Source organism: Biomphalaria glabrata, chromosome 4, assembly GCF_947242115.1.
Source record: "Biomphalaria glabrata chromosome 4, xgBioGlab47.1, whole genome shotgun sequence".
NCBI classification, from domain to species: domain Eukaryota; kingdom Metazoa; phylum Mollusca; class Gastropoda; family Planorbidae; genus Biomphalaria; species Biomphalaria glabrata.
Genome location: NC_074714.1, coordinates 38,276,277 through 38,420,455, shown reverse-complemented (window position 1 = coordinate 38,420,455; position 144,179 = coordinate 38,276,277). Strand labels below are relative to the sequence as shown.

General features: G+C 37.9%; 2 protein-coding genes and 1 long non-coding RNA gene across 10 annotated transcripts; 2 read left to right on the top strand and 1 right to left on the bottom strand.

Moving 5' to 3' along the window:
* Nucleotides 1-42,153: 42,153 nt before the first annotated feature.
* Nucleotides 42,154-120,102, top strand: LOC106053764 (uncharacterized). Of its 8 annotated transcripts, none has more exons than XM_056028065.1 (16): nt 42,154-42,302; nt 56,531-56,682; nt 79,654-79,787; nt 84,089-84,274; nt 102,177-102,260; nt 103,352-103,551; nt 103,683-103,830; nt 107,185-107,534; nt 108,383-108,444; nt 109,372-109,486; nt 110,270-110,388; nt 110,963-111,188; nt 113,515-113,574; nt 115,748-115,909; nt 116,568-116,604; nt 116,979-120,102. In XM_056028065.1, the coding sequence occupies exons 2-16, from the start codon at nt 56,549-56,551 to the stop codon at nt 117,725-117,727; spliced, it is 2,766 nt and encodes a 921-aa protein (XP_055884040.1). In that variant the 5' UTR covers nt 42,154-42,302; nt 56,531-56,548; the 3' UTR covers nt 117,728-120,102. The 8 variants fall into 8 exon arrangements, with proteins under 8 accessions (XP_055884040.1, XP_055884039.1, XP_055884037.1 ...); XM_056028064.1 differs by lacking the exon at nt 42,154-42,302 and adding an exon at nt 44,140-44,367; XM_056028062.1 differs by lacking the exon at nt 42,154-42,302 and adding an exon at nt 52,167-52,187.
* On the bottom strand, nt 57,079-78,801 carry LOC106053801 (uncharacterized). The gene is made up of 2 exons (XR_001215314.2): nt 78,360-78,801; nt 57,079-57,332 (listed from the first exon to the last, which is right to left on the bottom strand). It is a non-coding gene; the product is annotated as an uncharacterized LOC106053801 (long non-coding RNA).
* Nucleotides 120,103-124,327: 4,225 nt separating the features above from the next.
* Nucleotides 124,328-132,265, top strand: LOC106053708 (peptidoglycan recognition protein 1-like). Its single transcript, XM_056027622.1, has 4 exons — nt 124,328-124,524; nt 130,732-130,917; nt 131,598-131,711; nt 131,940-132,265. The coding sequence occupies exons 1-4, from the start codon at nt 124,470-124,472 to the stop codon at nt 132,161-132,163; spliced, it is 579 nt and encodes a 192-aa protein (XP_055883597.1). The 5' UTR covers nt 124,328-124,469; the 3' UTR covers nt 132,164-132,265.
* Nucleotides 132,266-144,179: the final 11,914 nt, after the last annotated feature.

The window sequence follows — 144,179 nt, the reverse complement described above, 5'->3', positions numbered from 1 at the left end:
CATATTTGGGCATCCTAGCTAGCATTGTAGCATACTGTTGTTCATATACAATTCTAAATGTTTATGCAAACGGATTAGCCGGTTCCAGCTTTGAAATCCCCCCCCCCTCCGTTTCGTGTTGTATTCGACTTTTTTATTGTCTGAGTGGTTTAGTGTTTTGTAAGATAAATAAACAATTTAGGTGATGTAGATATATATGCCTCTCTACCACGTGAGGTCACATGATATTACAGTGACACAGCCTTGTTTCAAGTTTGTTATTTCAAAATGTTGGTAGATGAGACAGTGATTGGTAGATGAGCCAGTGATTGGTAGATGAGACAGTGATTGATAGATGAGCCATTTACTAGCCACTTCTCGTGTGATTAATAAAGTTTATGCTTGATAATAGATGGAGTGACCTCTCCATTGCTTTGAGAAAAACTAGGCAGTAAATTGCGGGCGCTGGGCTGCTGAAACATTCAGAGCCTGCCTCTCCTCCACATCCAAAGGGATGGAGCACTATTACAATTCAACAATGGGTGGCTGTAAAGGGCTTGGGGTTGGTTCTTACTATATTACCAATGGCTCGATGTACTAAGGGTATGATTCTCAAATGTAGATCTTTAAAGGCGTACAAAGTACACTCAACAACAGAGTAGAACTTAGTATTTATTAACAGCATTACAATTGGTTACACTTATAATATAGAATACAAAAGCATCAATACTGAAAGTAATAAATGTGCCCAAGTTAAATAATCCAGGGCGCCTAGACTAGATTCAATAATAGATTGATTACTTAAGGGTATCATGACACAACATAGCATTACCCAAGATATGCAGTACACACACATATGGCAGATATAATATTTACTTATTCTAGGCCAGTGATGCCCAAAAATACGGCCCGCGGGCCAAATCCGGCCCTCGACCTGGTTTCATACGGCCCGCCGAAACGTAAGCACAAAGTGTAGAAAATATATCCCCTCCCCACTTTTTTTTAAAAGGTTGAAAAATGTTATCTTACCTAACTTAGGGCTCTGAATTTTTCTCTGATGGCTTGGTACCGTGACATTTAACGTTTGTACGTTTACGAAACGGGAAAAGGGAGAGCCGAAGAAACTACAAGTGGACTCTGAATGCTTCATCTACCATCTTGACTTGTGTGTGGAACATAATAAGACAAGGTATTTGTTTTATAAAGAAAATTTGGCTGTTTAAAAAAAACAATAACATAAAAACGGCATTATAAACCAAATATGGCGGCATTCTTGGTTTAAGCAGCGAATAATAACATTGTTTAACGACGCTTAGACTGCATTGGATAATTGATGGGAATATTTACCTAAAAGAGAAAAGAAAATGAGTCGTTGGTAAAGCTAGCTAAAATGTTGTAACATTTTAATAACAGAATTGAAGCATCTTTCCGACGAGTCAAAAAAAAAGATAAACTTCCATTATCCCATTAATTAATGTAAGTACTAGATCCACAACAAGTTTCTTATAAAATTGTTTCAGCTCAATTTCATTTCGTTTTTGAACATTTTTGGTCATATGGCCCGCGACACGAGTGTCGAGATATAAAATGGCCCGCAGGTAGAATTAGGTTGAGCATCACTGATCTAGGCAATACAACTGGCAACAATCACCAACACCCTACTCAGACCAAGTCAGCTCTCCAACTGACTAGACTGACCACAGGAAACCTTAATGCCACCCCTTGAAAACCCAGTGCACGACTCAACGAATAAAATAAACAAACACGCACACAATCTCACATCTTACACACCCCTGCTCTTGACAGTGGCTGCAGAAGTTTGCCAGAGAGCAGTGGTCACATCACTGTCCTTCCTAAATGGGTTTCCGCCTTTAGCTTTGGACCTTACTGCAATAATAAATCCATAACAAACTTAAGAAGTAGCACCTTAAGACGCACTGGCTACTGGCATGGATGAACTCAACTTGAACTTAGAAGTGGTTTGATTGGACCATTTCTGTCTCTGCTGCAGACGCCGTTCCCAACTTTTAAGCGATTTGTCTAGACGTTAAGAAATATGTTTCAAAAGCCATGTAACAATACAGGGCGTTCTTTGAATGTCGTAAACAAAAGATTATAATGAAACGTGTGCTCGTGAGATGTAATTGCGACATAATATAATAAGTTTGGCAGTACGTTTTGGCGCCTAAAAGTTTCGGTTGTTTCCTAATGCAAAAGTGTAAATGACTTTATTTCCTTGACATGCATTGAATTACAATATAACACAAAACGAATATTCTGATCATATTGGGTGCAGGTTTAATAGGCCTGCGCCCTCATTGACCACCATATGTCGCCCGCAAGCCACAATTATCAAATTAATGCAGCAGACGTATCCGGCGCTTGTCTCAGTGATGACGTGTTTCCGTTAAACAAATTAACTTGGTTATACCTGGACCTATACAGCATGGGGAGGGCAGAAGGCTACAATTGGCCATTTGTAAGGGCGAAACTAGAGGGAGGGGCTAACGTTAAAAAACCGAATCCACTAAATAATTTGTCACGTCTGCTCCAGAAAACAGCCAATCAGACAACAAAATCGTTTGTCAAATCGATTTAAATACGTCTTCAAGTCTGAATGACAAGTAACAAAATTTATTTGAACACAGAAAGTATCAACGCGAAAATAAAACGCCTTACGCAAACTCTTTCTGTATCGTTTCAATGTCCAGGCCCTACCCTCATTACACAAGCCTTACGCTTTGTTGAAGGTTTTTATTTACAGTTACCCACCGCGCCACCCCCACTCCCTCTTTTCCCCCTCCTTTCCATTCCTGTAATTTCCTTTCAAATGGCCATGCAACGCAATGCAAGCGCCGCTTCTGTCTCAGCCACGTCTGAAAAGGATCAAAATAAGTGGACGCAATTAACGCTACTCTATTAGATTTAAAAAAAAAATAATGCCAATTAATAAATATTATTGCTATCCTCGGGGCGGGAAATGCTGTGTGGGCCGTCAGCGAACAAGGGGTCCGCTCGTAGCGTCGATCCGGTCAATGGCATTGGGAACAATAATAAGACACAAAAAGACACCCCCCTCCTCTTTTTCTGCTCAATACTTCACTTCAGAAAAAAAAAAGGGGGGGGGGGCTTATTAAGCTTTACAATTTGCTTCCCCCCCCCCCGCAACAACTCTAGCAGGGTATTGAAGAGAAAGGGGAGGGTAGGTGCAATAAAGAGGAGATTTGGACGCGGGACATTCAACTGCAATGTAAAGCCAAATGTTTGCTACGCTCTGTGAGTCTATTGAGTCTCAATGCAACCCGAAGGCTTTTCTCTCTCTCTACCTCTCTCCCTCTCTCCCTCTCTCTCTCTTCTTAATTCTTATTGAGAGAAACTCAATAAAATGGGATTTATATTTTTTCCTAACAAGAACTATCACTTAATTAGAGAACAACTATATGGGAATTTATGCAGCAAGGGTCGGAATGGACTATTAAATGAAGAAATTACACAATGGTGTAGAGCAAATACCAAACATTATTTATCAGCGACTGCTCTAAATATGCCCTCGTCCCATGAGATGAGTTAGGACATACCTCTGTTACAGTTTGTTTTAATGGACAGCAGTTCACTCAATAGGTTTGGGGATTAAAGATCTGGTGAAAAGTAATTGTTAGTATCAAACCGATCAGGATGTCATATTTAATTTTTTTTTTGTTGTAATTTTCTTTTTTTTGTCCGTCTGTCTGTCTGGGTGGAATCTGTTACCCGTTAGTTCTCCCACTTCCCATTCTCAGATCAAGTTGAAATTTGTGTACAATTATACATAGTCGATGACAATCAATTTAAAAAAACATAAACAAATAGTTTATCCATTAATCTTAATTAATTAAATTTGTTTTATATAGAAAAAGGGGAGATAAGCTTTGACTTAAGAATCGGGTCATTCGCAAAAGTTGTTAAACCTTCTCCCAGCTAGATACCCCATCCCTCCGCCCACTGGTCCACATAAGTGATCGGACCGTAGCGCACTGAGCCTGGACACTACTATGAGCATAGAAGTTACACTGAACAAGAACAATAAAAATATTTTGTATTGGACAAGTGTATTATTGTTAGTCTAGATTTACTCTAGATCTATTAAAAGTTAATTACATGACTGATTCAAAATAATTGATGAAATGTCACTCCATATAAACTAGTATAAAAAAATATTTTTTATATTTTACTTTTAGTTTCTGTATAAACGGTCAAATTTGGTGTGATAAATTGAGATATTATTACTGAGATTATTTTTTAATGTGAATAACGTAGATTAATTTTACATTAACAAACAGGGATGAACTGAAAAATTGATCGTTTTATAAAATGACACGCCAATTTCCCGCCAGTTAATTTTATGAAATTGGTCACAGCGCCAACTTATGCCATGTCTTAGGTTACTCTCAGTATTTTATCTAATTTGTAAAATTTCAAATCACTCTTCTAAATGTATTTTGAAAGATGCTAAGCAGATGGGCAAGACGTCGAGACAGTTGGAGAGACTTGCCCAGAATCGAGACGCCCTGAGGAAGCTGGTTGGTAGATGCCCCAGAAAGGACTACGGGCAGATGAGATAAAATGTATTTTAAAGTTTCTTTCTATCTATACTATCCCCTCTGAGCAGCTGATATATCACTTGATCAAGGACAAAAATGAACCGAAACACGGACGTAGCGGGGGGGGGGGGGAATTTTTATTCCTGGTTTCTTTTATCTTTTTCTTATTGGAGGAGATAAATTAACATTAAACCATCACTTGCCCTGCGCTCCCCGGGAAGGGGGTTTGAGGATCAAAATCTCATCTTCAATACAAATGTAAAAGCAAACTACAGTCAACGAATGCCATGTGACTAAAGCCCCAAACCCCTAGCAGACAAGGGAGGCGTCTCCTTCCTTCTATTCTAGGGTTCAAAAACGTTCGAACGAATGAAGGGACTGAATGTAATGAAGATTAATATGCACATAAATGCGGGGGGGGGGGGGAGTTCACTTCGCCCCCCCCTTTTCCGAAACGAAACAAATATCCTGACTCTGGCCATGCACCTAATCATTGATTGTTGGAAGGTTAGCAATAATTTGATATCCTGACTTGTGCCATTCGTAAGTCACATCCAAGGTCTCACAGCCTTACTGTTCTATCCACAGGGACTCGCTCTAAGTACTTTAGTCTCCATTGGTTCTCTTGAAAATGGAATAAAACCATTTCACACCAAACGAGTCACTGTAGATCTCAAATGTGGGAAATAAATAGTGGCATTAAATTTTCATGATGCTATTTGGTGTCCAGTTCTCTCTCTCTCTCTCTCTCCCTCTCTCTCTCTCTCTCTCCCTCTCTCTCTCTCTCCCTCTCTCTCTCTCTCTCTCATATATATATATATATATATTATTATGCATTATATGTGCTAGATTGTGACTACACTTCTGCAGAGTTATTTTTTTAAATGTTATCGGTTATGTTTACAAAGCCTATCTAAGCTCACTTCGTCTGTTTGTCTGTCTGTCTGTCCGTCTGGGTGTATTCTTTAAAATTTTTTTCTCTAAATTTCCATCAAGTTGAATGAAAATGTTACACAATTATTCATTGTCGAGTGCAACACATGAATAAAATACCAAATTAACCAATTAATTAATACGTTAGTCGTAATTAAATAATTTTGTTTGATAATTGCTATAGCAAATGTACTAAGGTTAGGCCTTGTGTAGAAAAGTGGGTTGTTCGCTATATGTGCATAGGGCAACAGACATCCTCAATCCGGCCCTGAGGAATGAGCGTGAAACACTCTGCCACCTATGACAACGTCAGTTGAGATTTCTCTGTCACCGACAAAAGGGGGAGGGGGGGGGGACTCTGCCATCTTTGACAACGTCAGTTGAGATTTCTCTGTCACCGACAAAAGGGGGGAGGGGGGGACTCCGGGTCGCTGATTTACTTCTTTTTCACAACTCTTTTTTTTTTAATTCCCACATCTTATGCCACGTGACTCCAAGGAGAAGGTGCTACAGTTGACGCCAAGGCGCCTCAAGGCAACAGGAGCCCCAGACCTAACGTAAGTTGTGTCAGCCCTATTTGGCAGATTTAGTGCCGGACGTCTTGAAACTGACACACTCCTGTTTTTAGTTCGTTTTCTTTTTCTCTTACCTTTTGTTCTTGTCTGTCCGTCTGTATGTCTGTCTGTCTGTGAATTATTTTTATTTTTTTAGATCAGGTTTATCTTTTACGCATTGGAAGCTCCAAGGTGAAAAATGAGAATGAATAGAGGGACACTGTGGAAAAGGAAATATGTCCAACACAGAGGCGTGGTGAGCAAAACGTGCGCCCTGGGCAAGGTACTTTATTGGTGTCTCCCCCCCTTATTTTCCATGAACATCACATAGAAATATAGGCTACGTGAGGCGACCCCCCTGAAGGCTTCGTGCTCCCCTTGGTCCCCCTCACTACGCCTCTGGTCCAACATGCTGGTTGATAAACAAAAAAAAATATTTCCAAATTTTATAACTAGATCCAAATAAATAGCCACAGTCCTAATGCCATTGAAGGCCATATAGCTCCGATGTTACAGCAGTGGATACAGAACCAATATCAATACAGAACAAATGTCACTGAAGTTAATAAAAGACCCAATGTCACTGTTGACAATACGAGGCCTATGTCACTGCAGTGGAAACAGTTTTATTTGATTGTGCTTGTTGTCAGTCGGTGTTCTCTTATTTTGGCACGGCAGGGAGAGTGAGGGAGAGAAAGTAAGGGATGAAATGCGGGAGAAAGAGAGGGGGGATAAGAAAGGGAAGAGGATGAGAGAGTGAAGAGAAAGCTAGAGAGAGAGAGAGAAAAAGAGAGCATGAAGAAAAAAGAAATTAGGAAAGAGCAAGGAAGAGAGAATCAGAAAGAGAGAGAGAGAGTATATTTACAACATATGCCAATAACTTTCTGAGGTGTTACATTCAACGTTCCTTCCCCCTTTTTTACCCCCTAAGATCTAAACTTTCGCTCTTCTTTGTTTAACTAAACATTTTTATTAAACATATTTATGATTAGTATTTATAATAAACAATTTAAATTTAGCACATAGTCAGTTCTCAGTACTGGCCGGGGACTTGATTTATATCTGATAACTTTAATATATGCTAACTCCGTCACTTCTGCTCGACATAGCAACCATTCGCGTATCATAGTAACCGCTTCCGGTCTTGATATTTATATCTTTCCGAACCCAATAGTGCTACACGGATCCCTTTAATTCTACACCCTAAACCTAGTTATATCCCCTATTAGCTCTGGAATTACTCTCCCCCTCCCCCTTTTTAATGTTTACCTTAAATGTATAAAATTCTTTTTTTCAAAACAATTTGGGCCATATAATTTATAGCCCATGTGGCAACGACTGTGAACGACAGCAATAAAAGCTTGGACGGCCATACGTAATTCTAGGCGATTTAAATGATTAGAAGAGTATCAACTAAGGGAAGGAACCATATTCTCTCATAGAAGGGAGAGTATAGTAATGATACGCTGGATTTGTTAAAGTGTGAAACGGATTTTTAGATTTAAAAAAAAAAAAAAGGTGGTGTAAGCTGGAACTCGATACTTTTTAGCCTGTGAAAAACAGACAATAGACGAATGTATGGCTCTTACTCTGTGTTTCGAATGTTAATGTAAGAAATTATTGATTTTGTAGCAAAACCTTTTCCTTGACATTGGAGTCAAACGATGGGACATAATGACCATGTACATATGTATTAAAAAAAAAAAAAAAAACCATAAAAGTACTGTTTTTTAAAAAGCAAAGTCAATACGAAGTCTAATTATATAAAAAAACGTTTGGTTCACTCATGAATATGTGCGATTAGTCAATATTTTTACTAATAGTTTTTGTTTGACGCTATTTCATGTTTTTAACTTTCTCGATACGCTATGGTCCTATCAATTATCTGGACTAGTGGGGGGGGGGGGGGAAAGGAATATCTGAATGACTTTTACCGTATTTTCTTTTTAAATTATTATTTTTTAAAAGGTGAGGAGAACGACCTGAATTCGAACTCATGACTCACACCTATTCTAGCCGGCACACTAGCCACTCTGCTAGTAAGGTGCTTATGAATGTAGAAAATAGAATATTTATCTTTTATTTATTTCAAACTTACTTTAAAGCGGCGATCTATATAGGGGACTAATTCAGTTTATACAACCACTTTAGTCAAGTACAATTTCTTTCCCTTGTTTTAGATACCAAACAAAGTAATTAATTACTAAATTTTAATTAACTAATTGGTTAATTGTTTTAAAATTGATTCTTGTGTTGTCTGGTAAAAGAAATAATTGTGTACAATTTCAGCTTGATCCGAGATTGGGTGTTGGGGAAATGGCGTGTACGAACTTTTTACCAGCAGGCAGACCGAGTGAGCTGATATAAGCTTTGTCAAAATAGATAATATTGAATAGAAATATTTACATATTGTTATTTCATTTAATGGATTGGAAACTTATTTGACATAAATCTTACATATATCGTGCGTTGCCCGTACTAAATATCAGCAACGCTCATCATATAAGTCTAGGAATTATAAGTTTTGTTTCAACTGTGTAACTACTTAAATATCCAATATCTGTCTCCCCTGAATGGTCTAAGCGGGACTATCCCATCACTTGGCTACACTCTTATTTTCCCCCTCAGTCCACTAAATATTTCTGGCCTATGTTTATGCATTAGATAGCGAGGAAGAAGACTCTATCGATTCAAAAAGAGGCGACATTTTGAAAAACCAAAGAACATCTGTACAAAAAGTAGTTACAACACAATATTCAATCACAACCAGCATATACCGAGTATAGGCACAGACGTGAGACTTTGTAGATACCTTTTTTTTCTAACCTAGCTGTTATTGAGTATCAGGCGAATCGAAGTGTGGTCTAGCAATTACAAAGCATAGGAAAGGGGAATGGGGTTGGCAAATGATATACGGCAGACATATCCCCTCCCCTGCTCCTCACTCTCCCTCACTCTCTCTCTCTCTCTCTCACACACACACACACACGCAAGAAGCGAGGGGCGTGAACGATCGGTCTTTGATTGACAGGATTACAAGCAAGCAAAAGGCATTTTTTTTTTTTGTTGTTTTTTTTTAGATGTTTGAGTTTTTATATGCAACAAGATCTACACCGTTTGTAAACAATTGTAAGGCGCACAGGATTTCAAGACTATAGATCTTACTTCATGAGGTTGACATGTGACTGTAGTGTAGGTTGTAGATGATAAAATTGACCCTCTTTTAAAGCATGTCATGGAGGCGTGACAGCACTGTACCTAGGGCGTTAACTGGGCGGGGTTTATGGCAAGATGCTATTGATTATCAAGTAAACATTTTGTTGCATACATATAATATACCTTGTGGATAAGTGTTGTGGGTATCATTACATATTTTTATATGATTTAGATAATGTAATAATATACTAGTTTTAAGTTTAGTACTGTAGTGTCGTTGTCCTCGTTGTAATGCAATAGGTCTACTGTACTAATAAAATATCCCATTCAGTAGCCTACTAGTGTTCTGCACACTCTGGTATTTGATATTTTGGGGTTTTGGCACATCGGCACAATTTAGGCCATGTCTAGTTATAATGTCCTTTTGAAATACAATTCTAGTGCAATATGTACAGTTTCTAATTAAGCGCTATATTAGTGTAATATTGTACTAATAATTAGTAGGCCTATAGTAGGCCTATTAGTCTTGAATTAGTCTGACTCCTGTACGAATGTTAACTGTACTAATGAAATAGGCTTACGAATATAAATAAGTATATACTTAATTTGTTAATATGACGCTTATAAAAACAAACAGTTCGATATAGCGTCATTGAAAAAAAAAAAAGTAGATCTATATTTTGGTAGGAGGTGGCAGAGCGGTAAAGCGCTTGGCTTCTGGACCAGGGATCCCGGCTTCGAATCCTGCTGAAGACTAGGATTTTTAATTTCGGGATCTTTGAGCGCCTCTGAGTCTGAGTCCCCCCCCCCCAGCTCCAATGCGTACCTGACATTAGTTGCGGAAAAGTAAAGGCGGTTGGTAGATGTGCTGGCTACATGACACCCTCGTTAACCGTAGGCAAAAGAAACAGATGACCTTTACATCATCTGTCCTGTAGACAGGGGCGGACTGGGTATCAAAATCGGCCCGGGCACTACCATATAAACCGGCCCACAAATGGCATGTCATATATTTTCGGTGGGGGGGGGGGGGGGATTTTTACCCCACTCCGCAATTTATATATATATAAATATATATATATAATATCTATATTAGTGTGTGTATTTATATGTAATTAATCTTCGTTACATTCTGATCTTTCATTCTTTCAAACGTTTTTTCTATCCCAGAATACTCTCTTCCTATAATTAGTGGAAAGACAGTACACACCGCCAAATGGCAGCTAGGGAGTCCGGGGGGGGGGGGGGAGAGCTGTGAGCTCCCTCATTGGGGTCCGTGGCGAAGCCCCGGAACCAAGCATTATTTCAGTTATTTTAAGCTTCAAAAAAGCATATTCTGATGTATCTACAGTGCAATTAGCTGAAAATTTTCAAAAACCAAATCTGCTATTCAGTGGAGTTCAGAGACTGGTAGACAATGGTAAAATGCTTTAGTTTTTGTATTGGAGGGGGAAGGAAAACCACAAAACCCCTTTTGGCTACGCTCATGAAATTTGGTGACTGTAGTTTGCTTAAGTTGGCTGCACTGGGGCAGTAAGTAAAGTTTCCCTTTCATACAATGAGGTCTAGGGAAGTGATGGTTTGAAGACCCTCCCCTGCCGGCTACGCCCATGTGTTATATTATAGGTGTAAGCCCAATTCTCTATAAAATATATAAAGTTTGATAAGGCATCGAAAACTGGATGTATGCATTCGTAGGGTTACAAAATGTATTCTATTTATACATGTATGTAGTCCGAAAACTATAAACAATACAATAGCAGCCTAATGAGTTTGAAGCTTTTTGGTATTACCTATAGATTACAGACGTTTCTTCAAAAAATAAGATTGTTAAAGTCTTACGCATTTCATGTGTCAATCTAGTCATGCATGTTGATCTGTGACTTAAAATACGTTAAATCAATGGTTTTCCTGGCTGACTCAGGCAACCCATTCCATTAAAAGATTAAAGAAAGCAGAACGGTTAGAGAGGCACTTACTTAATGTGAAAAGCTCTTGCTTCCTCCTAGTATATTCTCAAAAACGCGATTTGTATATGAATTACCATGACCCATTATTTAAAATATAAATCACCTTTCATTAAATATCGGATGTGACAGCGCAATATAAATTATTGTAATTATTTTCATCGTTAATGACTTCATACTAAGCATAAGTTTGCCATTAATTATAATATTATAAAAATTGATTTAGATCTAGATTTATTTTTTAATTAAATGGGTGGAACTGATGATAATATACAAATTCATTTTGATTAAGTTAGGTTAGCATTTACCACACTTCCAACAATGGGGCACTCCTAAGCACTGTTTTAACAGAATAAGATATAAATCTTTAACACAAACATTAAAGGGAAACTCTGATGGTTTTGACAATTTTTGATATATGTGTTTTATTTACAGAATAAGCATATATTATTTTTCTCATTTAATTTTCAAAATAACTTAGCATTAGACGTTTTTCTGACATGATTTTTCTGCACATCCAATATAGTCAAGATTTTTACAGAAAATCCTTAAATGTGTAGCCAACGTATATCTAACAAGATTGTTAACGTAAACCAAACTCACAGCCTATAGACTTATTGGGCACATAGTGTGTGGATAAAAAATGCTATTTTTTTCCCCCTACAGTCGGTTATCCTAATGCTATGAGTAAATCTATATGATTGTAAATCTGGACCTGATAAGAGAAGAGTTTGGTCACGTCAAGTAAGTCATTACCTCTTGATCCAAATGCCTTGCTTTTATTCTCTTTGCATTACATTTATATCCATTATTTAGGAATAAATGTGTTATAATTTTTGAAAGCTTTATTTTATAACCTTGGAATTTGGTTGATAGAAAAAAAAAAGTGCCTTCAATTAAATGGTTTCAACCATTACAAAGCCAAAAAAGATTAGCAATCAGTTTTGACTTAGTTGAGTCACCCTTGAATCTTGGTGGACAATGGATTCTTGATTTATTTCTAACTCTAGCAGATCAGGAACTTCATGTTTGAATAATAATAATAATAATAATAATAATCTTTATTATCCGTAAGGAAATTTGTCTTACAATTTGTGCATTACACCAAACAAAAAACATTATAACTATAAGAAACCAAAGTGTACATTCACACCAGACTCACTCATAATTTACATGTGACAAAGTTTATACCAGATTGCTCTTATTTAATGATTTGATTGCCAGGGGAACAAAAGAGTGTTTGTGTCTGTTTGTCTTTGCTATCGGTGTCTTGTATCTCTTTTGTGATGGTAAAATCACAAAATCCTGACACAAAGGGTGATTCTTTAAAAGGATAAAACGAACACGATTGGATTCTGCAGTGCAAGCACGCAGGGGCGTAGTTAGAGTGGGGGAGGGGTGGGGAAAATTTGAAAATCCCCCCGTTCCCCACTTTAAGAGGGCCCCCAAGGGAGTGTTTTTTACATTAAATATTAAGCAAAATGCAGGGGTTTCAAAATGATGGTAAATTCCTAGCTACGCACCTGCAAACACGCGCATTTACCTTTAACAAGCACAGAAAAAGGGTATCTTATCATATATCAATTCATTTCCTTAATATTGTACGCTGTTATTGTACACTATTATTGTTTATAGGTCAACTATTTATGCATCCAGGGAATTCCATTTAAATGTAGAGTATCTATGTAACTTCATGTGTGTGTGTACTACTAACTTGCAGGGGCAATAACACACGCTTACTTTTGCATTTTTAAATTTTGTTTTGTGTGCCCTTGTAGGTCAGTCTTAATTACTACACTCCGACACACCCACAAACAAACGCACACGAATACACATTGAAACACATTTTATATTTTAATAGGGACCAAAAATTGACCAATAGCAATCATTGTTGGAGATGTGTAGACATGGAGGTATATCCATAACACAGGAAATTATATAGGATACTTTTTTTTTTAAAAGCTAATAGTAAGTGTAATTTTATCAATTAATTTGGATCAGTCATTGAACTGGCCTAGACATAATAAATCTGTGCAATTAGAAATATTTTACCAATTATTTTTGTTAAACTTTTAGCTTTCTCAATGCATTATGATCCTATCACTTGTCTCAATACTCTATGATCCTATCACTTGTCTCAATGCACTATGATCCTATCACTTGTCTCAATGCACTATGATCCTATCACTTGTCTCAATGCACTATGATCCTATCACTTGTCTCAATGCACAATGATCCTATCACTTGTCTCAATACGCTATGATCCTATCACTTGTCTCGATGCACTATGATCCTATCACTTGTCTCAATACGCTATGATCCTATCACTTGTCTCAATACGCTATGATCCTATCACTTGTCTCAATGCACTATGATCCTATCACTTGTCTCAATGCACTATGATCCTATCACTTGTCTCAATGCACTATGATCCTATCACTTGTCTCAATGCACTATGATCCTATCACTTGTCTCAATGCATTATGATCCTATCACTTGTCTCAATACGCTATGATCCTATCACTTGTCTCGATGCACTATGATCCTATCACTTGTCTCAATGCACTATGATCCTATCACTTGTCTCAATGCACTATGATCCTATCACTTGTCTCGATGCACTATGATCCTATCACTTGTCTCAATGCACTATGATCCTATCACTTGTCTCAATACACTATGATTCTATCACTTGTCTCAATGCACTATGATCCTATCACTTGGCTCATTGCACTATGATCCTATCACTTGCCTCAATGCACTATGATCCTATCACTTGTCTCAATGCACTATGACGTCTATAGTATATAAGATAAGATACATGAGGGAGAAGCGCATTAATAACCATTACAGGGACTAAAACCCAACAAATTTAACCATATCTGTTATTAAACAAAATAATGAATTACCAGCAATTGACTATTTTTTCTCTTATTGACGATACCATCGTTGATTTGAACTCGTTAAATTAAATTAAAAATTAGTTTTATAAACTTTAATTTGTGTTATATAAAAAGAGCCTGCATTCCCCTTTAATTCTATACCAAATACAACATTTTCTGATAACAAACAACAAAGCTATTGAAACTTAATCATAACAGGGGAGTGAAATGGTCAAAATGAAGAATTCTGTCGAAACGTGGAAAAATAGTTACGAAGAGAAAGAGTAAATTGTCTATTTGGTTACTTTTTAACGGCCTCCGAAAGAGGAATTGAAGATTTTAGTTTTGTGTGGAATGTCTGTCCGTCCGTCGGTACGTTCGTAGGTCCGTCCGTCCCCTTTAGATCTCGTAAACTAGAAAAGATAGTGAAAATCCGACATCATAATATTTTAGACTTTAGACCATTCAAAGTTCAGATGAAACGGCTACGTTTTTCTTTTCTGAAAGCGAAAAATCTCATTTTTTAAATCACTTATGCAAGCCGTTTTTTTTCCATAAAAATACACCACCATTACAACTATTCAATAGTACCAAACACGGGAGGCTCTTTAGTAGAGGAGATGGCAATCTACCATAATTTGCACAAGTGTAAGCAAATGGTTTTAGTTTTTTTTTAGTCAAAAAAAAAATTTTACATTTGAATTGCTAAGTTTAATAAGTTCTGTCATACTAATTAAACATTTACAAAAAAAAAAAATATACTTTTTTTTAAAGAGAAAAAATCTATTTAGCATGCATATAAGTTGGGCAAATTTAATACAACAATTTATAAGTAGTTTTTCATATTGTCGAGTGAACTGCAACAGTCACTTATACTCAATACCGAACTTAAAGAAATTGTTTTTTTTTTAAGGAAATTTATTTTTTTCTTGAGTATTTGAATAAGAGATTGACCCTTTACAAAACCATTAGATCAATGAGATAATCATTATAAGACATCAGTTATGTCAGGTTCACACCTGACTTTAAATTCACTTTTCACCTATCTTTTGGTCTGCTGGACCGCTGGGGCACCACACAAAATCTGTCAACCTTCTTTCTCCATTCTTCTCTGTCATCTGTCTTTGATAGAATTTCATTCTGATGTTCTTTCTGAAAATATTGAATCCTGCAATTTTGCCTGCCTGGGTGGACCACTTCAGGGGCCGATTTTGAGTTTGTGTTTTCACACAAACTGTCTTTGTAACCTTGTTTTATATTGATTCATGTCTTGCCTACTTCAATGAATAATGCATTTCTGCTTGATCCTAGAATGGGTGTGGGAGATACACACTTATTACCAGACAGACAGACAGACAAAGTGAGTTGATATAAGCATTATAAAGAGACGATTATAGAGTATACATTTATCGTAGAAATAAAATAAAAGCGGTTAAAATACAATCTATTAAACTTCTACTAGCGAGTCCCAGCAGCGGGCTGACATTGATAAAAAAAAAATCAAAAAATTACTTTTCGATGTAAAGGGGTGTCATGTGGCCAGCACAATGGCAAACCGCCTTTACGTCCCCTACCCAAAGTATGCCAAGCACCCATTGGAGTTGGGTGGACACAGGTACGTCCTAAAATCCCAAACTTCAATATCCCGGGATTCAAACTCGATACCTCATTTTGGAAGCTAAGCTTTTTAACAGGGCCGGTCTAAGGGCTCTGCAGCCAATGCGACCGCATTGGGCCCCGCACTTTCATGGGCCCCGCGCTAACTCTAGTTGTAAATTTTTAAATTAAACCATTTTAATTTAACAAGGTTTCCGCGGCCTCCTGGAAATCTCCTGAAATTGCAAAATATACGAAAAAAGTCAGGAAAATCTCCTGAAATTATTAAAATATCATGAAAACTCATAGAAATTTCCTGAAAAATATACAAATTTGTCATTTTTGGGTGTCATTCAATATGGAAAACGTCAATCCTACTCGCGATAAAAAAAAACCAGCATTGTCAGCTTTCATTTACTAAAAATAACAAGGCGAATTTGAACCAAAACAGGAAGTTACAATACTTCATTTACTGGCACATAATATAGATTTAAATCTATCTCGATCTCTTATAAAAAATCAAAAGCGATATTTTAATCTAAAAGACAGATCTGAATGTTTATCGGCTTTTTGTTGGAAAACTACCTTCTATTGCAGATGGCTCGTAAAGTTAATTTGACCGTGATTTTGTAAAGTATGAATAAAATGCAAAGACGAATTTATTTTCTAACAAAAATCTTAAAATTTTCACTTATTATCCTTATCCCTACCCAGACTAGGCCCCGAGCAATCCATTTCGCATAGGACCCCACAATCTGTAGGACCGGCCCTGCTCTTTACCACTCTGCCTTCATGCCCCTTTTCTGGCAAAGTTACATAAAAAACAACTCAATATATAAATACACACTAGTGCTTCTAAACGAACAAGGATATAAGCAAACAAAGTTTCCCATCATGTCTTCCCTGCTTCTAAACAACACCTCTAATGTATTGACTAGGAAATGCTCTTACTCCATCTCTACTTTTGTCATCAAATTTTCACCCCCCCCCCTTTTTTTTCCTTTTGTTCATTTCTACTGTTGACCCAGCGTAGCTTTAAGTGCCGTAATGTTGTCAAATCTCCCAGACCTTTAGCCTAAATAGTGTCAGGTAAAAAAAAATAACATCGGGGTAGGGAAAAAGTGGGTGGAAGAGGAACTGAAGAGGAGGGGGCAAGAAGGAGGATGGTGGGGTAGTACTGGAGGCAGAGGGGATAGAAGGGATGCAGGAGGATGAATGGGATCTAGGAGAGATCAATTTGTACTTTACTTGTATGCACAGGCGCAATCGTTTAAACAGAGCCCCCCAATGATGTAGCGCTTTTAGACCAGCTCTTCACACAGCCAAGAAAAACATCCCTCACGATGTTCAGCGGACCTCCTTCAGACGATGGTTCTTTAGGGTAGGAAAGTGGGGATAATTACTTTCTATTGATGACCCTCCTGCTCTCAACTTTTCAATAAATAAACACACCTTTTTTTTTTGTACTTTTTCTTAGGTAGGGCGTTTGTTTTCTGGTTCGAATTCTGTGTACCAATAATAAAATGATTGTCAATTGAGAGACATGCCTGGAAGTGTCTATTGTGCGAGTTCCTCATGGGGAAGCGAGACTCTTCTCGTTTGTTGACCGAGTCGTGGGCCAAGGTAAGATTACAGAAAGGGACCTGCCCTGGAGCCTGTGTGTTTAAATCTGTGATCTCCTAAGCAAAACACCTGCTGCTGGCTGTGAATGGAGTTACAAGAATGGGAACTGCGTTGAATTGAAGGAAGTTGAGGAGCTACTCTGTGTCTTTACAGTCACAACTTCTCACAGTTATATGTTAATCTGCAGTTACAGACCTAAAGCGAAGTTTTGTTTTTTTACAGTAATGTAAAGTATTAGACTTTTACTCTATGACTTAAAGCATTTAAAAACCAATGGGTAACTAACGAGTGCTTATAAAGGAGATTTGATATGAAGGCCATCTGTGATGCATTGAGATATTGTTAAATTATTGTTAATTTTATATTAAATTTAGTTGGCAACAGAGAAATTCAATCTAGAATCCTGAAAATCTCCAAATTCATTTATCGTTCAAAATTATTACAGAATTCAAATAAAAATGGAAACAAAACAAAGTCGCAGAATGTGATGCCAAGTTATTTCCTGAATAGTTCAGACAATACACTCTGTTGGAATGGCCCAGCGATGGAAAGATGCTTTGAGTGACTGACAACCTTTCTAGCTATAACATTATAGTTCTATAAGACTTCTATACTAAATAGCTATACTATACTATCATAGTTTATATATTTAGTTTTTATACAGTATTGGAAATATCTTTTATTTGTGGGGAAAAACCGTGGAAGAACACTGTTTGGGAGAATATTGTTTAAGAGAGAACACTGTGGGATGTGGGGTCAAAGTACTTCACCAAAAGACGACTTCATAGTCTGAGAGTAAACTAAGTGGGAGGACATTGTGTGGGAGGACATTGTGTGTGAGAATATTTGTGGCAGAAGATTATGTGGGAGAACATCGTGTAAGAGAACATTGTGTAAGAGAACATTATGTGAGAGAACATTGTGTGGGAGAACATTGTGTGGGAGAACATTGTGTAAGAGAACATTGTGCAAGAGAATATTGTGTTGTAGAACATTGTATGGGAGAACATTGTGTGGGAGAACATTGTGTAAGAGAACATTGTGTGGGAGAACATTGTGTGGGAGAACATTGTGTAAGAGAACATTGTGTGGGAGAACAGTGTGTGAGATCATTATGTGAAAGAACATTGTGTGGGAGAACATTTGTAGGAGAAGATTATGTGGGAGAACATTGTGTAAGAGAACATTGTGTAAGAGAACATTGTGTGAGAGAACATTGTGTGGGAGAACATTGTGTGGGAGAACATTGTGTGAGAGAACATTGTGTGGGAGAACATTGTGTGGGAGAACATTGTGTAAGAGAACATTGTGTGGGAGAACATTGTGTAAGAGAACATTGTGTAAGAGAACATTGTGTGGGAGAACATTGTGTAAGAGAACATTGTGTGGGAGAACATTGTGTAAGAGAACATTGTGTGAGAGAACATTGTGTGGGAGAACAATGTGTGGGAGAACATTGTGTGAGAGAACATTGTGTGAGAGAACATTGTGTGAGAGAACATTGTGTGGGAGAACATTTGTGGGAGAAGATTATGTGAGAGAACATTGTGTGGGATATAAAGTAAAATGGCCTTGCATTCTAAGAAGATTGCATTGTAAGAGAACATTGTGTGAGAGAACATTGTGTTGGAGAACATTTGTGGGAAAAGATTATGTGATAGAACATTGTGTGGGAGAACATTGTGTGGGAGGACATTGTGTGAGAGAACTTTGTGTTAGAGAACATTGTGTGGGAGAACATTATGTGAGAGAACATTGTGTGGGAGAACATTTGTGGGAAAAGATTATGTGATAGAACATTGTGTGGGAGAACATTGTGTGGAAGGACACTGTGTGGGAGAACACTGTGTGGGAGAACATTGTGTGAGAGAACATTGTGTGGGAGAACATTGTGTGGGATGTGATGTACAACTGTCTTGCATTTATAAGAACTCGACTACACTGTGTGGTCAAGTGGGAATGAGATATTTATCATTTCAAGTTGATCGCCATTCAGAAGTTCTCATCTACTTGAAATAGTAAAAGGAAGAACCAATTTCCGGTTGATTGACTTCCAAGTAGATAAACACTGCTTCCGTTGTCAGTTTTGTTTCAGCAACTTCAAGGAGTTTTTAGTTTTAAATTAGAAGAACAGTGGAATAGTGTCAGAAGGTCACCTGACAAAAAAAACCCCCATCGTTGGTACGTGGAAAGAGAATTTCAAATGTTCTACTGTACATCTTCATGGAGGCGCAGGACAGGCAGGGGATGGTAACTGAGGACTATAGTCTACTAACGCCAGCACATAGTTATCTGTTGGTGTTAGCGATGGGAAGACAGCACAAGGGAAAGGACGGGCCTGCTAAGGTAAAAGCAAGAGAGGAATGGAGAAGTACGGTCAACAGATTTTGTGTGGTGCCCCAACTGTCCAACAGACTAAGGGATAGGTGAAGGTGAAAGATAAATACTTTTTATTAAAGCATAAACAAGACTGAACGTGTCGTACGATGGTCCAAAGCACCCGGTTAGAAACCTGCCCGTCTCCCACCCCCGTCGCCCTGTGTGAGATTTGGGTTAAGATGTAATAACCTCTCTCTCGCGCGTTTCTTCCCGTAAGACAGTTTAGCTTATCTCAAAAGCTAGTTCTATAAATGATTGAAGACAAGGATCAAGGGTATTAACTATGCTACAGGACTGAAGGGGGATGTCTATTGTATGGTGTGTTTTGTTGTCCCACTAGGAACAGTTTTCATCTTGCATTGTTTCTAGAATTATTCTGTCATGTCATTTAAAGTAGAAGTCTTATGTTCTAAATTCTTAACAGCGTCATAGGACACCCGGTCTAGACCAAATCTGGGTGGTCGAGTGATATGTGCTTTGGGGTGTCATCGCAATGGCCCCGAGTTCAAAGCCATCTCCTGCGGTTACGAATCGATAGAATTTTATTACTATTCCTTTACATCTGGGCTTTTAGAATTGTCCAAAACGTGATGTATCGATGCATGTAAGGGTTATTTTTTTTTAAATGAGGTATCTCCTCTCCCCAACCTGAGAAAGGTCGTGTGGGATTCGTGGGGGGGGGGAGGGGGATAGGAATGGCTTCTAGCAGGTGTTAATGTCGGCAATGGTGAGAGGAGGAAATGATGGCGCCAAAAACGAGTTGTAAGTTTAAGAAATGTGGAAAAAAGCGTTGATAAAGGGACGATATAAAAGCACGACAGCATGAGACTAATCAACATGGAGATAGGCCAAAAGACACTTCATTACCTGCAGGGAGAAACAGCCCCCCCTTTTGAATTTATGACTTATGACTGTTGGACGGGTGGGGTGTTGTGGAGGAGTGGCGGTACGTGTCCAGGCAGTCATGGCATATGACACTTTAGGTTGGGGAAAGGAAGAGGGGGGGGTGAGAAAGACAAGCCACGTCTCGTGAGCGATGTTTGAAGTGAACGAACTGACCATTTGATGTTTCCTCCCCCCCCCTCGCCACAATCACCTCCACTTTTTTTTTTCGCCCTGCGCCACCACGCTCCGATCCGTCAAGTTGTACAAGGGCGCTGCCATCCCCCTCTTACCTCCACGGAAGGAAGAAGGCCCAGGGAGGATGGAGAAAATGGGTGGCCATTTACATGACGGCTTGGGTCTAGATGACATGTCGCCCCGCTACGTGACATTGTCATCTGCCCACTAATTTTACTGTCAGGCCGGAATGTTGAAATATATTACAGATAGCTGGCATTTTTTGTCAATGTTTCTGTCGACATGCTGTCATGGAGTTTCTGTTCAAAAAGAAACGTGACCATTCAACACAAATTTGAATTATGAACAACGTTTAAACTTCTTCGTCGAAGTTGGTCGAAGTTTGTCGAAGTTTGTCAAAGTTTGTCGAAGTTTGTCAGTTTCCCAGTTTTAAGATTGTATTATCTTAAGATTGTATTATCGAGCTACACAAAGCGATTTATTGGGAATCTTCATGATATATATTGTAAAAAGTTATCTCCTCTTTGATTGCATTTGATTTTTCAGCCTACGTTGACATTCAGCCAGATACTACAGTAACATAAACAAAGATGTGATATGGTGAAGGTAAGAAATCCAAGAAGATGAAGAGTAGAACTAAAATCAATGTTTAAATACTAGCTACGCCCATGACTAGAAGCGCTCCTTGTGTCACTGTGTTTCTGTTTCCCGAGAGGAGGTTTTCAAAATCTTTCTCTAGGTCTCAAAAGTCTCGGTGTCATATGTTGAACATGTAATGATGCAAGAACGCTATAGCTACAATTTTCTATACGAAATTCACCTCTTACCTATCCTTTAGTCTATTTGACGGTTGGGACATCACACTTGATCTTTCCACTGACTCTCTCCATTCCATTGTTGTTGTTTTTTGTAAACTATATATTTTTTTTTAATAACAGGCCCGTCCATGTTCTCATTGCTTTCTCTGTCTGCCTCTTCTTCTATTTCCTGAAACTTTTCGCTGCACAGCAAAACTGTAAAACAACGTAAGTAAAAGTAAAATGACAACCCCCCCCCCCCCCCCCCGGTTTGGAAGCCAAGCGCTTTACCACTCGGCCACCCCGCTTCTATATAACGTAAAAAGCTGTTAAGAAAACAATGGAATTGTGATTGTGAATTCAACTAATTAAAGCTTCAAATTTTAAACTCGGGAAAAAAAAACAGCAGATTTTCTACTCAAACCTTGTTACATGCAGTTTACACATGGCCAAAGGGAAATAATTAGAACAATTCATGTGTATCACATCAACTCTCAATAACTTCCCTTTAATAAGCGCAATACTATTTGTATAAATTTTTTGCACCACTTTGAATTTAATTTTCTATGTCCAGTAATTTTTAACATTGTAATAATTTAAATATTAAAGAATCAGTTTAATTTAACTATTCATATTTATGCGTGTAATTATTACAGTCATCTGATAAATGCTACTTTATTCTAAGAGTCGAGTCAAAATTCGTAAGAACCCTAGACCTATGGAAATATGCCTCCATATGCCTGTCTGAACAGACTTCTGTCTGGGACAGATTTCAATTTAAACGAATGTAATTTTTACATTTTTATTACCGATGGCTCCTATCACAAGACGCTCGGGTTAGAAGCAAGGCTAAAAGCCAAGCACACCGGGAAATTCCATCCATATGCCGGTGGCGTAGCAAGGGATTTGGGGGCGCTGGGTGCTTGACCTCTTTAAGGGCCCCTGCATTTTGACAAATCGACATCACGATATGAGATAATGTACTTAATAAATATATACTAATGTGTGGAATACATGCAACAGGGCCATTAACTTCTATAACAATGTGATTAGCAAGATAACATGGCAGGCGCTTCATATTTTTTTAAATATTCTAATACTCATTTTAGTGACCCCCTCAAAAAAGTTGCCCGGGATAAAGGTTACTTGGAAGTTCCACGAAACTAGACACTACAGAGCCGTGTAGAAATTGATGAACAAAACAGAATACATTTCAGGCTGCTCCGCATATTATGCAGTATTACTCTATTTGGTCACTTTGTAACTTTTTTTTCTCCCACACCCATTGCTGAATGAAGTTGAAACTTTGCACAATTGTTTATTGCCATAGACAAGACATGAATCAATCCAAAAAAAAAAATAAGGTATTGGTAATTAATTATTATATTTGATACCAACAAGAGATATTAATCTTAAGTATTCACAAATACGACTTAATGTGTTGGGTTTCGTCCTTTTAGAAAATTAGATGATTGAACACGTTATTTCTTCCACGATCATTCTGTGATGAAGTTAAAACTTTTAACAATTATTTACTGTAGCTAACTAAACACGAATCAATTTAAAAATTAACCGATTCGTCAATTAATTTAAGGTAATTAATTATTCTATTTGATATTGAGTAAGGGAAATAACTTCTACACTATTGAGAGTTATAGTTGTAAATGCGATGTTCTTTACCTTAAGTAAACTTTTTATAAAAGACGTTTCTTCAAAATGAAGATTAATACGTCCTGGCTCTATAACACTACGTCCTAGCTCTATAACACTACGTCCTAGCTCTATCACACTACGTCCTAGCTCTATCACACTACGTCCTAGCTCTATCACACTACGTCCTAGCTCTATCACACTACGTCCTAGCTCTATCACACTACGTCCTAGCTCTATAACACTACGTCCTAGCTCTATAACACTACGTCCACGCTCAACGACAGTAATTACTAGCTCTACAGCACAACGTTCTAGCTCTAAGATACTACGTCCTAGCTCTATAACACTACGTCCACGCTCAACGACAGTAATTACTAGCTCTACAGCACAACGTTCTAGCTCTAAGATACTACGTCCTAGCTCTATAACACTACGTCCACGCTCAACGACAGTAATTACTAGCTCTACAGCACAACGTTCTAGCTCTAAGATACTACGTCCTAGCTCTATAACACTACGTCCACGCTCAACGACAGTAATTACTAGCTCTACAGCACAACGTTCTAGCTCTAAGATACTACGTCCTAGCTCTATGACACTACGTCCTAGCTCTATGACACTACGTCCTATTCTAAACTATTTACGTCGATTTCACTTTCGCGTTAAATATCCATCATTATTGATGCGTCATATAAGTCTAATTACTTAACAATAAATATCTTCTATAGGCCTACTATAAAGCAGAAAGTAAGGCGTATGTATGGGTGTATGTCCCGCATAGAAATCAAAACCGTTTGACCAGTCTTGATAAAACTTGGCATAAATATTCCTTGGGTACTAACTAAGTAGCCCTAAAACAAGCTTAAGACCCTAAAAAAAAGTTGCCCAACTTTATGAAAGTATTACTATTTCATGGATCTAGGCCATGTTTACACGAGACAAGATCGAAAGGATCTAGATCTAGATCTAATTTTAAGAACTACACTTTGCGCAGATACTTTTTTACTTTGACACATGAAAATACAAAATATAGTCTATTGATTTCATTATTTAATAAAAATAACCTTTCAAATTTGTGTTTCAAAAGCATTTTTTCATAAATTCGTTCCTTATATCTGTGAATTTAGACGCCCTGACGTACTTTATAATCCCACTCATTTAACAAATCGGGTAAACCCGTACTTTATATTCCATTCATCTATCGCTTCTTTCATTTTAATAACTATATTTATCTCTATTAAAGAAGCTTTTAACAAATCGGGTAAACCCGTTTCCATAGTACTTTATATTTGATATGGATTGTAAACCCATTTTCGCAAAACTAGCCTACTTTTATTATCATAGCGAAAGAGAAAAACTTGAAAGAAACATTAACGAAGTTTGCTATAGATATAAATCCAATCAACTAGATTAGTAATATACAAATTAAGGCTCGCAGGTCGCGGGTAATGTCCGGCTAGTATGTATAAAAACGTCATATTCTTTTCTTAGCTTTGCATATTCTAATTGCAACCGTATTGCTAATACATTCTCTACAAAAGACAGGCCGTGTGGCTTGCATTCACTATCTCTGCTCTAACCTCTTTCTTTTTTTCTCCGTTATCTGTCTCTCTCTCTCTCTCTTTCTTCCCCTTCTCTCTCTCTTTCTCTCTCTCTCTCTCTTTCCATTCTTTCTCTCCCCCCCTCTCTCTCTCTGCTTCTCTCTCTCTCTTAAATGCGTGCAAATTAATTTTTATAGACCGAGATTTTCCAATCAGCGGTTACTTCGGAATATTCTGCAGGCTTCATTTTCCCGCCTCTATTAATGGTGCTCTTTCCCCTGCATTAAAACACTGGGGCGTCTGTTGAATTGTTGTAAGACCCATTCATATGAAACTATTGGCGGTTATCTGTAAGATTGAAAGAGTTGACTAGACCTATGTCTTGTCCTGTAACAAGGGGAAGCATGCCATGTTTACATTATATGCTTTGAAACATGATGGGACGAAAAAACTTGCTACACTTTCTTTATTTTAAATAAAACAACTCATAGTACAAGTAAAGTTCCCCTTTCAGAGCTTGTGGTCTATAAGGCAGATGATGTAAAGGTTATCTGATTCTGTGGCCTACGGTTAACGAGGGTGTCATGTGGCCAGCACAACGACCAACCTCCTTTACTTTTCCCCAATTAATGTCAGGTACCCATTAGAGCTGAGTGGACTCAGAGGCGCCCGAAGATCCCGAAATTAAAAATCCCAGTCTTCACCAGGATTCGAACCCCGGACCCCGGTTCGGAAGTCAAGCTTTAGTCTTTACCGCTCAGCCACCGCGCCTCCAAAACAACTCATAATTATAAATTAATTGAAAAAGTAGTTCACAGTACAGTTTTAAAATGTCAAATGTTCATTATCATTAAGTGAACAAGGGGAGTAATTAGAATTAGTTTTCTTTTTAGCCCTTAAAAAAAAAGATTCTCTCCCTTGTATTGAAAATCTACTAAATTTACTGCTATTAATTAAACCTATTTACGTCAATCATTTCCATACTATTTAGATACGATTATCAACCAAATGTGAAATAAGATTATGTGATGTAGATCATATAGTCCAATTAACTTAGAACAAAAAAACATATGTCTCTCAATTCAAGCAATTATAGCACTACACCCATTTCTTTATCTCATACAAAATAGTTTTACATTTAAAATGTTTACCGAATAAGGCTTACAAATTATGACTTTTAATTTGTAATAATTAAATTATAAAGTAATTTAAACACACACACTACGTTCTTCTGCTCCTTTGTAACTGTGTTACGAGTGGTGTCTCAGACTCAGCTCTAGGCCCATGGAAGCCTGCCTCCATTTCCTGTCTGGACAAACTTCTGTCTAGGGAAGATCCAAGCAGATGTAGATTATCACATCCTGCTAACGATGGCTCCTACACAAGGACGCTAGGATTAGAATCGAGGAACTTCCCCGTATTCTGACTCTGTACCACATCAGCCGTGCAGATGTCCGCCATACTTCCCCCGCTCTGCTTTGTTAGGAACGACTTGTGGATAGCAACATGTTTGTTGGGGCAGCTTTCTTCCATCTCCGCAAGTGCAATGTACTCGGTCCTTAGGGCATTGCCAAGCCTCACCACTTTATAATAGCGTGACCAGAATTAAAACATACTATGCCTAATCTCCCTTATTTGAAAGTGTGTTTTCTCCCTTGATTTCTACAAAATCAGATGGGTATATATATATTTGTATTTTAATGTGTGTGTGTGTGTATATATATATGTATGGCCATTAACTTTCAATCTGTTCTGTCTTTACTGATCTAAAAAATGTTTTCGAGAGCAATTAAATCTAGCAAATGAAATAAAAGAGTTGCTGTCTGAGGCTCACAATTAGTTACTTTAAAATTGCGGTTATTCAAAAATAAAATAACTATCTACACCCTGAACTAGAAGCTATACATTTTCTCGTTACAAAAAACAACAAATAATCTTCCACTAATCAATGTCATTAGATATTAACATAAATACAAGTATTTTTTTTAAATTTTACCTAAAGAAATAAAATTTTACATACATGTTTAAAATGAATTTAGAGATATTCTTCCAATTTTTAATAATATTTAATAAACAAAACACCAGATCCCATTACATTATTTACATTTGGTGTCCTTAATCCCACGATTAGATTGCAAACTCCTTTCATTAACTCAAAAATGACAAACTCTGGATGGAAACTAACCGGAAACTGGGTGAACATGTACTTAGAAAGTGGCTCTAAGGATTTTCCTAGAAAATTGACTGTTAATGTATGTCTCTAGGAAACAAACAAAACAAACATAACTACCTAATTGTCACACAGTAGACATTTTTTGTTTGACCGTTTTAATGTTTTTCAAAATATAATTATTTTAAAATTCAATTTGGATTACTGCTTTTTATTTTGATCAAAGCCTCAGAGTGGAATCACTTCACTAAACACGAATGTTCATCTTAGTTTCTTATCTTATGAAATACAGACGTTACTTCAAAAAAGAAGATAATTACGTCCTACGCGTTATGTATCTAGTCATGCGTGTTAACCAATGACTTAAATTCTGTCAAGTCACTGGTTTTCCTGGCTGGCTCAGGCAACCCATTTCATGCTTTAATAGCGCCAATGAATAATTGCGCAATGTTTTAACTTGATCCAAGAATGAGTGAGGGCGAAATAACGTGTTCAATTTTTATTACCAGACAGACAGAAAGACAGACAGCGTGAGTTGATATAAGCTTTGTAATAATGAGAACTTAAAGACCAGCATCAGTTTTGTAAAGATGGAATTGTGTTTTTTTTTAAATGTGTTTCTATTATTTTTTTTGGCAATACGCTTTTACAGACTAACCCAGACTATGATTATTATTTTCAGGTCTATGCACAAAGGAAATGAAGAATCACAACAATTTCTATATACATATCACAGCGATACTTCGTATTTGACTTCTTTCTACACTTCATTATACGTAACACACTTTAAATATTTTAATGATATTAAAAACTACTATTCCAATATTCATTGTGTTTTTTTTTGTTCCTTTAAAAAAAAATGTTTGCCCATTGATAATGTCTGTATCTAACAAAAAATGTCTGAGATTGTGACTTCAATTGTTAAATGTATTCAATAATACAGGCTCTACCGGATATGGACGAATAGTAAAAAATGGCCGGATATTCGGTCGGAGCCGGAGCGACTATCCGGTCCACCTCTTAATTACAGCAAATCTCTAAATAAAGCTGCGAAATAACGTTTGACACTAAGCGTACTTCAGATGCAAGAGAGTCATCGCAGCACTTTAGACTAAAATGGTCTGCGTCTAACTTTCAACGAATATGCTATAGTCACGCAATAAGTGTCAAGGTCATGGTTTGTGAATTAATTATTTAAATTAAATGTTTGTGTTTTCTCCTTAGAGAATTAAAAAAGTATTTCTTAAAAAAGGAATTCTGACATTGCTTCAACTAAACTAGATCTAGATTCTACCAGTGGCGTAGCAGGAATTTTGGTGGCCGGGAGCTGGACCTTTCTTGTATTCTGTGCAGCAAAGGCATCTATAACATCATCTTGATCATTGCTGTCTAGTAGCTTGGACTCAACGTGAATAGCGAGATAAGAAGGCAGTGATGAAATAATCAATATTTAATGTGAAATAAAAAAATTTGGACATTCATTTGCGGAGCCTCAAATTGGGGCCCGGGGGGACTTTTAAATTTGTACCCTTTTCCCCTAAAACCTAACTACGCCATTGGATTCTACGGCAATCAATTGACTTTGGGATCAAGTACTTGACTTCTGAACACAGCAACACGTATTAACCAGCTCATGGGCGTAGCCAGGATTTTTTTTCGGGGGGGGGGGGGGGGTTTGGGGGATGAATTTTTTTTCTGCCCCCCCCCCCGCGAAAAAAAATTATATGTATTTATGTGTGTGTGTGTACATAATCTTTATTACATTCTGACCCTTCATTCTTTCGGAAGACGTTTATTGTGCCTTGAATAGGTTCTTCCATGAGTTAGTGAAAAAATTGTAGATTCCCCGACATTGCTAGTAAAGGGGTGTGGGGGAGCGCTAAGAGCTCCCCCAGCGCGGGGCGAAGCCCCGCCGCCAAGCACTATTTCTGATATTGAAAACCAACAAAATGCATATTCTGAGGTATCTACAGTATCTACAGTGCATTTTCCTGCTATTAAAAAGTTCTATTTCAAAACCTAATGTGCTATTCTTACTGACTTAGACCCTCCCTCGTCGTTCGGCGCATTTGCCATCAAGCTGTTTCCATAAAAATCTGTCACTGGTAATGTCTGAAGCCTCTTCTCACCTACCATGAGGACCTCCATGAATGAGTGGCGTCAAGTTGTACAAGGATATCATTGCAACTCTTCTTATGCGTAATTCATTTTGTCGGAGAACATGTCCCGCAAACCTCATGCGTCGTTCTCTCACAATCTTACTAAGGGGTCGACTCCCAGTTCGGCATAGGATTTCCTTGATTTAGATCCGATCTCTATAACTGACTCCTAAAATCTGTCTTAGCCATCTTTGTTGAGCTACATTTAGTGTTTTTCGATTTCGGTAGATGACTATTCACTGCAGTTTATTAATGGAGCCCTGCCACTGGTTAAATGTGTAACCACTCTTGAATACGCTCTTGGAATTAAGTGACTGTAGTTTGCTTTAGATTTTATATCGAAAAGAGAAGTTTTATCGTCAAAATCTTCTGTTGGGGGTTTTCCACCTCAAAATGCTCTGTATGGGGATCTTAGACTCAAAACCATCTGGAGGGGTTTTAAACTTTAAAAAAAAAAGCCATCTGTAGAAGAAACTCAAAACTCCCGATTGGCTTGGCTACGCTCAAATAATTTCAGTGTGTAATTTGCTTTTTTTTTTATATTGAAGATGTATTTTTAGCACCAAACCCATCTTAATGGGGGTTTAAACTCAAAACCCCTTTCGGCTATGCTCATAGCATTTTGAGTGCGTAATTTGCTTTTTTTCTTACACTGAAGATGGCGGGGGTTTAAACTCAAAACCTCTTTGACTACGCTCATAGATTTTAGAGCGAGTAATTTTCTTTTATTTATATTGAAGAGGTACTTTTTAGCTTCAAACTCCACTGGAGGGGAGTTTAAACTCAAAACCCCATAGACTAAACTCATATTATTTTTAGTGTATAATTTGCTTTTTTTTTTATTATTAAAGAGGTATTTTTTACCTTCAAACCTTTTACCTTTAAGCTCAAAACTGAGTCAAAACCCATTTAGCTACGCTCATAACATTTTGAGTGCGTAATTAGCTTTTTTTTTATATTAAAGAGGGGGTTTATCGTAAATTTTAGAGGGGGTTTTAAAATCAAAATCTTCCTTAACTGTGCTCTTGGAATTAGGGGATTTTCGTTTGCATTTTTTTTGTTTTGTTGTATAGAAGAGGGGGAGTTAACTGCAAAAACCCCAGGTAGGGGGTTTAAAACTCAAAACCCCTGGTAGGGGGTTTTAAACTCAAAACCGTTAGTAGGGGTTTTTAAACTCGAACCGCTCTGGTAGGGGTTTTAAACTCGAACCCCCCTGGTAGGGGTTTTTAAACTCGAACCCCCATGGTAGGGGTTTTTAAACTCGAACCCCCCTGGTAGGGGTTTTTAAACTCAAAACCCCTTTGGTTGTGCTAGGGCAAGTGATGGTTTAGTATTAAAATCTCACCTAAAATAAACAAAATGAAAGCAAAAAATCAGTCACTAAATTCCGACTCCCCCCCCCTTGGGGGGGGGGGGATTTTATTTCGGGGGGGGGGGGTTTGAACCCCAAGAACCCCCCCCCTGGCTACGCCCATGAGTTACCAGCTAATTCCACTGTAACAGGTCAATTTGAAAAGACATAGTACTTGACCAGAGTTAAGAGTCACTATGATTGTAACCATGATTTACGAAAATTTTCCAACTTCGTTCAAATTAATTGTAACAATTTTTCATCTATGATACCACATTCTGTAAGATTAGCATTACACGAAAAGGGGTATAAATATCATGGGGGGGGGGGGTAAACAAAAAAATCTGGGGAGCTTTTTTTTTTAATTCAAAACCCCATTAGCTACGCTCATAGAATTTGGTGACTGTAGTTTGCTTTAGAATAAAATTGAAGAGAGAGGTTTTCAACCTCAAAACTCTCTGTATGGGGGTATTTAAACTCAAAACCTTCAGGAGGGGTTTTAAACTTTAAAAAAAGCCCTCTCGAGGAGGGGGTTTAAACTCAAAACCCCCCTTGGCTTAGCGACGCTCAAAGAATTTTGAGCATGTAATTTGCTTTTTTATATTGAAGAGGTGGTTTTTAGCTATAAACCCCGCTGGAGGGGGGGTTTAAACACAAACCCCTCTTGGCTACGCGCATAGAATCTGGTGACAGATTTATGGATAGTCTTTTATTGAAGAGGTTTTTTTTTCGTAAATTTCGGAGGGGGGTTTAACATCAAGATTTTCCTTAGCTATGCTCTTAGACTTGGGGATTCTAGTTCGCATTCTTTTTTTTTTTATTATTTCGGTTTAGTTTTATAGAAGAGGAGGATTTGACTGCAGAACACTCTGGTAGGGGGTTTTAAACTCAAAACCCCTTTGGCTGAGCTGGGGCAAGTGGTGGTTTAGTATTAAAATCTCACCTAAAATAAATTGAATCATAGCAAAAAATCAGTCATTAAATGCCGATCCACTCTTTTGTGTGTGTGTGGGGGGGGAACCCCCCCTGGCTACGCCCATGATAAATATAGGTGTGTTATCTTCAATTCAATATGTGATTCACTGTTGCAGGGAGGTTACATAAATCGCTGTGCCAACCTACTTAATGTTCCACCTGATTCAAGGTTGATTTTTTTTCCACCGAACTACGCCTACGGAAATCGAAATCTCAATAGTAAACAAGGAACCTCCTCATTTTATTTAATACAATTATCAGCCAATCTTTAACATAATTCAATACATTGATATAGCACAGCTCTGTAAGTGGAGTGGGTGAGGGGGGTGGACGAAATATCACAAAATCATTTTTAACTCTTTCTCTCCTAACGATACCAACGTTGATTCCACCAGAATGTGGTAAATAATTACGGAGAGAGAGAGAGTTAAAAAGTATTTTCTTCCTTGTGCTTGAGAATTCCTACATACCAGGCAGAACAGAATCCAACATAACCCCGAGCAGCAATACCAAATCCTATCATGTAGTGTGCACACTATTTAGCGAGAAGCTTGCTTCCCGTTTTATTGTTGACCTGGCGCTTAGAACTGAGCCAATCAGAAAGAAAAAACCTGCCGTTGACGTCTGCCTGTCGTAATGCGGCCGCCGTCCGTAACGCGTACACAAAATTTGCATCAACCCGGAAGTAAAGATGACATTTCCTTGTTCCTCTCTAACGAACAGTGATAGTGCCTGATAGTACTGCAGCCCTAATACCTGCGTATAAAAAAGGTGTAATATTTCACTGACACAGAAGCACATGTTCGGGACTTCCTTACGAGGTTTACCTGTTCGCACTATCTCTAACCAGACTGATTACAGTCCTAGAAACACAATGTAAACACATCTCGTTCTAATGAGGTCTTGATGTGTCATACAAAGAAGTGTCCCAATTTTTTTTTTATTTCACGTGTTTTTGAAACGTGATTGGCGCATAGATATCGAGCTAATAATAATAATAATACTTTCCATAAGGATGATTTCAGTGTTTCATTTGGCCACACAAATCCTGCGACCTGCATATTTTTCCACATCTAATGCAGACAAAGCCGTTGTCCACCGGTGGTCTAAGTTTTCTTTACGTCTTCTGCGCCTGTCGTCTACAAGGGATTTTATCTGGGCCTCAAATATGTCTTCCCCGGCCTTTGTTAGAGCCCTCCGTCTCTTTCAGAGACCGTCTGCTGACAGCTACTTTCCGCTATGCCAGTTATGGCAGGCGCATGAGTTGAGCTTTATCGAGCTTACCGGGGGCACTTTTGTTAGAAGGCATCTGAATAGAAGATGCCTCCCCTCCATAATAGGTATACCCTCTCAGGGCTGCCTTACAAATAATCATATCCTGCTGGAGCCTGTTGTGGGCTGTATAGAAGCACAACTTACTATGCGACAGCAGCGCTGGGTCGGACATAGGGTACGACCACAGGCCAAAATCGATCTTCTTTGTCAATATTATTGAGCTAATACCCATTGCCCTATTTCGGAGAGATATTCCCGTCCACATAAAACGCAGGTTAAGGCTGACATTTGCTTTGGTGGTAGAGGAGCCGGCCATTTTTCATTTGGCACGCTTTTCTTCCCCGAGCTGAATCCAAAGCTGTCTCGTTGTTCTTACCTTTCTTGGTCAACATTTCTCTGCACATAGTACGGTCTAGTGCTATGTTTTTCCAGTAGTCAGCATCAGTGTCCACCTCTTTGTGGTCTCTTTTGATTACATACACATATCAGAGGTGGGGACGACCAGTTGTTTCTTTTTAGCCAGTCCAAGCTGATGATGATTTTGGAATACGGTTGTCCTCTAAATGTTCTCTATTTGGCGGACATGATCAAACCAGCGCAGGGGACATTGTCTGAGAATTGTAAAGATGCTGCGAAGACTTCGGAAGCATCGCAAGTGAAATGAATTTAATTTTTGCTCTTGATTTGCGTAGCTAGTCCATGACTCATTGCAAAAAAGCGTGCACAAAACACATGCCTTCTAGACCTCCATTTTTGTCATCCGAGCGAGCTTCCTGTTTTCCTAAACTCTTGGTCTGAGATTAGCAAAGGCCGACGCGACCTTCCCGATACGGGTTTTTTTTTTTAGGTCTAGGAAGTAGTTTGCATTATGTTTGTTTTGTTGTCAAGAATGCCGTAGTTGTTACGTCACTCTTAGTTCCTGTATTGTTCTTGTAGCGGACAAAGCTTTCCAGCTGAAGATTCTATTTGAGCTATTGTTTTCACTGTTTACCCGTTTTAGCGGTACGTAAGTATATAAATGTATTAATCAGGTTGATCTTTCGCTACGGGTGTTGTTGATCAAAATTCTGTGATTTAGAGGCATCGTTAGATCAAAGTTATTCTTGGCTTCAGGGTGTTTGGCTTGGGGCTATGATGGAGCGTGTAGTTTTGAGCTTGCCCTGTGAGACATTAGCTTGAACCCTCACATCTCCTTGTTTGGAGACACCGGGCCGTGTGGTCGAAATTGAGTGTGCGTGCGTGAGGTGTGTTCATTTGAGTAATTAACAATGCATTATTTTACTATCCTATGATTTGTACTTGTTCTGAATATTATTTATTTGTATTTAGTATTAAATATTGTTATTGTTCAACAATCATTGACCACTTATTTACAGTTATGCAACTTTGTTTGCTGTTGCTCTTTGATTAATGCTTTATCCTGTTGAGGTGGGGAACCTGGTTAGTTAGATCATTCTCTAAATCAACCTGTCAGGTCTTAAGATTTAATTTACTAAATTATTAAATTGTCTAGGTATTAAAAGTAATATTAATTACAATGTGTGTGTGTGTGTGTGTGTGTGTTATAATTAATTAATAATTTATTATTACTTCTAGTCCCGAGATTCAGCCCAACAGACACATCATACACACCCAGTTGTACATAAACTAATAAACGATGTGTATTATGATCTAAGTTAAATTATAAACTTAATCCCATGAGATTCATACTATGAAATGACTGACTAATGGTAATGATAAATGAATACAGCACATGTAGTATGATATGAGAAAATTACTAAATCATAGTCTAGTTTAATTAACTACTGAATTATTATTTCATGGTATTCGATACTATTGTCCTCACATTTTTTCATTCCAAGACAAAGATTCTGTAAAAGGACAATTCACTTCAATAAACTGTTCAAGGTATTACTGGTGACAAGATGAAGACTCAAAGTTCAGAGTAGTACCAAAAGTCACAACGTCACAATGTAACACCAAGTCTGGACATAGAAAACCCGCAATCTGGAATCTGGAACCTCAGACTCGAACCCCAAAAACTAGAAACCTCAGACGAAAAACCTAAGACCCTATAGAAAGACAAAATACAGATTCTTCTAATCCTTTAATCTTCTAATCTAATTACAAAATACGAATGCGACCGAATACATATTGTTACGTATTTCTGAATCTTCTGGCTAGATGTATTAATTGGCACACAAGTAAAAACACAGCAAAGAACTTGACGACTAAACTTTCAGTTTCATATAACTTTAATGACTATTAACTCTAACAATTCGTTACTGTAACATGTAGCGTAGAAGACTGTACAATATCTGTCAGTTTACAGTTAGCTATACTTCGTTGCAATTCATCTCTTCACTTCGTTGCAATTCATCTCTTCTCAACTTGCATCGAGCCGTATTCCACAGAACAGACCAACGACACACTTCCCAGTGTCGCTCCAGGTCTCCCAAAACTGAACTAAGTCGTACTCAAGTCTACCGAATCAGAGCCGCACACGTCTTACATCGACTGTATCGACTGTAACGGCTCAAGTCCACTGTAGTTCGCTGTATAGACTTTAACGACAGTAGTCCATTCCAGTTAACTCTACCCTAGTTAACTTGCATCGAGTCGTACACATCTCTCTTCTGCTGCCTCGCACAGTAGACAACAGTACCGACGACTCACTCACGACTGACTTTCACATTAACTTTCTGGCTTATATAGTGTCCCTAATCGCTTGTCCAAAGTTGCACAAACACGGCTAGTATCCTCTGGAATAACACGTGAGGAAACGTCACATCCTGTCTTTGTTTATACATGTAGATTCCAGAAAACATCGGCTGCAGTGTCATCTTGCCGGGGTCACAAGTTGTGACCTCTATCTGTCACTGGACATTGCTAGTACCTTCTGGAATAACAAGTAGGACACGTCACATCCTGTCTTTGTTTATACATGTACATTCCAGAGAACACTCGCTGCTGTGTTATCTTGCCGGGGTCATACGTTGACCTCTTCCTGTCACTGGTCATTTGTAACAATATTAAGAATAACTTTACAATGTGAAATAAAACTCACCATAAACAGGGGTCAAATAATTCTTTAAGAATATACACCAAGGCCAACGCTAAGGCTATCCAATAACGAAGACACAAGGAGAATACAATTCCCCAATAGACGGCGACCCCCAACTCTAACTTTTTGTTTTCGGTCATAGGTTTATGTAAATGTAAGTTTGCGAATGTTATGAAAATCAAAATGTATAAATTTGATATCCATTATGTATTTTCATAGAAAACAAAGAAAGCAAAAACTTTATCTAGTCCAAAAAAAAATGTGCTTTAATTTAATTATAACAGAAGTTTATCTCGAATATATTTACTTTACTATTGCTTGTTCACAATATTGATGCCAATAGTAGGTTGACAATATATCTATACGCCATAGCAGAGTTCTCATCACTCAGGTCCGGTAGACTGGTCTACTCTCCGCATAAATTGGATTGAAACCAGGTAATTCATTACACCGGCTTGTGTTACTAATTTACTATGGCTACTTTTCCAAACCTGCAAAAGCTGTTAATTAGAAAGGCAACATGTCTAATTGATTGTGTGAACAACACAATTCTTAACAAAATTCGTGACAGATGAACCAAAGGAGCTACTTTCGAAGTTACGTCTACAAGCATTATGATGAGAATAACTTAAAAGGGATACAAGTAGATAAAAAAAAAACCTGTTAGATTAATGACATACAGAGAAAGTATGCGAAGCACATTTATTTAAACACAACAATTATTTGGGAACAAATTTAAGATTTCTGATAGGAAAGTTGTCTTGAAGGGATATAGATTTCTCGCGTCTGAGACATGTCACACCGCTTGTCACACTTAAAAGTATTTTTTGGTGTCGACAACCTCTCCCTCAGTCACTCGCCCGTCAGACTATTTCTAGAACTTTTAAGAACAGATTCAAACCATAAATTTGTCAGACAGGACCCAGGGCAACTTTTGGTAGACATCCATCAAATCAGTTAAACATTTTTTTTTCTTCATTTTTTTAAAAACTAGGCTTTATAAAAACAGCTTGACCCACGACCTTCAAGCATAAGTCTTCTTCCCGGACCACACACACTACATAGCTTTCTTGGACTAGTGATGATTGTAGTGTAAAAAGGTTACTTATAAAGTAACGTGAGTGAACCTATGACAGAATATGGAATAGAATTGAAGTATTTTTGCCATAAAGAGAATTGACAGAACCTAGCTTTACAGACTTATAGAACTAGTGATATAGACATATTGATTTACATTTAATGCATTTTTAGCAGTCTGAAAGGGAAAAAGTCGCTAGCAGTACACTCCGGCTACGCCCGCTGATTTGTTCCCAGGCTTTTCATTGTTTATTACAAACACCCCCCCCCCCTTATTATTATTTTTTTTTTAAATAAATGGGCCGCATTTTAACGATCAACCTTTACATACTTTTTTAGCCCGTGAATTAGAGTATTAATGATATTTTACGGCCCGCTCTCCCTTTTTTTTTTCTCTGTATCTCACTCTCTGAAACCCCTATTTTATTTTGTTGTTTTTTTAACCTGCGCATCGTAATTTCTCCGATAAAGACTTTTGTCTTGATTTGAAAATACCCGCTTCATAATGCGCCCTGACCCATACACGTTCTCATAGTTTTGGCCCGTTAATTTAAGTATCACTTTGACTCCCCACCCCGCGAACAACAAAAAGTTTGTCCGTCGTACATTCTATGACTTCTCTTCGGCTTCTCAATTCTAAGTATATTATATTTTCACCGTTACAACCCTCCCCACCCCCCTTTTTTTTTATCTTGGTTTGTTTTATCTTACAGCAAGCAATGTACGACAGCAGACATGCATACATTTCTTTATACCGTCAGACCTAGAGAAATAAATGTATGTTCCGATGGCCTCAATGGAATGCCACATTCCCGTTCCCCCTTAGTACATGTATTTTAGTACTTTTTTTTTCTCTCTAAATACAAAGAAATTTAATTTTATTTATTGTAATTGTTTATTTTATCCCCTTTTTGAATGTAGCGAAGCGATAAAAGATATAGATTTATTATCTGAATGCTACATATTAGGAATAGTAGTGTTTTTTATTTAGTCGGCGTCTAAAGTAATTATCCGATTGATCACCATACACTTTTCAGATTTTAAATCTATATCTAGCATCTATGATTAGTTTTAAACACTGGATCTACATCATTTAATCATGAGAAAAACTATTTAGACCTATCATGGACCTATCTTTTTAATGCTATTAGGATTAGTTCTGTTTTATTTAGACCGCGACTAAAAGGAAGCGGAAATGATGTAAGGCATATTAAAAGTAAGTAGACATGAAGGTTATTTAGATCTATGTGTGTAGGACATAGAGCTCATTTAGATCTATATGTGGAGGACATAAAGGTCATCTAGATCCATGTGTGTAGGACATAACTGTCATTTAGATCTATATGTGTTAAACATAGAGGTCATTTTCTTGAGATATTTACATCTTCCAAAATGAAAACTATTAAAACTTATTTCCTAAAAACAAAACATTCTTAACAATCTCATGTTTGTTTTAACCACCCCACCCCTCTTTTTCTCAAAATGAGGTCCAAGGCACCGCCTCTGCCTCGCTATGTCTACACTGGACAGAATGGTTTCTATATGATCATAAGGAAATGTTATAAAAGCAGCTTATCCCGCCTGTTGCTCTAAATCCTGTTATAGTATCAATTATGAAGTAACAACAACACTGATGTTTACGTGACAACTCCATCGTATTGACATGACAAGAAAGTGAAACAACTAACAGGAGACTCTAATACACACAGTGATAACAGACTTGAGAAACACATGCGAGCACGTGGACATACTGAACAGGAGAACAAGGGAGACTATAATTAATCAAACACACACACAACATACATAAAGATAAATACACTTATAAATGTAACAAATCCTAAGCGTGACTAAGTCGTGAAAATCAACTCGCTATTGCCATCAATCTAGCTCCTGTTGTCACGGTAGACTGCTCTTAAGCACATCAAATGGTTACATAGAAACATTCTTTGCAAAAGGTGGTGTCGATATCAAAATGACAATTCCGTATTCCTGTTTCCTATTCATAAAAAGGATCTGCATGTGTTCTGATATCCTACAGTTCACGCTGGTCACAACATCAATACTTTTCCAGGAAGTCTGAAAGAGGTGGTTTCTTCGAACGGATTTACTTTCCCGATAAAAATAACATTTGTAAGTTCTTAGAATTGTCGGCTCTACACGCTCTACCTATATCCTTGGCGAATAAAATCAATAGCTAGCTATTTTGGTGTTTCGGGGGTAAAAAAAAAAAATAGGTATGTGATAAATTTGAGGCACCTTTTAGCACTGTAAAATCAAAGTTCTAAGCTGGTTTACTAGTAGTTCGAAGTAATATTGTATAACTCATTGACAACTGTGATCTTTCAGCGTAGTGTGCTAGACACCGCTTAGTTGATCTATAAATGTCAAAATCTGTCAAACTATCTTTTGTTTTATAAATTTTTCAATACAACCTGATATCGCCTCCACATTTCGCCTTTTCACTTTCTCCTCTTTTACCTTATTGCTGCATTTTATTACTTAAATGATGTAGGCGTAAACAGCATCCTGTGAAATAAAAAAAAACAACAACGAAAGAGAAGATTACTGTGCTTTAATTCTATATTGTGAGAATCCTCAATGTTAAGGAAAATAATAATAATAATAATCTTTATTATCCATAAGGAAATTTGTCTTAAAATGTGTGCATTACACCAAACAAAACATTATAACTATAGAACACCATAGTATAGGCTACATTCACACAAGACTCACTCAGAATTTAGGCTACATGTGAAATGTTTATATCAAGTATGCTAATCTCATGCAATGTAATTATCCAATATAACAACAAAAGAGTTTTTGTGTCTCTTTGTCTCTGCTGTATTGTATCTCTTTAGTGATGGTATGTGGTATTCAGTTTCCTAGTATAGAATAAAGTCGCGTGTTTATTGCGTAAAATAAGTAGCTAAAATTGCCGGAAAAAAATCCATGGTCGTCTTCAACCTATAGCCTCCCTTTCTACTACCGGATATAGCTTGTGCGCATTCACAACTATTTAACCCTATAGTAGCGTTTCTCAAAATGTGGGGCGCTTCCCCCTAAGGCGACTTTAAACTATCGGATGCGAAGCAAGCAACCAGAACTATTTAACATTATACAAATAAAATAAAAATAACCATATTAGAGTTTGTGATCTGTAGGTCAGATGGTGTAAAGGTCATCTGTTTTTTGTTTGTTTTTGTTTTTTGTGGCCGACGGTTAACGAGTTTGTCATGAGGCCATCACAACCACCAACCACCTTTACTTTGCGACGAAAGTCAGATACCCATTAAAGTTGGGTGGACTCTAAGGCGTCCTGAAAATCTCTAGTTAGCACAGCAACTTATGTACAAGGAGCAAGGGGGACAACTAAGCAGACGTACCATTTGAACTTTGGTTTAGTGCGCTTTATTTACATCCTCCGGGATGTTTATCATCCATGTTTTTTAGTCTTTCAAAGCCATCCTTTCCTCTCGCCTACATTGATGATTTTCATTGGCTGAAGAACTTCCGACATGTGGTTGAGTGACGTGAGACGATGCACCAGACACTGATGTTGTCGCCTTGGACTCTCGTGACAAGGTCTTTATAAACTACTAGTGTACTAGTGATGCTTCCACCAACTTGGCACGCACACAAGATTCAAGTTTTGGGAAAAGGATATGATTTAATTAATAAACAACTTCTAATTGTTTTCTTGTACCCTATTTTATATGCCTAGGTTTTTAGCGAAAAGATTTTTTTCTTCTTCTTCGTTCTCATTGTTATGTTGGAGCGTTCAGATGACTAGACCAATACATGAGATGAACTGCGCAGTGGTTTCCAAATCAGGGAGCTCTCCATATAGTTTTCTTTCTATTGAGGTGTTTTGGGGCCAGTGTCTTGTACGGGCTTCTTGGTAAAGAGAGCAGTTTTGGAGGACATGGTTAGCATTCTCTGTTGACACTCCACATGGGCAGATTTCACTGGTTCCAATTTTGAGCTTCCGGTACATATGTTGTCTCATTCTGTTGTGTCTGGTCCTGAGTCGAAAGATTAGACATTGAGCGAAAAGATGAATGGCTCAAATCTGTTGTGATCTCTTAAATTAATCTTACATAGATCTCTACTTATAACAAGAAAAACAAAAAACACTTTAAAGAACAATAACAAAAGAAAAGCTTATATGTAGTGTAGTTGTATCACTAAGTTTGGATCAGTCATGTCATAGATCTAAACTAACAATAATAAATCTGTGCTATTAGAAATGTTTGTATCAACTGTTTTTGTTTAGCGCAATTTCATGCTTTGAGCCAACACATTAACCACTGTACTAGAGAAGTGATTATGAAAACTAGATGGCCTTAAACTTATCTATTTTTAATTTCAAACTTTAAAGTATAAAGGTGACTAATTCAACTAATACCACCTTATCACTCAAGTACAATTTCTATCCCTTGTTCGAAATATCAAACAAAATAATTCATTACCATTAGTCAGCTAACTAATAAGTTATTTTTTAAAAATGATTTTTGTTTTGTCAGGTAAAAGAAATAATTGTGCAAAATTGGGTGTGGGAGATATAACGTACAAACTTTTGACCAGAAGGTCAGACAGACCGACCCACTTCAGAATACGGTGCCACAGCTTGGGGCTCAGCAGCCAAAACCAACTTACAGAAAATAGACAAGGTACAAGATGTAGGACTAAGGAAAATGACAGAACCAATAAAAGCAACACAAAATCGCTGCCCTGGTTTCTTTAAATGAAAGGAGAGAAAAAAAATGTCCCAATTCAGTAAAATGGAAACCTTAGAGAGGCGCCCACTCAAATCCAAAATCCACAAGACTGGCACCCAAAACCGGCTAAAAAGAACTCATTTCGTTCAGGAATCACAGAACCTTAAAAAGAAATACCAACTAGGAAAGATAACCCTTGAGTCAACAAGTGCTACACACACACAATAAGAAACAGCATAAAAAAACGTAACCAAAAAAAAAATATCCCATCACAAGCAAACAACACTAAAAGAATTATTGAACTCTTTTTCTAAAAACCCATTACCCCAACAACCAATGGGTCAGAGTTTACACAGACTGATCCTCTCAAAAATCAAACACAAATGGAGGAACTGACATACTAATATATTGTTATTGTGCAAAGAAAATGTTCGCGAAGTCACTTATAAAGACCTAACACAAGAGGATATGTACGTATGGCAGATAATTAAAAGATCTTTTTTTTTTTAATATACAGTATACAAGACAGGCTAGGAGAAGTTTATGACTATCTATACACTAAACATACAGTAGGCCTACACAAGACAACCATTAGAGAATTTTAAGAACCTCTGTAGTCTACACACTGAAGGAATTAAATACGCTCGTGTCACATGGTAATGTTAGCTAATAGGTCAGCCCCTATTCAATCACCTCTATATCAGGATCAGCTTTTAAGCTAATACTAGCAAACTCCTCTTAGGGACCACAGTAGTGTGGGCCGCAAAGAGTGGCATAAGTATTGCAACACCAGGTAGGTCTACATATCCATTGATTTAGTCCTTTTGTTTTCAATATTTTACAATATTGTATATATTATATATATTTAGTGTGGATCTACTTTAAATTGGAACAAAACGGACCTCACTGGACTATAAATAAAAAAAAAACACTTTATAAAGACCAGTGTCCTGCTACTATACAGCACTTTATGTTCAGCAATCTAATTGGTTATTTATTTGTATTTCTTTTGGTAATTGATTCTTGCTTTATTAGGTACAAGAAATAATTGTGCAAAATTTAAACTTGATCCGAGATTGAGTGTGAGAGACAAAACGTGTACAAACTTTTGACCAGACTGTTTGTGTGTGTGTCTGAAAAAAGGGGGGGGGTCTCTTTTTTGAGACGTGAATAAATGAAAGCCTCTTAAAAGTGTCACTCTTCAATCAGAAAGAAAAAAATGTAACAACTTTACTTCTGCGTGAAAATGTCATCATTTGTGTTTTATCTCCCTTTCTTCCTTGACGTCTTATCTGACCAAGGCCTACATCACTTTTTTTTCCCCTAACCTTGTCTGTATTTTTTAGTTCGGTATGCAAAAAAAATAAATGATCACTTCAGAGCATGTCTCACTTGACGTCATTTCACCTACTGAATTTGAAGCGGTTCTTAATTTATTTTTTTTTAATGACAGCCCCTTATCACTCAAAACATTGTTGTGTCAGTAAGTATACTGATATCGATAGCTTGATTAATTAATTACGACTAATTAAATGGTTACTTTTTATTCATTAATTCTTGTGTTGACGTCGACACTGAATAATTGTGCAAAGTTTTAACTTGATCTAAGAATGAGAAGCAGGAGAAATAACCTGTAATATACCCTACTCAGACAGACCCAGACAGACAGAGTAAGCTTAAAAAGCTTTGTAAAAAGTATGTCAGCAAAATATTCAGACTAACGGCTTAATTATAAATAGTAAGTAGAAATTCGCCGAAACCAATGAAGCATGCAAAATATAGTTTCTCTTTTTATCGCGTTCTTGAAAGGACTATCGCCTTCCGGAATTTCCCAATGTAAGACTTTATTGGTTCAAGAGTTTAATAAATTTATGTTCAGGAATATTTTGCGCATCGTCTTCTAAGTCTAGATCTAAATGGGATCATTGGAATATTCTAAAGTGTTCTAGATCTAGATCTAGACATTCGCTAAACCGGGATTTTTTCTCATGGGTAGGGGTAACAGATGTTCCATTGCTTTTTAAACTAACATTCATTAATTTTTAAAGAGAACAACAATCGCTCTAGAAGTTATATAAAGAGGTGTTGCGTTTTAAAAAAAAAAAGTTGTTTAAAATGTTTTTTCTTGTTCAAGTTTGAAAATAGAAAGTATAATGAAAAAAAACGTGTTGCTGTTATTGAGGCTGTGTTTAAAGTTGGAGTTCTAAACGTTGTGATTAAAGACTGTGTCATTCTCTCCTTTCTATGAGATCGTTTCATTATGTAGCATTTTGGCTCATCTTTTACTTTAGAACCTCTTATCACCATAAACACGTTCCGCTTAAGTTTAGAACCGCCGCTCAGCAATGAGACGTCTAGGCTTTCATCGACTTCATCGTTCACGGAAGTTGCATTCTTTATTCATTGAAACTTTAGTTCCCAGTTAAATTGGATTTCTAGTGTGTCGTCCTTTTTTTTTATTTTTTTGCAGAAAATTGACGTCGACCCCTTTCTCTCTCTCTCTCTCTCTTTCTCTCTCTCCACATCGCACACAACACTCCTATCCCTTTAAAAAAAAATCACTGCTGCCCCCTTCTCGCTTGACTATATAATGAGAAGGCAAGAGACTAGAGTCATAAGGTCAAATGGTAACTGGATAAACCAGGATGTAATATTGATCCCGTGAAGACCCGCTATCTGTTGTTTTTTTTTAATACAAACACAAAGCTCTGTCCCGAGGATATAGATTCAGTGGTCGTGTGTGTGTGTGTGCGTGTGTCATGTTTTCATCCATACTGTAAGAACAAGGGAACTAGACGCTGTAAATAGACATTATTTCTTGCTATTGGCGGATACTCAACAACTAATTGGCTATATAGGTAGGTAATATGTTGCAAAGTTGTTGCTTTAAGCCGATTTATTAAGTATTGATAGTAGTTCTAATTTTTTTTTTTGTAAACTTATGAGTTACACAAGCAAAATAAAAGAAATACTTTTAAAAACAACTTTCTAAGGGGAAAAACTGTATATTTATAAACATAATTGTCAATACTGTTATTTTTATTTCCCTTACTATATTACTAAGTTAATTAAGATAATTAATTAGTTAATTAATTTTATTTTGATTGATTCATATTTTGTTAGGAACAATAAATAATTGAGAGCTAAGTTTCAACTCGATCCGAGAATGGGCAGTGGGAGAAATAACGAGATCAAACTTTGTACCAACAGACAGACAGAATGAGTTGATAGAAGCTTTATAAAACAACAACTTACTTACTTAGACTTAGGTCCTCCCGCGCCGTTCGGCGCATTGGGCGGCAAGCTGTCTCCATAATGATCTGTCACTGGCAATGTCTGAAGCCTCTTCCCATCTGGTGTCCACTGTTCTGAGGTCCTCCATGAAGGTGTGTCGCCAGGTAATACGAGGACGTCCCTGTTTGCGCTTTCCTCGTTTTGGCTTCCATGTTATCGCAACTCTTGGTGTGCGTAATTCATTTTGACGTAGAACATGTCCCGCAAACCTCATGCGACGCTCAGTCACAACCTCACTAAGTGTTCGACTCCCAGTTCGGCAAAGGATTTCCTTGTTTGAGATCCGGTCTGTGTAACTGACTCCTAAAATCCGTCTCAGCCATCTCTGTTGAGCCACATTTAGTCTTTTCTCAATTTTGACAGATGACTTCCACGTCTCACATGCATATGTAGCAGTTGGAATGACGATTGTGTTGAGAAGGTGTATTTTTGTCTCGAGTCCAATGGCTTGGCTAGTCCAAATAGGCTGCAGCCTTTGGAAAATGCTCCCTGCCTTTCCTATTCGGCACGCTACATCATGGTAAGCATCTCCATCATTTGTTATGATGCTGCCAAGGTACGTGAACTTGTCCAGCTCTTCAAGCTTTGACTCGCCAAGTCTGACGGGGACACCCTTTGCCTTATATCCCACTCGCATAATTTTAGTCTTATCCAAGTTTATGCGGAGGCCAATTTTGGGTGCCTCTCTGTCTAGGCTCTCCGTCATTTCTTGAATGCATTTATTTGTAGCCCCGAGTAGTGCAACATCATCAGCAAAGTCCAAGTCCGTCAATCGGAGTTGTTCATGCCATGGAATGCCAAAGGCAGTCTGGTTCATTGCTCTCCTCATTATGTAGTCGATGGCTAGGAGGAAAAGGAAGGGAGATAAGATGCACCCCTGTCTCACACCTGTCTCGATTGTAAAAAACTCTGTTGTTCCCTCTTCTGTTTTAATGCAGCAACTAGACTGACTGTAAAGGTGTCGTAGGATCTGGACGAATTTTTCTGGTATACCGTATTCTCTAACTATTTTCCATAGTGATTCTCGGTGGACACTATCAAACGCTTTTTTGAAGTCCACGAAACTGATCGTTAGCCGTTGTTGGTACTCAAAACTTTGTTCTATGATATTTCGTAAAACGAAAATCTGCTCTGTACATGATCTGCCTCTTCGGAAACCTGCTTGTTCTTCTCTGAGCCTTTCATCTACAGACTGTTGAAGCCGTCTCAACAAAACAGTGCTGAAAACTTTGCCTGGGACAGAGAGGAGAGTAATGCCCCTCCAGTTGTTACAGTCTGCCAAGTTGCCCTTTTTTGGAAGCTTTACAATCACTCCCTTTTGCCAGTCCTCTGGGACTTTTGAAGTTCGCCAACAGAGATTTAAGAGATCAGTCATTCTGTTAACAATGCACTGTCCCCCATATTTTAGCATTTCTGCTGATATCATGTCTAGTCCTGGTGCTTTGTTATTATTTAGCACTGCAATGGCCATGGTAACCTCCTCAGCAGTTATTGGGTCTGTCTTGACCTTGAGATCATTGTCTGGAGAGGGGTCCTTGAATATGTAAGTTATGTCTGGCGACAGTTGGTTAAGGGTCTCTTTAAAGTGCTCTACCCATCTTGCATCCTGTTCTTCTTTCGTTAACAAAGTTTTGCCTTGCTTGTCTTTTATTTGTGCCCCATGTCCACTCTTTGCTCCAGTGAGATCTCGGACAATACGATGGAGGGTTTTTGTGTCATTTCTGCTTGCAGCTGCTTGTGCCTCTTGTCCCTTCTGCTCAATCCAGTCCCGTTTATCTTGCCGACAGCTTCTCTTTACTTTCAGATCTGCTTCCCTATAGGCTTCTTCCGCTAGGCTGCGATCCTGTGTTTCATTTTTCTGATCTCGTCTACGTTTGGCCTCTTTCCTCTCATCTATCAATTTCCATGTTCTGTCTTGTATCCACCGTTCCTTGTATGAACCTCGCCTCCTTCCGATAACTTCTTCTGCGCACCCAATAGTGGTATCTTTGAAGTTGGCCCACTCTTCTTCAAGGGTCAATATATCTGCAAGAGCCTCAAAGCGGTTCGTTAGTTTCAATTGGAACTGTGCTGCAGTATTGCCGTCTTTAAGCTTCTCTACATTAAATGGGCGGGGTCGTGTGGCTCGTTTTGGTTGGCGTTTCAATCGGAGCTTACATTTGCCACTGACAAGGTAGTGGTCTGAGCCGATATCAGCTCCTCTGCGGGTCCGCACGTCTAACAGAGATGACCTCCATCGTTTGGAGATGCAAATGTACTCTATCTCGTTGAAGGTTTCCCCATTTGGTGATCGCCATGTTTTTTTTGTGTATTTGTTTGTGCTTAAAATATGTGTTTCCAATTGAAAGGCTGTTGGATGCGCAGAGAGAAATCAAACGCTCGCCATTATCACTGATGTTTTCTGCAGAGCCATATGGTCCCATTACATATTCAAAGCCAGTTCGGTTGGGATTGATTTTGGCATTAAAATCTCCCATCAGTAGAATTAGGTCGTGAGTAGGTGTTTCATCAAGAGTGGTTTGTAGTTGATTATAGAACTGATCTTTGATGGTATCTTCTGCATCCTCTGTAGGGGCATAAGCTTGGATGGTAGTGACTTTAATTTGCTTTGTTTGGAGTCGAGCTGTAATGATGCGGTCACTGATCGGCTTCCAAGCAATTAGCGCTGAAGCTGCTATTTTAGACATGATGATTCCTACACCACCAATGTGCTCCTTGTCATGTCCTGAATATATTATTGTCTTGCCATCATTGATAATTTTTCCACTTGACGTCCACCGCATCTCGCAGATCCCAAGGATGTTTAGCCGATAAGAGTCAAACTCTCTTAAAAGTTGGGCCAGTTTACCGCATTGATTCAGGGTTCTTACATTCCACGTGCCTATAAGAGTCGGTTTCCTTGCGTTGAAAGGCTTGCCATGTATCGGGTATTGGACTTCCAGTTGGCTTTGATCCAACACCGTCATCAGGGTTTGGCCGCCCTCGCCGCATGTATAGTTTTCATTATGTGTCGAGTTTGCCGTTTCTGTAGCAATAGTGGTTTTACAGGGTGGGGTCGCTAGCCCCACGCCAAACCCTCCTCCTTTCTCACCCGGGCTTGGGACCGGCATACGGCGGAGTTAAACAACAACAACAACAACAAAAACAACAGAGATAATATTGAGAATTATTTATGTTATGCCCCATTTTTTATGACATAATGACACTCTCTTAATGATAGGAGTTAAAGTGCATGCTTATGGTTAAATTGAAATACCAACTATTTTAGCTGATAAAACGTTTTCACTTTGGAGATTGTCACGAGAAACTAAACAATGTCAAGGACGCTTCAAACTCGCCAAATAAATAAAAGGTACAAATAGTAGAGCTACAAAAATGTATTCTGATTAGCTAAAAATTGCACCTATATTATCACGTAACTTTAAGAAAACAGCTTATCAGCACTTGTATGTTACACCGGATACTCCTAAAAGCTTGCTATTTATAGGTTTTCCGACATGTCTGAAAATCTCCAATATAAATCTAATAATAAATTATTGTTAAAATATAACCTTTAGTTGAAGAATACTGTTGCTGGGCAGAGCCTAGAAATAGTTCAAAGCTTTAAGTACCCTGGAACTGTGTTAGACAATACATTAAAGTGTATTGCAAACACATATTACATCACACAAAAACCGGCAACGAAGATAAAGGCTACTAAGAAACATTACCTCCTTTAATGTTAGCTAAAAGCCTTGTCCAAGTTTTACCATGCTCACATCTGCAGTAATTTAAGTAATCACTGCCTAGTGCCTGGTATGGCAATCTGAAAAAACTATATTTTTTTTTAATAAAAGTGTAAATGCTGCTAGTAAGATCATATGGCTCCTTTTGTCTGGAAGACAATGGATACTCCCAGATGAGTCACTGGTTTTGGTTTCGTCTTGAGACGGGGCAGAATCTGGTGTGGCTAATCAAGCTTATTCTATTGCGGAAGACTTTGCCACAATTCGTGCATGTGTATGCATCTGATTCAGGGTTAGCTGACAGAGCAGCTTTCTTTTTTTCCCTCTTGATTAAGGCCGCTTCGTTTCTTTTGCTCTCAGCGAGGATCGTCCGAGCACGCACAGTCTGTCTCCATGCACTCCGGTCTTTGGCTATGTTTTCCCACATACTTTCGTTGATGTCTGTGGCTCTCTTGTCTTGCTTGCAGACATCTCTCTAGGTTAGTCTTGAACGGCCCTTGGGTCTGACTCCCTCCATAAGCTCAGCATATAAGATATCTTTCTGGATTCTACCATCTGGCATACGGGTGACATGTCCGAGCCAGCGTAGTCTTCTTTGTGTTAGGAAAGCATACATGCTGTTCATATTGGCTAATCTCAAAACTTCCTGATGGAGACATTGTCCCTCCAAGAGATGCGCATTATGCGTCTCAGGCAGTGCAAGTGGAAACTATTCAATCTGTGCTCTTGGTACATGTATGTTGACCAGTTTTCACTGCCATAAAGAAGAGTGCTCACAACACAGGCATTGTAGACTAGAATTTTGGTTGCTGTGGTCAATTTGGCATTTTCCCAGACGCGCTTGGAGAATTTTTCACATTCACTTTCACCTATCCTTTGGTCTGCTGGACCGCTGGGGCACCACACAAGATCTGTCAACCTTCTTTCTCCATTCTTCTCTGTCATTTGTCTTTGATAGAATTTCATTCTGATGTTCTTTTTAAAAATATTGAATCGTGTGTCGTTCCATTGAAGGATAAGATAATAATACTGGTACATAGATTGATATGTATTAAAGTCATGTAAATGAGGTCGTGACAAGTGGGTGCAGAAAAGGCTTCTTGACAGAAAGCTTTATAAACATGAAGAAAACAAATAGTTCCGATGAATCAATTGTGACAATTAAGTACTAGTTTGCCGCTACCTGTAATATCGAAACGTATGTCCTAATTTCCGTAATGCTACGTTTATGAGTAAAATAAATTTTGTAAACCCCGCGCATTTGTATACCCCACAGCGCTGCCATCCGTTTGTGAAAACGGGTATAACCCTTGGGTTAAATGCGCGAAAATACGTTACACAGTCATTCGTTTATATCTCACCACACAAGCTTTAGACACGCCTACATCTTCAAATAATGTCAGTTCAAGAAATAAAACATCATTTCACACAAAGAGACATTCTGATGATGCTGGCAGCTGACTGCCAAAGTCCAAGAAATAAACTTGTTATTAGTTCTCAAAGATTTTTCAAGGTGTTAGCTCTGTCTTACTAAAAACTTCATGAGTATTTTTACCGAAGTCGCGGTGGCTGAGTGATAAAGCGCTTGGCTTCTCTCCCGGGTTCGAATATGATGATGACTGGAATTTTTAATTTCGGGATCTTTACGACGCCATTTAAAATGTTACAGTAAAATTCATCCAGATCTCCTTTGTTTTCATTCCCTCCAGATCTCCCTTGTTTTCATTCCCTCCAGATCTCCCTTGTTTTCATTCCCTCCAGATCTCCCTTGTTTTCATTCCCTCCAGATCTCCCTTGTTTTCATTCCCTCCAGATCTCCCTTGTTTTCATTCCCTCCAGATCTCCCTTGTTTTCATTCCCTCCAGATCTCCCTTGTTTTCATTCCCTCCAGATCTCCCTTGTTTTCATTCCCTCCAGATCTCCCTTGTTTTCATTCCCTCCAGATCTCCCTTGTTTTCATTCCCTCCAGATCTCCCTTGTTTTCATTCCCTCCAGATCTCACTTGTTTTCATTCCCTCCAGATCTCCCTTGTTTTCATTCCCTCCAGATCTCCCTTGTTTTCATTCCCTCCGTTCCACATGTTCCCCACTCGTCCAGAGAAATGATAGGATCATAGCGTAGTGAGAAAGTTAAAAGTATGAAATAACGCCAAACAAAAACAATGGGCAAAAATATTTCTACTCACACAGATTTATTATTGTTGGTCTGGATCTATTACAAATTTATTTACATGACTGATCCAAATTAGTTGATACAATTAAACTCCGTATAAGCTTTGTTTGTTTGTTTGAAGTATTTTTTATGTTTTTCTTTTTCTAACTTTGTTCTCCCCTTTTTTCTTCCAATCGTTCCCTCATTATCTCCCCTATAAGAACAAGAAACACATCTTCTTCTATCTCAATATATAATTCTCTTCTTCCCTCAAGAGTTTGGACGAGAAGCAAGAAGTAAAGGAAAGATCACTCTCTTATTTCTGCGGATAGTAACCCCACGAAATAACAAGAGGGGGTGGGGAGAACACGTGGGTTTCACACGTCGATACTGATGGCTGCGCGCTGGACTGTCAAACCCTACCCTCTCCCACCCATCCTTCATTATGCGGGAGATTTGGACTAAAAAGTTAACTCTGAAGGAACATCCGAAACATGTGAAACATTTTACAAACAAATATTTTACAAACACTAAATAGCAGCGCCGGACTTAAGCATTGTTGGGCCCTATTCGAAACAGATTTCGCGGGTTTGGGTAGGGAAGCGGACAATAAGTGAAATTTAGGAGTTTGAATTAGAAAATAAATTCGTCTATGCATTTTATTCATTCTTTACTACGTACAGAATTACTTTACGAGCCTTGCGTGTAGCAAAGTCATACAGTATATCATAATAACTCTGTTTCCTACACAGATCACGCTCAATAGCAAGAATTACCAAATGTTTCAATTTATCTTTAAGAACTGTTGACCTCAAGTAATTCTTCATGAGTTTGAGGTGCGAGAAGTTTCTTTCACCTGATTACACAATTTCGGGAGATTTCCAGGAGCTTCTGGTAAATCGACAGGAGAGTTATAAGTTATAAAATGGTTTAATTTAATAATTTATACACCTTGAATTAGCGCGGGGTCCTATGAAAGTGCGGATCCTTTGAAAGTGGGGGCCCACTGCCGTCGCATATGTTGCAGTGGCATAAGACCGGCCATGCAAAATAGCGGCCGCTGGTCGACTAGTAGAAAAATAAAACAATAGCAAAGCTTATACGAAGTGCAATTTTATCCAATAGTTTGGATCAGTCATGTAGGCTAATTAAGTTTGTAATAGATCTAGACCAACATCAGCGCCATTTCACGTTATTTCATATGTTGTATATATATATAAATGTGTTAGCAATCGTTTGGCTATATAAGACCTGTCAAGTAGTCCAGTCATCTATGTTCAGTCTATATTTATCTCCAAGAGAATGAATTGAAAACGACTGTGACTAATCATCTACCCCCACAGTTTTTTGTTTTTGTTCTGTTACCCCTCTTTTTTTTTTGACTCCATTGGTCTACTATGATCCCGCAGAGACCAGGATATGTTTAACTACTATATAAATATGTAAACTTCTATTCTTTTTATGTTTGAAATGCATATTTTGTATAAATAGGATCTGTTTAAATGGAGGTATAAAATTATCAATGCTACATTCTAACCAGTTGTTTCTAACTATGAATTAAATTCCAGTTCAACATTTATTTCTATTATTGGATTATACTTATTACAAACTTTATTAAAGGTGACTTAGTCTTATTGGTTTGGTTATATATGTTTTTTATTTTCAATCTATTCACAATTTTAAAATTATTTAAGGAAAAAAGCTTATATATATAATTAATATATATATGGTGCCGGTACTCTGTAATTGATTGCCTAATTTTTAACTACTATACGTTATATAACTAGTATACGTTAAAATACAAGAAAAGTAATACTTTTGTCCCCACATTCAAAAAGGTGCCGTCACAAAAAAAGCCCTGTATATAAATTTTGCACTTAAAGCCAAACTTTCTAACTCAACCAGTATTTTAATAATTTAAATATAGTCTATTGTTTGGGTGTTTGCATCCACTGAAATGTTCACCGTAGATTTAGTTTCCTTGGATCTAGTCTAACATGAGTCTTGGAGATACCATCCTTTAAAAGTTAACAGGTAACAAAAAAAAAAAAACTTAGAGGATTTCAATTTGATCTATACTGGAAGAGGAGGTGAATTCATAGGATGGGGGCGGGGGAGTGAATGTTAAGGCAGGGAAAATGGATTTATTTGTCATTGTTTGCTTTGCATTATTTACACGCGAAAATGATTTTCTATTTTTTTTAAACTAGCAATATAATGTTTGCAAGCCAATTAAGGGCAGCCACTGCTGCATGCTGAATGTTTAGCTGGGCATCATAGTGTGGAGTACTGGTAACTGTAGAGTCTATATTTGATCCTTGTCCGTATTGTAAGCCTCTCCTAACCGCTTTTAATAGCATATACAAAAGCGCTTGGCTTCCGAACCAGTGGCCCCAGGTTAGAATCCATGTAAAGACTGGGATTTTTAATTTCGGAATATTTTGATCTCCGAGTCCACACAGCTCTAATGGGTACCTGATATTAGTTGGGGAAAAGTAAAGGCGGTTGGTGATTACGCTCACCACATGACATCCTCGTTGACCCTGGTCCACAGAAACAGATGACCTCTGCCCTATAGATCGCAAGATTTGAAAGGAAAGCGTATACACAAAAGATACAAGTGTTTTAATTCGACATCATCTTTTTTTTTTAAATCAAACTGCAAATCACTTAACAATGCAATGACACGGTAGGCTGGGGGCTTTCCCTATGTAGGCCAATCCCAGCGATTAGACTGCGTGAAGAGTATGTGCTATGTCCTCGTGGTTTAAGATGTAGGTTAAGTCTGCTGCTATTCGTTTCTTAAACTGTTAACGTGTCGTGATTACTTTTCTTTGCCTGTTTATCCTGTTTTCTCAGTAGGATAAACAAATATCCTACATCCCCCATTATCTTTACTGTGTACCCCAACAGTACCAACCTGTCTGTCCTAGGCATACGGACACTTCAGGATGAGAAGCACTGACATTCAGCGTTCCCTATAACCATTTTTAAACGAAGAAATCGTTGAGCCCTAGATAACTGGATAGGTCTGGGTCCCAATGCCTCTTTCCCCCCACACCCTTAACCACACACACATGCCAACAAAACTTCAAATACGTGAAGTCCTCCCCCTCCTTTTTTTTTAAATTGGGCCCTGAAGAATCCTGTTTGCTCCCCCCCCCCGGCCTCGGGCCTGATGTTAGTATTAAAAGCCTTAACACTAACAAGCTCTATCATTCCTGTTCAACATGTACACCTAGTGGAATGAATCTATATTTCCCGGGGAAATTAATCTACTATTCTATTTAGTAGGAAGTATTTATGAAATTAAGTCCAAGTGGTTCATCAAAGGTTGATACATCAGGGTTGGAACATCAAGTTTGATACATACATAAGGGTTGGAACGTCAAGTTTTATACATCAGGGTTGGAACATCAAGTTTGATATATCAGGGTTGGAACATCAAGTTTGATACATCAGGGTTGGAACATCAAGTTTGATACATCATGGTTGGAACATCAACTTTGATACCTCAGGGTTGATACATCAGGGTTGGAACATCAAGTTTGATACATCAGGGTTGGAACATCAACTTTGATACCTCAGGGTTGATACATCAGGGTTGGAACATCAACTTTGATACCTCAGGGTTGATACATCAGGGTTGGAACATCAAGTTTGATACATACATAAGGGTTGGAACATCAAGTTTGATACATCAGGGTTGGAACATCAAGTTTGATACATCAGGGTTGGAACATCAAGTTTGATACATCAGGGTTGGAACATCAACTTTGATACCTCAGGGTTGATACATACATCAGGGTTGGAACATCAAGTTTGATACATCAGGGTTGGAACATCAACTTTGATATATCAGGGTTGATATATCAGGGTTGGAACAACAATTTTAATATATCAGGGTTGGTATATAAGGGTTGATACATCAGGGTTGGAATATCAGTTTGATATATCAGGGTTGATACATCAGGGTTGGAACATCAAATTTGATACATCAGGGTTGGAACATCAAGTTTGATACATCAGGGTTGGAACATCAAGTTTGATACCTCAGGGTTGATACATCAGGGTTGGAACATCAACGTTCATCATTCATATAATACGTTCTTAGGTTACTATTTTTTTTATGAAAGCTTCAGGCATGAAATATTTATCTGGACTAGGGTTTCCTTACAGCTTAAGCGTGATAGGAAGTTAATTCACTTGGCTTGAGAATTTCCCCTTTATTTGTTTCGTAACTGGATAAAAAGTCCAACCCATGCATCGCCACACTATACTTGGTTATCACAAGTAGGGAGTTGAACGACAACACTCTAAGTGGTTCATGGAAATAGTTCCTATTTTAATCGTACATAGTTCGCATAAGTAAAGATTTTGTTCTTAGCCTAATGTGCTTTGTCTGATTTTGGATATTTAATAAAATGGCATATGTCCAGGTAAGTCTGAAACATACTTTGAATAGTAACCTTCCTTATTTATTTTTACAAAGCTTATATCAACTCATTCAATCTATCTATCTCTGCCTGTCTGGTAAAAAGCTTGTTGAACTGATTTCACCCACACCCATTCTCGGATCAAGTACAAACTTTGCACAATTATTCATTGACATAGACAAGACATGAATCAATAAAAAAAAAGTAAATCAATTACAGGTAATTAATTATATTGTTTGATACCAACAAGGAAAATTGATCCTTCAGTATTCATAGATACGGCTAAATATGTAGAGTTTCCTCCCCTTAGTTAACTGAACACGCTATTTCTCCCATACACATTCTCGGATTAGGTTGAAACTTTAAAAAATTATTTATGGTCTTTAACCAAACAAGATTCAATGAAAAAAAAAACAATTATTGGTTATCAATTGGTTATCAATTAATATGTTTGATATCGAAAAAGGGAAATAACGTCTATATTATTGAGATATTTAGTTGTAAGCGTGGAGTTCTTTCCCTTGTATTAGCTTTGTTTTTGTGTGTTAATATATATATATATTGAATTGTGATTCATAATAGATTTTCGAGTGATTTAGACATAGACATAATGACATCGGTTGACATTACATTAATGAATTAAAACAAGAAAAAACATAAAAGTACTTTAAAATAACAGCAAAACTAATACGAAGCGTAATTCTATCTATTAGCTTGGACCAGTCATGTAATTAAATTTATAATTGACCTAGACCGACAACGATAAAGCTGTACGATTAGAAATATTTTTACCGCTTTTATTTAGCGCTATTTTATGCTTTTAGCTTTCTCAATACACTATGATTCTATCACTTACCTGGACCGGTTGGAAAAATAGGGGGGGGGGGGTAGATAAAGAAAGGAATTTCTGGGTGAATTTTATTGTAATCAGTTTTTAAAACCATTTCCAAAAAAAAAAAAAGGTGGGGAGGGGGGGTTGAGAACGACCTGAATTCAAACTCATGGTCCACGCCCACACAAGTCGACATACTCACCAATCTGCTAGTGAGGTGCCTATGACTAAACAAGATTGTTTAGTTATACAATGTTTCTTTCAATTTTAATTTAAAACGGTGACCGATAAAGGGAACTAATAGAGCGTGAAACACCACTTCCGTCAAGTAAAATTTCTTTCACTTCGAGATACCAAACAAATAATTAATTATTAATAGCTAATTAATTAATTGGTTAATAGATTTTTTTTGTGTTGTCAGGTAAAAGAAATAATTGTGCGAAAGTTCAGCTTGACCCGAGATTGGGTGTCGTAGAAATAACGTGTACAAACTTTTTACCAGACAGACAGACAGACCAAGTGAGTTGATCTAAGCTTTGTTATGACACAACAAAAAATAATACTATCTGTGTGTGTGTTCCAGGGTTTGGCTGTTAGCCGCATGGAAAACATGCACATTAAAAGACACGATGACTTCAGAACTAATGTCAAACGTCTGAGCGACGAAGAGGACGAAGACATGGGTACGAAATTTGGATCCAAAGCATCACTGGAAGGCAAACAAGACCAAGAAATGTAATGTATAGCTAGATCAACCAGTTCTTTAAATATTTATACAATACTTTGATTTTGTTTTAAGATGGGCAATCACGAGTTCAATTGTAGGTCATTAGCCTGTCATGGAGATACTTACCTTAATACAGCCCTCTGGATGACAAAGTGGTCACGACCACGATGGACGAACTATATATATATACCTTAATACTAACACTCTTAGTAGCAATCAATGCTGCCTTGTGCGGATGACTGCCTGGTGGTATGCGCTAATGTCATCACAAGGGCATCAGACCATGACGTATTCACTTTCATTTTGGAGAGAAAGCCGAAAACGTATAAAGCATCAACAAACTTTTTTTTTTCTATTTTAAATTAGTTTCTGAAAGTTTCTTAAAAGTAAATTTCAAATTCTGATTAACATTGTATTTTTTAATAAATAACAATTTTAAAAAGTCTCAGAGTCCAGTTAATCATTAGGAAACCCAGACACTGCCTGTGGAAAAGCAAAGTAGTCTGGTTTCTTTACTACATATTCGTTGACCTTGAATACATCGTCTGCTCTTGACTACATCGTCTGCTCTTGGAATTTACCTCTCAAAGAAATCTTTGTAAACAGTTTGCCATTGTAGAAAGCTAGTCTGAGTGACTAGTCTGAGTAGCTTGGCTTTCTAATAAAATGAACGATTAAAACACATTATAGATAAAATTAAAATATATTTAAAATAAAACCTCATAAAAAAAAACATTTAAAAGTATAAAATGTGTCGCACTGATTATATGAAACAATATCTGTATAAATACACTGGCCACTAAAAAAAAAACTTGGATCACAAAAATCAAACTTCAACACGGGAATAACAAGATTACAAAGACAGTTTGTGTGGAAACACAAACTCAAAATCGGCCCCCGAAGTGGTCCACCCAGGCAGGCTTTAATATTTTCAGAAAGAACATCCAAATGAAATGATATCAAAGACAAATGATAGATAAGAATGGAGAAAGAAGGTTAACAGATCTTGTGTAGTGCCCCAACGGTACAGCAGATCAAAGGATAGGTGCAAATGATTGCAAGTTAGATGTGTTCCCATTTCAGACCTTGTGGTCTATAGGGCAGATGATGTAAAGTTCATCTGTTTTTGTGGCCTACGGTTAACGAGGGTGTCATGTAGCCAGCACAACGACCAACCGCCTTTACTTTTCCCCAACTAATATCAGGTACCCATTGGAGCTGGGTGGACTCAGAGGCGCCTAAGGATTCCGAAGTTGAAAATCCCAGTCTTCACCAGGATTGGAACCTGGTGCCCCCGGTTCGGAAGCCAAGCGCTTTACCGCTCAGCTACCGCGCCTCTCCTGGCCTAACTGAAGTCTTATAATAGATGTAATTGTTTTGAAGAGGATCAGTCTCTTATTCGAATGCTCAAAAAAAAAAAGACATTTCCGCAATAAAAAAAATCGTTCACGAAAGTGACATTTATAGATTGCTATTCCTTTTAACTTAGGTCTAACTTATAATGCATACTAATTAGCTTTTACTCTTTAAAAAACTGCCTGCATAACTGATTTTAAAAATTAGATTTTTTAGCTTTCAGAAAAAAAAAAAAAGTAGCCGTTGCATCAGAACTTTGAATGGTCTAAAATATTGTGATGTCGGATTTTCAATATATTTTCTAAGTTACAAGATCTAAACGGGACGGACGGACAGACGGACAGACATTTCGCACAAAACTAATAGCGTCTTTTCCCCTTTCGGGGGCCGCTAAAAATTAGATCAAATTATATTACTTGCACCAACTAGGATTTAACTATCCTCCTTATGGTTTATATTAAAATATACATTGTACATAATTAATTAAAACATAGGAGTAGTTTTTAATTCATTTCAACACCATATGCATCATACAAATATATATATATATACGCTATATATATAGTATGATGTTTAGGATTTTATCTGGAAATTATTGTCTAGGTACATTGAAGACGTATACGCTCTTTTAAAAATTTAACAATAAATACGTGAGAAAAAAAAGTAAAAATTAAATTAAAACGTGGTTAAGAAATAGTTAAAAATATATGCGGCCTAGTATTTCATTTTGATAGGTCTATTATCGTTTTTTTTTCTTTTGATAACATCAAAATGTAACAGATGTGTCTGCCATCAATAAATTTACTTTATTTCGTCTAACAACATTACTACCGCCCTACTTTTGATTATGAGACCCGTCAATGATGTCACTTGTTCTCTGGTGTGATTCTAATGAGTCCTAATACGTTTTTGATCCACCGCCTCCCCTTTTCACGCCCGCATTGTTGCCTTATGCGCTTCGAACTGTCGCAATGATAGTCTCAAGCTCCCTCCCTTCCCATCTCAGTATTCTCCTGCAGGAGTATGACTCAGTGGCGTAGCATCCATGGCGCGAAGGGGTTCAATGAATAAGACCCCACGAACATTTAGGGGCCCACACCCGATGGTGTAACAATCGTGGGGCCAGGGCCGGATTTCCATCTGTGTAACATAAGCTCTAGCTTAGGGCCTCCAAGAAATATTTAGTAGTTGCATACAATATCTGGATTTATAGGCTATGGGGTCCCATATCTCAAATAGCTAAAGGCCTTTTCAACTCTAAATAAGGCACTGCATGGCGCGTAAGGGTTTTATATGGCCTGGTCCCATGACTAATGACCAATTGTGGCCTACCCTACAATGAAATTTTGTAAAAAATGATTTTAAAAAATGAAAAAAAAAATTTCCTTAAAGTATCCTAAACGTCATATTAAAATGTATATTAACTTCAAAACATTAACCCATGTTTTCACCTAGAGTCACTGTAAGGAATTGCTTTCATCAGGTTTTTTGTGACGTGATGACGGCGCGAGGGCTGTGACGTTTGGGTCCCATACTCTCATTCGTTCTGTTTTTCCCCGCTATGTTAATTAAACCGTTGATAGTAATAACCTTTTTTTTTAATAGTAAGCACCTATTTTTGTTCTCACTTTTCTATTACCAGAAATCTAGATTTAGACTTCCATCCATCCATCCCAGTGGCGCTACAGCCCATGGAGGGCTCTGGGTTGCTTTAACACATCCTTCCATTCAGATCTCTCCTGGGCCTTTCGTCTCCACGCCCTAACCCCAAGCTGCTTCAGATCTGCTTCCACGTCATCTATCCATCGCATTCGGGGTCTGCCTTTGGGTCGCCTGCCTTTTGGTTTTTGCCTTCATACGATTTTCGCCCCTCTGTTGTCTGACATTCTTTCAAGGTGACCTGCCCAACGTAGTCTGTTCTTTTTTATTTCGTTCACTATTGGTGGGTCTTCATATAATTGATATAACTCATGGTTAGTGCGTGTCCTCCACCCTGTTTCATCCTGTATGGCACCATAGATTTTCCTAAGGATTTTTCTTTCCCAAGTGTTAAGTAAATTTTCAGATGTCTTTGTCGGTGTCCAGGTCTCACTTCCATACATTGCTGCTGGTCTTATTATAGTTTTGTTTATTATTTTCTTGGTTTTACTTGAAATCATTTTGCTCTTAAGTAGATGGTGGGTGCTATAAAATGCCTGTTGCCTGCTGCTATTCTTTCCTTTATTTCTGTTAGTAGGTCATTTTTGAAATTAATAGTACTTCCTAGATATTTGAAAGTTTGGACGTTTTTAAATTCGTGGTCTTTGATTTTGATATTTTGTCCCTCTGTTTGATTGTCTCTTGTCATTGTGATGTACTTGGTTTTACTGTCATTGACCTCAAGTCCTGCTGGTCGAGATGCTTCTCTAGTTGTATGAAGGCTCTAGCGATGTCAGAGGTTTCTTTACACAATAAGGCAATGTCATCGGCATAAGCAAGGTATTGTAGAGGTTGGCTGTATATCGTCCCTGTTGGTTGTGGACCCATGTTTTCTCTCCTGAAGTAGTTAGTAATAGTTCCCCTTGTGTTTATGTGTATATTTCTTATAACTCTCTCCAGTGTTAAATTGAAAAGCATGCAGGAAAGTGCGTCTCCTTGTCTTAATCCTCGTTTAATCCTAAATTCCCGTGAGTGTTCTCCTTGTATTATGACTTTGCTTTTTGAGTTGTTTAATGTCATATGTATAAGTCTTGTCAGCTTATTGGGTATTCCAAAATCCTGTAGTGTGTCATATAGGTATTTCCTTCTGATACTGTCATAAGCCATTTTATAGTCTATAAAGAGTTGGTGGATTGGTATGTTGCATTCATGGCATTTTTCTAGTATACATCTTAGTGTGAAGATGTGGTCGGTTGTGGATTTGTTGGGTCTGAAACCACATTGGTAGTCACCTAAGATTTCTTCTGAATATTTTCCAAGTCTCTTAGTTATAAGCCTAGACAGTATCTTATAAGTCACATTTAGTACAGAGATTCCTCTGTAATTACAGCACTTTAACTTGGATCCTTTTTTGTGTATTGGGGTTATAAGAGCTGTTTCCCATTCTGTTGGTATTACTTCTTCTTCCCAAATTCTTGATATTAGTCTGTGTATTTGGGAATGTAAGTCTTTCCCTCCATATTTAATTAGTTCTGCTGTGATTTGGTCCTCTCCTGGTGCTTTGTGATTCTTCATGGTCCTAATTATTTCTGATGTTTCAATGAGTGTTGGAGGGTTCACTAAGGGATCTGGTCCCCTGTGACGAACCGTTTTAGCTCACTCGAGGTATCACTCAGGTCTAAGCATTTAATTAATTTATTTACTCGCTATTAATCATCAATTGCTCTAATTTAGCGTTTAAGCGCTAAAAACACAACCACCACCCCTTCAATCCAACCCCATCCCCCTTTGGCATCGATGTCACATTTTACTATCCCCACCTTGACAGGTGTCACACTAGACTCTTGACAAGAATACACTCCCTCCATCTATCGTGGCAAACATCCGTTGACCCCCCTCCCCCTTTTTCGGGAGCGGCTGGTCACTTCAAAGTACCCATTCAACTTAACGCCTCGGGCAACGCTGTTCATCTAGCACTAGCTTTATCAAGGTATAATCTTCCTTTGATATGCCGAGCTCTGATAATCTCCCCTTCATAATCCACCTGACCACCTGGGCTGATTTCCTGGACTTTCAACTCGCGCCTTCGCGCAATGTCTATCTCCCGGAAACTCTCGTCACGGTCAAGCGTGGACCCCTTTGTCAAAGACGTCAAATAGTCTAGACCACATTTGCTCCTATCTCCCGTCACTCACCCCCCCCCCTCTCTATCCACGTGTATATGGACAAACTTCATCGTTCGATCTCATTCACGCTGGAGAGCCCACAGGGAGCACATCTATCTCTTGCTTGAGCTCTAGACTATTTTCATTCCCTTATTTCACTTTGGATTGGTGGTATGTAACTTAGTAACGTGCTTGAGAACCATTTTACTTAGTAATGTATATATATTTTTGTGCATTTATTATTACATTATTTGTGTACCTATTTGTGCATTCTTATCATGGATAATGTAAGTAGATTACTGTATACTTATATTTTATATCATGACTTTTGTGGCTAAATGTTCAAACCAGCTGGACTAGAGTTTATTAACAATTCTTACCAGATGTATTTAGCTCTTTAACTATTATTAATTTAACTCTGATATATTAGCGCTCGGCACGAGCTTTTAATATACTATCATTGATTAATTCCTTGGCAGGGAGTTATCAAAGCATTTCTGTAAACATGTCTTATTACTGAGTATGTATCTACTTATGCTCTATGTTTACTTATGTGGGAACATGGGCGAGTATCAGACGTTGATCTCTCCTTCCCCTGTCATCTCATTTATCTAAGAGATGTATGTACTTGCCACTCACCGTGATTGGTGAACGTCACCTGTATTACTTATCATATGTCACTTACTACTGTTTGTTATTTCCCTTTACGGGAGTCCCCATTATTATTGTTATCTCCCTTGATGGGACACTTTATTCATTTGTTAGTTCCCTTTGATATTTAAGAAACTAGCTTATAGTTTCTCTACATAAGACTGAAGATGTCCTTCACGGAAAGACATCTACCACCCAGTGTTATCATTATGGCTAAGCCGATTATCACATCATATCGTTGCAGCTTTTATCTATAGACTACTTCCACCTGAAATCTTAGCAACCTAAAGCTGATAGCAGATTTGCTGGCACCAGATCTGTAGACATCAGACCTACTCATCCTTCAAAAGTAACAACGCTAGCCACAGACTCGTCACTGGCTTAACTGATTGGTAGACGCAGCTCAGCTCTGCAACCATACAAGTTGGACGGCACACGGAGCCTGGATCCACTACGCCAGCCCACCAGCAGACAGCATCAGTATCAGCCACACCAGTCTCACCAGTGCAGCACCGGACCAAAAGCTAAGCAACCCGCCTAATGACACTCAGACCATTTGGTTCTAATATCTGATGATGATAGTCCTATATATGTAAATACGCTAGATCCCGTACTAGCAACTGTACAGCATTTCACCTTTCATTATCTTATTTTGTATAATAAACTGTACATAAGTTTACATCTAAATATAGTGTTTGTTGCCCGCATTATAACGCTGTGCTTGTAGTTTATATGTGCAAGTAAGGATTCTCAAACTATAAAATCCCCTAGACACCCAAAACGGCCAATACTTTAATCCGACTTGTCACAATGGCGAGCCTCGTCCGGGATTTACCCAACTAATACTGCAAGCACAGCAGGCAACTCCCCAGTATTTTAACCATCATCATTGTTAGAGCACAAGACTAAAGAGTGTCATTCAGAGCTATTTTAATTTTCTAATTTTGTATTGCTGTAATTGTACTTCTTTTACAGGTTCTTAAGCACCAAACAAAGGCTGATACCACCTTTCCTATAACTCTTAAGTAATTGCTTTCAGCATCTCCATCATCGTCTCCACCTCTTACTCTACCTTCCGCTTTTCCCCTTCATTACCCACCCCTCACCATCCTAGCACCCCACCACCATGGCAAGTGGCACACGCTCTAAAGCGGACTCTGACATGAAACAAAAAATAGCTGAACTCAGAGAACTCGCGGCCGTCATATATGACGATGAGGCAAAGCAGAAAGAATATGTGAGGGCAGAATTGGAGAAGGAGAAGAAAAGGGAACATGAAATAGCTATGGAAAGAGAGAAAAGGGAAGCTGAAGTAGCTATAGCTATAGCTATAGCTAAAGAAAAGGAAATCACGGCGCGAGAAAGGGAAAAACAAATAACTGAGAGAGAAAGGATAACCGCGGAGAAAGAGAACGGAACCGCCAGTCAAGCTTCCTCCGGATCTCGCCCGGCTAGCCCTGCCTCCCAGCAAAGTTCCTCAAACGGCCTACCCCACATGCCAATGGAGCACTTCGACGACAAGACAGAAAACATCGAAGTTTATCTTGTCCGCTTCGAAGAAGTTGCGAGCTACTACGGTCTACCAGAGGAGAAATGGTGCTTCCGGCTATCCCAATGCCTCCGAGGCAAAGCCTATGAAGTATACTCTAAACTCTCCTCCGGCCAGCGAGAAGACTACGCAGCCCTCAAACAGGCGCTACTCGTCCAATTCGAGCTGACTGCCGAGGCTTACCAAAAGAAATTCAGGACATCCCGCCTAGAGCGCCGAGAGACCTACGGTAATCTCTGCGACAGGTTGGACAAATACCTGAAGAGGTGGCACACTCTTAGCGAACTGCCAGAGACTTTGGACGGCCTAGTGAGCCTCATACTCGCAGAGCAGTTGCTAGAGTGCATGCCTAACGAGGTCAAAATCTTTGTAAGGGAGCAGCAAGCCGCTACACCAGCCGACATAGCTTCAGCTGCAGACCGGTACGCGACTGCCCGCAAAGACGTTAAGGACATCAAAAGCAAGACCTCAGCCTCGGACAAACCAGAGGACCAGCCCACTTCTTCCAACAAACACGCTCCTTCTAGCCAACCCTCTCCTTTTACTAAACCTCATCACCAAAAAGCACCAATCCAACGACCAGCCACGCCTACTAGCTACGACAGACGAAGCCACCCGCCTCGACATGGCCAGACCAATAACCATCACCGTGACCGGAACAGCACGAGTGATCACAGGCCCAATCGACAGCATCAGGCCCCACGTACTGTGTCAGCCATGACTGAGCTCCCTGAACCCTCTTTGCATAATCAGCCATCGCCTCTTGATGAGGAAGAGGAGGACTATTACGTCATATCAGCGCTGACCGTGGCCCCTGAACCCACTGCTTGTGACCTTACCCAACCGATACCGCCTCACCTCATCGTATCACCCCCTGGGGTAGAGATTATTCTGATTAACGGATCTCCTGTCCAGGCACTATTCGATTCCGGATGTGAGGTGAGCTCTGTCATCAGCAAAGCACTGGTCGACCCATCGGATCTCACTGGTGGATCAGTGACGGTTCAATCTCTAGACCGTGGCATTCCTCCGAAGGTGTATCCTATCGCTCGGGTCCACGTAGAATGCAAGTATGTACATGGCACCATTGATGCAGTAGTCATGGACTCGCCAGTATACGACTTTGTTCTAGGCTCCAGGTACATACCTCTAGGAGTTGTCAATAAACCATACTTCTCTCTGCCTGTCGGTAGAATGACAAAGCAGAAACGTGGCAGCAACCAGCTGGTTGGAAGCCCTGGTCGCCACTCTAACAAACCCTTTACTGGCTCTTCAGCCAAGCTCAAGCCGCGCCACCCTGGCACTGGCACTGCTAGGAAGTCACGAGGTAAGCGAAATACCTGCACTCGTGAGAGTTCTTGTAACTCCCGCTCTTCAGCTATCAAACCACTAATGCCTGGCACTGATCCTGCCAGGAAGTCACAGAAGAAAGTGAACTTTCACTCTCGTGAAAGTGGGCCTCATCACAGCTCCACACCCCCTATAAGGCCACTCTTCCCTGACATTGACCGTGTCAGGAAAATTAGAGGTAAGCCGATCAATCGCACTCACGAAGAAACGCCTCACTATGGCTTTAGAGATAAGCCCCGTCCAACGTACGCGCATTGGGCACTCCGCCATAACACTTATCCCACTTACTGGTCTGCCCCAAGAAGGAGATGTACCCAATCCTATCAACCCGGCCTATTACCCCAGGTTTCCAGAATTGCCCCTTCCACGTGGCAATCCGCCTGCGGACAGAACATAGGCGACAGCGGACCCTTAGGACGGACACCCCTCTGGACCTTGGCAACCTCTTAACTACTGGGAAAGTTTTCTTAAATGCTACGACCGACAGTAGACGAAACTTGAGCGATACCAACGTGAGCACTTTATAGATCTTTTAACCAAGACCTATCTTACGCGGGGAGGGTTGTGACGAACCGTTTTAGCTCACTCGAGGTATCACTCAGGTCTAAGCATTTAATTAATTTATTTACTCGCTATTAATCATCAATTGCTCTAATTTAGCGTTTAAGCGCTAAAAACACAACCACCACCCCTTCAATCCAACCCCATCCCCCTTTGGCATCGATGTCACATTTTACTATCCCCACCTTGACAGGTGTCACACTAGACTCTTGACAAGAATACACTCCCTCCATCTATCGTGGCAAACATCCGTTGACCCCCCTCCCCCTTTTTCGGGAGCGGCTGGTCACTTCAAAGTACCCATTCAACTTAACGCCTCGGGCAACGCTGTTCATCTAGCACTAGCTTTATCAAGGTATAATCTTCCTTTGATATGCCGAGCTCTGATAATCTCCCCTTCATAATCCACCTGACCACCTGGGCTGATTTCCTGGACTTTCAACTCGCGCCTTCGCGCAATGTCTATCTCCCGGAAACTCTCGTCACGGTCAAGCGTGGACCCCTTTGTCAAAGACGTCAAATAGTCTAGACCACATTTGCTCCTATCTCCCGTCACTCACCCCCCCCCCTCTCTATCCACGTGTATATGGACAAACTTCATCGTTCGATCTCATTCACGCTGGAGAGCCCACAGGGAGCACATCTATCTCTTGCTTGAGCTCTAGACTATTTTCATTCCCTTATTTCACTTTGGATTGGTGGTATGTAACTTAGTAACGTGCTTGAGAACCATTTTACTTAGTAATGTATATATATTTTTGTGCATTTATTATTACATTATTTGTGTACCTATTTGTGCATTCTTATCATGGATAATGTAAGTAGATTACTGTATACTTATATTTTATATCATGACTTTTGTGGCTAAATGTTCAAACCAGCTGGACTAGAGTTTATTAACAATTCTTACCAGATGTATTTAGCTCTTTAACTATTATTAATTTAACTCTGATATATTAGCGCTCGGCACGAGCTTTTAATATACTATCATTGATTAATTCCTTGGCAGGGAGTTATCAAAGCATTTCTGTAAACATGTCTTATTACTGAGTATGTATCTACTTATGCTCTATGTTTACTTATGTGGGAACATGGGCGAGTATCAGACGTTGATCTCTCCTTCCCCTGTCATCTCATTTATCTAAGAGATGTATGTACTTGCCACTCACCGTGATTGGTGAACGTCACCTGTATTACTTATCATATGTCACTTACTACTGTTTGTTATTTCCCTTTACGGGAGTCCCCATTATTATTGTTATCTCCCTTGATGGGACACTTTATTCATTTGTTAGTTCCCTTTGATATTTAAGAAACTAGCTTATAGTTTCTCTACATAAGACTGAAGATGTCCTTCACGGAAAGACATCTACCACCCAGTGTTATCATTATGGCTAAGCCGATTATCACATCATATCGTTGCAGCTTTTATCTATAGACTACTTCCACCTGAAATCTTAGCAACCTAAAGCTGATAGCAGATTTGCTGGCACCAGATCTGTAGACATCAGACCTACTCATCCTTCAAAAGTAACAACGCTAGCCACAGACTCGTCACTGGCTTAACTGATTGGTAGACGCAGCTCAGCTCTGCAACCATACAAGTTGGACGGCACACGGAGCCTATATCCACTACGCCAGCCCACCAGCAGACAGCATCAGTATCAGCCACACCAGTCTCACCAGTGCAGCACCGGACCAAAAGCTAAGCAACCCGCCTAATGACACTCAGACCATTTGGTTCTAATATCTGATGATGATAGTCCTATATATGTAAATACGCTAGATCCCGTACTAGCAACTGTACAGCATTTCACCTTTCATTATCTTATTTTGTATAATAAACTGTACATAAGTTTACATCTAAATATAGTGTTTGTTGCCCGCATTATAACGCTGTGCTTGTAGTTTATATGTGCAAGTAAGGATTCTCAAACTATAAAATCCCCTAGACACCCAAAACGGCCAATACTTTAATCCGACTTGTCACATCCCCCATGCGGCAGTTCATATTCTCCATTGTCTCCATCTTCAGTGGTATTTAGGATCTCCTCAAAGTATTCAGCCCATCTCTCAATGACCCTGCTGTTTTCTGTAATAAGCTGACCATCTTTGTTCTCACACATGTGTGATCTAGCTTGAAATCCGTTCTTTTCATCTTTGATTTTCATATACATTCCTCTCATGTCTCCCTCCTTTGCTAGTTCCTCAATTTTAGTGATCTTGGACTTTTCCCATTCCCGTTTTTTTCTTTCTTACAACTTTTGTGGCCCTTCTTCTTGCTTCATTGTATTGCTGTCTAGTGTTCCTGGTTTCTCTCTGTAGCATTATCATTCGGGCATTGTTCTTCTTTTCTATAGTTTGTCTGCATTCATCATCATACCACCCTATTTTCTCGTTCTTTTGTTTAAATCCAACTACCTCTTCTGCTGTTCTTTTGATAGCATGCTTTATTATTTCCCAATGCTCATTTATGTTATTTTCGCAGTCCTTTTCTAATGTTGTCAGTTGTGTTTGGAGTGCCATTCTATAAGTTTCTGCAACAAGTGGATCCTTTGTGAGTTTTTGACTATCATATTGCTGTGCTCTCTTTCTTTGGTAATTGTGTATGGTACTTATTCTTTGTCTAAATTTAGCTTTTACTAGTAGGTGGTCTGAGACAGCATTAGCTCCTCTGAAACTTCTTACATCTAGTATGTCTGATCCATGTCTCTTATCTATGAGTATATGATCTATTTGATTCTGGGTGTTGCCATCAGGTGAGATCCAGGTTACCTTGTGAATATTCTTATGTAGGAATTTTGTGCTGCTGATAGACATTCCTTTTCCTGATGCAAAATCCACTAATCTTATGCCATTATTGTTGGTCTCTTCATGTAAACTTTCTTTGCCAATTATTGGTCTGAATGCTGGTTCCTTTCCAATTTTTGCATTGAAATCTCCTAGGACTATTTTGATGTCATGCTTTGGCGCTTCATCATAAATTCTTTCCAGTCCATCATAGAAGGCTTCTTTTGTGTTATCATCTGCATCTTCAGTAGGGGCATGAACATTGATAAATGATATGTTGAAGAATTTTCCTTTCAAACGTAGTGAGCAGAGTCTATCACTTACAGGTTTAAATCCAATGACATTACCTACTGTCACAGATTACATTATAGAATTGTTTGTACATTTCATTTTTGAAAGAAATATAAGCCCTCGACATGAGTCTCGGGATTTAATCCTCAAATTTAGACACTTGACATTCAAGTCAGGATTTACCCAAGGGACGTAATTAGTATGTTTAAAATCAATTGGTTGATTTGAATTTAAACAAAGACATTTTTGAAAAGAGTTAGCGCCAGAGAATTGGCGGTAGTAAGAAAGAAAAGCCAGTCGATAAAATAAGGTTCTTGTAGATAGACACGTTTCTAAGAGCTCTGTTTGAAAAGCCTTTGTAATATGGTTCATGCTCATTGATTTGTAATTTGTACATAAACTGTACTTACGTTGTATTTAATAAAGTTCCAGAGTTTTGTTTTATCAAAAGATTCGTCAATTGTGATTCTAGATCTTCATTTTTTGTTAACTATTGAATTCAAGTAAAATCCCCGGCATCACAACACATCGTAACATCATACCATCCGAATGTTGTGACATATCTGGCACTCTCCGACTAACAAAAGTTCACGGACAACTTTTAACGACATTTATTCAAGACCTAGGACCAATTTCTAAAACTCTTCAAAGGAACTTCATTCTTATTTAACGGAGGACAGAATTTCTGTGTTTAACAGGTCAGTTGGTTATCGATAATTCTTTTATAAAGATTTTCGTTAGAGTTACGTCTAACTCACGAAAACTATTATTATATGTAATTGGCAAAAGGAATAAGACCAATATACATAATAACTGGCATTATTAAAAGACCAGTAAAGCAAATAACTGGCAATATTAAAAGACCAGTAAAGCAAATAACTGGCAATATTAAAAGACCAGTAAAGCAAATAACTGGCAATAAAAAAGACCAGTAAATCAAATAACTGGCGTTATAAAGATTTAACCAACCAGTAAAAAGTACATCGGCTCAATAGATCTATATATTCAATCATACGACTCCAGTAACTACAAGTCTACTGTCAAGAATTTATTAGCAAATTGAGGCTTCAAGAACTTTGTCACTAGATCTAGACCTATATTATTATTATTTCTGAAATAAAGCAAAAATCCAGATATCGAACATTCTGCTCCAATACAAGAAACTAACAAGAAAATTAAATATGGCTTCCAGTGCTAGAACACAACGATTCTTCGAATTATTAGAATTTTCCAAAGAAAAGCAAATTTCAAAGCCAGACCAGTGGGCAGAGAAACAAGAAGAAAAAGAATATCAAGAGCAAGAATCTGAAAAACAAAGGCAAGAATCTGAAAAACGCATGCAATTAGAAGAAAAAAAATTGCAAGACGCCGAAAAACAAAGGCAAGAATCTGAAAAACAAAGGCAAGACGCCGAAAAGCAAAGACAACATGAAAAAGAAAAAATGGAATTCGAAAGGCAAAATAAAGAAAGCATTTCAATTCAAGGTCACTCAAGTATGTTTGACAAATACAGATTAATGAACAAAATATTGGCTTTCAACGAAAACATTGACAATATGGACTCGTATCTCATAAGATTTGAAGAAATAGCTACAACATCCGGTCTACCTGAAGCACATTGGTCGAGCTCACTCCTTACCCTCTTGACTGGCAAAGCTGTCAACATTTGCTCACAACTGTCAATCAATGAACGCAGCACTTACTCTGATATCAAGGAAGCTCTACTGCGCCAATACGGAGCAACTTCAGCCAACTATAGAAAGAAATTCTATAATGAAAGGCCACAGCAAAATGATGATCCTCAAATTTTTGTAGCTAATATGTCAATGTGGTTTGATAGATGGGTATCCATGGCCAAAATAGAAGAAAGTTACCAAGCTCTTCGTCAACATATTATTATCGACAACATCACCCATGCTCACTCAGAAGATATTCAATCCTACATTATAGAGAGAAATCCTACTGATATCCAGACACTAACCAAGATCATCAGACAATATAGAGCAGCCTATCCAAACAAGTCAGTCAAACCATCTGTTGAAGAAAATTTTGTCTGCTTTGCTCAAGACAAAAATGCAAGATATAAGTCAGATGACAAAGGCAAATGCAACAAATGTCATAAACTAGGGCATTTCACGTCTCAATGCCGCAGCAGAACCACAGAATGTTCATTTTGCCATAAAAAGGGTCACCAAACTCATGAATGTTGGAAAAAACAGGCAGTCTCCAAAAATCAAAATTTTGATAGACCCACATCACCAACTCAAAGATACAGCAATAGAGAGCAATACAATCTCAACAAAGCACCTAGAAATAATAAACCAGATAACAACAAACTTCGCTACAGAAGTCATTCACAGGACTCCAGACCACAATATATGCCTAACAGAAGCTATTACAATGAGCACTCAACTATGACAGTCATTGCAAAGTCCAATGGTCTCAAATTTTATCCAGGCTTTGTAGGAGACAAGAAGGTGGAAGTTCTTCGTGACACCGGAAGCACGTCCACATTAGTACATGAACGCTTCGTACACGCAAACCGTTTCACAGGCAACCACGTCCAAGCCACTGCATTCAACGGAACTGTCAGCAAGTTGCCTGAAGCCATCATTTATGTTACCACACCATTCTTCAGTGGTCAAACAAAAGCATTAGTAACACCCAATCTACCAGTGGACCTAATCATTGGAAACATAGAAGGAGTTAAAGAATGCACTCCTCAAGAACTTGCTGAATGGACAAATGCCATAGAGCAAGGTCAAAAATGTTTGGCAGTAATGACAAGATCCATGTCCAGACAACAAGAACATTTGGCACCTGAACAAGTTAGCCAAAATAATCACATGGCTACCCCAGTTACTCAAGTTATGCAGAATGCAACAGAACCAGTTACTAGTCCAGTAGCCAGCAACAATCAAGAACATTCAACATGGACACCCCCAGTTACATCAAGCCCATCCCTACCGGTCATAAGTCCACCTCCAATTCCCGAATGTCCATTGTTGAACTTTGAAGAACAAGACGACATGCCCAGAGTCTCTAACAATGATACAAGAACTCTAACTAGTCAAACTGAAGTCCATCAAGACAAGTCATATTTCACACATGATGACTTCAAAGAAGAACAGAAACGAGATCCAACATTGCGAATACTTTATCAGAAGGCTCAAGCAAACAAACAGCTGAATCTACCAAATAAACCATATTTTCAAGATGGCCTCCTGGTGAAGAATGCCATGCATAAAGACAATACCATTCAGCAAATAATAGTGCCACAGAAATACAGGAAAGAAATACTGGCAACAGGACATAACATTCCACACGCCAGCCATATGGGTGTAGTCAAAACTAAAGCCAGAATCCTCAAAGAATTTTATTGGCCAAGTATCATTAAAGACGTCAAGAAATACGTGAAGTCATGTCATATTTGCCAAGTCAAAGGACCTAAGAACAACAAATCACAGGCACCTATTCAGGATATGGAATTGACAGACAAGCCATTCCAAAAAGTCTCAGTTGATTTGATTGGTCCTATGCCAGTAGCTTCAGCAAGAAACCATCGATATGTCCTGACATTGATTGACACATGTACAAGATGGACAGAAGCAGTACCTCTAGTCAACATTACAGCACTTGACATAACCAGAGCTTTGTCAGAGATATTTTCCAGAATTGGTTTCCCAGAAGTTATCCTCTCTGACAGAGGCACACAGTTCACAGCTGACATTACCAAAGACTTCATGAACATGTACCACATCAAGATGAAATTCACAACGCCCTATCATCCCCAAAGCAACGGGCTTTGCGAACGATTCAACGGTACTTTGAAGAGGTGCATTTCAAAAATAGCACACGACAATCCACAGAATTGGGACTTATTGCTACCAGCAGCTCTGTTTGCATACAGAGAAAGTCCTCAAGAAACCACAGGATTCTCACCTTTCGAGATGGTTTATGGCGCCAACCCACGAGGACCAATGGCAATCCTCAAAGAACCTATTATTCGCCAAAACTCAATCTCATCAGAAACCAAGACAGCGTTTCAACATGTGCAAGATACCAGAAACATAGTCATATCTGCATGTGAAAAAGCAAATGAAGCCACAGCCATAGCAAACTCCAATACCAGAATGAGAGTCAATGGAAACAGAACACTGAAACAATTTGAACCAGGAGATCAAGTATGTCTGTTACTACCAGACAAAAGCAACAGACTATTCATCACTGGTAAGGTCCATTCCCCATACTCAGAAAGATAACAGATGTTGATTATGAGATAGACATACACAACAAAAAGAAAATCTATCACGTCAACATGTTACAAAAATATAACACAATAACTGAAGGTTCCACAAGCCCAGAACAAAATGAAAGAGCCATATCATGTCTTGCAGTCATACCAGAAGAAGATGAAAATGACACGTCCGAATTTGACGACATCGATATGCCACAAACAACTACCAAACAAACTGAATTTTGGCAAGACATCAAACTCAATTCAATGACACCGCAAAAACAGAAAGAACCATTCTCAAAGAAAATTCAGACATATTTACAGATGTTCCAGGCAAAACGTCAATTGCGGAACACAATATAATACTTACTGATTCCAAGCCTACAAAAGCAAGACCTTACCCATTACCAGTACACTACAGAGACTTTCTTAAACAAGAAATTAACCAACTATTAGAGCAAGGAGTCATTGAACATTCCAACTCTCCATATGCTGCACCAATAGTTCTTGTCAAACGAAAGCAAACGACAACTCCAAGAATGTGTGTCTTCAGACAGTTGAACAAAATAACCCAACTCGACTCATATCCTATGCCAAATCCTGAAGATCTTATGACCAAGTTTTCAGAGGCAAAGTTCTTCACCAAAATAGACCTATCCAGAGGTTATTACCAAATACCAGTCAGACAAGAATGCAAACAGTTTACGGCATTCACCACAGCTTATGGACTATTCCATTTCAACTTCATGCCATTTGGTCTAGTCAACGCAAGCAGCACCTTTAATAGAGCCATTCACAGCATACTAGGCAATCGCTCTGACACAGTGTCATATATAGATGACATTTGCATATTCCATAAGACATGGAACGAACATATCAAAGGACTACAAGAAGTTTTCAGCATACTGAAACAACATGGTTTTACCATAAAGCCTAGTAAGGTAGAACTAGCCATGTCAGAAATATCCTTCCTGGGTTATAAAGTCAGCTACAATTCGCTGAGACCTCAAGAGGACATTATTCAACGCATACTAGACATCAAAGTCCCCACCAGTAAAAAGCAAGTGAGAAGTATTTTGGGTCTGTGTAATTTCTACAGACATTTCATACCAGGTTACACAGCACTCATAGCTCCATTGATTGAACTCACTAAAAAAGGACAACCAACGAAGATTCCATGGTCTACAAAGCTACATACCACTATCGAGAACATTAAAGCTGAATTCTCAAGAGACACTATTCTCAAACTCCCGAATCCAGAGAAGCAATTTTACCTAGCCACGGATGCTTCATCTTCAGCCATAGGAGCATGCCTAATGCAGAGTTACCAAGACACTTCACAGAAATGCCAAGAGACGTTGCACCCAGTATTTTTCATCAGCAGGAGGTTGTCACCAGCTGAAACCAGATACTCAACCATCGAATGGGAATGTCTAGCCATTGTATGGGCCATTGCCAAGTTCTCCAGATATCTACTAGGTGCCCATTTCACACTCCTAACTGATCATGCACCACTAGCATTTCTAAACTCAAAGAAGTTAGCGAACAGTCGTTTAACTCGTTGGAGTCTACAACTTACAGACTACCAATTTGAGGTCAAGACAATTCCTGGACGTGAGAATGTCTTCGCTGACACACTTTCCAGATGTATTTAATTCTTAACATAATTGTATATATATTTTTCTTCCACATATTTTTTTCAACAGGTGTTGGATTTATTTTAGCACCAAGCAACCCACTGAGGAAGGTCACACATTCAAGATACTTTTTAATTATGTTTCAGCATCTTTGCATATGACATGCATCAGACATTTTAATTTTTAAATCATGAGCATTTTATTTCAGGTATATTATTATTGCATATATCCTACAGACAATTGGAATTTTTCATGTTGAGATTTATATCACATTGAGTATTATTTTCTCAGAAGATTGTCATGTACTATCACAATTATTTTTTCTATGTCAATTTTTCATATGCAATATATTTTTCCATGTACACATTTTCACATTAGTACTAACCAAATGAGTTATAATGTCATATTTTAATATTATCATGAGGCACCATGAAGAGAAGTAACTTATTCAATTCAAGATTCAATTTATCCAAGTATTATGCCTTGTACAACTTTTAATATTGTTCATGACAAACATTGTCTCATTTTCATAACCACTTGAATAGCGAGACAGGTATTCAAAGTCATCAATAATTTTATTCTCTGCATTTACATTTTTTATTATTGTTGTTATCTCCAAGTTGACTTTATTTTGTCATATGTTACCTCAACCATTTTTCTATAATTTCATATGGTATTTTGTGTATATTTAAATAATTTTAATACATATGAGCATTTCTATTACCATACAAATGCTAAATGGAGGGGGGGTAATATGTCACAGATGACCCTGCTGTTTTCTGTAATAAGCTGACCATCTTTGTTCTCACACATGTGTGATCTAGCTTGAAATCCGTTCTTTTCATCTTTGATTTTCATATACATTCCTCTCATGTCTCCCTCCTTTGCTAGTTCCTCAATTTTAGTGATCTTGGACTTTTCCCATTCCCGTTTTTTCTTTCTTACAACTTTTGTGGCCCTTCTTCTTGCTTCATTGTATTGCTGTCTAGTGTTCCTGGTTTCTCTCTGTAGCATTATCATTCGGGCATTGTTCTTCTTTTCTATAGTTTGTCTGCATTCATCATCATACCACCCTATTTTCTCGTTCTTTTGTTTAAATCCAAATACCTCTTCTGCTGTTCTTTTGATAGCATGCTTTATTATTTCCCAATGCTCATTTATGTTATTTTCGCAGTCCTTTTCTAATGTTGTCAGTTGTGTTTGGAGTGCCATTCTATAAGTTTCTGCAACAAGTGGATCCTTTGTGAGTTTTTGACTATCATATTGCTGTGCTCTCTTTCTTTGGTAATTGTGTATGGTACTTATTCTTTGTCTAAATTTAGCTTTTACTAGTAGGTGGTCTGAGACAGCATTAGCTCCTCTGAAACTTCTTACATCTAGTATGTCTGATCCATGTCTCTTATCTATGAGTATATGATCTATTTGATTCTGGGTGTTGCCATCAGGTGAGATCCAGGTTACCTTGTGAATATTCTTATGTAGGAATTTTGTGCTGCTGATAGACATTCCTTTTCCTGATGCAAAATCCACTAATCTTATGCCATTATTGTTGGTCTCTTCATGTAAACTTTCTTTGCCAATTATTGGTCTGAATGCTGGTTCCTTTCCAATTTTTGCATTGAAATCTCCTAGGACTATTTTGATGTCATGCTTTGGCGCTTCATCATAAATTCTTTCCAGTCCATCATAGAAGGCTTCTTTTGTGTTATCATCTGCATCTTCAGTAGGGGCATGAACATTGATAAATGATATGTTGAAGAATTTTCCTTTCAAACGTAGTGAGCAGAGTCTATCACTTACAGGTTTAAATCCAATGACATTACCTACTGTCACAGATTACATTATAGAATTGTTTGTACATTTCATTTTTGAAAGAAATATAAGCCCTCGACATGAGTCTCGGGATTTAATCCTCAAATTTAGACACTTGACATTCAAGTCAGGATTTACTCAAGGGACGTAATTAGTATGTTTAAAATCAATTGGTTGATTTGAATTTAAACAAAGACATTTTTGAAAAGAGTTAGCGCCAGAGAATTGGCGGTAGTAAGAAAGAAAAGCCAGTCGATAAAATAAGGTTCTTGTAGATAGACACGTTTCTAAGAGCTCTGTTTGAAAAGCCTTTGTAATATGGTTCATGCTCATTGATTTGTAATTTGTACATAAACTGTACTTACGTTGTATTTAATAAAGTTCCAGAGTTTTGTTTTATCAAAAGATTCGTCAATTGTGATTCTAGATCTTCATTTTTTGTTAACTATTGAATTCAAGTAAAATCCCCGGCATCACAACACATCGTAACATCATACCATCCGAATGTTGTGACACCTACCATTTCCTTTTTAACAGCAAAACCTGTACCTAAGTTGTTAGTGCTTCCACCACTATAAAATATAGTATACTCCTTGGTTCTGAGAATGTCCGAGTCTTTCCACCTGATTTCCTGTAGGGCTGCAAGGGGTATCCTATATTTCTTTAACACTTCAGTAAGTTGGGCTAGCGCACCTGCTCTATAAAGGCTTAGCACGTTCCATGTCGCAAAACAAAAATCATGTCCTTTTCCAGGCCTAGGTCGTTTTCCGTTGAGATCTGTCCGGGTTTTCTTGTGTGTATTAGCTTTCGTAACAGTATTTTTTTATATGACAGAGTTGTTAGCCCTGTGCATAACCATCTTGTTCTTGGGGGCTGCCCCTTTCAGCTCTCTGGATAGCTGCCTTTATTTTCGGGTAAGGTGCCCTAGCCTTTGTGGATCCCTCCACTTCCTGCAAGGCAGCAGGTTTGATTTTGGTCCACCCCGGGTATTTTATTTCCCCGGTACCCACCATATCTGGAGGGCATTCCCCTATCCGCCACCTGGGGAGGCGCTCGATGGGAGATCAAAAACTCCACACGAGAGATTTAGACTTAATAGATATTAAAGAAAAAAAAGAAGCATCATATTCTGTTACTTAGAGAAACGTTAAAGATGTCGACTTTTGAGCTCCTTATTTAGGAGGAGGTTTATAACAAAAATTTTAAGATAAAGCGATAATTGCATTTATCGTGGAATAGTGTCTTTCACTTGAATCGATGCTTTGTCGTCTGGTATGTGCACTGGAAAGTCATTCGAATAGTCTCGGGTTTATACCCTGAGACAGCATCAATGCTGCTTATTTTCGAACCGAGTCATCAAACAAAAAAAGGATAGGCCTACTAATTACTTAATTACTTCAACAAGCTTGCCAAACATCCAGACAACATGAACGACTGAGAACGGTGGATGGTCTAAACAAGGAGCACATTGAAGAATTGAAATTACCGAAAGTAACTCATCGCATAGTGAATGTTAGTTTTAACTTTAGCATGCAACAACCTTTCATTTAGCGGACATCGCGAAGAGTATCGTTTAGGTGACACAAGTAACAACGACACTATCTTTCAGTACATAGATTCTTAAGAAAACAAAAACATAAGCCTTTACCTCGACAAACAGATTCAAAATATTAGACCTGTTGTGCGATGGAATCTTAGCAGAAATACTAAAGGAGATCCAATCTGTGCCATTTTCTCTATCATGGTTGACAGCACTCAAAGAGAATTAAAAATGTATCAAATTTGCATTTTTTTCTAAAAATGTTTTGTAAACAATTATGGTTTTTCAATATAAGCGGACAGTACAATAGCCTTCAGGTAGTGTTTCAACAATAGCAGCCGCTTACGCATTATGTTCACAGTGCAGAACAGTACATAAACGTGGTTTTAAATGATTATGTCTCATGGAATAGTTTTTACTTTTAGTAAATGTACCGATACATACAAACTACTGGATTTCTTTGTCACACAAAATATTCGTCATATGGGGAGGGCCCATCAACATATTCTTGAACCCGGGCCCACGGGTACTTTGCTACGCCACTGAGTATGACGTAATAATCTTTTTTTTTTTTTAAAGGAACGTTCGAAACTTATACCCCCTTCCCGATCCCAGCCTAAAAACGGCCCCATAAACCCGAGAGAGATGTTAAAAGCTTTATAGATGCTGCCGATGTCTTGTACGAATTCCCAAGAATAGTATAAAAATAATAAAAAGCCGTTAATTAAGCAGCTATGCCCGACTATGCCTGGTATTTTAATCCCTGTATTTATTTATGAACACTGTGTGTCACTTAAAAATAAAAAAATAAAAAGAAATGTAGCGTATCCTTAAAAATTGTTTGTCCCAAATTATGCCAATATTTTTAAGAAAAAAAAAAAAAAAAAAAACAGGCAAGACATTTAGAATTTAAAATTTATTGCCCAAATAAAGAACAAAATTGAAAGGTACGACGGATATATCTCAATCTTAGATGGGTGTAGATCTAGTATTCTAGTTACCTTCAGAGTGCGAGTAGCCTATATCCCTTCTGGGATTACTACTTTGACCTATTTTTAATTTGATGTGTAAAGTGTGTCGCCCATTCTAACATAGTTGTAGATAGATCTATGTGGTTTAGAAAAGATTGTAAAAATGACAGTGTATACCATTTAAATTATTGTGTGTTGACAAATGTCTTAAATTTAACACTTTTTTATTTATTTATTTTTGTTTTTTGAGAGTTTAAGTGATTTCTCTTTAAATAATGAACATGAGTTCAGGTCAGTAAGCTGAGCTCAGCCAATGAAATGCCACTATTTCCCGGAAGAATAACTTCTTTAAAAAAATGTATGTCGTTCAGTGCATTTAACCAAGCAAAGGGAAATTAGCCACTAAATGTGTACTTCCTGTTATTATTTAGGTTGGACGTGTTACCTTCAAGTATGGATCTGCCAGATAATGTCAGATCACAAACATCACTGTGTGAATTGCCATATGGGGTCACTTTAGAACTGATGAATTCAATGGACAATGATAAAGGATGGGAACAGTTAGGTAAGGAAAACGAAAAAGTTACCGGACTTCCTTTGAGTCTTTGCTTAGCAATTCAATAGAAGATCTAGTCTAGACTCTAGACGTAGAGTCAGTGGAGTGTGTGTGTTCACATTGTTGTCTCTGAGTAGTCTGACTGAATGTGTGTGTGTGTGTGTAGTTAAGCCTGTGTTTATGTTACTGTTAATCTGTCAGTGACTTAGTCAACTTAGTGTGTACTTGAGAATTAAATCTAGATCTAATGTAGTAGTGTTTATAGAGTACTACTCACTTGAAATTTGAAAGTCTGACGAATTAACCAGATGATACCAAATCTAAATCTAGAATTCTAGATCTTAGATGATTACTGATGATAATAATAATACTATACTGTAACTATACAATATAATATTAATAGTACTGACTACAAACAATGTCAACTTTTGAACTTCTAGAATCTAAATTTAGACTGTATTCTAAATGTATACAGACTAATCATAAATCTAGTCTAATAAAATAGGTCTACTCAAATATATAATAAATTATAGATGGGGTTCATTCTAAGAAATTCCTAGAAAAGTGGGCTTATGGTCTGGTGGAGTTAATTATGTGCTTACTTCGGATGGTTTCAAGTGAACATCACACGGTGTCGCCACTGCTTTGGGAACGTTGAGACAATAGACCACATTTTTTATGAATGTCGCGTTCTGCATGAAGGATGATCTGGACAAGGATTTGAAAGAGAGAGAACTGGTTCGTGTGCTGCAATAGGACTATCCTTGTACAGGGGCAAGGCGATCTTCAAACTCACTGCCCGCTTCCTTTCAAGTGCTCTAAGGGAGAAATCTCAGCATGGCTCGTTACTAATAGGGTTTCTGATTCGGTGAAGTTAATAGAAAGATATAATTAAGATCTAGATTCTTCTTCTTGATCTTAAACACATAACTATCTCAAGTCAAGATCACTTAACTAAGTTGCAAGAAGTCATGTCACTGTGTCACATTTGTCATGACATGTCACAGGTCACTTTATTAAAATAATTTATCAATTATTGTGCTTGGTAACTGCAAACTGAAATCTAAGTCAATTTACATTCTACATTAGCCTAAAGTAAAGCAAGACTAAAACAGATTTATTACTAAATTAATAAATATCTAAACATCAATGTAATGTCAATTTTGGCTCCTAGCTGATCTAAATTCTAAATCTAGATTCATAATCATAAGATATTTCTTTTACATAGCCCGTTGTAGAGGCTTATAATAAAATGATTATTTTAATTAAAGCTTACACTAGAAAATCAGAACATTATAGTAAATTCTTAATAATCATTGCACATAGATATGATGTCTATGTTAGTGAGTATAAATTTTGAGCATAGTAGTGTTAAATATATTCTAAATGTCTTTTAGCAATTATTCAAGGCTATAGTTACTGTATTTTACTATGATTATATTAACTCGCTCTGTATCTTTCTTAGATGTTTAGATTTTTGCAATTGATTTATCAATCTTTTGTACTCATCTAATGGTTATCAAATTTACATTCAATCTCATGATCGAAGACAACACATGAATCAATGAAAAAAAAAAATTTAATTAATGTCATAATTAAATAATTTTATTTATATATAATATATAGAAAAAATGTACTAGGCTTGGGGGAGATAAGCCTTGTGTAGAGAATTTGACACTAAGAAGTGAAAGATAGAGTAAAATAAAATTATTTAATTTTAATGTCAAGATTATATCAGAGGATATATATGTCTAGATTATATCAAAGGCTGTATGTATATAAATCAATTGTAAAGAAAACTTTGTAATGGTTTGGTTAATTAGCATTGTCTTAGTGACCATTTTCACTAACGCTTTTCCTTCTACAAATAGACAGTGACTTAGTACATCAATAGCTACTGTCCTCTAAAAGGCCTGAAATAATTAATATTCAATAAAATTTCAAATAGAAAAGCTCTAAAAAGTAGATAATAATAATAATAAAAAAACATTGGGTGTGAATTTCACTTTAACTCATACTAAACACACCACACACTTTTTTAAAATTGTTACAAAGCTTATATCAACTCACTCTGTCTGTCTGGTAAAAGTTTGAACATGCCTTTTCTCCCATTTCCCACTCTCAGATGAAGATAAAACTTTGCACAAATATTTATTGAACCTGACAAGAGATGAATCAATCGAAAAAATTAAACAATAATTAAAAAATTGTTCATGATTAATTATTTAAATTTAGAAATAAGGGCAATAAATGCTACTCAACGCGAGGTGTGTGTGTATATTTAAATATATATATATTATATATAAACTTGGCAGAAATGTTTCTTGGGTACCAACTTTGATAGTTTTTTACTTTGACACATGAAAATACAAAATATAGTCCATTTATTTCATTATTTAATAAAATTAACCTTCAAATTTGTGTTTCAAAAGCATTTTTTACATAAATTCGTTCCTTATATCTGCGAATGTAGAATTCCTGATTATTCTTTCATTAGACAATACCTTAATGTTACACATCTTTCTATTCCCAGGTCTAAAACTTCTTCGCAAAGATAGTTTTATACTTAAACACATGAACATACTAATTATAGTCCATTCATTACATATTTTTATCAAATTAACATTCAAATTTGTTTTTCTAAAGCATTTTTCATGCATTCGTTCGCTGAAGCTGCGAAGCCGTGTTAAGATTTATTCTAATAGTTTCATTCACTCTCGTACATCTAATTAAAAAGGTCACGCATGCGCACATGCAAAATAAACTCTATCCAAGCCAATATTTAACTCTAGATTACTCTAGATCTAGATCTATGTCTAACTCAAGATCTACTTTATTCTATAACACGTGAACATACAAAATTAAGTCTATTCATTTAAAATTTTAATCAAATATATGTAGGCCTACAAGCAAATATTTTTATTTGAAAAAATGGATTTAAGTCGATTAGCTATTTTGACAGCACAATTCATACTATTTTTACATTTACACATTCGCTTTACTTATAAAATTATTATTTCGTTTAATTGTTTACAAACCACTCTATGATTCATCGACAGTTATACGCAAACAAAAAACCCGCGGGCCGCGGGTAATATATGTCTTGTATCTTATAATATAAAGTAGAAACTAAGGCGTATGTATGTATGTCCCGCATAGAAATTAAAACCGTTTGACCAATCTTGATAAAACTTGGCATAAATGTTCCTTGGGTACTAACTGGAACCGTAACGTATGTATAGTAGCCCTAAAACAAACTTAAGACTCTCAAAAAAAAGAAAGTTGCCAACGCTATGATAGTATTATTATTTCATGGATCTAGGCCATGTTTAGATTGAAAGGATCTAGATCTAATTATTAAAACTACACTTTACTTTGCACAGATATGTTTTTACCTTGACACATGAAAATACAAAATATAGTCTATTGATTGCATTATTTAATAAAATTAAGCTTCAAATGTGTGTTTCAAAAGCATTTTTACATAAATTTGTTCCTTATATCTGCAAATTTCTATGTCCTGAGGTACTTTATAATCCCATTCATTTAACACATTGGGTAAACCCGTTTTAATTGTACTTTATTTCCCATTCATCTCGGGCTACTTTCCTTATTAATAGATGTGAATGTATCAGCTTAACTGGTAAACCCATTTTTGCAAACCACTTTTATTTTCGTGGTGAAGGAGTAAAATTGAAATAGTGTCGAAAGAGAAAAACTTGAAAGAAACATTAGCTAAGTTTAACATACATCTAAATCCAATCCACTACATTAGTAATACACAAACTAAGGCCCGTAGGCTAGTATATATATATATATATATATATTTAATCTCCTTATTATGCTTTTATATGTTTTTTCTTCCACTGCCCATTCTCGTATCAATTTGAAAATTTGCGTTATTATTGAAAGTCGATAACAATACATGAATCAATTAGTTAATTTTTCGTACTAATTAAATAATTTTGTTTTATATAACGGAAGGGAGATAAATTCTACCCTAAATTTGTTCATGCTTTTTAATTTGTTTTTGTTTCATAAATAGTAGCATATACATATTTTTTATATATATACAGGTAGTCCAAATGCAAATAAAACAATGCATAATAAAAAAAAACAAAATCAGTATTTAAAATTCATCATGTGTTTTTCTCTATCCATTCTATTATCGCTTGTAGTAACTAACAAAAGCAGAGTCTACAAGAATATGAACATCAGTTATAAGTATATATTGAAATTAAAAGGGTTTAAGGTCTATTTAAAAAATAGCTTTCAAATATTACAGTGCCAGTCAACCTTTTATATTACAGCTGCTGCAGTAGGATACACTTTTGACAATCTATTACGTTTGGGACGCAAGCAAAAAGAAGTAGATGGCAGTCCAACTAAAACACTCTTATGGGAGCTGGGCAGCAAGAGCTATACAGTAAAAACTTTGTATGAAAAGTTAAGATCCAGGGAGAGAGTAAGAGACATGCAAATTTTATTAGCCTATGGTAAGTTTGTTTTTTAGATGATTTCTAGCTCAGCCATTTCTCCTTATTTTAGTAGATATGCACACTTTTTCACAAACACATAATACAAGAGAGTGACCATTATTATCATTAACAAACTTTTGAAGAAAATTTAGGAAAATTTTGTTTAAATATTTTGGAATTGAATATTATATTATATTTGTTTCAATGCAGCTACTGAGTAACTTTTGTATATAGATATTGAGCTTGATGAAAATGTGAAATATAATTTTTTTTAACCCATTTCTATGTATGTGCATACTATTTGCTTATTATATTTTAAAAATAAAATGGTATACTTTTAAAAGACTCAAATGTAGTTATTGCAGCAATTTTGATCACAATGAAAGTGACTTTGAAATCAAATTATAAGACTTTAAGTATTTGCAATCTAAATGAGTGAAAAAACTGACTTTTGACTGTTACAAGTGTGAATACATAATTGACTAAAAAGAAGGATATAGCCTAGATTGCTCTGCTGTGCCTAAACCTTCATAAAATTACAAACTATTGCCTGTATGAAATGTTTTTCAGCATTCTAATTCTCTATTTGAGGTGAACAGCCCAGTGGTATCCAATTCAGGCAGTGCTCCATATAGTTTTTCTTCTATTGGGAAGCTTTATGGTCAGTTTCTTGCTCAGGCCTCTCAATCTGTGATGTTTAATATAAAAAGGTGAAAAAAAACAACAATGTTCTTATTTGTTTCATGCATTTTGCACTGTCATCACAATAGCCCTGAGTTTGAAACCCTGCTGGCTTCCATCCCCTGCAGTTGTGCAGTCAGTTTGGACAGTGACATAATCTTCATTTCTGAAAAAAACAACACTTTTATCTGGCAAAAATAATTTTAAAAAAAATTTAAAAATTCATTTTCTAAGTAGGTTTATCGCCCCTTTACGGTATATACATATATTCCAATGCCAGCAAATTTCAGAATTATGTAGATATACATTTGATAGACAAATGCACTGTCTTTCACCAACATTTTACTTATTAAAAAATCTGTTTGAAAAATAAGAGATGTATATTATTTTGGTGACTGCTTACATCAAAAGAAATGAAGAAGTGTTTTGTTCGTATTTGTATTTAGTCTAACTTGTGTATTATGTCTATTTCCTGAACCGTGGATTGAAGTTTCGAGGGGCTGGGGGCGAATGTGACATGTCAAAACTTGTAATAAATCATTTGAGCTTATTAATATTATGCCTGTGTTCCTTGACCACAATATAATATCGACCTTGCTTCTAATTTACTTCACTGTTCATATCTGTGGCCGGGCTACAATTATTAGATTGGACTTTTTCACTTTATTAGATTGCATTTTTTTTTCACTTTGGAGGAAGAATGACAGGCATTATCCTTTAGTTCAGTTAACTAGTGACTTTTATCACACTGAGTCTGCAGTTTTCATGGTGTTTTCTTTCTCCCCCCCCCCCCCCCCAAACAACACAGCAACTCCATGCTACTGCAACTTACAGCAACTAACTTATTTACAAATCTCTTCAAACCCAGCTAGTCATTCCCTCCCATCCCACCCTACTTTACAGGTCACTAAGGTCAGAGCGTGTAGATACACTGCTACATTTGTTATCAATACTATTACAAGGCTAGGCCCATGTTCACTGAACATCCTTGATGAATGTTTTTAACAGAGCGTAAACCTTTTTTTGGGAGGTTGGGGGTGGTGGCGTTGACCTGTCTTGTAAAAATGTCCCTCCCCTCCACTCGTGAGAACGTAGCCCCTCAGTTTGAGAAACGCTGACATAAACTTTCCACGTACCATAGGTGAGAAGACAAAACAAATACACACGTACGCATATTCTACTTGACTAGTCTTAGTGCTATTATGGCCCTTTGTTAATAAACATCTAGTCCAGCATTTCCTAAAAGAACATTGTTACCAATATTTGAAAAGGATACAATTTATCTGACATCTTGTTTTTTCTAAGTAAGAATTGTTCAACGTTTTCACATGAAGTGTCTGCAACAAGATTTGGCTCAAAGGTTTTTTTGTTTTTATAGTGTATGAAAACATTTGAATACGTATTTGCTAGCGCATTTCTACTCGACTTTCTCGTTTCCTAGCGGTCGAATTGACGACGTTATCCCGCGTGACGTACCTCGTTCTGTTAACAATTTTTCCTTAATATAAAAAAACTAGTCGACCGGCGGCGTAGCATACGCCGCTATTTTGCAGGGCCGGCCTTAGGTCACTGCAACCTATGTGACCGCAGTAGGACCCGCGCTAATTCAAGGTGTATAAATTATTAAATTAAACAATTTTGTAACTTAAAACAGATTTCCCGCGCCCTCCTGTCGATTTACCAGGAGCTCTTGGAAATCTCCCAAAATTGCAAAATATACGAAAAGGTCCATAAAATATATGGAAATATACAGACAAAAATTGTCATTTTGGGGGGGGGGTGTCACTCAATATGGAAAACACCAATCCAACGCGCGATAAATAAAAACGGCATTATGCATAAGCGCAATTGTGTAATCTGGTGAAAGAAGTTTCTCGTGCCTCAAACTAATGAAGAATTACTGAGGTCAACAATTCTCAAAGATAGTTTGAAACATTTGGTAATTCTTGCTATTGAGCGTGATCTATGTAGGAAACAGAATTATGATATATTGTATGACTTTGCTACACGCAAGGCTCGTAAAGTAATTCTGTACGTAGTAAAAATGAATAAAATGCATAGACGAATTTATTTTCTAATACAAACTCTTAAATTTCACTTATTATCCGCTTCCCTACCCAAACTTGGCCCCGCGAAATCCGTTTTGCATAGGGCCACACAATTGTAAAGTCCGGCCCTGCTATTTAGTGACCTGTAAATATACATAGTAGATTATTGTTCTCTTTCCATGGCTTCTTGGTCACAATGGTAAAGTCCGGCGCTGCTATTTAGTGTTTGTAAAATGTTTGCTTGTAAAATATTTTACATGTTTCGGATGTTCCTTCAGAGTTGACGATAGTTTACTTCCTAGTCCAAACCTCCCGCAGGACGAAGGGGGATGGGAGCGGGCAGGGTTAGACAGCCCAGCGCGCAGCCATTTGTATCGACTTGTGAATACCCACTTGTTCCCCCCCCTCCCCCCCAACTTGTTTTTTCGTGGGGTGACTATCCGCAGAAATAAGAGAGTGATCTTTTCTTTACTTCTTCTCGTCCAATTTCTTGAGAGAAGATGAGAATTATATATAAAGATACTCGAAAAACAACAATAAAAGCTTGTGACATTTACGTCTTGCAACGTCTTGTGTGACTAAAGAGGCCGATCCTTGGTACACAGCTGTGGTAGGGCATCTTTAAGCACCAGGCGCTGTTGCACTTGAAACCTTCTTTCCACTACTATTGTGTATTGCATCTCCAAACCGGAATCCTTCCTTTATGCTCTCTCTCTCTCCATGTGGATCTATCCTGTGCCACTTTTTCTCAGCTGTTAATTTCGATTTTTAAGTTTCATGTCGCGTAAATTATTTTTTTAATCAACAGTTTCTCGAGTCTGAATTCTTGACATTTAATGAGGATGTTGTGTATATATTTTTAAATCTTAGCCAAACACTATTCTACGGAGCGTAGATCTAGAAAAACAAAAAAAGGGGCGCTGGGCGGTGGATTTCGTGGCTCTCTTGGAGCTCTTCCCAACACCCTGCCTTTTTTTTTTGTATGGGGGGTGGGTGGAGAAAGGTAACTACTGTACTTTATTGCTGTTAAGACAATTTGTTTTTTTGTACCTTTCATTACAATGTACTAGCTTTTGGAATGCTTTCTCCTTATGGATTATTGTCTCTTTGCTATGTCGATCTTTCAGGATATTTTCTCATCGTTAGCTTTCAGTTCATGTATTTCTTTGTTGTTTTAGTATCATGTTACAGGCAATTCTCTGCCATTTGTTTTGTTGTTTTAGTAGCACGTTACAGGCAATTCTCTGCCATTTGTTTTGTTGTTTTAGTAGCACGTTACAGGCAATTCTCTGCCATTTGTTTTGTTGTTTTAATAGCACGTTACAGGCAATTCTCTGCCATTTGTTTTGTTGTTTTAATAGCACGTTACAGGCAATTTTCTGCCATTTGTTTTGTTGTTTTAGTATCATGTTACAGGCAAATCTCTGCCATTTGTTTTGTTGTTTTAGTAGCACGTTACAGGCAATTCTCTGCCATTTGTTTTGTTGTTTTAGTAGCACGTTACAGGCAAATCTCTGCCATTTGTTTTGTTGTTTTAATAGCACGTTACAGGCAATTCTCTGCCATTTGTTTTGTTGTTTTAGTAGCACGTTACAGGCAAATCTCTGCCATTTGTTTTGTTGTTTTAGTAGCACGTTACAGGCAATTCTCTGGCATTTGTTTTGTTGTTTTAGTAGCACGTTACAGGCAAATCTCTGCCATTTGTTTTGTTGTTTTAGTAGCACGTTACAGGCAATTCTCTGGCATTTGTTTTGTTGTTTTAGTAGCACGTTACAGGCAAATCTCTGCCATTTGTTTTGTTGTTTTAGTAGCACGTTACAGGCAATTCTCTGCCATTTGTTTTGTTGTTTTAATAGCACGTTACCCGTACTGTTGGTTTTGGATGAGTCAGCAGATCTTGGTGAAGTTGTGTTTATCCGAACACGGAAGTACAGGAGACGTTTTCATTGGTTGACCCCGTTTCATTAGTTGTCGCACGTACTCTCTAGTAGCTGTACAGACAGTAGAATCTACATGTGATAGAGGACAGCTCAACTACGCAACACACGCCAAAGTCATTGAACAGAAGGTGTTGTTTTTATTCCGCTCCCCGAAACTAAATCCTAAATCCGTATCCGTCCAAATAAAACTTAATAATAACTTAATAAACGTAATATCCTTCATTGCACATGACGTTTGAGAGAAACGAGATATCCAATCACTTTGTTAGAACCGACGAACGCAATTAATCTATTACATGCGCTTCCTATAAGTGTTACTGTTACTCACATTCAGAAATCAAATCTTTGGTTCGTTATCTGCATTTACCATTCCAAGTTTTCGAGCTAGGGTCAAGATATAGGTCCAGCTACTAAACCTTTTTACTTACCTATACGGCGAGGACTTTAAAAACATTTTTGTCAAGTCAAGGTAATTAAAATAATTACGATATTAGCAATTAGTAATCTCTCTTACTCCGAAAGAAATGAGTTCTACCGATGTGACATTGGAGAACAGTTGAACAATTCAAGTCTTTTAAAAAATAAACTAAATGATTGATGCATATGTCAGCTTGCGCTCCCAGAGCTATTTTTATATGTATTTTCGTTGTATAGGTTAGATCTATTTTTATATATTTTATTTTTATAGGTTAGTGTCAGATTTTATAATTGTACTTCCGCATATTTTTATATGGGTTAGGGCGGGTAGTATAAATAGTTAAACCCATGCTACATCATGTACAGTTAACCAGCGGTCAGTAAAGTATATCGCTGTCTGTGTGACAGTTGATGATCTTTGTGATCTGGCATATGATTATTTAATCATTTCTATATTTCTGTACCTGGGACGGCCTGCTATTATTACTGCTGTTTTAACTGCTGATATACATGCTGCTATTACTGCTGAATATAACTGCTGTATCTAATATTGCTGCTTTAAGCTGCTGCTGTAGATCTAGTAAATCTAGTGTTATTTTGTTTCTGTAGTGTTGCCTTAGTCGGCTTTGCCTTAGTGGCTTATACTCTAACTAGAATCTAAAGTCTGTTCTTAGTGAATACTAATAGTAAGATACTAAGGCATTCTTGTTTTAGTGTTAGTGTTATGGGTTGGTTGTAGTAGTAGGATATGGCAGATCTAGTCTAGTTTATTGTAGGCTGTTAGTGTAGGTCTAGTGTAGTGTAGCAGTTGTAGTGGTTAGTGTATATATTATATTTTATTATTGATTTATTTTTATGTAAATAAAGTTTCGTTTTGTTTTTTTATCCTAAACTAAAGTTTCTTTATCTTGCTTTCATTTAGTATAGTCTAGTTGTCTGGTTGCTTAGGCGACTCTAGCCTCTTGGTCGTAGACTGAGGTGTCACAGATGATACCCACCCAGTAGCGCTAACATTTGCCTACTGTTATAAAATTTAATGTTGAGCAGAGAAAAGGTCTCCACTCAGCGCCTCCTGACCTGCTCACACATAAATACTTGTAAACACGATTGCACTTTATTTATGTGATACTTCAGCTGTATTTTATGATCACACCGCATAAGCACTAGAGCAGTTTCAAGAGTGATGTTGATCTAGTCATTTTAATAGAGTTCAGCTTTTCAGCCAATCATTTCTTGTTACTGTTCATAGAAATATGATTGCCCTCATTAAATAGATCTAGGTCAGTGCTAGGAAAAAATCCTCCTTCCAGGAACTCTTTTTCAATGAAGAAAAAAAAAGGGGGTCGAGGTGTATATTTACATATATTCTAGATTGCAAGACATTTAATTCTACGCGGAGTGTAACTTGTGTATATGTCACTGTTATTTGTGTCAACTTATACTCTTCTTCTTCTCTAGTGGTTTCAAGATCTGGCAGCTCTCCATATAGTTTTTGTTCTGTAGGGTGGTTTGGGACCAGTGTATTGTTCTGGCCTTTCGATAGAATCTGCAGCTTTGAAGGGCATGGTCGGCACTCTCTGGTGATAATCCGCAAGTGAAGATCTCTCAATTTTTAGCTTCCGGAACATGTATTGTCTCATTCTGTTGTATCCGGTTCTGACACGAAATATGATATCTTGGTCTTGTCGGGAAAGCTTGAAATAGGAAACGTTTTGCTTGACATTTTGGCGAGAGCTTGTCCATTTCTCATAATTCTACATTTGTTTTCGATTGTTTAATCCTTCACCCATGATTCGCTAATATGTTTGCTTTTTGTTGATTGTCAACACTTTTTTTGTCAATGCTATAATGCAGTGATGCCTAAACTACGACCCGAGGGTTACTTCTGAACTCAACGCATGAGCCACGGTGCATAATGAAGCCTCAACAAATCGGTTCTTTTGGATTCAACTTTTTTTTTTTTTTTTGCGAAACTGCTAGCGTTGCACAGGCCAGGTCTCTGGGCCAAATAAGGTTGGCCACCACAGGAGTTATGGCTTTGTGATAAGGAAAACATTTGATTCAAAATCTTTTCAAATGATTTATTCTAATAATATTATGAAAACAAATAGCTTACAATAAAGAAACCAACAAAATTACATTCCTTCCATTATGATGCTGATGAATTTTGTAAGTTTTCTTTTCAGTAGCGTGGTGCTCTTTTCTTCTGAGCTCACCAGTAGCGTGGTGCTCTATCTTCTGAGCTCACCAGTAGCGTGGTGCTCTTTTCTTCTGAGCTCACCAGTAGCGTGGTGCTCTATCTTCTGAGCTCACCAGTAGCGTGGTGCTCTATCTTCTGGGCTCACCAGTAGCGTGGTGCTCTTTTCTTCTGAGCTCACCAGTAGCGTGGTGCTCTTTTCTTCTGAGCTCACCAGTAGCGTGGTGCTCTTTTCTTCTGAGCTCACCAGTAGCGTGGTGCTCTTTTCTTCTGAGCTCACCAGTAGCGTGGTGCTCTATCTTCTGAGCTCACCAGTAGCGTGGTGCTCTATCTTCTGAGCTCACCAGTAGCGTGGTGCTCTATCTTCTGAGCTCACCAGTAGCGTGGTGCTCTATCTTCTGAGCTCACCAGTAGCGTGGTGCTCTATCTTCTGAGCTCACCAGTAGCGTGGTGCTCTTTTCTTCTGAGCTCACCAGTAGCGTGGTGCTCTATCTTCTGAGCTCACCAGTAGCGTGGTGCTCTATCTTCTGGGCTCACCAGTAGCGTGGTGCTCTTTTCTTCTGAGCTCACCAGTAGCGTGGTGCTCTTTTCTTCTGAGCTCACCAGTAGCGTGGTGCTCTTTTCTTCTGAGCTCACCAGTAGCGTGGTGCTCTTTTCTTCTGAGCTCACCAGTAGCGTGGTGCTCTTTTCTTCTGAGCTCACCAGTAGCGTGGTGCTCTATCTTCTGAGCTCACCAGTAGCGTGGTGCTCTATCTTCTGAGCTCACCAGTAGCGTGGTGCTCTATCTTCTGAGCTCACCAGTAGCGTGGTGCTCTATCTTCTGAGCTCACCAGTAGCGTGGTGCTCTTTTCTTCTGAGCTCACCAGTAGCGTGGTGCTCTTTTCTTCTGAGCTCACCAGTAGCGTGGTGCTCTTTTCTTCTGAGCTCACCAGTAGCGTGGTGCTCTATCTTCTGAGCTCACCAGTAGCGTGGTGCTCTATCTTCTGAGCTCACCAGTAGCGTGGTGCTCTATCTTCTGAGCTCACCAGTAGCGTGGTGCTCTATCTTCTGAGCTCACCAGTAGCGTGGTGCTCTTTTCTTCTGAGCTCACCAGTAGCGTGGTGCTCTTTTCTTCTGAGCTCACCAGTAGCGTGGTGCTCTTTTCTTCTGAGCTCACCAGTAGCGTGGTGCTCTATCTTCTGAGCTCATAACCCAAACTACTATGAGCGAAATTTTAACTTGAAACAAATATTGAATTCTGGACTACAGTTTACCTCCCTTAGATCTTGAACTAATAAGTAAGTGTGAGTTGATTGTACGTATAGAAGAATGTGTGAGGGTCGCTGTTTGAACTATCGAGCAATGTGTAGCTCACATGGGGGGGGGACGTTAGGGATACTCGTTAACCTTTGAGAAAAAATGAAACGTTCTGTTAGATAATTGTATTATTTTATTGGTTCAAATATGATTGTTAGATTTCATGAGATTTAATAATTACATTTACTGAAGGCTGACATCAAAATAAACATCAGCCGAGTTTCTATATTATAAATGAAAATAATACCTTAGATTCTAATCGTTGTGCTTTAAAATAAGGAACATCGATTTGACTGGGTAGAGATTCCAAACTTTTGAGTTGAAATCCAGGTAGATTTTTTAAAAATTAGATGTTCAAGATTTGAGTTACTTCAGCTCGAATAGGAATCAGCTAGGGGTCATTGTGTTAGCCCAACAACACCCCCGTAAACCTTTTTGCTTAGAAACGTGTGCTGGAGACACCGTTGGCTCTATGAACCGCCAAGATCTGGAAAGGGAACGACTTCTTTCTACTAAGGTTAGAGTTATGTAAGACCAGCGTGACTAAACGTAGAAAAGTTGATTGTGCGCAAATGTGTGGCTAGAGGGTATGGTTGTGATAGGCTGTGCTAAGAGAGAATCGTTGACAACAGCGGTTATTAACCTTTTAGTTATTCGACTCCCCCCACCCCCTCTTTTTTTTTTTTTACATTCCCACAATGCGGCGACGCTAACCCTAAAATTAGTTTCGTTCATTAACTAAAGTAACCGAACTTTTGCTGAAATAAGTTAAGCCTTAACTCTTGTCAGCTCTACATCTAAACTACTGGGAATGTCTACACCTATCTGTACATCTTTCTAAGTCATCCGTTCCAACAGATTTTTGAACGGACCTCGGAAGTGCTATGTCACTGTGTTACGACCAGTGGACTAGTAGTCCATAACCTTGTTTCTAACTTGCATACGAACAAAGTAAATGACCATTACGATGATACCAAAATCCTTGTTCATTTTCGGGGTCGTCCAGTTGAGTTCTCTGCAGGATGTTTTCCAGGATCGGTCAGTCATACCAGATTCTTTTAAGACTGACGCACTTACTTACTTAAAGGAACTGTGGCAATGTCTGCCTCAACATAAGTGATGTATTTAGCCACAACAGGAGTTTGCCTCGAGTGAACAAAGTCATCATCCGGGCCAATCCATTCGCTCTCTCGAGAAAGAGAATCATAGAGCTGATAACATCTACAACATCTCAAGTGTTAAGCATCCTGCTTGAAAACAAAAAACAACACGCATTTGTTTGACATTTTTCGTTTGTGCCTTCAGACTTGAATATAGTCTACATCCTAGCGCAAACCTCCCGCAGGACGATAATGGACGGTAATGGTCAGAGTATGGCCCAGAACATCGAGGTGACCGCACGACACTCCAGCACGCACATCGCACGAGCAGGCAGGGTATAAAGTTGTAGAGCTCAGTTAAAAAAAATCTTTACGCATTATTCTACAAAAAAAAAAAAAAAGGTTTTAAGATATTGTTGTAGTTATTTTAACATAATTAGCGCCTAAAAGTTGAACCATTAAAATGTGGTGACTTGAACTTCGCAAATATTAAACGTTATCGTTTAGTTCAGAAGTAAATTAAAATAAAATTACACGAACATAATGCTACTGATTGGGAGCTTAGTCCTAGTCATTGTCATCGCAGCCTTTAACGTTCATCTTTCAGCTTCATATTTGTACACATTTTCCTTTGTGTTCATCTTCATATTTGTACACATTCTCCTTTGTGTTCATCTTCATATTTGTACAAAGTTTTCTGACACTCATGACCAGGAAATGGGTGTACCCCAGGGCAGCATTCTGTCAGTCACCCTGTTCAACATCAAAATAAATAGCATCATAAATGCTCTGTCCCCTGGCATAGAGTGCTCTTTGTATGTTGATGACTTTGTCATTTTTACTTATAGGAAAAATATGAACACCTTAGATTAGAAAGAAAATTACAGTTATGTTTCTAGTGAAGATAATTCTCTCACAGCCGTTAAAAGTCCGCGAAGTTTAGTGACATTGAGTTAGAATCTATAGAGTCTAAATCTACGATAGATTCAGTGAAGATAATTCGCACATAGCCGTGAAAAGTCCGCCAATTTAGTGACTTAATTAGATCTAGACTGTAGAAGCAGTGACAGCCGTGAAAAGTCCGCGAATTTAGTGACAGATCTAGACTCTAGATTTACGGTAGATTCATTGAAAATAATTCTCTCACAGCCGTGAAAAGTCCGCGAACTTAGTGACTTAGATCTAGACTCTAGATTTACAGTAGATTCAGTGAAAATAATTCGCACACAGCCGTGAAAAGTCCGCGAATTTTAGGGACTAGATTTACGGTGATTCAGTGAAGATAATTCGAAAAAAGTCCGCGAATTTAATGACTTAGACTTAGATCTAGACTTAATTTACGCTAATCCAATAGAATAGAGTGAAGATAATTCTCTCACAGCTGTGAAAAGTCCGCGAATTTAGTGACTTAAATTAGAGTCTAGATCTACTGTAGATTTAACGAAAATATTTCGCACACAGCTGTAGAAAAGCCAGTAGAGTTATTTTGGTTGTAATTTACTTAAAACAGATGGAAAGCAAGTCAACTGCTATAGTAAGAATGAACTTTTATTTTTACAAATCTATGTCAATTTAAGAAAATTTCCAACTTCAGATTGCGACAGTTTTAGCTGAATTACATCTCATATTTTAAAAAAGTTATTCTTCTGTAGTGCAAGCTTGTGTGTGTTTTCTAATGTATTAAAAAGTTGCATTTAAATGCTTAGGAAACACTAGAGATGAATTTTTTATTTTTTTTTGTGTGGAGGTATGATTTCAACTTATCAGCATACATTTTAATGTGGGTTTTTAAATTTAATATTTATATATATATATATATATATTGTTCTTTTTACATATTTATGTTATATGTATGTAAATATATATACATATATATTGCTTGCTATGGTGCGATGCATATCTTGAAAATCTAAAACTCTACCTTGAAAACCTGGAAAATCATTCATGAAATTGGCTATGAACCCTGGTTTAAACAAAATTCAGGGTTGGGCAAACTATAATGGTTTTAAATTTTCGGACTCCAAATCAGTTAGTATGCATTTTTGTAATTTAAGGGGACTCCACCCAGACCCTGAACTATTTATACACAAAAAGAAGATCCTTGTCGTGAAAACTACAAAATTTTTAGGCCTCACCTTAGATTCCAAATTTAATTTTCTCCCCCACATTAAGGAACTTAAGAAGAAATGCCAAAAGTCATTAAACATACTTAGAGTACTCAGCCATACGGACTGGGGAGCTGACAGAGATACCTTGCTGCTGCTATATCGGAGTCTAATTCGATTCAAGCTAGACTACGGATCCATAATATATGGAGCAGCAAGGAAGTCGTATCTAAAAATACTGGAACCAATACAAAATGCTGCCTTGCGTCTCTGTCTCGGCGCGTTTCGTACATTACCTATCCCAAGTCTCCATGTGGAGGCTGGAGAACTCCCCGTGGATATAAGAATGAAAAAGCTTGCAATGCAGTATATAGTCAAGCTAAAATCCAACCCCACGAACCCTGCTTTCGACTCCATATTTAACCCCACAGAGGTAGAATTATACAATCGAAGGCCTAACGTCATACAGCCGTTGGGCCTTCGAATGAGAGAACCCATCCAAAACTTACCCCCACCCATTGACCAAATCTCTAAAATAGAAACCCCTCAGAATCCTCCTTGGCTAATGAATAAACCCAAATTAAACTTATCCCTCCTTAATTTCAAAAAAGAAAATACAGACCCAAGCATACTACAAGTCCACTTTAGGGAACTGCAGGAGAGCTACGGAGATTGTGGCACCATCTACACAGACGGATCCAAAATGGATGGAAAGGTCGCGTGTGCCTGCTCCTTTCGGAACAAATAATCTCCCGTAGACTCCCCGATGGCTGCTCCATCTTTACGGCCGAATTGCATGCAATATCGCTTGCACTTATGGCCATTAAAGCATCAGAAAGGAGGAAATTTATAATCTTCTTCGACTCCAAATCTGCATTGCAAGCTTTGGGGCGGATGAAGACTGACATCCCATTGTTACGTAAGAGCCTGAAGCTGTTGGACCAAATAACAGCCGACCGTAGGGATGTCACCTTCATCTGGGTCCCCACCCATGTTGGCATTGAGGGAAACGAAGCCGCAGACAGAGAAGCAAAGAGAGCCCTAAATCGTGCGGTGTCAGGAACCCAAATTCCCTGCTCGGACCTGAGACGAAGTATTGCCTCTGCCACCTATCGAGAGTGGCAGAACCGATGGGAGGCTGAGACTCACAATAAACTCAGGCAGATTGTGGCGGATGTCAGGTGGCGGCCCACATCTAAGGGTCTGACAAGGCGTGGTAGCACAACCATGTCCAGACTTAGGATTGGCCACACCTACATCACGCACTCTTTTGTGCTGAAGAGAGAGGAGCTCCCACTTTGTGAGTACTGTGACTCTCGCTTCACCGTGGAACATATCCTCGTTGATTGCCCCAGATACCAGGATGTCAGGGAGAAATATTTTAGAGCCACTAACTTAAAAACACTATTTGATAATGTCGACCCTGGGAAGATACTGGGCTTTATCCGGGAAGTGGGGTTATCTACGAAGATCTGATTTATGAATTTGTGAACATGTACTATTTACATTAGATTTTTACCAAATAATTAAATTTTTACTACCTTTACTATTTTAACTGTGAATAGACCTTGATTTTAATGATATGACTGTATAGAATTTGGCCCTTGTTGTCTAGAGAGAGAGTAGTCCTTAAGGGACTGCAGGCACGACATGGCCTAAATTGTGCCGATGTGCCTAAGATCAAAATCAAATCTTGTACAAATTTTTCATGTATTTCATCTTCATACTGGTACAAATTTTTCTTGTCTTCATCTTTATATTTGTACTTATTTTTCTTGTTCCGTAGATGCCTTCTTATCGCAATTTCACACGCCATGTTCTCTCAAGATATTTGTTCCCCTTTGTCTCTTGCTATTCCTGACGATATTTGCAGCCTCAACCCAGCTGGTGCTACTAGCCTCAACCCAGCTGGTGCTACTAGCCTCAACCCAGCTGGTGCTACTAGCCTCAACCCAGCTGGTGCTACTAGCCTCAACCCAGCTGGTGCTACTAGCCTCAACCCAGCTGGTGCTACTAGCCTCAACCCAGCTGGTGCTACTAGCCTCAACCCAGCTGGTGCTACTAGCCTCAACCCAGCTGGTGCTACTAGCCTCAACCCAGCTGGTGCTACTAGCCTCAACCCAGCTGGTGCTACTAGCCTCAACCCAGCTGGTGCTACTAGCCTCAACCCAGCTGGTGCTACTAGCCTCAACCCAGCTGGTGCTACTAGCCTCAACCCAGCTGGTGCTACTAGTAGATCTTTGTTGGTGACACTCACTGCATGCGACTCCTGACTGCGACTCTCTCGTATAAGCCAGCTGTAATATTTCAATGTTTCAAGCCATTTGTCACATTTATGTCTGGCCTCAGCTGTAAAAATCGTCTCTAGTTTTGGCTACCCTGCTGCATTGGTAATTATTTTAAGTACACTAATCTTGTTAACTGACTTCTCACAATGGACAATTGAGCCAAGTCGTTTTCTTTGCGTTGAAGCAACTTCCGTGTCTTGGAGGAAAGAAGAGTTCATTCTGACAAACCCGGAATTACTTTGCGTCTTTTGTGGAGCAATTCATGATTGCCTTGTAGGCTTTCCTTTTGTTTGTCTAAAGAGGTCGTTGGTTCTGTGCCTCGAAGTTTTTTTTTTGTTTTGTTTTGTTTGTGTTTTTTGAACAAGGAAGTATATAGCCCGAAATTTCTTTTCATGCTTGACCGATTTATAGTGTTTTGTATTCGTATGTAGCCCTACCTGTGTTTCTTTGCGTTCACATGTAGCCATGTCTGTATTTCTGTAGTCGTATGTAGCCCTGCCTATGTTTTTTATGCGTTCACATGTAGCCATAGCTTATGTGTTGAATTCCAAAGCTAATAAATAATTAAAACATGATTTCAGAGCGAAATTTTTGCCTTGATGACTAAACGAAAAAAAATTAAAAAATACCCTAAACCAGTGATGCTCAAAATATCCGGCCCGCGACATGGTTCTATCCGGCCCACCGAAACGTTAGCACAAAGTGTAGAAAATCCCCCCTTCATAAAAAAAAAAAGGTTGAAAAGTGCATCTTTTTCTACGTTAGGGTCCTTACTATTTACCTTTAACATTTGTCCGTTTTTTGAAATGGGATTCTGAATGTAGAGTCTACCTGGAAAAGTGAACGAATCTTTTTTTTTTTTTTGTGTGGAACATGATACTAAGCCTAAATTTTCGATGAAAGTATGGCTGTTTAAAAACAACATATATAACGGCATTATGAAACCAATAGGACGGTATTCTTGGTTTGAGCCGCGAATAAAAGATTGTTAAACTGCGTCTAGAGATTGGAGGATCGATGGTAATATTTACCATAAAGAGACACGAAATGGAGTCGGCGGTAAAGCTACAAAGGCGCTCACATTTGAAGTAGAGAAATGAGGCCACTTTCTGACGCGTAAAAAAAAAGATAAATTTCCAATATCTCATGAATTAATGTCAGTTTCTCATCAAATAGTTCCAGGTTGATTTCATTTCGTTTTTGTACCTTTTTGTTCAATTGGCCAGTGTTTGATACTAAAATGACCCGTAGGTCGAATAAGGCTGGCCTCACTGCCCTAAACCATTGGTTCCCAAACTGTGTTCCGCGAGGCCTGAATGTGTTCCACGAACTACTGGAATAATTAACTAGTAGGCCACCACGTGAGTAATATTTTCTAAAAAAAAAATTTAAAAATTAGCAGTGTTCCGCTAAATACTCAGAATGTGCGAAGTGTTCCGTTTGGGAAACGCCGCCCTAAACAATTGCTGAATGAATTCTCTTTCCAAATTATTTCCCCTTATCCTAATGTGTTTTATTTGGGTACGAATTCTGCTCACTATAAAAAACGAGTTTTGTAGTGACTTTATTGATGTACGCCATTCTTTCTTTGACTAGATTTCCATCCTCTCCAAAACAATTCTGCTTCACCCAATCTACCTTTTTATTTATTTTGTTTTCATTTGCCTGCTGGCATCTGCCTCCATTTTCCACCGTTTTATAATTAGTCTTTGTTTTACTTGAACACTTCTGTTTCAATGCAATGTATTAGAACATCCTGTTCTTCCATGATTGTTGTGTTGTTTTTTTTTAAATGTTATTTTTGTGTAATTGATTAATATCTCAAATGAAATATTTTCTTTCTCACTTTCCCTAATGTTTAGTTGGATATTAACAGCCCCCCCCCCCTATCTGAACACATCAGTGGTCCCATCTAGGGCATAGACTCTCTATTTACGTGCAGTACTATGTTTTGGTTGTGGGGATTCTCTCCAAGGATATCTTAATTCTCTGTCCTACTACTGAAATGGGGAGCAAGTCAGATGAAATGGTGAGAACCCCTAGACCATTGCTTACTTCCTGGTCAAAGTGTTATGCCAAAAAAGGGGGAAAAAATCTCAAGCCATTATTTTTTTTCTTTTAACTATTATTGGCTCAAGAGTTAGGTGTCTTTTCATTGGTTAAAATTAATGGAATCTACTGGGGATAAGTGTTGCTTGAACTCAGAGCTTGACTGGTATAAGAGGGAGTTGTCTATCTTGAGTTCTGGAGATCAAGTTTTCTCTAAAGCATTGTCATCTATCTTCACTGTGGTATGTGGAAACTGATTTAGATGGTGATTTGTACAACTATTTTTTTTTTCTAGGATTTCTTTTCTTTTGTGTGTGTGTGTAGTCTTTCTTTGCAATCTTTATTTCATTTAATAATTAATTCAGTCCATTAATAATTGGTGTGGTGTACATAACATAGTTGATTTTTTTTTTTTATACTTAGTAAAGTTCCCCTTCCAGACCTTGCGATCTATAGGGCAGATGATGCTAAGGTCATCTGTTTCTTTGACCAACGGTTAAAGAGGGTGTCATGTGGCCAGGACACAACCCCTTTTACTTCCCCTAACTTAAGTCAGGGGTGCCCTAAAAATCCAGGAGTTCAAAATCCCAGTGTTCACCAAGATTCAAACCCGGGACCCACAGCTCGGAAGCAAAGCACTTTTACCTTTACCACTGAACCACTGCGCCTCCTCTTTTATATTTACTGTACATTATTAATTTCATAGCTGACACATTTGACTTCAAACAAATTATATCTTAATCATATTTATGTTAACCTAGTCATACATGTTTCTAGGATACAGTCGGATCCAGTTAATCAGACCACTGTTCCATTGGTCCAGAGGGTTATTCACATTGATTACTACATTACAAAATCCTATTATAGAGTTGAACGCAGTTAAACTGGCCAGCCTGTTATTGTGATTAAAAAAAATATTGCATCTCAATGTGTTCTGATTTGCAAGAGTTGACAGCATTTAAATTGCATGTTTTTGTCTTAATAATTTCTCCTGCTTAGTTTATATCAGAATATGACATTGATAGAAAAACATGTATTTTTATGCTTCAGCATAAAAATAATAAGGCTTGTTTTTGAGTCCGAAGATTAATGATGAAAACAGTATTTCTCATGGCTACGCAGCCTCAGCCGCGACCTACATATTTTGCCACATCAATCGCTTACATAACCATTTTCTGCCGGTGGTCGATTTAGAGTTGTTTTTTTCACCGTCTATGTCTGTCCTGGGCAGTGGATTTTCTTTTGGCCTCAAATGTGTATCCTGTGACCTTTTTAAGTTATCTCCACCTGTCTCGTTCCAAAGCTGCATGCTGCCAGGTGCTCTTTTGTTTTCCTGTTTGATCTTGGCTGCCTCCTGTGTCCACCTTTGTTGTCATGGACATATACTTTGTGACTAGGGTATTGTGTGGCTAGTAAGAAAAAAAACAGTTTATGTTGTATGAACAGCTTATGTTCTATGTCATTCTGATTTGACTGTTGATTGGTTAAGGTTAAAAATCTTAGTAGTCCTCTGTATAAATTATTCTAATACTATTTTTTTTTAGGTTTTCAGTAGGGCTCTTATGTTCAGAACTTCTTTCCTGCTCAACTAAGTTCTGAACTTCTTTCCTGCACAACTAAGTTCTGAACTTCTTTCCTGCACAACTAAGTTCTGAACTTCTTTCCTGCACAACTAAGTTCTGAACTTCTTTCCTGTGCTACTATGTTCAGAGCTGTCAAATTGTATTTCTTTTTGTTTTTTAAATAAAGATTTTGAACAAATTGTTTTTTTAATTAAATTTTTTTTTGTTCTGCTTCAGTGAAAGGCTGTACAGAAGAAGAACAATTGAAAAAGACAATGAAGAAACCTTATTACACAAGCGTACCTTTGCCCAAAGAACTTGGTAATTCAACTTTTCTCTAACTACCATATGTTCTCATAATGTGTGTTTGCTTGGAGACAGAAATGTTATCCTTTGTCTGTTTAATACTCAAATTAGTTTTTACCCTCTAACTAGATAAGAAAATTAATTACAACAATTTTGAGTGGCAGTAAGAATTATGAACACATTTGGAACAGGACAAGGTTTTGAGATTTATGTAGTAAGATTCAGGTAACTTAAACTCAGATAAAAGTTGTATTAAGCATGTGAATGTATCAGTGACATCTATAAGGTTTGCTGGTGAAAGAAGTCATGGACACTTTTATAGGCATGGCATATTAGTGACAGCTGTCTTCCATAAAGCATACTTTGTGATAAACTTACTGAGTTAGGGACAACTGAGTCACCTGTGGCATAATCTTATCCATCTTTCCATTCCAAACATTTCCTTTGTATGCTTGTGAATGCTAGGACCTAAAAGTTTTTTTCACTCTCTGTTACCTGAAGCATTAGCCTTTATGTAATGTACATTTTTTTTACAATGTTTATATCAACTCACTCTGTCTGTGTGTCTGTCTGGTAAAAAGTTTTTACACTTTTTCTCCCAAACTCAATCTTGGATGAATCTGAAATTTAACACAAATATTTCTTTTACCTGACAGCAAAAGAATCAATTTTAAAAAATAACCGATTATTTAATTAACTATTGGTGATAGATTATTTTGTTTGGTATCTCAAACAGGGAAAGAAATTGTAATTGACTGAAGTGGTGGTATAAGCTGAATTAGTCCCCTTTATAGATCGTTGTCATCTGAGTCTTAGTGAAAAATAGGATTAGACTATAGAAAAGATAGATTACTATACAATCTTCCATGTTCATAAGCTCTCCACTAGCAGAGTGGTTACAGTGTTGGCTTGAGAAACCTGAGAAGCTTGTGCCCTGAGTTTGAATTTAGGTTTTTCCCCATCCCTTTTTTTTTTTAAATGCTTTTTTATTGTTAGTCTTGATCTATTACAAATTTAATCACATGACTGATCCAAACTAATTGATACAAGTTTGTTTAATATAAGGTTTGTTTTCTAAAAAAAAAAATTTTTTTTAAATATTTCAGATTCACCATTGCTTTCCCAGAATTCAAGTCTGAACTCTCCCAACAGTGAAGTTAATTTCAACCAGCCTCATTCAATGAACAGGGTTACCAAGACGCTAGCTACCAACAAGAAGTATGATGACAAGGTGATCCCAGGGACAGTTGGACAAGGGGAATTAGCCTCACTTTACAGTGATTTTACCCCTGGAATGTCTAGTGAGGTAGATGAAAAAAAAGTTTTCGTTTGAGACACGAGTGAGCCATTCATTCAAAAGTCTTGAATGGGAGCTTTTTGAATTTGGAATATGCATCCCTGTTGTTTTGGGCTAATATTGTTGATGTACACTTCCAGGGTTACCCAAGGTCCTTGCACAACCAGTTAGCAGATTCGCTGGCTAAGTTTCCTGGTAGTGTGTCGCCACAGAGACATCAGCCCATAGAAATGTCTGAAACCCAACTGCAGAGGCCTGTCAGCCATTCTCCTACTTCCCCTCCACAAGGTTAGTGTTCAGTATTGAATTGGATTATTTTGTTGTCTGATGATTTTATCAGTGACTGTTACTTGGTAATGAAGACTGGGATGTAGAACTTGAGTTGTTTTTTCAGACGCCTTGTGAGTTCACCCAACTCTAATGGGTACCTGACATATTGACATATCTTGGGGAAGTAAAGGCTGTTGTGCTGGCCATATAACATATTTGTTAACTGAAATATAATGCAGTAGACCCCTATAGTTCTAAAGATCTGAAAAGTGTACTTATTACCAATAAATTGGTTAATTTCATTTTTTTAAAATTTATTTTATATCATGTTGACATTTTTTGATAATCTGGTTTCTTCTCAACTGACTCACAAGTTGAGAACTAAATAACTAATTCTGTTTTATTAATGATACACTGACACATTAGTTGAGAACTGAATAACTAATTCTGTTATTAATGCTTTCTCTCCGTAATTATTTTTTCACGTTTCAACGGAATTCATTTTGCTCACTACTATTTCACTACCCTGTTACGATTACGCTTCAATAGCTTTTGCCATTTATCAGAAAATGTTTTATTTGGTATAGAATTATAGGGGAATGGATGCTCTTTTTATATAAAGTTTATAAAACTAATTATTAATTTAATTTAATGAGGTCAAATCAAGGATGGTATCGTCAATTAGGAGAGAAAGAGTTAATGATCCACTATTGGTTAAGAACTAAATAACTAATTCTTTGTTATTAATGATCCGCTAACACATTAGCTGAGAACTGAATAGCTAATTCTGTATTATTAATGCTCCAAACAGTTTCTGGTATCCAGCTCAGCAAATTATGACCCTGAGATTCAAAGGTTTTGTTTTACAATGTGCCTTGAGGCTTGATTTTTATCAGTTCATGTTATTTGTTGATGTTTATTTTGACTCCATTCTTTTGGTCTTGGGAGGAATAAACTTAAATGTTTCTACACATCTTAGACATAATAACTCAGAAATTCTTTATCTTATTTTCTTATCTTATAAGGTACAGACATTACTTCAAAAAAGATGATTACGTCCTATGCGTGTCCCTAGGTCAATCTAGTCATGCATGTTAATCAATAACTTAAACCATGGGCGTAGCCAAGGGGGGTTTTGGGGGGTTCCCCCCCCCAACTAAATTCCCCCCACCCACCCACAGTGGGGGGATCAGAATTTAGTGACTTTTTTTTTGCTTGGATTATTTTAGATGAGATTTTAATACTAAACCATCACTTGCCCCAGCGCAGCCAAGGGGGGTTTTGAGTTTAAAACCCTCAACCAGGGGGTTTTGCAGTCAAATCCACCTCTTCTATAAAACAAAACCCCCCCAAAAAAAAAAAAGAATGCAAACAACAATCCCCAAATTCCAAGAGCATAGCTAAGGAAGATTTTAGTTTTAAAACACCCTACGAAATTTACGATTAAGGCCCCACTTCAATATAAGACTATCCATACATCAGTCAGCAGATTCTATGAGCGTAGCCATAGTGGGTTTTGAGTTAACCCCCCCCCCCCCTTCAGCGTGGTTTGAAGCAAAAGAAATTCCTCTTCAGTTTAAAAAAGCAAATTACACACTCAAAAATCTATGAGCGTAGCCAAAGGGGTTTTGGGTTTAAACCCCCTTCAGCGGGGTTTGAAGCGAAAAAAATACCTCAATATAAAAAAGCAAATTACTTACTCAAAAATCTATGAGCGTAGCCAAAGGGGTTTAGAGTTTGAAGCGAAAGGAATATATAAAAAGCAAATTACACACTAAAAATTCTATGAGCGTAACCAAGCCAAGGAGTGTTTTGAGTTTCAACTCACAGCGATCCCCCAGACCCCCTTGCTAGCAATGGCGGGGAGTCTACAATTTTTCCCACTAACTTCAGGAAGAACCTATTCTAGAGTACAATAAACGTCTTCTGGAAGAATGTAATTAAGATTATGTACACACACATACGCGGACACACACACACATATATTTTATTTATATTTTTAAACTTTTAAACTCTGACAAATAACTGGTTTTCCTGGCTGACTCAGGCAACCCATTCCATGCATGCTCTAATAGCACTATGGAGATTGAAGTATTTGTACAAATTTGTATATGGAACAAGGAATGAGTCTTTATCTTTGTGTCTGAGTATTTTATTAGATTTTGTTTTTGTATTTGAAGATTATGGTTTAGTGTTTTACATATAATTGCTACTTTACTTTTAAGTCTTCTATCCTTATGGATCTCAAAATATAATGATTTTAATAAAGGCGTTACTGTAATCAAATGTGATTATACATTCTTTATGAATCCACTAAACCATTTTATGTCTATTCTAGTTTCTCAATGTTTACTCCAGTTTAGGGGTCCCAAACTGAGTATGCTTATTCCATTATTGGCCTAACCAAGGTTAAATAACATTTTAGTTTTATGTTCTTATTTGATTTGTAGAAATTTCTTTTAATAAACCCTTATGCTTTGTTTTATTTTTTTAAAATAATTTCATCAATATGGGGATTCCATGATAGTTTTTCATTTATCATAGCATTTGGGTATATTGAGTTTTTATAACTGGTTTGTAACTGATTTACCATGAATAAGATTAGTGGTATTTGTTTGTTTTATTTGGTGGGGTTTTTTTTGTTACTCTTAACATTTTTCGATGTGTAAAGACATGCTCCAATTTGATTCCTGTTTCTGTAATTGATCTAATACTCTGTAAAATACTTTGTAAAATTTCTGTATTAATGTGTTGTTTTTATTGTTCTATATATTTTGCTATCATCTGACTTTTGTTTCTGAACTAATGCAATTTGGTAAATCATTCATTTTAATTAGAAATAGTAGTGGACCTAAGACTGTTCCTTGAGGTACACCTGAGTTTACTGTCATTGGTGTTTTGATTCATTTATTATTACAGTTTGTTCTATCCCTATTAGAAAATCCTGAATCCATTGATGCCAAAATATTTTTTTTTAGCAAGCTATGGTGGTGCTAGGACTAATTCATACAAATGCTCCTTCCATGAAAACACAATGTTTTAGCAGAGTTTAAGCCTTCTCCTTTGATGAAACATTTGTAATTTATAAGATAAGAAGTTACTGCCCAGCCTTAATAATAAATATAGTAACTATAGACATATGGAATTGATCCCTTTTTGTGAATAAAAAAGTGTTGATTCTGATGTCCTGTTAGTTATTATGATGTTTTACTGTAAATTCAAGAGGTTAACTTTAAGGACTTTTTATAATACATTTGTATAAGAACACCTAGACATTACTACAAACTTTACAAGCATACATTTTGATTAACTTTTTACCGCTCACTTTAATATTATTATTGTTAATATTATTATTATTACTTTCAAATATAGGTGCTACTAGTAGGGCATCCTCATCAGGGGCAGAAAACATTAAGAGAATGCTGCAAGATCCTGTCTTGGTGACAAGTCCTTCAACACAGAGCCCAGGTAGTCGGTCACCCTTGTCTATCGGACTTCAGCTACCAAAGGGTTTAATTCCAGGCTCTTTGACTTCAAGCCCAGACCAATCCAGGCAGGAAGAAAACATGGCTGTGATGGTCAAGTCCCCATTTAGCTGTGATGAGCTCTATCAAGCCACCGAGGGATATAGTGATAGGAATGTACTGGGAGAGGGAAACTTTGGTAAAGTGTACAAAGGTCATCTGCGGGGTCAAGAATGTGCAATTAAAAAGTTAAAAACTGTAAGTCTTTGACATTGTTTAAGGATTTTTAAAAATGTTTTGGTGAATTATTCTGATAAAGGCGTAAAGTCCTAGAGTTTGTGTCAGGATGAACTTGTGCTTAGTGTATATCATTTTATGTGTTGTAGTTTGTGTCAGGATGAACTAGTGCTTAGTGTATATCATTTTATGTGTTGTAGTTTGTGTCAGGATGAACTAGTGCTTAGTGTATATCATTTTATGTGTTGTAGTTTGTGTCAGGATGAACTAGTGCTTAGTGTATATCATTTTATGTGTTGTAGTTCGTGTCAGGATGAACTAGTGCTTAGTGTATATCATTTTATGTGTTGTAGTTTGTGTCAGGATGAACTAGTGCTTAGTGTATATCATTTTATGTGTTGTAGTTTGTGTCAGGATGAACTAGTGCTTAGTGTATATCATTTTATGTGTTGTAGTTCGTGTCAGGATGAACTAGTGCTTAGTGTATATCATTTTATGTGTTGTAGTTCGTGTCAGGATGAACTAGTGCTTAGTGTATATCATTTTATGTGTTGTAGTTCGTGTCGTGTCATTTTCTCAACATTGGCTTCTGGCTAATTCTTAAGAAGCTTATGCTTTTGTCTTTACAGCAGTTAATATATTAAGGTAATTGAATGTGTTCTTCAGGCTTTCAGGGTGCTAGATGATTTTCTAGTGTGGCTCAGTTTCAGATAAAGTAACAGGGTGGCAATGTATCATGGGATTGGCCAACAGGGTATTGTTTCAGCCAAAAGATCTTCAGCTATGGGTACATTAGTAACAGTCTCACAATCACAGTTACAATTTTTGTTTTTGTTTCCTACTCAAATGAATCCTTGTTCTAATTTTAGTCTATCCATGATGCTGAGGATCTGTCCAAACAAATAACAGCGGAATTAACAACATTGTTGAAGTAAGTCAACAGGAACTTAAGACAGCTAATATTATTGTCAACATCTGCTTCCATTATTATTATTACTGTTTCTGTGGCTCATGGTTAACAAGGGTGGCTTGCATAACGACCAACCATCCATTTCTTTTCCCAAACTATTATCAAGTACCCATTAGAGCTGGGTGTACTCAGAGGCACCCTAAAGATCCTGAAATTAAAAATCCCAGTATTCACCAGGATTTGAACCAGGGCCTTTCCTTTCAGATGCCTAGTGCTTTACCACTCAGCCATGAATATTGCTTATCACATAATTTTTGTTTCAAAAGTTTGTCATAGGGATCGTACACTTCCATTCAGTCACAGAGGGTCTAAGGCTCATCTCACAGGATGAGACAAGAGGCATCATTTGAAACTTGGTCCACACATTTCCCCCTTTTCCATGCATATGATTGATTCAAAGGAATGGCAGAGACAGATACTGTTTGATATCAGAGCATTACAGAATCTGCCTTAGTGAGATGCTGTGTGCAACTAACTGCCTAATGGTCACTGGCTCCTGATGTTGCTCAGATTTGGCTTTTAGAGCCTTTTCCATGTTTGGTGTTATTTTTTTAATAAAACAGTCTATTCAGCTTTAGACATAATTGTAGTAAAAGTTCAGCAGATCCAAAAGAACTTCACAAGGCTCTAAAACAAAAAGGACAATGTTTTTTTTTAAACTTAATACTGCTCAGTTAAGGGATGGAGCCAATAACATTTTTTGGGGGGGCTCAATAGTTATAGATGTTTTGGATTAATACTGTGTAGTGTGACTGTAATAAGATGTTTTCTTTATATTTGGTGATCCATTAAGCCTATTACTTAAGTAAAGGGTAATTAATTTTAGAAAAAGTGTATTTTTTATTTTTTGGTTTGTATCATAAAAACAGGTAATGCATTTCATTTCAGATATCAACATGAAAACATCCTGACATTATATGGCTATGCAGTAGATAATCTAGAGCTGTGCCTAGTGTACCAGTATCTCAGCAATGGATCATTGGAAGACCGCCTGGCCCTAAAAGTTAGTGAAACAATTTAATTTCTTTGCTAGGAGTTGATCCTAAATAGAGGGAAAAAGCTTCTACAAATTTAGACAGATGTGTATAAATAACTAAAGGATTGTCAGAAAGTTTGACCAGCCGCTCTGTCTCTAAATTGTTAGGACACTTTTTATTTTGTATGTGTCTTTGTATGTTTCCATTTCCGTCATTGATTTTTTAAACATTTTTACTCATCCAATTGTCATTAAATTTTACATATAAACTCATGCTCAATAGCAACACAAGAAGAAATTAAGAAATAAATCAATTAATTAACCAATTCATTTTAATAAATTAATATTTTTCTATAGTGAAAATGTGTTTAACTAAGAGGATGTAAGCCTTGTGTAGAGAATAGACAAATTTGATTGAAAGTTAGCTGGAAACAAAATAAAATAAGTCAATGTTAATCTAAAGATTAAAGATTTTATCAAAGACTTTACATATATAAATCAATTGTAAAGAAAACTTTGTAATGGATTTGGTAATTAGCATTGTCTTAATTAGCATTTTTCACAAATGATTTTCCTTACTATCAGCTTTGTTTTTTAAAATGCAGTATTCTGAGGACTATACTAATAATTTTGATTCATAAAATTGTAAAATTGCCTTGCAATTAGTTTTCAGAATTATATTTTGGAATGTTTTTCTTTAAAAAAAAAATACTTTTAAAGTGCAAATAGAAACTTAACATGAGGCTGTTTGCTATTGTTTAAATGAAATTAGTTTTGCCATTTTAAAAAACAAAATCTATATTCTTTCAGAATAATTCTCAGCCCCTTTCCTGGGAACGTAGGCTAAACATTATTATTGGTACATGTAAGGGTCTTTCCTTTCTCCACACAATGGGAGATCAACCTTTGATTCATGGAGATATAAAAAGGTAACATAAATAAATATTTTTATTTTCAATGAACAGCATAAAAATATATTTGCATGCATATATATATATATAGTTAAATTTGGTTAATCAAGACCATCTGTAAATCTAACCAGCTGTTTATTCAGATTAAATCCTAAATTAAAGTGTTAAAGCAAACTATATAATACAGTTGCATCTGATTATCAGTCCAGCCAGTTATTAGGACAAAAATGATAGTGTCCCAATGTCATCCAATTTACCTAATTTAATTGCATCTTTTCAAAAAGTGTAAAATCTTTCTTACAATTTTTTTGTGCTATCATTGTTTAACCTAATGGACATTTAAAAAAAAAAGCTTGTATAAATACAAAATAATTGTTCACTTTGATAAAATGTCTCCAGAATGGAAATGGAACATATAGTTTGTTTTCATAGATAGAAAGTTTAACAACAGCAATAGTTCTTTTTAATTATAACATAAATATAAAAATACCTTGACTAGAAGTATGTCTCTATTCTTTACATTCTTCAGTGCAAGCAACATACATTTTAAAATACTTTAAACACACATGTCCTTATTCTTTATATTCCACAGTGCAAACATTTTGCTGGATAAATATTTGGAGGCCAAAATAGCTGACTTGGGGCAGGCCAAATATGCCACTAGTAGCAGCACGGATAGCAAAGGCTTCACCCACATCACTATAGCTGAGAGTCTGACCAAGCAGTTCAGCACCAAGGCATATCAGGCACCCGAGGTGTTCAGTGGTATCGGTACCACCACACTGTCCACAAAGTCGGATGTGTTTGCACTGGGTGTGGTAAGCTAATCTTATCAAAGTCTTTAAAACTTTTCTCGTTTTCGCTACTATATATAATAATGGAGTGAATGATTGGTTAATAAGTACTCTCCTCCCCCCCTCCCTTTTTTTTTTTAACAGTAAATTACAACTCATATAGAATCAAGTTAAGGAAAGTTTTCCATTTACTCAATAACTCAAAACTTTTGTTTTTCCACTAATACAATAGGAAAACAACTCTGACACAATTAAAAGTAGCATTCCTCAGACTTTTCAATAGACAAAGTATTTTGTAACTGTGGGCAGGGGAGAGGGGATGGTTACATTTTTTGGAAACTTTGTTATTTATGCCCACATTTTTGCTTTTTTTTTTTGTTTGTTTTTTTGTTTGTTTGTTTTAAAATTGTTTTGCTATATTAACCCATATTTTTAAAAATAAGACAAGTTAAAAAAACAACATTCAGCTTCCATGAGTTAAAGAATTATTATTAAAATTTACCAAAGTTGCTGGTGTCATTTTTTCCAACATTTAATTTTGATATATAAGGAACTGTATCTCTTCTTCTATATATACTACAAGATCACAAATTTCATGCAATTTGTCATGATGAACTAAAGTTGATCCTAATAAGGCATTGTCCTTAACTTCAAAGACTAACAAAGAGTGCAGCAGTAGTTCACTTTTACAGCTTGATTGCTCTTACTCACTTTTAGCTTCTATATCCAGTGTATTTATGTTGTCCACTTGTCCTATTGAGAGATACAGTTATATAGAGCCATTGTTTGTGTAATATATGCCTAACAGCTTTCTGTGTCAGCTCTGTTGAAATTGTAGGTGAAGACTGGTATGTCGAGGTGGGGGTGGAGCTAGCTGGGGTGGTAACTGCATACAAGCTTGTTACGTGCGCATCTTAGTGTAAATGTGAAATGGTGCGAATGCATGTTGAAAGTGGAAGGTGAACCAAAAATGGAGGAATATGAACAAGAAAGTGTTTTCAGTGTTAATAAAGATTAAAGTATTTATAAACTGTGATTTGTCATTTCCATGTCTAAGGAGTCTCATCCAATATGAAGACGTAACAAAGCTAAATACTTCAGATCAGAAGGATGTTTTATTAATATGGTCTAGAGGTTAGTTTGCTTGGTAATGCATCGTTGTTAGGCAGTTTCCCTGTCTGAGGTCACTGGTTTGTGCCTCGTTGCAGTCCCTTCTTTTTGTCACATTGAATTCATTATTTTCTTTCATTAAAAATGTGCTGCTTTTATGTTTAATATGTATGTATACTTCTTCTAGAATACAGACGTTACTTCAAAAAAGTTCATTACATCCCATGCGGCATGCATTTAGTCTTGCATATTAACCAATGACCTAAATTCTGCCAAGTCACTGGTTTTCGTGGCTAGCTCAGGCAACCCATTCCATGCTCTAATAGTGCTAGGGAAGAAGAGCATTTGTACAAATCTGTCCTAGCATTTGGAATGAGAAATGTGCCTTTATCTTTGTATCTAAGTATTTAATTCAATTTTGTTTTTGTATTTGAAGATTATGGCTCAGTGTTTTATGTATAATTGTTACTTTACTTTTAAGTCTTCTATCCTGAAAGTTTTCTAAATTTAGTGATTTTACTAAAGGTGTTACTCTTAGTCAAATGTGAATATTCGTTTGTTATTAATCTCACTACTCTATTTTGTGTCTGTTCCAGTTTCTTAATGTTTTCTTGAGTTGAGGGGTCCTTCACATGGAGCATTAGTTTATTCTACAAATATAAACCCTTTGAGCTAGTTGTAAATTATAAATTATTTTTTTTTTAGTATTTTGCACATGGCACAATTTAGGCCATGTCCTGCCCTGTAAATTATAGTGCCTTCATAGTTATATACAGCTAAACAATGTTAGCCAAGTGAACTGAAACTGGTGAGCTATATGACTAAGCCACGACTTAAGCTCAGTGTCTATTATAGACAGCATGTAAATCTTCAATTTAAAAAAAAATATTATTTGTTAATATTTCATATTTTAGCTGTGATACAAAATGCTCATGTGTAATGTATTTTTCTTGTAATAATTCAATACTTTTCTTTCATATTATTTTACTGGTATCTAAGCAATTTTTTTTTTTATATTGCAACTGAACATCTGACAGATTGAAAGTTGTGCATTTGAAAGAAAGTTTTGTAGTAACAGATTTTATACTGCTTTTTTTATTTTAAGGTTTAATGAGAGCTTTGGTTACATTGTATAAGCATGACATTGTTACATATTTAGTTTCTGTTTTCCAACACTAATACCCTGACACCTTTATGAAAACCATAGTTTGCAATTGTAATGCTTCATTTTCTTTTTCAGGTCATGCTTGAAATTTGCACTGCTATCAAAGCCCATGATCCAAACCTGCAGACATTTCTAGTAAACATTGTTTCAAAATTATCTTTCTTTATTATCATTTTATTTCTTATAGTATGTCTCTTTCAGTCCTTGTCACTAACCTCAATTTTTCTGGTCCAATCCCCCGTCTAGAAGGGCAACGTCTTGACAGTGGCTCTCCATGTGCATGTCAAGCTCTATGATGATAATGGCTTCCAAATCTAGGGTCCTGGATTCAAATCTTGAATACTGGGATGTTTTTGTCTCAGTCCACCCACCTCTCTAATGTGTACCTGACCACATGACACCCTGCTCTTTAACCATTGGCTAAAGAAACATGACTTAGGCATCATTTACCCCATAGATTGCAAGGTATGAAAGGAGAACTTGACTTGACTTTTACCCTTAACTTCAAACAGCCAATGAAGTCCTGTCACTTGGTTCCAAACTCAATAGTATAGCTGTTTGTTTTTTTGTTTATAGCTTCCACACTACCCTCTCAGTTGTCTTCTCTCTATAGTCTCTACACCTATCTGCATCTTCATTCTTATCAAAATTTTGTTTCAATATTGTATAGTCTCTTAGTGTTGATATGACCAGAATTATGAAGAGTAAATATGTTTAGGCTGTAACATAATAGCAAGGAAAAAAAAATTGTCTAGTCTAAAAATAAAAATACTTTTTATACCTTTAGAACAAAACAAAAGCTACTTTAACAACTTTAGAATTAAAAAAATGGCTTCATAAACTCATAAAGTATTTTTATCTTTTATTTTAAAAAAAAACCAAACAGTAGGGGAAGGTGGGGCTAGTTGTCACAGTTTTCAGATTTTGATGTTTTAAACATATTTAGAATTCATTGATTCTCACCAAACTTAACATGCTGTAACTTAAACATTTAGACAACAATTAGAGTAAATGAAATAAACTTTATCTCTTTATTTATCAAAGTTATACAACAAAAAAGTGGCTGGGTTGAGGTTGTGACAATTTGCCCCACACCGGGGTAAGTTGACACAGGCATGGGGTAAAATGTCACACATTTAAAAAATCACCATATCTTGCTATGTCTAAAAGAAATAGCATATTAAGTCAAGACTTTGTTCTTGTAGTAGTTTCCTTGACTGGCCGTCGTGAAATAATGATATATATGTGAAGGTTCTGAAAAGTTTTGGACTTAACAAGAAAAGCTGTAGGTTTTTCTTCAAAATAATGTTTATTTTTTTCTATATAATATTTTTAAAATATCTGTTCACTTCTTTCAGCAATGCACCCACTTCCAACATATCTTAATTGTAGGACTAGGTAACTTCTTTCCTAAAATAGATGTTGCGCTAGGAGAACATCTTTTCTGTATGTTGATGCTGGCATAACCTTTGTAAACAGCATTATTTAAAGAGAAAGTCGCTTAATACTATTTAGGTATCTATTAGGTATCACCATAAAAAGGAATCAATAAAACAAATAATTATTAATAAACAAATATTAATATTAAAATTTGTTTTCAAAATGCTTAAGCTTCATTGGGGCAAGTTGTCACAACTGTGACAAATTACCCCAACCTGTGTGACAACTTGCCCCACAACAATTTTCAGAACATTTATTTTAATAACATTTTATTGGGTCGAGCTTTTTGAAAAAAACTAATTTCAATGTGTAACTAATACACAGAGATATGAAACAGTGTAATGTTAGACAATCATCTCAAAATTATAAGTGTTTTTCAACAAAATTACACAAAAATAAAATTCCACTTTCCGAACAGTCAAAAACAATGAATCGTGATAATTTTAAAATGCTAAAAGGTATGGACTTCATTTTATAACTATTTGTAAATGTTTCCGTAAACATCTCAACTGTAGTTTCACATTTTTGATAGCGCATCACATTATATCGATATAGTGTTTGTGACAACTTACCCTTGTGACATTGCACCCCACCTTCCCCTACACATTTTGTTTTAACTGAAGGTAGTAAGGAAGTTTATCTTCTTGTTCTGAACAAAATATGAAGAGCTCTTCATATACTAAAGTTAAAAAAAATCGTTGGTAACTTCTGATGACATATTGCTTTAGCAGTTTGATGTTAACACTGCATTTTATCATAATAGTAATTACTTGGTTACTGTTTCTTTAGGAGTTGGGACATCAATTTAATTATCTCAGATTTTTATCCTCAATTTTAAAAAAAAATTATATTTATCTATTCTTTTTAGAAAGACTATTTTCTAGAGTATGAAGGTACCACAACTGACTGGGCAAGTAGCTGTAAAGATTCTTACTTGGATTACATAGGAATAGAACCCATCGTGCAAGTGTTAAATGTAGCTAAGAAATGTATGGACCGAGTTAAAAAGAGACGACCAGAGAGTAAGAAGGTAATACATCTCAATCCTTGGTACTTATAAGGGGTTCTAGGATTTGGAACATGAGCCCGTGTGGTAACAATTAGTATTAGAGCTCATAAGCTATGAAACAGGAAGAATTGATCAATTGTGGTTATACAATTTCAAACATGGTCCAATTTATGATATTTTAGCGCTGAAACATTTTCATTTTTCTTGGCTGAAGCATCAAAGGGATTGAATAATTAGTGTTAACAATCCATGAAGTGGTCTCATGGTCAGATTCAACTGGGTTTAGTTGATGCTATATGCTGACTTGTAGATTTTCAGTTAGCATTTTCTGATGCCACTCCTATAGGGAATATTTTTCTGGTTCTTACTCCTCCATTTCTAGAACATGTTTTAACTCTGCTATATCCTGTGACGCATAGAACTCTTCCTTGTCATTGCTGGGTTATCTTGTTAAAAAGCACATGTTTTCTGTAGTTCAGATTACAGTTTAGCCATCTTTCTCTTTAGGTCTATTTTTATAACTTTATATTTATTTCTTCTAGAGGTATGTCCTGTGTAACTTTTGTTTCAGATCATCATTGAAATTTAAAGATGGGAATATTGTTATTAAAATGAAATCATAGTTTGAATCTGAAAGTCTGATTATCTAGTTTAATGACATCTATTTTTTTATTTGTAGCTTCTTGATGAAATGAAAAAAATCTATGAAGCTACTTGTGAGTATTTCTATATTTTTTAAAGCTTTATTCTTTTATTCTGGTCAAGTTGTATTTATCAAAAATATTTTTAATTGAAAAAAAATTTTAATATTTAGAATATCTCTAGATTATTTACTATTTATACAGCCGACAGTTTATCAATTCAGATATTTAATTTTACTTTATTTGCATGTAAGAAGACAATTAAAAAAAAAAAAACAATCAACAATTATTGAAACTTTATTACTGACAACACTATGAGTTGTACTCTTGTGACAACATTAAGGGATAAAAATAGCCTAAATCATTTGAAATAAAGTAATTCTTAGCTAAAACAGTTAATCATAATGACAAAAGTTTCACTTTTTTTTTTCATTTTTCAATGTCATTAGGTAGCTTTGAGCCTCAGATGACTTCATCCAATCTGCCTACAATAGGTTCAGTATTTGTTTCTTCCAAAACTAATGCTATTGAGCAGATGCAGCAAGAGTTGATAGATGGGTGTCAACAGGCCTCAAGAAATTCTTATTCCTTCCAGACTAGCATGGCTAGCCCCAGTAAGCCAGCATATCTTCAAATGGACAGAAGCAAAGATGTGTCTGTGCCCTTGCTGTTACAAGCTGCATATGATGAACATGCAGCAGATGTTTTTAGACAGTCGTCTCGGGACAGTAATAGTAGGGTAAATTTTGAGCTTCCTCAGTCAGACCCTATGAAGCAGGCGGAACTAGACCGCTTTGACGCACTTAACATTGGTGAAGGTATAAATGAGGTAACCTCTTTGGCATGTGATCCAGCCAAAATTGCTTATCTTACACAGTTTGATGAGAGCCCTTATACCAGCCAGAAGCCACAATGGCCACCAGTGTCCCCATCAGCCTCACCATCAGCCACATATGGACCTGAGGGATTCAGCACTTGCTCTCGCACCTCAGAACTGGCCCAACATGGGAGTAACTGTGCGTCTGGAAACAGTGGCTTCAGTGACAGCAGTTCAGGTGGCTGCACAAGCAACACATCACATGCTCCTCTCAGTGGTGTATCAACCCCTGGCTCTGACTCAAGTGCCACCAAGCACAAGAGTATGAAATTTCTAGATGACTACTTAGAACAGATAGGAAACTGTCCTGATGAAAATTAAAGGAAAAGATATATTCAAACTATTAATTTGTTCTGAGTAATGAGAGCATCTGAAGATGTGCCTTGCTAGTGACTGGTGCTGTAGTTTACAGTGAAGCAGTTAATGCCAAATGTGTGATGTTTGAAATGTATCTTAGTTCTTGTTGATAGCATTTTTGTTTAGCAATAAGTTACCATTGTTCTTATACTAATCTCAATTGTTGGTTTTGTATGTATCTGCTTGAGTGATCTCAGTATAAAAAAAAAACGGCTTAACCCTCTCGCTAAAACTGTTAATTTTTGTGTGTACTGAATTTTGTTGATTATCAGAGGGAAAGGAAATTTTCCTTACAGACTTTTTCATGCATGCTTAATTTTTTTTTCAATTCAAAGATTTGAATTTCCACGGCAGTATGTTGGGCGAATAACTAGCTCATTAGATTCAGCCAGCAGCAGTTAACAAAGATTTGAATTTCCATGGCAGTATGTTGGGCGAATAACTAGCTCATTAGATTCAGCCAGCAGCAGTTAACAAAGATTTGAATTTCCACGGCAGTATGTTGGGCGAATAACTAGCTCATTAGATTCAGCCAGCAGCAGTTAACAAAGATTTGAATTTCCACGGCAGTATGTTGGGCGAATAACTAGCTCATTAGATTCAGCCAGCAGCAGTTAACAAAGATTTGAATTTCCACGGCAGTATGTTGGGCGAATAACTAGCTCATTAGATTCAGCCAGCAGCAGTTAACAAAGATTTGAATTTCCACGGCAGTATGTTGGGCGAATAACTAGCTCATTAGATTCAGCCAGCAGCAGTTAACAAAGATTTGAATTTCCACGGCAGTATGTTGGGCGAATAACTAGCTCATTAGATTCAGCCAGCAGCAGTTAACAAAGATTTGAATTTCCACGGCAGTATGTTGGGCGAATAACTAGCTCATTAGATTCAGCCAGCAGCAGTTAACAAAGATTAAATGGGGCCAGCACAGTATCTATTTGCCTTAGTTTTTTTTTGTTTTTTAAATTATGTCTAGAATTGTAAATGAAATTCCTTTTTTTTTTCCAAACTTAGAGCTTTTTGCTGGGCAAGGTGCACTAACAGTTTTGTCTGTTCATTTTATTCTTCTTTGATAGCTCTACTTATATACATCTACAACATAGTTGGACATACTAACCTGGTTAATTTAAGTCTGTCTGCTGCTGTCAAGTGAAATGTGCCAGCTTGGGGCTCCATTGGGAACAATCAGTGTTTTTGTGATTTATAGACTGTAAAAATATTGTTTGAAAAAACACACCAAAAGGGCAACTTTTTTTTTATTGCTGTGATGTTTCTTTTTTCTTTAATTTATTTTTCACATTTTGTAATGTGTTTATTGTCAAGGGATTGTAATGTGTTTATTGCCAAGGGATTGTAATGTGTTTATTGTCAAGGGATTGCCTTCAACTTCCAGTTAAGTATCTATTCTTGCCAAGTTTTTGACTCTTCCATTGACATAATAAAAAATTCTTTTTCCATTAATGTTGGTTTGGATTGAGCTGCGAACCCCCTGCTACATATGCTCACACTACCACAAAGCATCAGGCTTGTGAGGGTTAAAGCTGGTTAAAAAAAAAAACCAAAAGTAATGACAAAAGTCTGCATAATAAAAACAGAATAATTTGTTCATAGCTACGACATGAATCAAAAAATGTGTTGAAATTGTTGTTAAATTAAGCATTCCTGTTGGCTTTTCAATACATGCAATTACTGACTGATAGTAATGCCTTCTTTGTTTGATGGTAAACATTGGCTCAGCTCAATGATGGTTCCAGTGAAAGTTGTGATGGAAAGAAACCAAGCTGTGATTACTGTATCATAGAATGTGAGGTAACAGTACAGTCAAATATTAACTTCCATGGATGTAGTTCTTTACCTGTAAACTTGCATTTTGTCATTCCCACTGTCTTATGTTCATATCTTCTGAGATGCTACTTGGAATATTAGCTTTACAGTGTTGTATGGGAGGAGTTGTTTTGCTAAAAAAAAATAAATCCTACTTTGAATAGAATATTAAAAGGGTTGCATATCAGTATGGTAACACAAATATGCATATGTACTTATATAATGTGTAAATTATTGCATGTGAATTTACAGTATTATATTATCTGAGTTTTCCTGACAGAATGGATCAATATATTCGTTACATTTGTAATGCAGAACAAAAATGTCATTTCTTTGAGTTAAATCCCTTGAAAATTCTACCTCTTATGTTCCAATGGAAATCTTCCAACTACTGCATCATTGAAAACTTGTTCAAAACTTTCTTGTACATTTGTAGTATTAATGACATTGACTTCTTGTTCTTGTTTATACAATGTGATTTGCTACTAAGTCATTAAAAAGGAAAGATTGAAATATTTTATAGTGTTTATTTGTGCTGTGTTATGGGAGTGCTTTGCATGCATTCAATTCACCACTAATTAAGACAACTTATTCTAGTAAATACACAACTTTGTGTTCTCCCTCAATATTTAGTCTCTATCACAGCGGTTCTCAACCTTTTATGCTCGGCGACCCTTTTTTCAATCCCCCACTCTGCCGCGACCCCCCCCCCACACACACATACATCAATAGAGGAATAGACAATAACAATCCATATTTTCAATGGTCTTAGGCGACCCCTGGCAAATCGTCAATCGACCCCCAGGTTGAGAACCCCTGTTCTATCAGCTTATAAGAGTGTTCGCTCTATCTGCATATAAAGCTTTCTCTATTATTTCAGTTTCTAGAGCTTCATTTGAACACTGTTTCTTGTCCATGTGAAATGGAGGTTAGGGTACATCTTTCAGGCCTCATGAGGGCAGGTGATAGGATGCAGGTGGTTAACGAGGATGTCACATGACCAGCCACCATTACTTTCCCAATATATGTCAGGTAACCCATTTGGGACTCGGGGGGCATCAAAATATCAAACTTCACCGAACATCTTACCAGCCATCCTGCCCTATAAGTTGTTCATGTTAGTGACTTAAAATGGACAACTAATTCAGAGCTGCAGCAAATGACTTGTTTTCCCTTCGTCTAATTTAATATTGACTCTACCACATTTTAGAGGAAGGCAGTTTTAGAAAGAGAATTGAACTCTCTGATCTCAACATATGAAATAGTCTTCACAGGTTTTTACAACGTGGGTTTATTCTTTCAGTTCTGGATGTCAATGATAGCGTTCATATTTTCGGCACACCAAAACAAATCATTGACTTTCCTTTCCACTCAACTGCCAACAATTGGCTTTCTTTAGGGGGAGCGAGTTTTGTTTTTTTGGTTTTTATTTCAAGGGCTTTTAATATTTAGGTTTCTGATAGGATACGATTATGTATTGGTCCATACATATAAAACCTTAGTTTGACTACACTTGTTCACCTCTGCATTACTACTATAACATGACTATATATGACAATATCTTGATTCCAAAGAGAAGGAACAAGTGCAATGTTTCATATTACCAAGCAAACCCAGTTTCGACTTAACACATTTTTTCCACTCCTGATGCAAAGCCTTTGTCCTCGATCCCACGCCGAAGACGATCTTTTTTAACGAGCTTAAAGGAGGACGGCGTAGCAGATGCCGCACGTAGTGCTATCACAATCAACTCGGGTCTTCACTGGCACAGATGAAAGTAGTTTTCTGACCGACTTTGAGTTTAATACTGGTACATAAACATACATATATTTCAATTAAAGTAGTACTGAAATTAGTCTGTGAATTTCTATAGCAATAATACATTCCTAGCGATTAATGTAGGCTTCAAATTAATTAGTGTCTGTCTATGTAGACTACATTCAGGAAGTACACATTTTCTGAATGAGATAATATTGCCGCTTACATATTTTCTTTGGATGCAAAGCCTACATTGATCACAGGTGACTAAGTAAAAAAAAAATAAACAATAATGGCATTCCAACGACCCTTATATTCCTCGTGGTTGTGGAAATAATTAGAAAAGAATGTACGAATCTTCTATATATATATAATTATCTTCTTCCCTCAAGAGTCTAAACGAGAAGTAAAGGAAATATCACTCTGCGGATAGTCCACGAGAAAACACAAGAGTAGTGTTCACACTACGGAAGGCTGCCTGCGCGCTAGACTGTCGTTTAAATTTATCAAACCTTGCCCGCTTCCATCCTCATTTGTCCTGCGGAATGTTTGGACTAGAAAGTAAACTATCTTTAACTCTGACGGAACATTCGAAACATTGTCAAACATTTTACAAACACAAAACAGCAGCGCCGGAAAGAGATTAAGTAATCTACTATATATATATATATATATATATATATATGTAAATGGCAGGGCCGTACTTAACCATTGTGGGGCCCTATGCGAAACGGATTTCGCGGGGCCAAGTTTGGGTAGGGAAGCGGACAATAAGGGAAATTTAAGAGTTTGTATTAGAAAGTAAATTCGTCTATGCATTTTATTCATTCTTAACTACGTACAGAATTACTTTACGAACCTTGCGTGTAGCAAAGTTATAGAGTATATCATAATAATTCTGTTTCCTACATAGATCACGCTCTATAGCAAGAATTAACAAATGTTTCAATCTATCTTTGAGAATTGTTGACCTCAAGTAATTCTTCATTAGTTTGAGACGCGAGAAGCTTCTTTCACCAGGTGACACAATTACGGCTGATGCATAATGCCGAGCGTAAGATTGGCGTTTTCCATATTGAATGACACCCAAAAATATTTTTTTTATGTAAGCCTATATATTTCATGAGATTTGTATGAGTTTTCAAAAGATTTTTAATAATTTCCGGAGATTTCCATGACTTTTTCATATATTTTGCAATTTCAGGAGATTTCCAGGAGCTCCTGGTAAATCAGGCGGCCGCGAGAAAACTGTTATAAGTTATAAAATGGTTTAATTTAATAATTTACACATATAATTAGTGCGGGTCCTATGAAAGTGTGGGGCCCACTGCTGTTGGATGGGTTACTGTGGCCTATGGCCGGCCCTGCAAAATAGAGGCGTATGCTACGCCGCCGTTCGACTAGTGATAATAAATATAACAAGTAGATAGAACAAGTACAAGAATATAAATACCTAGGTAGGCTACAACCATCAACAACAAACTGAAATGGAGTGAACACTGTCAAAACCTTTACAAAAAAATTCACTAACGACTCTTCTCTCTCAGAAAGCTAAGAAAATTTAACAAAAAAATAATTAAAATTTTCTATACAGCAACCATCAGCAGTCTAATTAACTTTGCCATCACCTGCTGGTATGGTAATACTTCACTGGCACTAAGACTTAGACTAAATAGACTAATTAAAAAAGCATCGTATATCACTCGAACACAGCTTTCATCTCTTGAAGAGCTTTTTCATGAAAGATGCCTTTCCAAAACACTCACGATTCTTAAAGACGACCTGCACCCATTAAACCACTGTTACATAAGACTCATTAGAGTAAAACAGAAAGATTTAAAAACTCCTTCATCCCACTTTCGGTCAGAGTGTTACAAGGTCATCTGTCGTCATCGAGAAGTACTAAATTGACAAATTCATAAAGCGATGGATGTGAATGTGTATGTGTTTCGTGTGTGAATGTTGTTCGAATTGTTCATAATATTGTTATTGTACAGTAGTTAAGCTGAGGTTGTCAATTGTAGTTCAACTGAATTTGAACTGAGCTATCAAAGTGTAGGACCTACTTATAACAAGCCTTCAACTTAATGGCGAATTTAATTAAAAAGAAAAAAACAAAGATTATCTAAGGGATAACGCTCGGCAGTTACAATTAATGTAGAAGTTATTTCCCTTATTTGATGCCAAACAAAATAATTAAATACCGATGATTTAGTTGGTAGGCTACAATTGTAAATTTATTCCTGTTTTGTTAGATATAACAAATAATTGTTTCAAGTTTCAACTTGATCCGAGAATGGGAATTGTGAGAAATGACGTGTACAAGATTCCTTTCTGACAGACACAGGGAGTGAGGTAATGTAAGCTTTCTAATCAAAGGAATAAAAGTCTCACTTTTTTTTTTTGACGAATTTCCGCGGTTCGATTGCGAATCGATGAATCTGTGTATATGATGATAGTGGACAGTAAGACAAACGTGTGTACAAAATTCAATGACAATATTTTCGTTGGTTCTATGATAGACGAATGATTACATGAGTCAATGTTATTTCGCGATGATAGATAGTATCTAGAAGACAAGCCTTAATATATCATCCAGTTTGATTGAAATTCAACTCAATTAAAAAGCAGCATGTAAATAAAAATTAAATAGATTCAACGTAATTGTAAAAAAAATATAACTGACATCCACTCTATTCTGGTTCAGTAGGCTAATTACCTCCTCTTACGAGAATTTCAAATCACTTTCAAAGTTGAAGGTAAGCATGTGATTTAAAACATTTTATTGTTGTTTTTATTAAATTCAATATTACAAAACCCAAATACTAAAATTAAGTGATTTTTAAAACAACTAATTATTTACAATATAAAATCATTATCTATCTATTTGACCAATAATGCACAAGTCTGCTAGTAAGTGTTAAGGATAATTAGGTCTGTACAGTAACTGGGACATGCACATGTCGCCACTTATATCCATCCGACAGATAAAGAAATAACAAACAAACAAACAGACTCAGTCATAACATCTGGTGTCAGAACAGCTGGCTTGTTGCGCAGTTGGATCCCAATGTTTCTGTGGCCAGCTTCATTTATTTGATGTGCTCTGTTACAACATAAAATAATGACTTCCTTGATTGGAACAAGTCTCCTCTCTCTGCTAATCACTTTCGCCCAAGGTAAATTTTTGATTGTTTTAAAATCCTAACTAGATCTATATCATATGGGTGGGTTCAAAGACTGAGAAGCTAGAAGTGAATTAAATAAATGAAATTAGTTATCTTTCGTTAGTTCATGATAGGGATATGAATATTGGGAAAAAATTGTTATTTATATGTCATGTTACAATGTAAATCTAACAATTGGCAAAAATGATTCAATTAATGCGAATTTTAGATTGAGGAAAGTACCGAGATTTAATTCGCGTTTGTGACTGAATCGCAAGAGAGTCTGAGAGAAATGTTCTCTTTCCTTAAAAGTAAAATAAAATACCCATACTCCACTTGGAGTGGTCTAGTGCCAGAGTAAGATAGTAATGTTATGACTTTGTTTGAATGTTAGTTTTGTTTCATTTCTCTTTCCTCCTCTCTCTCTTCCACCTTTCTCTTTTCCGCTCTGCATCACTTCTGAATCCATTCCTTACCAATCTCTTTCACCTCTTTCTATCTCTCTCTATCTCTTTTCCGATCTTTTTCATTCCTCACCGAATTTCCTGATGTATTCTTTAGTTCCCTCTTTCGTCTCTCTCTTTCTTTTCCGAACTCTCTTTTTTCTTAATTTCCCTATTACCCACTTGTATTCTCTAGTTCCTAATTTCGTCCCCTCTTGCTCTCTCTCTCTCTGTCTCTCTCTCTCTGTCTCTCTCTCTCTCTCTTTCTGTCTCTCTCTGTCTCTCTCTCTCTTTCTGTCTCTCTCTGTCTCTTTCTCTTACTCTTTCTCTGTGTCTCTCTGTCCCTCTGTCGCTTTCTCTCTGTCTCACTCTCTCGGCCTCATTCTCTGTCTCTCTCTCTCTGACTCTCTCTCTCTCTCTCTCGGCCTCATTCTCTGTCTCTCTCTCTCTCTGACTCTCTCTCTCTCTCTCTCTCTGTCTCTCTCTCTCTCTCTCTGTAATCTTTCAAACAATGTAATTAGCAGTATCCATGAACTCTCTTTCCTTCCTGTTGTTTCAGATGTTATGATTGTAACCTATTCGTGTACACATGTACACATATCTTAATAGAACAAGGTATATATTTAACATCGCTATCTCATTCTAGCACAGATGTGTACATCTCTAGAACGCGGTGTGAGAATTGTACATATGGTTTGTTTGTTTGTTGCAGGGCTAACCAATGACTCTATTGAAATACTCCGAAATTTGTTTTACTTACAGTTTTCAGGATAACAAAACAGACAAATAGGTCATTGCCACGCCAGACAGACCTGTGACGTGGCAACGAGCTATTGGTCTAAACTGCCCATAGGTGGTGACGTTGCATGTCAGTGTCCATGCCTTCTATAACGATTGATATCAAATCAAGGCATTAAAAGACAATGATACATAACAAGCAAACTATTTAAAAAATACTTTTAAAAAAAAGTTTATAAACGTGAAAGAACTGCACACTTAAAGCCATATTTCTAAATACTATAAGATATATTTCCCTTTCGCTATATCTATCAAAAATAATTAAGTATCACTAATTAATTTATCGATTTTTTTTTTATTGTTGTTGTTGTTTTTTTATATTGATTTATATTTTGTTAGGGACAATGAATAATTGTGTAACGTTTCAACTTGATCAGAATGGAAAGTGGGAGAAATAACGTGAACAAGATTTGTACCAGACAGAGTAATTTGATATAAGCTTTGTAAAAATAACAAGATTTAATACGGAAAACTTGAATAGGTAGGACTTCAAATCTTGAAAGTAGGGTAGCTACTGGATTGCCTAAGCTCAATGGAGAACAAGATCCAAACTTTTTTCTTAATGTAGTCAAAAAGAAAGACTTCCTTTGAAAAACTAATGGAGCATTCAAAATAAAAGTTTGTATTAAGTGTAATTGTATAAATTAGATTAGATCAGTCATGTAATTAAATTTGTAATAGATCTGGACATACAATAATAAATCTGTGCGATTAGAAATATTTTACCAATTACTTTTGTCTAGCGTAACTTCATGCTTTAGCTTCCTGAATATCACTTGTCTGGACCAGTTGGAAAGAGGTGGGGGGAGAAAAACGGGGTATCTGGGTGATCGATTTTAAAATGTATTTATATAAAAAAAAAGTGAACGACCTGAAATTTAACTCGTTGTCGACTAAATCCTTCTTAGGCTTCTCAAAGCAACACGGTAACCACTCTGCTAGTAAAGAGCTTATGAACATGGAAGATTGTATAGCTATCTATTTTTTTCTTTAGTCTCGTCCTAATTCATGTTTCTGTTCACTAAGACTCAGATGACAACCTATAAAGGGGACTTATTCAGCTTATACCACTACTTCAGTCATGTACATTTCTTTCCCTTGTTCGAGATACCAAACAAAATAATTAATTACCAATAGTTAATTAGCTAATTGGTTTAATTTTTAAAATTGATTCTTGCATTTGTCAGGTAAAAGAAATAATAATTGTGTAAAATTTCAGCTTGAGCCGAGCTTGGGTGTGGGAGAAATAAAGTGTACAAACTTTTTACCAGACAGACAGAGTGAGTTGATATAAGCTTTTTACCAGACAGACAGAGTGAGTTGATATAAGCTTTTTACCAGACAGACAGAGTGAGTTGATATAAGCTTTTTACCAGACAGACAGACAGAGGGAGTTGATAGAAGCTTTTTACCAGACAGACAGAGTGAATTGATAGAAGCTTTTTACCAGACAGACAGAGTGAGTTGATAGAAGCTTTTTACCAGACAGACAGAGTGAGTTGATAGAAGCTTTTTACCAGACAGACAGAGTGAGTTGATAGAAGCTTTTTACCAGACAGACAGAGTGAGTTGATATAAGCTTTTTACCAGACAGACAGAGTGAGTTGATATAAGCTTTTTACCAGACAGACAGACAGACAGAGGGAGTTGATAGAAGCTTTTTACCAGACAGACAGAGTGAATTGATAGAAGCTTTTTACCAGACAGACAGAGTGAGTTGATAGAAGCTTTTTACCAGACAGACAGAGTGAGTTGATAGAAGCTTTTTACCAGACAGACAGAGTGAGTTGATAGAAGCTTTTTACCAGACAGACAGAGTGAGTTGATAGAAGCTTTTTACCAGACAGAGTGAGTTGGTAGAAGCTTTGTACCAGACAGAGTGAGTTGATTGAAGCTTTGTAAAAGTAAATCTTTCATAAAAAAAGTTCTTAAAAAAAAAAGTTTATCAAAGGAGTCGACAAACTCGAAAGCTTTTGTTCATCTCTTTTCTATCTTGTCTGTCACATCTAGCACATTACGTGTCTACGTCTGTCACATATAACACATTACGTGTCTACGTCTGTCACATCTAGCACATTACGTGTCTACGTCTGTCACATCTAACACATTATGTGTCTACGTCTGTCATATCTAGCACATTACGTGTCTACGTCTGTCACATCTAGCACATTACGTGTCTACGTCTGTCACATCGAGCACATTACGTGTCTACGTCTGTCACATCTAGCACATTACGTGTCTACGTCTGTCACATCTAGCACATTACGTGTCTACGTCTGTCACATCTAGCACATTACGTGTCTACGTCTGTCACATCTAGCACATTACGTGTCTACGTCTGTCACATTTAGCACATTACGTGTCTACGCAGGGGCGGACTGGGTATCTAAATCGGCCCGGGCATTACCATACAAACCGGCCCACAAATCTCATGTCATATATATTCGGTTGGGGGGGGATTTTCACCCCACTCCACAATTTATATATATATATATATATATATATATATATATATATTAGTGTGTGTGTAGGTTCTCTATGTAATTAATCTTCATTACATTTTGATCTGTCATTCTTTCAAAGGTTTTTCTACCCTAGAATACTCTCTTCCTATAATTAGTGGAAGTACACCGTCAAAGGGCAGCTAGTTAGTCCGGGGGAGCGCTGTGAGCTCACCCCAGTAAGATCCGGGGCGAAGCCCAGGAACCACGCATTATTTACGTTATTTTAAGCTTTAAAAAATGAATATTCCGAGGTATCTACAGTGCAATTGGCCTGCTACTCTTCCTCTAAAAAAAATCAAAAACCAAATCTGCTATTCAATGGAGTCCATCGACTGGTAGAAAATGGTAAAAATGCTTTAGTTTTTGTATTGAAGGGGGAAGGGAAACCAGAAAACCCCTTTTGGCTACGCTCATGAAATTTGGAAACTAGTTTTCTTACGTTGTCTGCACTGGGGCAGTAAGTAAAGTTTCCCTTTCAGACAATGAGGTCTGAGGCAAGTGATTGTTTGAAGACCCTCCCCTCCCGGCTACGCCCATGTGTTATATTATAGGTGTAAGCCTAATTCTCTACAAAATATATAAAGTTTGATAACGCATCGAAAACTGGGTGTATGCATTCGTAGGATTACATAATGTATTCTATTTATACATGTATGTAGTCTGAAAACTATAAACAATACAATAGCCGCCTAATGAGTTTGAAGCTTTTTGGTATTACATATAGATTACAGACGTTTCTTCAAAAAATAAGACTGTTACGTCTTACGCATTTCATGTTTCAATCTAGTCATGCATATTGATCTGTGACTTAAAATATGCTAAATCATTGGTTTTCCTGGCTGACTCAGGCAACCCATTCCATTAAAAGATAAGAGAAAAAAGAACGGTTAGAGAGGCACCTACTTAATGTGAAAAGCTCTTGGTTCCTCCTAGTACATTCTCAAAAACGCGATTTGTATATGAATATACCATGACCCATTATTTAAAATATAAATCTCCTTTCATTAAATATCGGATGTTTCAGCGCTATATAAATTATTGTAATAATTTTCATCATTAATGACTTCATACTAAGCATAAGTTTGCATTAATTATAATAGGATAAAAATTGATTGAGATCTAGATTTATTTTTTAATTAAATATGTTTTTTGTAAGCCTTAAGTGTAGTATTTTTAGATCTATGTTTTTAAAAATAAACAAAAAGAAAGTTACTTTTTCTTTTAAAATCGCAGAAAGTAAAACTTTATACCCATATTGAGCTGGAAATATATTGGGTAGTTTGCAATTTCGCGGCTGTGTGTATGTGTTAAAGTTAATTTCTATTAAGTTTTGTTAAAGAGCTAATTGTCGCGCCTATCTTTTTTTTTCTGCGTTATATCAATGTTTTCTAACTTAACCTCTCTCATCCCTCTTTTTGGTTAAATTTCATTGGAACCATTACAAGACGGGGGAGGGAAGGAGCAAAAAAAAAAATAGGAGTGCCATCAAAGGCCCATGCCGACCAGCAAAATTTTTAGGCCAAATACAGCCTCGAAGACATCAAAGCAGTCCATGCCGCTCGTGCATAGCAGAAAATACGGTCCAACGTTTTGCAAATGATAATACGTACACTGTATAGCGTATTTTTTTTTATATTCTTGTTGAATTTCAAACAAAATTAATTGTAATAAGAATTTAAAAAAAAACAACAACAAGAAAACGTTTTCGGGCCTTTGTACTTGCTGCTGTCAATTTTTTTTTTTAAAGTTGTCTACATTGAATTTTTTTTTCTTTGGTTGCGACCAGACCGGCCAATTTGGTACCGGCCCACCGGGCATTTGCCCGTTTGCCCATATAGCCTGTCCGCCCCTATGTCTACGTCTGTCACATCGAGCACATTACGTGTCTACGTCTGTCACATCTAGCACATTACGTGTCTACGTCTGTCACATCTAGCACATTACGTGTCTACGTCTGTCACATCGAGCACATTACGTGTCTACGTATGTCACATCTAGCACATTACGTGTCTACGATGTTTGTCTGTGTGTGTGTATCTCTCTCTCTCTCTCTCGCTCTCTCTCTCTATCATTCAATGTTCAAACACAGAAATCAACTGGGATATTATCATTTTCTCTTCGAACGAGTCCATCAAATCTTTATTCCCCATATAACATTCACGAAATTAGTTTCTTTTTTTTCAGCATGTCATAGCAATGTAACTAAAGTAACTCACACACATCTGTAAGCAAAAGGGTGTTGTTTTTTTTTTGTTGTTTTTTTTTTGTGTTCTTATTACTAGTTTCAAAGTGAATTCTGAGACTCTGGACTTGTTTATATTTTCAGTTTTCTTTTCGTCTCAAGACAAGTACACAAGATGCTAATATTTGAATATTCTGAAAATATGAAGCTCGAAATGTTAAACAAATAAAAGAATTAATTACCTAAAAAATATGCTACGAATATTACGCTGATAATATAATATATTCACCAGGAGCTTGCCCTAACATCATCAGTCGGGCAGAATGGGGCGCCAGGGCACCAAAGAGTATCTCGTATCTCAGTCACCAACCAGTTCAATATGCCTTCATCCATCATTCAGCCATGAACGACTGTTTTGATAAAACTTCTTGCATAGCAGAGGTCAAAGCCTACCAGAATCTACACATGGATGTCAGAGGTAAAACTAGGAACGTGGATAAAACAATAAATGAAGTACGAACAATTTAATTTCTAAAAGCAAATACAAAATTGTGAGTACCAAAATTGCATTTGGAAAAGTGATAGCGGTCAGTAATTGAGCTCGCGCGAGAAATCAAAGGTTGATTACAGAGAAAAGGTTAGAGTCAAATTAACTGACCTTTAGCCTCCATGTGAGACTGGTGAGAATCTCGTGAGCCAGGACTGTTTGGCTGCGTATCGGGCAAGCTCTTTCAGCTGGAGATAGAGTGATGCCTTGATGATTGATCTTGCTCTTTTCTTCTGACAATACGTTTTCTTTATTATCAGCAATTTTGTCGCCAGTTTTCACTGCTTTGTGCCATGATAATCTATCTTTCACTTCCGTTTCACAGCTCTGCGCCATGATAATCTATCCTTCACTTCCATTTCAGAGCTGGTATTCACCTTATTTATTCATTCTGTCGATTTAAAAAAGATGTATAGGCAACAAATCCTGAAAGATGTCACTATTATTTCTCGAGAGCTGTGACTTAGATTGAGATCCACTCCAACTCTAAAGGAGTTGCTAGTTTATTACTTTTCAGAACTAATAATTGACATCATTGACTACTTTTAGTAAAAGTATTTTACAATAAGTTCAACTTTCAGTGTTCTGTTATTTTCTTGTCTGTTCATCAGGTTGGGATGACGTGGGTTACAGTTTCATTATTGGTGGAGACGGCTCTGTGTTTGAAGGTCGAGGATGGGACAAGGTTGGAGCTCATACATTAGGTTACAATGAAGTTGGTTTGGGTAAGTGTCTGTCTTGGGTAAGTGTCTGTCTGGGGTAAGTGTCTGTCTTGGGTGTCTGTTTTGGGTGTCTGTCATGGATACGTGTCTTTCTTGAGTAGGTGTCTGTCTTGGGTAAGTGTCTGTCTTGGGTAAGTGTCTTTGTTAAAATGTCAGCATATAGTTTAGAAAGTTGAAATACTTCAAACAGTATTCTATTTTCTACTTATTTGTTTTACTTTCATTCATTAGGGTTCTGTCTGTCTGGCAATTTCATGGACCATTTGCCAACAACAATACAAATGAATACCACCAGAGCAATGATTGAGTGTGGAGTTTCCCTTGGGAAAATTTCCCCATCCTATACATTGAGAGGCCATAGAGACATGAAGCCATCTACTCTCTGCCCAGGGGACAAACTGTACGCCGAGATACTGACCTGGCCACACTATCGCAATCAGACAGCAAGTCCATAGAGTTGGTCTGCTTGGAGTGATACGCTACTTTTTTACGATTCGTAGTAAAATATTGTTACTTAATCAGCTGATAAAAACATTATTTAACATTTGACAAAGAAACACACTTGTTTTTTTTTTATATAATAATAGCTAGCTATAATACTATCAGCCTCCTCTTGTGACCCAGATAGATCTACATAGGAAGGGATATCAACATAACATTGATGATTCTTTGTTCCACCTTTAAAACAACATATAACAAAGGAATATTCAAATTTGATTAGAGTAACACCATTAGTTAAATCATACTAAACTTAGAGACACTACAGGACAGAAGAATAAAAAGTAAAGTAGCTATAATTACATAAAACACTAAACCATAATAGAAAAACAAAATCTAATGAAATACTCAGAAAGACACAAAGATAGAGGCACATTTCTTATTCAATACACCAGAACAAAGTCGTACAAGTGCTCATTCTTCCCTAATGGAAAGGGTTGACTGAATCAGCCAGGAAAACCAACAACTTAGCAGAGTTTAAGTCGTTGATTAACATGCATGATTAGATTGACACAAGAAATGCATAGGACGTAATTATCTTCTTTTTTTTTTAAAGTAACGTCTGTAATATATAAAATAAGAAGAGTCTAGTTAAAAAATATATGTCACGGCTAGTTGGCGAATTGAAAACTTTAAAACTTTTTATATTTTAAAACCAATAAAACCATTTGTTAAAAAACAAACCAAAATGTCCATAATCCTTTGTTTCCCCCCCCCCCCAGATCTTTTCTGTCCTGTAACATTTCTTATTCCAAATGATAGGACAAATTCTAATAAGTGCTCCTTCTTCACTTGTGCCATTGGAGCATGGAACGGGTTGCCTGAATCAGCCATGAAAAACAGTTTCTAATTAACATGTAAGAGTAGTTGAGTTTGTTGAAACTTGGATAACAATACCCGTAGGACTTAATTATCTTCTTCTTGTAAGGAACGTCTGTTATTGCTTAGATAACCTACGTAACGCATCCACACTGTTTTGGGCCTCAATATAAGTGTCTTTAAAACACGAGTTGCACGGCAGAGCTGTACTGTTTCCCACATTGCCTGACGTATGCTAATTTGAAGGTGCCTCTATTGAAACACACTGAAGACACAGTACAGAATATATTTTCCTTGAGTTTAATACTTTCTAACTCAATTCAATAAAACAAGTCCAGTGATGAACAAAATCACTTAAAACATATCTGACTTGTACAGATAGAATACTAACTTGACTGATAATATTATTATTGTTGAATAAATGAAACACAGCGAAGATACTGACGATTAATAACTATCCATCATTGTATTAGGGCCGGTCTTAGGCATAGGCAAACTAGGCAGATTGTAGGTGCCTCGCGATGGACTCAAAGAACATTGTTTGCGAAACATGGATCAAACCTTCAACATAGCAGAACTTGATGTCTCTCTGTCTACTAGTCTAGCTCTGAATCTAACTCTAGTTTTTCTTTATTTTGGTGAAATGTCGAAACGTTACTATTAGCCTGATGAAGAATCAACCTTGAAGCACATTCATGTTATCAGCGCTATATGAATTGAACTTATTTGTTGACTTAGATATAGATACAAGAAAGTGTTCAGTTTTTATTTTTCTATTTCACTTGGGGACACCCTGTTCACTTCCCCTAGGGCCTGCAATAGTATAATGACCCTGAATAATGACTACTGAAAATTGACCCCAATAGTTACTCTCGTGCAGAGACTTTCTGGATTATTTGATAATTGTAAGCGTTTTATTCAACCCTGTATCTTTCTCTAAGTCTTCCTAAATTACCCTTGCCTAAATTACCCATTAAAAGACGGGGGAGAGAAGGAGCAAAAACAAATGGGAGTGCCATCAAACGTCCATGCCGACCAGCAAAATGATTAGGCTAAACACAGTCTAAAAGACATCAAAGCAGTATTGAAGTCCATGCCGCTTGTGCATAACAAAAAGTACTGTCTAACGTTTTGCAAATGATAATACGTACAGTGTATAGTGTAATTTAAAAAAAAAATTTGATATTCTTGTTGAATTTCAAACCCTATTAATTGTAACAATAATAAAAACAACAACAACAGGAAAACGTGTTGGTCCTTTTTGTCACTATTATTTTTAAAGTTGTCTATTTTTTTTCTTTGGTCGCGACCAGAAAGGCCCATTTGGTACCGGCCCACCGAGCATTAGCCCGTTTGCCCATACAGCCAGTCCGTCCCTGAGGCCTACTTGTTAAGTCCACAGAAGTCCATAAGACAACACAGGTCAACGCTATTTCTGTGTATAATAGCCTATAAATCTTTGTATATTGTAAACACCGACTCTTTAGATTATTTGAAGTTTTTTGGCGGGAAATTCGCCCTTGAACGGAGCTCGCGTATGAAACTGATAAGAAGTTAGATCTACTTGTGTTTGTGACAATCAAAAAAAAAAATTACAACAGCATAAATTACGGGAAAAAATGGTTAGCATACACGTAGATCTACTTTTAGAAACTGTCTTGTGACGTAGACTACTATTTTAGTCTTGTGACGTAGACTAGGCCTACTATTTTAGTGCTAGACTAATGACTTGGGGGGACCCTGAAATGTAAGACAAAAAATGGACACCGAAACTAACATGAATCACATGGCGTGTGCTTAGATAATTGTTCGTGTGTTTTGTAGAAGGCAAATATAGGTTAATCGGTGTAAATGTTTCTTTGACATATCTTTGCGAATTCTATAGGCTATTAATATTATTAAATTATTCATAGACTTAGCTAGAAGGAGATCAGCCCTTAAATAAAATATCACCCCTTCCCGGTAATGTTTCACATATTGATCTAATTATTACTAGTGCTCATGCAGGGCCATATTTGAAAGCTTGGAGGCCCTCGGATAACGAATGAGCGTAGGCCCCTAATTATTTTTAGAATAAAAGAATTTAGTGCAACCAATGACATTAGTTCATAAATGAACGCAGTAAGCTGTTTAAGTCAAACACAGTTTAGTATGAACTAAATTACCGCATTAACGAATGAAACTTTACGGCTTTTTTCGACAAAATGTCGTTGATAATTTCGCTGACATGTTACTACCCGAGCCATTTCTGTATAATTTTCACTTTTGAAAACGTGCAGCTCTCAAGTCCGATTCAAGATCATAAATGCCAAGTAGGCCTACATTCTTGGTTTAATTTAAATTTAACCTCAAGAAGACTGCGATATTAAAACAGCCCCTTAGATTGGTCTTTTTTTTCGATTTTTTTTAAATTTAAGTCTATCAAAGTTACTAATTGAACCATCTTAATATTAAGGCTAGGCGATTTCCCACTACGAGTACGCTACAAGCAGACACTTCTTGAACTCGACGGTCGATGGTGTTGTCAACCGTAAGATTTAAAGTATTGTGGCTAAAAATTCGAAAACAAATATTTGAAAAAAATAACAGTCACTTGTAACCCTGCTGGTGCAATTGTTGTGGTTGCAGGAGTATGTAATTCATTTCTGTGTTTCTTTACTAGTCAACGCTAATGTCATGTAAAACTTGTAACTTATGTAGCACAACAAATATTAGAATACATTAAGTAACACACTTGTCAGCAGACGATAGATTTATTGAACAAATAATTCGGCTGAACAAGTCGCAAAAGTAAAGGCACAATGCACACCAAAATATTATCATAAATGTAATTACAGCTCCATGTTCTCAATTAAACTTTACAAAATATATATTAGAGCAGAGAAATTACATGTACCTCTTGACTCTGCAGAAAACCAAAGATTATTAAGGTTTTCACCTCGTGGTCATTTACAGACCGATAACTTCCCCAGTGAAAAATACACGAGATAATCACTGACCACAAAGTCACTTTATGTCACAGCGATTCTCAAACTAGTCTGTGACATCACAGACCCGTCGAAATTTGGATTTTTTTTCCTCTCTTATGAATGTCCAGGAGAAGTAGCCCCGCCTGCTTTCACCGAAGTCCAGCTCGTGCTTCAATTATAAAGTAAAACTATCAGAATTCAAGCAACAGCCTAAGAACAACTAAAGCAAACTACAGTCACCTAATTACAAATAAAAAATTTCACACATTCCTCTATTTGCCAACTAGTCATTGAGCTCCATTAAAAACGTGCAGTGAGTAGCAGTGAGTACCAGCGAGTAGCAGTGAGTAGCAATAAGTAGCATTGAATAGCAAGGAGTAGCAGCGAGTAGCAGTGAATAGCAGTGAGTATCAGTGAGTAGCAGTAAATAGCAAGGAATAACAGCGAGTAGCAGTGAATAGCAGAGAGTAGCAGTGAGTAGCAGTGAGTAGCAGTGAGTCGCAGCGAGAAGCAGCGAGTAGCAGTGAGTAGCAGTGAGTAGCAGTGAATAGCAAGGAGTAGCAGCGAGTAGCAGTGAATAGCAGAGAGTAGCAGTGAGTAGCAGTTAGTAGCGATGAGTAGCAGTGAGTAGTAGCAGTGAGTAGCAACAATGAGAAGCAGGGAGTAGCAGGAGTAGCAGTGAGCAGTGAGTAGCAGCGAGTAGCAGGGAGTAGCAGGGAGTAGCAGTGAGTACCAGCGAGTAGCAGTGAGTAACAGTGAAAAGCAAGAAGTAGCAGCGAGTAGCAGTGAATAGCAGTGAGTAGCAGCGAGTAGCAGTGAGTAGTAGCAGTGAGTAGCAACAATGAGTAGCAGGGAAAAGCAGGGAGTAGCAGTGAGTAGCAGCGAGTAGCAGGAAGTAGCAGGGAGTAGCAGTGAGTACCAGCGAGTAGTAGTGAGTAGCAATGAGTAACAGTGAATAGCAGGGATTAGCAGCGAGTAGCAGTGAGTAGCAGCAAGTAGCAGCGAGTTTCAGCGAGTAGCAGGGAGTAGCAGCGAGTAGCAGGGAGTAGCAGTGAGTAGCAGCGAGTAGCAGTGAATAGCAGGGAGTAGCAGCGAGTAGCAGCGAGTTTCAGCGAGTAGCAGGGAGTAGCAGGGAGTAGCAGCGAGTTGAAGTGAGTAGCATGGAGTAGAAGTGAGTAGCAGTGAGTAGTAGCGAGTAGCAGGGAGTTGCAGCGAGTAGCATGGAGTAGAAGTGAGTAGCAGTGAATAGCAGCGAGTAGCAGTGAGTAGCAGTGAATAGCAGCGAGTAGCAGTGAGTAGCAGTTAGTAGCAATAAGTAGCAACAATGAGTAGCAGGGAGTAGCAGGGAGTAGCAGCAGTGAGCAGTGAGTAGCAGCGAGTAGCAGCGAGTAGCAAGGAGTAGCAGTGAGTACCAGCGAGTAGCAGTGAGTAGCAGTAAGTAACAAAGAATAGCAGGGAGTAGCAGTGAGGAGCAGTGAGTAGCAACAATGAGTAGCAGGGAGTAGCAGTGAATAGCAGGGAGTAGCAGCGAGTAGCAGTGAGTAGCAGCAAGTACCAGCGAGTTTCAGCGAGTAGCAGGGAGTAGCAGCGAGTAGCAGGGAGTAGCAGCGAGTTGCAGCGAGTAGCATGGAGTAGCAGGAGTAGCAGGAGTAGCAGTGAGCAGTGAGTAGCAGCGAGTAGCAGTGAGTAGCAGTTAGTAGCAATGAGTAGCAGTGAGAAGCAGTGAGTAGCAGCAAGTAGCAGTGAGTAGCAGTTAGTAGCAATGAGTAGCAGGGAGTAGCAGTGAATAGCAGTGAGTAGCAGTTAGTAGCAATAAGTAGCAGGGAGAAGCAGTGAGTAGCAGTTAGTAGCAGCGAGTAGCAGGGAGTAGCAGCGAGTATCAGCGAGTAGCAGGGAGTAGCAGGGAGTAGCACAGTGAATAGCAGGGATTAGCAGTGAGTAGCAGTGAGTAGTAGCAGTGAGTAGCAGCAAGTATCAACAATGAGTAGCAGGGAGTAGCAGGAGTAGCAGTGAGCAGTGAGTAGCAGCGAGTAGCAAGGAGTAGCAGTGAGAAGTGAGTAGCAGCGAGTAGCAGCGAGTAGCAAGGAGTAGCAGTGAGTACCAGCGAGTAGCAGTGAGTAGCAGTGGGTAACAAAGAATAGCAGGGAGTAGCAGCGAGAAGCAGTGAGTAGCAGCAAGTAGCAGCGAGTTTCAGCGAGTAGCAGGGAGTAGCAGCGAGTAGCAGGGAGTAGCAGTGAGTAGCAGTGAATAGCAGGGAGTAGCAGCAAGTAGCAGCGAGTTTCAGCGAGTAGCAGGGAGTAGCAGCGAGTAGCAGTGAGTAGCAGCGAGAAGCAGTGAATAGCAGGGAGTAGCAGCGAGTAGCAGTGAGTAGCAGCAAGTAGCAGCGAGTTTCGGCGAGTAGCAGGGAGTAGCAGCGAGTAGCAGGGAGTAGCAGTGAGTTGCAGCGAGTAGCATGGAGTAGCAGTGAGTAGCAGTGAGTAGCAGCGAATAGCAATGAGTAGCAGGGAGTAGCAGTGAATAGCAGCGAGTAGCAGTAAGTAGCAGTGAATAGCAGCGAGTAGCAGTGAGTAGCAGTTAGTAGCAATGAGTAGCAGTGAGTAGCAGCGAGTAGCAGCGATTAGCAGTGAGTAGCAGCAAGTAGCAATGAGTAGCAGGGAGTAGCAGTGAATAGCAGTGAGTAGCAGTTAGTAGCAATAAGTAGCAGGGAGAAGCAGTGAGTAGCAGTTAGTAGCAGCGAGTTTCAGCGAGTAGCAGGGAGTAGCAGCAAGTATGAGCGAGTAGCAGGGAGTAGCAGGGAGTAGCACAGTGAATAGCAGGGATTAGCAGTGAGTAGTAGCAGTGAGTAGCAGTGAGTAGCAACAATGAGTAGCAGGGAGTAGCAGGAAGTAGAAGGAGTAGCAGTGAGGAGTGAGTAGCAGCGAGTAGCAGCGACTAGCAAGGAGTAGCAGTAAGTACCAGCGAGTAGCAGTGAGTAGCAGTGAGTAACAAAGAATAGCAGGGAGTAGCAGCGAGTAGCAGCAAGTAGCAGCGAGTAGCAGCAAGTAGCAGCGAGTAGCAGTGAGTAGCAGCGAGTAGCAGTGAATAGCAGGGAGTAGCAGCGAGTAGCAGTGAGTTTCAGCGAGTAGCAGCGAGTTTCAGCGATTAGCAGGGAGTAGCAGCGAGTAGCATGGAGTAGTAGCAGTGAATAGCAGTGAGTAGCAACAATGAGTAGCAGGGAGTAGCAGGAGTATGAGCGAGTAGCAGGGAGTAGAAGGGAGTAGCACAGTGAATAGCAGGGATTAGCAGTGAGTAGTAGCAGTGAGTAGCAGTGAGTAGCAACAATGAGTAGCAGGGAGTAGCAGGGAGTAGCAGGAGTAGCAGTGAGCAGTGAGTAGCAGTGAGTAGCAGTGAGTCGCAGCGAGAAGCAGCGAGTAGCAGTGAGTAGCAGTGAGTAGCAGTGAATAGCAAGGAGTAGCAGCGAGTAGCAGTGAATAGCAGAGAGTAGCAGTGAGTAGCAGTTAGTAGCGATGAGTAGCAGTGAGTAGTAGCAGTGAGTAGCAACAATGAGAAGCAGGGAGTAGCAGGAGTAGCAGTGAGCAGTGAGTAGCAGCGAGTAGCAGGGAGTAGCAGGGAGTAGCAGTGAGTACCAGCGAGTAGCAGTGAGTAACAGTGAAAAGCAAGAAGTAGCAGCGAGTAGCAGTGAATAGCAGTGAGTAGCAGCGAGTAGCAGTGAGTAGTAGCAGTGAGTAGCAACAATGAGTAGCAGGGAAAAGCAGGGAGTAGCAGTGAGTAGCAGCGAGTAGCAGGAAGTAGCAGGGAGTAGCAGTGAGTACCAGCGAGTAGTAGTGAGTAGCAATGAGTAACAGTGAATAGCAGGGATTAGCAGCGAGTAGCAGTGAGTAGCAGCAAGTAGCAGCGAGTTTCAGCGAGTAGCAGGGAGTAGCAGCGAGTAGCAGGGAGTAGCAGTGAGTAGCAGCGAGTAGCAGTGAATAGCAGGGAGTAGCAGCGAGTAGCAGTGAGTTTCAGCGAGTAGCAGGGAGTAGCAGGGAGTAGCAGCGAGTTGAAGTGAGTAGCATGGAGTAGAAGTGAGTAGCAGTGAGTAGTAGCGAGTAGCAGGGAGTTGCAGCGAGTAGCATGGAGTAGAAGTGAGTAGCAGTGAATAGCAGCGAGTAGCAGTGAGTAGCAGTGAATAGCAGCGAGTAGCAGTGAGTAGCAGTTAGTAGCAATAAGTAGCAACAATGAGTAGCAGGGAGTAGCAGGGAGTAGCAGCAGTGAGCAGTGAGTAGCAGCGAGTAGCAGCGAGTAGCAAGGAGTAGCAGTGAGTACCAGCGAGTAGCAGTGAGTAGCAGTAAGTAACAAAGAATAGCAGGGAGTAGCAGTGAGGAGCAGTGAGTAGCAACAATGAGTAGCAGGGAGTAGCAGTGAATAGCAGGGAGTAGCAGCGAGTAGCAGTGAGTAGCAGCAAGTACCAGCGAGTTTCAGCGAGTAGCAGGGAGTAGCAGCGAGTAGCAGGGAGTAGCAGCGAGTTGCAGCGAGTAGCATGGAGTAGCAGGAGTAGCAGGAGTAGCAGTGAGCAGTGAGTAGCAGCGAGTAGCAGTGAGTAGCAGTTAGTAGCAATGAGTAGCAGTGAGAAGCAGTGAGTAGCAGCAAGTAGCAGTGAGTAGCAGTTAGTAGCAATGAGTAGCAGGGAGTAGCAGTGAATAGCAGTGAGTAGCAGTTAGTAGCAATAAGTAGCAGGGAGAAGCAGTGAGTAGCAGTTAGTAGCAGCGAGTAGCAGGGAGTAGCAGCGAGTATCAGCGAGTAGCAGGGAGTAGCAGGGAGTAGCACAGTGAATAGCAGGGATTAGCAGTGAGTAGCAGTGAGTAGTAGCAGTGAGTAGCAGCAAGTATCAACAATGAGTAGCAGGGAGTAGCAGGAGTAGCAGTGAGCAGTGAGTAGCAGCGAGTAGCAAGGAGTAGCAGTGAGAAGTGAGTAGCAGCGAGTAGCAGCGAGTAGCAAGGAGTAGCAGTGAGTACCAGCGAGTAGCAGTGAGTAGCAGTGGGTAACAAAGAATAGCAGGGAGTAGCAGCGAGAAGCAGTGAGTAGCAGCAAGTAGCAGCGAGTTTCAGCGAGTAGCAGGGAGTAGCAGCGAGTAGCAGGGAGTAGCAGTGAGTAGCAGTGAATAGCAGGGAGTAGCAGCAAGTAGCAGCGAGTTTCAGCGAGTAGCAGGGAGTAGCAGCGAGTAGCAGTGAGTAGCAGCGAGTAGCAGTGAATAGCAGGGAGTAGCAGCGAGTAGCAGTGAGTAGCAGCAAGTAGCAGCGAGTTTCGGCGAGTAGCAGGGAGTAGCAGCGAGTAGCAGGGAGTAGCAGTGAGTTGCAGCGAGTAGCATGGAGTAGCAGTGAGTAGCAGTGAGTAGCAGCGAATAGCAATGAGTAGCAGGGAGTAGCAGTGAATAGCAGCGAGTAGCAGTAAGTAGCAGTGAATAGCAGCGAGTAGCAGTGAGTAGCAGTTAGTAGCAATGAGTAGCAGTGAGTAGCAGCGAGTAGCAGCGATTAGCAGTGAGTAGCAGCAAGTAGCAATGAGTAGCAGGGAGTAGCAGTGAATAGCAGTGAGTAGCAGTTAGTAGCAATAAGTAGCAGGGAGAAGCAGTGAGTAGCAGTTAGTAGCAGCGAGTTTCAGCGAGTAGCAGGGAGTAGCAGCAAGTATGAGCGAGTAGCAGGGAGTAGCAGGGAGTAGCACAGTGAATAGCAGGGATTAGCAGTGAGTAGTAGCAGTGAGTAGCAGTGAGTAGCAACAATGAGTAGCAGGGAGTAGCAGGAAGTAGAAGGAGTAGCAGTGAGGAGTGAGTAGCAGCGAGTAGCAGCGACTAGCAAGGAGTAGCAGTAAGTACCAGCGAGTAGCAGTGAGTAGCAGTGAGTAACAAAGAATAGCAGGGAGTAGCAGCGAGTAGCAGCAAGTAGCAGCGAGTAGCAGCAAGTAGCAGCGAGTAGCAGTGAGTAGCAGCGAGTAGCAGTGAATAGCAGGGAGTAGCAGCGAGTAGCAGTGAGTTTCAGCGAGTAGCAGCGAGTTTCAGCGATTAGCAGGGAGTAGCAGCGAGTATCATGGAGTAGTAGCAGTGAATAGCAGTGAGTAGCAACAATGAGTAGCAGGGAGTAGCAGGAGTATGAGCGAGTAGCAGGGAGTAGAAGGGAGTAGCACAGTGAATAGCAGGGATTAGCAGTGAGTAGTAGCAGTGAGTAGCAGTGAGTAGCAACAATGAGTAGCAGGGAGTAGCAGGGAGTAGCAGGAGTAGCAGTGAGCAGTGAGTAGCAGCGAGTAGCAGTGAGTAGCAGTGAGTAGTAGCAGTGAGTAGGAGCGAGTAGCAACAATGAGTAGCAGGGAGTAGCAGGAGTAGCAGTGAGCAGTGAGTAGCAGCGAGTAGCAGCGAGTAGCAAGGAGTAGCAAGGAGTAGCAGTGAGCAGTGAGTAGCAGCGAGTAGCAGCGAGTAGCAAGGAGTAGCAGTGAGTACCAGCGAGTAGCAGTGAGTAGCAGTAGGTAACAAAGAATAGCAGGGAGTAGCAGCGAGTAGCAGTGAGTAGCAGCAAGTAGCAGCGAGTTTCAGCGAGTAGCAGGGAGTAGCAGCGAGTAGCAGGGAGTAGCAGTGAGTAGCAGTGAATAGCAGGGAGTAGCAGCGAGTAGCAGTGAGTAGCAGCAAGTAGCAGCGAGTTTCAGCGAGTAGCAGCAAGTAGCAGCGAGTTTCAGCGAGTAGCAGCGAGTAGCAGTGAATAGCAGGGAGTAGCAGCGAGTAGCAGTGAGTAGCATGGAGTAGTAGCAGTGAATAGCAGTGAGTAGCAACAATGAGTAGCAGGGAGTAGCAGGAGTAGCAGTGAGCAGTGAGTAGCAGCGAGTAGCAGCGAGTAGCAAGGAGAAGCAGTGAGTACCAGCGAGTAGCAGTGAGTAGCAGTGAGTAACAAAGAATAGCAGGGAGTAGCAGCGAGTAGCAGTGAGTAGCAGCAAGTAGCAGCGAGTTTCAGCGAGTAGCAGGGAGTGGCAGCGAGTAGCAGGGAGTAGCAGTGAGTAGCAGTGAATAGCAGGGAGTAGCAGCGAGTAGCAGTGAGTAGCAGCAAGTAGCAGCGAGTTTCAGCGAGTAGCAGCAAGTAGCAGCGAGTTTCAGCGAGTAGCAGCGAGTAGCAGTGAATAGCAGGGAGTAGCAGCGAGTAGCAGTGAGTAGCATGGAGTAGTAGCAGTGAATAGCAGTGAGTAGCAACAATGAGTAGCAGGGAGTAGCAGGAGTAGCAGTGAGCAGTGAGTAGCAGCGAGTAGCAGCGAGTAGCAAGGAGTAGCAGTGAGTACCAGCGAGTAGCAGTGAGTAGCAGTGAGTAACAAAGAATAGCAGGGAGTAGCAGCGAGTAGCAGTGAGTAGCAGCAAGTAGCAGCGAGTTTCAGCGAGTAGCAGCAAGTAGCAGCGAGTTTCAGCAAGTAGCAGCGAGTAGCAGTGAATAGCAGGGAGTAGCAGCGAGTAGCAGTGAGTAGCAGCAAGTAGCAGCGAGTTTCAGCGAGTAGCAGGGAGTAGCAGCGAGTAGCAGGGAGTAGCAGCGAGTTGCAGCGAGTAGCATGGAATAGCAGTGAGAAGCAGTGAGTAGCAGCGAGTAGCAATGAGTAGCAGGGAGTAGCAGTGAATAGCAGCGAGTAGCAGTAAGTAGCAGTGAATAGCAGCGAGTAGCAGTGAGTAGCAGTTAGTAGCAATGAGTAGCAGTAAGAAGCAATGAGTAGCAGCGAGTAGCAGTGAGTAGCAGTTAGTAGCAAAGAGTAGCAGGGAGTAGCAGTGAATAGCAGTGAGTAGCAAGTAGTAGCAATAAGTAGCAGGGAGAAGCAATGAGTAGCAGTTAGTAGCAGCGAGTAGCAGGGAGTAGCAGCGAGTATCAGCAAGTAGCAGGGAGTAGCAGGGAGTAGCACAGTGAATAGCAGGGATTAGCAGTGAGTAGCAGTGAGTAGTAGCAGTGAGTAGCAGTGAGTAGCAACAATGAGTAGCAGGGAGTAGCAGGGAGTAGCAGGAGTAGCAGTGAGTAGCAGCGAGTAGCAGTGAGTAGCAGTGAGTAGTAGCAGTGAGAAGCAGCGAGTAGCAACAATGAGTAGCAGGGAGTAGCAGGAGTAGCAATGAGCAGTGAGTAGCAGCGAGTAGCAGCGAGTAGCAAGGAGTAGCAGTGAGTAGCAGTTAGTAGCAATGAGTAGCAGGGAGTAGCAGCGA

Excerpts from the sequence above, each read along its gene's own strand:
- LOC106053708 (XM_056027622.1), top strand. The coding sequence starts at position 124,470 with ATGACTTCCTTGATTGGAACAAGTCTCCTCTCTCTGCTAATCACTTTC. Across the intron at positions 124,525-130,731 it reads GCTAATCACTTTCGCCCAAG|GAGCTTGCCCTAACATCATC; the intron begins GTAAATTTTTGA and ends TATATTCACCAG. Across the intron at positions 131,712-131,939 it reads TTACAATGAAGTTGGTTTGG|GGTTCTGTCTGTCTGGCAAT; the intron begins GTAAGTGTCTGT and ends TTCATTCATTAG.
- LOC106053764 (XM_013209382.2), top strand. Across the intron at positions 108,445-109,371 it reads GAATTAACAACATTGTTGAA|ATATCAACATGAAAACATCC; the intron begins GTAAGTCAACAG and ends ATTTCATTTCAG. Across the intron at positions 111,189-113,514 it reads ATGTGTTTGCACTGGGTGTG|GTCATGCTTGAAATTTGCAC; the intron begins GTAAGCTAATCT and ends TTTCTTTTTCAG.